The sequence below is a fragment of the Panthera pardus genome, unplaced genomic scaffold (genome assembly GCF_024362965.1).
Source record: "Panthera pardus isolate Hobbes unplaced genomic scaffold, ASM2436296v1 HiC_scaffold_6, whole genome shotgun sequence".
Lineage (NCBI taxonomy): Eukaryota > Metazoa > Chordata > Mammalia > Carnivora > Felidae > Panthera > Panthera pardus.
The window spans coordinates 128,923,477-129,046,780 of NW_026526991.1; the positions used below are offsets into that span (position 1 = coordinate 128,923,477).

At 43.5% G+C, this 123,304-nt stretch overlaps 3 protein-coding genes across 10 annotated transcripts; 2 read left to right on the forward strand and 1 right to left on the reverse strand.

Annotated features, from left to right (window-relative positions):
* Positions 1-2,798: 2,798 nt before the first annotated feature.
* Positions 2,799-111,302, reverse strand: MCM10 (minichromosome maintenance 10 replication initiation factor). 7 transcript variants are annotated; one of them, XM_053894618.1, is made up of 21 exons: positions 110,937-111,302; positions 109,135-109,222; positions 105,138-105,479; positions 104,255-104,359; positions 103,617-103,754; positions 100,802-100,973; positions 99,015-99,180; positions 96,843-97,010; positions 95,563-95,679; positions 92,862-93,061; positions 91,444-91,544; positions 90,545-90,655; positions 90,343-90,460; positions 88,895-89,123; positions 87,549-87,693; positions 86,801-86,913; positions 84,760-84,873; positions 82,240-82,385; positions 76,075-76,117; positions 75,875-75,974; positions 2,799-4,010 (listed from the first exon to the last, which is right to left on the reverse strand). In XM_053894618.1, the coding sequence occupies exons 1-20, from the start codon at positions 111,300-111,302 to the stop codon at positions 75,891-75,893; spliced, it is 3,066 nt and encodes a 1,021-aa protein (XP_053750593.1). In that variant the 3' UTR covers positions 2,799-4,010; positions 75,875-75,890. The 7 variants fall into 7 exon arrangements, with proteins under 7 accessions (XP_053750593.1, XP_053750597.1, XP_053750595.1 ...); XM_053894622.1 differs by lacking the exon at positions 2,799-4,010 and adding an exon at positions 28,310-28,626; XM_053894620.1 differs by lacking the exon at positions 2,799-4,010 and adding an exon at positions 45,347-48,304.
* PHYH (phytanoyl-CoA 2-hydroxylase) lies at positions 3,274-19,588 on the forward strand. Its single transcript, XM_019460760.2, has 9 exons — positions 3,274-3,382; positions 4,824-4,882; positions 6,426-6,536; positions 6,879-7,047; positions 9,923-10,004; positions 12,091-12,272; positions 14,213-14,362; positions 16,453-16,587; positions 19,271-19,588. The coding sequence occupies exons 1-9, from the start codon at positions 3,308-3,310 to the stop codon at positions 19,322-19,324; spliced, it is 1,017 nt and encodes a 338-aa protein (XP_019316305.2). The 5' UTR covers positions 3,274-3,307; the 3' UTR covers positions 19,325-19,588.
* UCMA (upper zone of growth plate and cartilage matrix associated) lies at positions 57,697-66,744 on the forward strand. 2 transcript variants are annotated; one of them, XR_002083215.2, is made up of 6 exons: positions 57,697-58,054; positions 58,396-58,461; positions 58,551-58,646; positions 62,233-62,331; positions 66,259-66,410; positions 66,554-66,744. XR_002083215.2 is itself a non-coding variant. In XM_019460762.2 (5 exons), the coding sequence occupies exons 1-5, from the start codon at positions 57,895-57,897 to the stop codon at positions 66,354-66,356; spliced, it is 519 nt and encodes a 172-aa protein (XP_019316307.1). In that variant the 5' UTR covers positions 57,699-57,894; the 3' UTR covers positions 66,357-66,744. The 2 variants fall into 2 exon arrangements, 1 of the variants encoding a protein (XP_019316307.1); XM_019460762.2 differs by having other exon boundaries at positions 57,699-58,054; positions 66,259-66,744.
* Positions 111,303-123,304: the final 12,002 nt, after the last annotated feature.

Sequence of the window (123,304 nt, forward strand, 5' to 3'; positions counted from 1 at the left end):
TTTATTTTGAGGGGAGGGGGGAGGAAGGTCAGAGAGAGAGAGAGAGAAAAAGAATCCCAAGCAGGCTCTGTGCTGCCAGTGTAGAACCCAATGCAGGGCTCAAGCCCACAAACAGTGAGATCACGACCTGAGCCAAAATCAAGAGTTGGAGACTTAACCAACTGAGCCACCCAGGTACCCCCGAACTGCTATTTCTAAAAACTAGTAACATTCATCAAATTACCTCTTTACTTAAGGAGAAATTATTGTTTAATTCTCCATGGGATCTTAAATGAAAAATTTTAAACCCAGCATCCTCTAATTTTAAAAAAGGCAGATAACAAGTGGAAACATTCAAGGATTTCCTTCATCTCTTTTAACAACCATAAACTTTATTTTTTTTTAATGTTTACTTATTTTTGAGAGAGAGAGAGAGAGAGAGAGAGAGAGACGAAGTACGAGTAGGGGAGGGGCAGAGAGAGAGGGAGACACAGAATCCGAAGCAGGCTCCAGTCTCCGAACTGTCAGCACAGAGCCCAACACGGGGCTCGAACTCATGGACCGTGAGATCATGACCTGATCCCAAGTCGGATGCTTAACCCACTGAGCCCCTCAGGTGCCCCAACAACCATAAACTTTAAACGCATCTGTTGTGAATGCCTTTTTAAAAAATGTTTTTAATGTTTATATCTGAAGGAGAGAGATACTAGGCATGAATGGGGAGGGGCAGAGAAAGAGGGAGTCACAGAATCCGAAGCAGGCTCCAGGCTCTAAGCTGTTAGCACAGAGCCCGATGCAGGGGCTCAAACTCACAAACCACGAGATCATGACCTGAGCCAAAGGCCTATGCCCAACCAACTGAGCCACCCCTATTGTGAATGCCTTAGGGTAGGGCAGGGAATTTCACACACTTTTAAAACGAAGGTATTTTGGGAGACCATTAAAACTACAGGTGTAGATACAGTCACCTCATTGTATTTCCCAATGGTCAGGAAAGCCAGTAACTTTCAGGGCCTGTGAAGGTAAAGGTCTTGACCTGTAAATAATCTGTTTTGGGGTGAACTTAATTTCCATGTTCCTCCTCCTAGCAGTGCCCACTGTCCTCCAGGCGAGGGCAGTAAGGAGACACCTATTCACCCATGCGCATTCCGATAGTTTTTCTCTGAAGCAGAGAGAGATTCTCTTTCCCGTACCTGCCAAAGGCCAGATACTTCATTTTAAACTATGATAAACATAAGTGCCTCTCCTGAAAACTCTTGGCAATCTAATCGACGATTTCAGAGTCAGGTTCCAGCCATGTGATGATCAATTTGTGGGGGATGAGGTTAAGAGCTAATGAGGGAAAGCCAAAGACATTTCTGTTAGCCTAAAAAATTTGGGAGTCTTGGTAAGAAGGAATCATGGAAAAAGAATAGAGAACCCAAAGATAAAGGCCAACGGGCAAGCCTTGCTCTGGATGCTTTCTCCTCCCTACCTGAGAGGAAACAGGCCACAGCTGATAATTCTGAGTCCTGACCTGCTTTTCTCCCAGAGTATGGCAGATTCACCACATTATATAAAGACATCACTTAAGAAATGATAACATGTTGGTGTACCTGGGTGGCTCAGTCAGTTGAACGTCTGGCTCTTGGTTTTGACTCAGGTCATGATCTCGCAGTTCGTGAGTTTGAGCCTGGTGTTGGGCTCCATGCTGATGGTGCAGGGCCTGCTTGGGTTTCTCTCTCTCTCCCTCCTTCTCGCTCAGTCTCTCTCTCTCTCTCACTCTAAATAAATAAATAAATAAATAAATAAATAAATAAATAAATAAAATGACATGTTTATAAGGTGAGATGTTCTGGAAGTAACTATTTAAGACAAAGAAACAATGAGAAAAATGAGGGAGAAGAAAAACAATGAGATGCTATGTCAACCATCTGCAGAGTGTGGATGGAAAAGATCTTACAGAATTTCTAGTTCTTATGGCCATTATGGAAAACAGCATGGAAGTTCCTCAAAAACAATTGAAAATAGAAGTAGCATACAATCCAGCAATCCTCTGGGTATAGATCCAAAGGAACTGAAATGAGATCTGGAAGAGACATCTGCACTTTAATGTTCAATGCAGGGCTCTTCCCCACAGCCAAGATAGGGAAACAACCTACGTGTCTGTCAACAAATGAATGGGTGAAGAAAATGTGGTCTATATGTACAATGGAACAGGATCCAGCCTTAATAAGGAAGGGCATCCTGCCATTGTAACAACATGGGTGCAGCTTAAGGGAATTATGCTAAGTGAACTAAGCCAGTCGCAGAAGGACTAATACTACATGATACCACTTCTAGGAGGAGTTTAAGAGTCAGACTCATAGAAGCAGAGAGAATGGTGGTTACCAGCAGTTACGGAAGGGGTACGGAGAGGTGATGGTTTAAGGTACAAAGTTTCGGTGATGCTACCTAAATAGTTCTGGAGACCTACAATACAGCACAGTGTCTATAGCTAACAGTGCTGAGTTACATACTTCGGATTTGCTTAGATCTCATGTTGTGTTCTTAGGACAAACACCCAACATACTGAGGTAAAGAGTGTGGGAGGGAACTCTGAGAGGTAATGGATGTTTATGACCTTGACGATGGTGGCGGTATCATGGGGACTTATCCCCAAAGTAATTGAATAAGAAAGGAAGAAAGAAAGAAAAAAAGAAAGAAAGAAAGAAAGAAAGAAAGAAAGAAAGAAAGAAAGAAAAGTGAAAGAACAGAAGGAAGGAAGGGAGGGAGAAGGGAAGAAAAGAGAATTTCTAGTTTTTCAGGAAATTTAAAATAATACTAGACTGTGCAGATCAAACATTTCATGGAGACATTTATTTCATTTACTTTTGTTCGTTTTTAACGAACAGCCAATATGTTTCTAGTATTTCAAATGGGATTCCCAATAAATTAAACACCTCTTTTGAACAGCACATGTTACTTCTAGGGCTGAACATTTGAATTACTCCAGCAGCATAGTGAAAGGCATGGTCACGTGGAATGAGATAAAAACTCTGCAGTTGGGAATGTGGGTCATATTCTGGCTGATTTCTCATTGGGTGACCTTAACCCTCTGAGTTCTTCAAAACTAGCTTTCCGGCTGTGTGAGGCAGGGATGCTCTTTGTAATCGCTTAGAGGGAGGGTGTCCGGGCAGCGAGTCCGCACCCTACCGTAGCCCAGTGCGTGGAGCCGGGCGGTTAGGTGCTTCTCCGCGGAGGCGGTGCAGGGGAGGAGGCGCTTCTCGGGAGTCGTATCCGGTGATCGACGGGCCCGCCTCCTTGGGACGGGACCGAGGCCCGGCTCACTAGTCCGCTCGCCGGAGCCATGGAACAGAACCGCGCAGCCTTACGCTTGCGCACCGTGCTGGGACACCTCGGGCGAACCTCCGCCAGGGCCTACGTATCCTTTGGGCTGCGTGGGGCTCGGGCTGCAAGAGTGGTCACAGCTCTTCGGGGCGCCGGGGAGGGGCGGGGAAGGGCGAGATGATAGGGGAGCTGGGAGCTCCCGGCGGGGACCTGCTCGCTCGGCGGGAGCGTGACAGTGCCGACCTCTGTGGCTGATGTGGCGCCGCTCCGGCATTCTGGGCCCTCCCGGGGCCTCTTGTTTCCCTGCTTTGCGGGAGGGGAGGATGGAAGTCGTTACTGAAGGGCCTGCTTTCAACTACTTTGGCATTTTCTGCACTTGGCCGCTCGTGACCCGGCCGCCCAGAGCCCGAGAAATGCGAAGCACGGTCGCACGGTAAACGGAAGCGCAAAGCTTTCCGGAGCAGCCGAGACGGGCCGGCCGGGCAGGCAGGCAGGCAGCAGGGCCCTCTGGCGAGACACGCGGCCTCCGCGGGTGGAGGCCGGAGCTGCAGGCGCCCTTCGGCTTTCCCTCCTACCGGCGCGCCGGGAGTGTCCCCGGGCCCCGCAGGAGACCACGCTGCCTCTCCAGATTTGACCTTCAGAAGTTCATCTCGGGGGCAATGTGTGCGGCCGCCGGGGTCGGCTCCAGTAAGATGTCACTCTATGACACGTAAATCCGATTGCTTTATTAAAAGAAAAAAAAATTTTTTTTTAATGTCTATGCATGTTTGAGAGGCAGAGACAGAGCGCGAGTGGAGGAGGGGCAGAGAGAGGGACACAAAATCCGAAGCAGGCTCCAGGCTCTGAGCTGTCAGCACAGAACCCGACACGGGGCTGGAACCCACGAAGTGCAAGATCACGACCTGAGTGGAAGTTGGGGGTTCAAGCGACTGAGCCTCTCAGGGGCCCCCTCCAGGAGCTTTAGAGAATTGTTTTTCCTACTCCGATTCGGTGTTCTCATTCAGGGGTAACTTTTGGAAGCGTGGAAAGACACTGCCTGGGATTTTTCTTTAAGGGACGTGATTGGACTTTGCTGTGTGCAGGATCCTGAAACCTTTCACACAAACGATTGTACTGGTTGTTTCATTTATTTTTACTACTGCTCTCCCGGCTGAGTTCCACCCAGTGATGTAGCAGAACCACCATAACCTTAAAATCCCGTCCATACACTAATAAAGGTGATTATCTCATTTCACAGGTGAGAAAACAAAGCTTGAGGCTAGGAGAAATTAAAACCCTTGAGGGGCGCCTGGGGGAGGGCTCAGTCCGTTAAGCCTCCGACTTGGGCTCAGGTCATGATCTCACTGTTCCTGAGTTTGAGCCCCACTTAGGGCTCTGTGCTGATGGCTGAGTCTGGAGCCTGCCTGGGAGTCTGTCTCCCTCTCTTTCTGCTCCTCCCCTGCTCATTCGCACTCTCTCTCTCTCTCTCTCTCTCTCTCTCAAAAATAAATAAACTTTAAAAAAATTAATTTTATTTGCCTTAATTCACATCCTAGACAGCTCACCCCACAACATGGGCTGTTTCTTCTACCAGTTTCCATCCTCCACAATTCCAGTAAGTAGAGCTAATTTTCATTTTTAACCATAAAATGTATTTAAAGCTTTTTCTAGTGGTAACTGAGATATAAAATACAATATATCATGTTGCCTGGTGAAAATTCATTATACAAATCCTCTGTTGCCGGGACCTGTTCTAATTAGAACCGTGGAAAATTGTGAAGACCTAATTCGGAAAAGAGAAAAAAAATGTCAGAAGTGTGTAATCTGTTTTGTTTTGTTTTCAAATTCAGGCATAGTGTACCTCATTTAAGTTAGCCTGTAGTCTGGTTATACTGCTATATTAGCTAGTATTTCTGGTTTAACTTAAATTACCTTTGTAGGGGGAAGTCATTGATCTCCATGGAATATTCTCATGGAGCCACTGTTCCCATCTAGAAAAATGGACTGGGTGATTTGAGTTTGTGCATATGCCATACATTTATTTGGATTTTTTGTCACTTTGATTTCCTCTGAGAATGTATGATCTAGACAATCTAAAATATAAAATCTATTGCATTCGTTTTCTACCTGAAAAACCATATATATTCATTACAGAACAAATTTTAAAATGAGAGAAACAAAAGGAATTTTAAAAAATCATCCACAATTCTGTTACATAAAGGCAACCACTTTTTTGTTATTTCTTTGCATTTTTTTACAAGTAATAAAAGATTTGGTTTTATAGAAATCTAACCATATTTTATTATAATAAGCATTTCTATTATATGCCCTTCATTAAAAAAAAAATTAATGTTTATTTGTATTTGAGACAGAGAGACAGAGACAGAGACAGAATCTGAAGCAGGCTCCAGGTGCTGAGCTGTCAGCACAGAGCCCGATGTGGGGCTCGACCTGAAGAACCGTGAGATCATGACCTAAACCGAAGTTAGACACTCAACTGACTGAGCCACTCAGGCACCCCCCCTCTTCATTTTTAATGATTTAATGAATCATATCTCATTGAGTGGATATAATTAATTATTCTTCTATTTTTTTGGTGACAGTAGTTAATGCTTTGGATTTAAACCTTAAAAAAAATTTTTTTTTTAATGTTTATTTTTGAGATAGAGAGAAGGCAGAGCATGAGCGGGGGAGAGGCAGAGGGAGAGGGAGACACAGAATCTGAAACAGGCTCTAGGCTCTGAGCAGTCAGCACAGAGCCCGACGTGGGGCTCGAACTCGTCAACCACGAGCTCATGACCTGGGCCGAAGTCGGATGTTCAACTGACTGAGCCACCAAGGCACCCCTGGATTTAAACCTTTTTAAAAAATGTTCAGATTAGAGGCGCCTGGCTGGCTCAGCTGAAGAGCATATGACTCTTGATCTCAGGGTCATGAGTTTGAGCCCCACATTAGGTACAGAGATTACCAAGAAGATAAATATGCTTAATAAAAAACCCAAAGACTTGTTTTAAAAAAATGTTTAGATTATTTTCTTAGAGTAAATAAAAAAGAGAAATGCCAGGTGGAAGAGTATGAACATTTTTCAGGTTCTTGACACATCTTGTTGGGTTGGGATTTTAAATTGGACTTATTTGAGATTTTTTTTCCCCCTTTAGGTATACACTGGATAACGACGTTCTAAGCCTAGAACAGAGAAAATTTTATGAAGAAAATGGGTTTCTTGTCATTAAAAATTTGGTATCTGATGATGATATTACACGCTTTAGGTACAGTAAGTCTGTTATTTTACAGAAATATGTTATATGTATGCAACAGGAACCTGAGTAAGATTAGCGTGTCCGTGTTCAGATATTTTTTGGCGATTGGTTCGCTAGGAAGTGGTTAGGAGCGTGAGCTCTGGAGCCGGACTGGCTGGCTTAGTGAGGAGGCAAAGGCTTCTGGGTTGGCCATTTTCTCCTCCCTGTCCTCAGAACTACTCAGCCTGGGCCGGAGGTCAACCTGGCGCACAGAAACCACCCGCTCGGTCTTTGAGAAGCTTTCCACAGAATGGGCCAGGCAGGTGCTTGAAGCCTGCAGTGATGACGCCATCTGCCAATTTAATTTTCTAGGAACCAGTTTCAAAGGATCTGCAAACAGGAAGTGAAACACGAAGGCATGATGATCATGAGAGATGTAAGCACTGAAAAATCGAAGTTCATTCCAAGTGAAGAGCTGATTACAAAGGTCCAGAATTTTCACCAGGATGAGGAGCTCTTCAGATACTGCACTCTCCCTGAGGTTCGAGACCCTCCTGCATTGTCTTTCTCTTTCAGTTAATAGCCCACCCGCATGCTTGCCTCTGCAATTGCTGCTGTTTAATTTTTTTATAGAATGTATTTTGAATTATTTATGTATGTATGCATTTATTTATTTATTTATTTATTTATTTATTTATTTATTTATTTATTTAGAGCAAGGAGGAGACAGAGTCCGAAGTAGACTCTAGACTCTGAGCTGTCGGGGCGCCTGGGTGGCTCAGTCGGTTAAGCCTCCGACTTCGGCTCAGGTCACAATCTCACGGTCTGTGAGTTTGAGCCTCGCGTCGGGCTCTGTGCTGACAGCTCAGAGCCTGGAGTCTGCTTCGGATTCTGTGTCTCCCTCTCTCTGACCCTCCCCTGTTCATGATCTGTCTGTCTCAAAAAAATAAACACTAATTAAAAAAAAAAAAAAATTTAGATTCCACGCTGTCAGCACAGAGCCTGACGCAAAGTTCAAACCCACGAGCCCTGAGGCGAGCCCTGAGGTCATGACCCGAGCCGAAGTCGGACATTTAACCGACTGAGCCACCTAGGCGCCCCTGAAATTGCCGCTTGTACTTTATCTGGCCCCCTTCTCTGGTGGCTGCAGAGGAGTGGTTCTCCACCCGAGGCAGACATTTGTACCTGCAGCCAAGGTGGGTAGTGTGTCCCACCCACGGGTAGAGGCCAGGGAGCCTATAAAATAGCCCCCTCCCCCACAATAATGATATACCCAGCCCCAAGTGTCAGTACTGCCCCGAATAGAGAAACCCTGCTTTGGAGTCTGGTAATTATCCTTGGTTGAGAAGGGCAGGACCTCTGTGTTAGAGAGAGACCCTCTCACCCTTGATATGGGCATATCAACTGGAGTGACACCATGGAGGCTTTTCACTGTACATCCATTTATTTTGTTCTTTTTGTTTTGTGAGTCTGGTCCGTAGAGGTTTATGTTTAGATTTAAACTTGTCTTTTAAGAAAAATTGTTACTCGGGGCACCTGGGTGGCTCAGTCGGTTGAACATCAGACTTCAGCTCAGGTCATGATCTCAAGGTTCGTGAGTTCAAGCCCCCGTTGGGGTTGCTTGGGATTCTCTCTCTCCTTCTCTCTCTCCACTCCTTCACTTGTGCTCTCTCTCTCTCTCTCTCAAAAATAAATAAACATTAAAAAAATAATATTATTAATCAGGATAAGAAACGAGTTAATTTAGGAGAATTATTGGCTAACTATATTGGACAGCTCTGTAAAGTACGACAGAAATGGTGACATGGCTCTTGAGTCACTGAGGTTTAGAAAACACTGGTCTGGGGCACCTGGCTGGCTCAGTCAGTACAGCATGTGACTCTTGATCTTGGGGTCATGGGTCCCAACCCCACATTGGGAGTAGAGATGACTTAAAAAAGAAAAAAGAAAATACAGGTCTAAAGGGGCAACTGGGTGGCTCAGTCGGTTGGGCGTCCAACTTCGGCTCAGGTCACGATCTCACAGCTCATGAGTTCGAGCCCCGTGTCGGGCTCTGTGCTGACAGCTCAGAGACTGGAGCCTGTTTGGGATTCTGTGTCTCCCTCTCTCTCTGCCCCTCCCCTGTTCACGCTCTGTCTCTCTCTTTCTCCTTCAAAAATAAATTTAAAAAAAATTAAGGGAATACCAAAAAGTGACGTGCTTTATAAAAAAAACAGGTATGAGGCCTGACTCCTAGGATTTGAGTGTTTCGTGCTCAAACTGCCAATGTTCCTTACATGGGAGATGAAATGGTGAGAAAGTGCTGGAGTATGCTTCATTTTTTGGAGTCTGGCCGAGTTGGAGATTGAGCACTGTCACTTTCATTTAACTGGCACTGACACCTTGGCCGGTTTCTTAGCCTCAGGCTCACGCGTGTGGGGCTTTCACTTTAAAGGATGATTCATTCATGGGGCATTGCTTTCCAGGCCTTGTTGTGCGGTCCAAATGGGAGGCATAAAGTCCCTGGCGGGTAGGAGGCACACAGGGCTCTTCGTGCTGTTTGCCCCTCCCCAGGTGGGTTAGATGCAGGAGGCAGCGACCCAGCCTCCAGACCCCGGGCCTAATTCCGCCAGCCGTGTCACGTGTTCTCCTCAGATGCGTCCCAGGCACACGTGCCCGTGTCACTGTTTGTTTAACTTCGCCCACCAGGATATAGACGAGGGCAGGGACCTGCTCATCTTGTTCCCCTCTGTGCCCCCATCTCCTGTCACTCTGTCTGGTTGCTAGCCCTCAGTAAGGAGCTGTGGGTTAGGAGGTGCTCTGATTGTGATGTGTCCCCCAGCTCCTGTCCTCCCCTTCCTTCCTCTGGGCTGTGCACGCGGCTGCACATGTGTTGGGACCTCTTATGGTCCCTTCTGGTTTTTGTTTTTTTTTTTTTAAGTAGACTCTCTGCCTAGTGTGGGGCTTGAACTCATGACCCTGAGATCAAGAGTCGCGTGTGCGACCGCCTGAGCCGGCAAGGTGCCCCTCATGGTCCCTGCTTATGAATAGTCTCGGTGAGGGGAAGAGGAAGCTCCCTTCTCACCAGACAACTCTGGACAGCTTCAGCTGAAAGGAGGGAACTCCTGTCCTTCTTCCCAGTTGACATCTCAGAGAAACTCCTATCTTTTCTTGCAGAAAAAGTGGTTAAGTTTCCAACTGGCTTGAAAAAGCCTGTTTAATTCAGGCTTTTTCCCAACTGGCTCGAAAAAGCCTTTTTAAATTAATTGCAGATTTCCAGTTGTTGACCTTCTCATGTTTTGTTTGCAGTGTTGTGAAATCCCAAATGTTTTTTTTGAACTATTTGGCATCTTGGTTCTTCTCTAGATCATTATACTTTGTGCTGCTTGCCTGTGTATTCGATTTCTCGTGAAACTTTGTTCTCCCTTTTCTCTTAGATTCTGAAGTATGTGGAGTGCTTCACTGGACCCAATATTATGGTCGTGCACACCATGATGATAAACAAACCTCCAGATTCTGGTAAAGGGCTCTTGTTGAGAAAAAAAAAAGTTTCAAGCATTCTAACTATAGCTGTGCATATAACTGCTAAACTTTGATAAATGAATGAATAAGTACTTTTATTTAAGTCTTAAAGTAGTTTATATTGTAGTAATATTGATGTAGAATAGTGATTTCAGAGGTTAACTGTAGGGTTACTGGCTGGCTTCTCAGAAGTGTGGTTTAATAAACATGATGGCTCATAGACCATAGGCTCCTATTATTATAATCATGATCTCTGAGCTTTGTTACCCATTCTCACCTATGAGAGTGTAAATTCTGCTTTCCTGATGTGAAGACATAATTATTACTAACAAAACTAAAACTATTCTCATAAATCATATACTACAGTTGTTCTTAAAATTTCTTGCTAAAATGTAGCTTTTTATTTTATTAAAAAAATTTTTTTTTAACATTTACTTATTTTTGAGAGACAGAGTGAGGCAGAGCATAAGCAGGGGAGGGGCAGAGAGACAGGGGAGACACAGAATCAGAAGCAGGCTCCAGGCTCTGAGCCGTCAGCACAGAGCCTGACGCAGGGCTCGAACTCACTGACTGCGAGATCATGACCTGAGCTGAAGTTGGGTGTTCAACCGACTGAGGCACTCAGGCGCCCCATAAAATGTAGCTTTTTAAAAAAGTTTTAATTTTAGGGGTGCCTGGCTGGCTCATTTGGTTAAGTGTCTGACTTCGGCTCAGATCATGATCTCCCGGTTTGTGAGTTTGAGCCCCACAAGGGGCTCTCTGCTGTCAGTGCATCCCCTACTTTAGATCTTCTGGCTCCCTCTCTCTCCCACCCCATCAAAAATAAACACTAATTTTTTTTTTTTTTTTAGTTTATTTTAGAAAGAGAGCAAGCTGGGAAGAGGGGCAGAGGGGGGAGAGAGAGAGACAATCTCAAGCAGACTCTGTGCCTGCTTGACCCTGGGATCCCATGACCCTGGGATCATGATCTGAGCCAACATCAAGAGTCAGACGCTCAAATGCCTGAGCCACCCAGGTGTCCCTAAAATGTGGCTCCTAAGATCTCACTCCCAGAGAAACTGATTTGGAAAGTAGAACCCAGGAATCTGCATCTTTTTACGCCATCCCCAGAGTCTAATGCAGACGGCTCTTGGGCCATGCTGAGAAATTCTGCTATACCAGCAGTAATAAATTGGCCCTTCAAGATTCTTTATCCTTTTCTACTTTTTCTAAGGAAAAAGAGGCCAGGAGAAGTTTATGTGACAGGCCCGTAGCTTAACATCACCAAATCTCTCCCACCCTGAATGTCTTGCTTTAGAGAGATGGGGGTTGGGGGTGGGGGAACACCAGGTTCAAATTGCAAAGCAGGGAAAAATGTAAATGTGGTTCTTTGAGCTCTGGTTCTACCCAGAGACTATATACCGACTGCTTCCAGTTCACTGAGGAACTTCTTGGAGGCCTCTTATTAATTTAGTTAATTGATATTTTTTACATTAGCCACTTCGAAGGCTAATAGGGGACTTCAGATTTGGCCACTGTGTTCAATTAATCAAAAAATTTTTGGGGGTAGGCTCTGTGCCCAAACCAGAGTTACAAAGGAACAAAGCACAGTAGAATTGTGACATATGTAGGAATTGCTAGAAAGTGGTGTAAGTAATGGGGCGCTTGGGTGGCTCGGTCGGTTGGGCATCCACCTTCGGCTCAGGTCATGATCTCACTGTTCCTGGGTTTGAGCCCCGTGTCAGTCTCTGTGCGGACAGCTCAGAGCCTGGAACCTGCTTCAGATTCTGCATTTTCCTTTCTCTCTGTCCCTCCCCTGCTCATGCTCACACAAAAGTAAACATTAAAAAAATAAAATAAACAGCATTTCAGACTTAAAAAAAAAAAGGAAAAATGGTGTAAGTAAGCACTCAGCTACCAGAAAATAGTACAGGATGTGGAGTCACCCTGTTGATTTGATAGTTCACTTTGGGGCTTATCTCTCCAGGCTGATTTTCTATAGTGTCCTTTCACTTGTTTGGTTTTTGCAGGGATAGGTCATTGTTCAGGCAAAGAAGAAGAATTCTGAGATTCAAGTATCTTTTAACAGTAGGTTCTGTTTCAGGCAAAAAGACAACCCGCCATCCTTTCCACCAAGATCTACACTATTTCCCCTTCAGACCTAGTAATAGGATTGTTGCTGCTTGGACGGCCATGGAACAGGTCAACCGGAACAATGGCTGCCTGTCTGTGCTCCCAGGCACGCACAAAGGCTGCCTGAAGCCACACAGTTATCCCCAGTGGGAGGTATGTCTGCTTAGAGGATGTATCTTAATTGGAAAATTTATTGTTTTGATTTCACGTCGGTATACATAAAGAGCTTTAACAATGAGATGGCATGTCCTTTCTTGGCAAAACTTTGTTTTAAGATTTGGAATTAGGATCAGGGAAAATTCAAAGGTGTCAGACGGAATAGTAATTTTTCTTTCAACAAGGGTTGGAAAGTTGATCAGCGTGGAGAACTTTGGTAGGCGCTGTATAGGATCTGAGATTATAAAGCCTAATTGAGAGGAACACTTAAACACTTGCAACACCAGGTGCACATGTCTAGCACCAAATAAGTCTTACACGCTGATTGATGGCTCTTACGATAAAGAAGGGAGGGATCATCTCTTTCCCATTGGAGAGACCAATGAAGACTCTGGGAAAGGCTGACTAGTATTCCATTGCATGGCCATTCCATGGTTCATTGACTCAGCTATTGATGATAGAGGACTACTAAAGTTTTTGAGCCCATGAATAGTGAAATCAAGTCAAATGGTGAAATCAAATTCAAGAATCATAATCCTGGGGCACCCGGGTGGCTTAGTCAGTTAAACATCTGACTCTTGATCTCAGCTTGATCTTGGGGTCATGAGTTAAAGTCCCGTGTTGGGATCCGTGCTGGACATGAAACCTGCTTTTAAAAAAAATCATAATTTTGAGGTCTAGAGCAAGATACACTGGAGGTGAGGAGTCCAAAGGCAGAGAAACCGAAGAGACTATTGGTGTTTTAGGTATCAGACAATAAGGTCTCGAACACCCATAATGATGGTCAGAATGAGAAGAGCATATGTTGTCAAGGCAGGAAGAGTGAATGTAGTTCTGTAGGAAGTCAAGAATGTGGCTTTAAGGCTTCTGTCTCAATCAGAATTCTTGCACTGAGCGTTAGTGCCAAGTGAAAACATTTGAGTCTGGATCCTGATACAAAATCTGAAATTGTGAGATTTATCAATTGAGTTGAGGTTTAGGGAAAGTTTGATGCAGACAATAGAAGTGGGCTGTGGCTGACTTAAGCCAGAGGGGGTGTTTTGGAGGGTTGCAGGCACATGCTGAGTCCGTGGAAAGGCTGGCTGGCTCTGGTGAGCAGGAGGGAAAGTGGGCGTCATTGCTCATTGGGAACAGTGAGGGCGGGGCACCTGGTGTGGGCAGTTGAACCTTGACTATCTCTGGTCCCTTCAATTCTCTGCTCAGAGTCAAAATGACTACAGTGCTTAGCTACTTAGCTTAGCTCACATACCTACCCTGGCCAGGAAAGAGGTCCCAACACAGTCCAGCAGGAAAGCTGTCCTTCCTCCAAAGAATGTGGAATAATCTTAGGAAGGGGGATAGGATGCTGTCCTCTCCCCATAACCAGTACTCAAAGCAATAACCAGCTTTGGAAATCGTTATAAAAAAAACCCCACAATGTGTTAATATACATTATTCTTTCTTTTCTCTGGATGTGTCCTGAGTGCTTTGTGAGCTGAGACAAATTGAACATTTTCTCCCTGCTGGTTTGGGAGAACAGTTAGTTTCTCAGAGTTACTCCTGAGTTTTAGAAGAATGATTTATGCAAAGTTCCAGGTTAGGAAACTGTCATGTTGGGAAAGAATGATTACAGATTCAGGCTGGAAAGGTGATCTCCTGTGTTAACTCTACAAAATGCAAAGTTGATGTAGATCTTCATGTACAATTTAGTAATGAAGGTAAGTGGAAATTTCACATTCTTTATTTGGTCCCCCAAATCCATGATATTAATATCAAAATGTGACTTTGAAAACCAGACATCTGAGAAGCTTTTGTATATTTATAATTTTTTAATAACCTATTTACCTCTTTCTCTTGGAAGAAGTTAGGAAACCTTTGCTTTTCCTGATGAGTCATTGATAGAGTTTTTAATTATTGGGTTCCACAAATACAGACTTGGGTTCTCTTCTGCATTCTAGGGGGGAGTTAACATAATGTACTATGGGATTCAGGGCTATGATGAAAATAGCCCCCGAGTTCACCTTGAGATGGAGAAGGGAGACACTGTTTTCTTTCATCCTTTGCTCATCCATGGATCTGGTTGGAACAAAAGTCAAGGCTACCGGAAGGTATGCGATAACATCCCTGTACTTTCCAAAGACGAATTGGTTAGAAACAAAAATGTCAAGATGTGTTAAAATTTATGAGGCTTGTGGCCTTTAACTAAACTGGACTTTAGTCTGGTTTATTTACCAGGAAATCTGTTTGCTACCTCATGCTTTTTTGCTCATATCAGTAAGAAGCCAAGTGACTTCAGGTCCCAATCCTACTGATACTGAATTATGAACATTCATAGAATCGCTTCAGAAGAAGAGCTTACTTAGGAGCCCACAGCCTGTGCTTTTGGAGGCAAAAACAATGGCTGACATACTGAAATAATAAAATTTGGAATATAAATAGTTCATAGTAACCACGCAAGAGGAAAGTTCATAATAGCATTGTTATTGGGAAAAACATTATTGATCCTAAACAAAGGTTCTGAATTGGCTTCCCAGAAATCAGATTTAACAGCCATATTTTTCACCCCTTAGCCCCAGAATGTTTTAAACCTAATGATTTCATTGCTTACATTAAAATCTGACAACATTTCTCATGTTCCCAGATTTCTTGCTTCTTGAAAATTCAGCAGATCTGACAGTACTGTGGATTCACATTTCTCCCAGGATAACACGGGTCTCGATACTACATGTTGGGGCTTCTTTGGGGCTGAGGTCGTTTTCTGGTTTGTCACACCAACCCCTATTGTCTCCCTGAAGTCATGGGTCATCTTCTATTCATTCCTGTTTCTACCAGGGCCAGGATGAGGGTGAGGCAAGAAGAGAGTCTCCTCTGGGGCAAAATTTAAGGATGAGCGGAAGGGGCTAAAGAAACCCCTCCACAATCCAGTTAAATGATATTTAATGCAGCATTTAAAAAATCAAAACTAATGCAAAAATGTCCATGATGAAGACGATGCCAAAATTTTAAATAAGCACTAGATCAGGGGCACCTGGCTGACTCCCTCGGTGGAGCATGTAACTCTTGTTCTCAGGGTTGTGAGTTTGAGCCTCATGTTGGGTGTAGAGAATAGAGATTACTTAAAAAAATAAAATCTTTATTGTATTTTATTTATTATTTTTGTTTTCTTAAAAAATTTTAAATGTTTATTTTTGAGAGAGAGAGAGACAGAGTGGTAGCGGGGGAGGGGCAGAGAGAGAGGGAGACACAGATTCTGAAGCAGGCTTCTTGCTGTGGGCGCACAGCCTGACATGGGGCTTGATCCCATGAACCCTGAGATCATGACCTGAGCCGAGATCAAGAGTTGCACACTTAACCGAATGAGCCACCCAGGTGCCCCTTGAGTTCCAAGTTTATATCTTCATAACTGTTTCAAGAATGGGGAGAACCAAGTAACCTTCATTTTACCTTCAGAAGGAAACAAGATGGGTATCGTATGTGAATGCTCTTGGATTTCACATGTCCTTTTGATTTGCAAGGGGGTGGGGGTTGTGTGTGTATTATTTTCCTTTACACGGTATTTTTGTGGTTTTTCTTTCATGATCTACAGCCATCACAGACTCAGCTGAGCAACTTCTGTGACCAAGTAACCCTGGAACACATTCCTTTTTTAGGACTTGAGGACACATGCTAATACATTAAAGTCCCCTTTCCACATCAATTGTGTTCCCTGCCCATTTTGAGAACAAGAGTCACAGGTAGCTAAAAACCTCTTGTAGGGGCACTTGGGTGGTTTAGTTGGTTAAGCCAAGTTCAGCTCAGGGCAGTCTCACGGTTTGTGAGTTTGAGCCCTGCATCGGGCTCTCTGCTGTCAGCACAGAGCCCCCTTCAGATCCTTTGTCCCTCCTCTCTCTGCCTCTCCCCAGCTCATTTTCTCTCTTTGCCTCTCAAAATAAACAAATAAACTTTTAAAAAGTTTAAAAAAATAAAAAACAAAGATAAAACATAAAAACCTCTTGTAATTTCTCAGCCTTTAACTGTACCTGGGGAAGAAGATACTGAACCCTGAGGGGTCTAATACAGGACACCATGGAATAGCTTTCAATCTAGAAATCAGCTGCCGAGTGAAATAAATGACTTTCCTTCAGAAGTCTCCTTGTTTGGTTGCTGGTGTTCGTGGAATGTTTTTTTTCCCCAATATTAATCATTTCGCTTGGCATAGGCAATTTCCTGCCATTTCGCCAGTGCCGATTGCCACTACATTGATGTGAAAGGCACCAGTCAAGAAAGCTTTGAGAAGGATATCCTAGAGACACTGCATAAAGTATACGGATTTCCAGAAGATGCCAGCCTAAAGGTACGTTTGTTTGAGATGACAGGTAAAGACCCTTTTTTTCCCCGCCTCTTCTTCAGATGCTTACTAATTCTCATACCTGATTTCCTTTGGAAATAGAAAGTGCTTTGTTTAGAGGGCTTTGCTGAGATCTGCTAACAGTGATAGTGGAATTTCAGTTTGTTCTTGCTTCCCCAGTGGGGGGACCTGAGCCCATGTGCTTCTTTATGTCTTTGGTGTGCAGGCTGTCCTGTTCCAGGACTGACAGGTAGGAAAGGCAACATGAAACAGATCTGGAAGAGAGGAAATGACGGACCAAGGCTACCTGCTGAATGCACATAGGGAAAAGTGAACGGTCTGGAGGGAGTATCTACACTTAATGTAAATCCAGTAAGACTCCCAGAAAGCAATTCCCAAGCAGCTTTTTGTTTGGGTCAGTTGGCATCTGGAGTGTCATGAGGAGACAGCTTGGGTGAACAGACATCAAAAATCGCTGATGCTTATCGACAGGGGGCATGAGACCGTATTTCATGTGCTTTCCAGATGAGTATACATCACTTGCAAATTATTCATTTTTAACTAGTAGACATTCAGTGCTGATGATGATCACCGGACAGATTTAAGTAAACATGTTTGCTTTCTAGACAAAGTACATTTTAGCCTCTGAACCAAGAGGCTGATCCTACTTTTAAATGTGCAGTAATCGTAAATGCGTGCATTTCCTATGGGGGTGACACGGCCCCCAAACAGACTGAGTGTAATGATAACCCCGGGCCTTCCAGTCCTGCAAAGACACCAATGCTAAGCTACCAACTGTGTCTCTGGGAGTCCAGAATCTGAAACTCCTTCTCCGTGTAAGAATCTCACTTCTCACTCGGCCCTTGAAAAGGCAGTAACTTCACATTTGGACATTGTAAGAAGTCTTGTCCTTCTCCGCTTTGTCCAGTCCTTAAAATGCTTTACAAAAAGGCATCATATTTTGAGGCGGGGCTTCCATGCAACACTTTGAGTTTTATTTTATTTTTTTAAAGTTAGCAAGTAACAGAAAAAAAATGTTTATTTTTTAAAAATTTTAAATAATTTTTAGTGACTTTTTAAAAAAGATTATTTATTTATTTATTTTGAGAGAGAGAGAGAGAGACTACGAGTTAGGGAGGGGCAGAGAGAGAGGGAGACTCTGAAGCAGGCTCCACACTGTCAGTGCCCATGTGGGGCTGGAACTCACTGTGAGATCATGGCCAGAGCTGAAATCAAGAGCCGGAGGCTTAACTGACCGAGCCCCATTTATTTATTTATTTATTTATTTATTTATTTTTGAGAAAGAGAGAGAGAGAGAGAGAGAGAGAGAGAGAATATGAGAGAATCCCAAGCAGGCTCCTCACTGTCAGCACAGAGCACAAGGCAGGGCCTGAACTCATGAACTGTGAGATCATGACCTGAGCTGAAAGCAAGAGTTGGAGGCTTAACCGACTGAGCCACCCAGGCACCCCTGCAACACTCTGAATTTTAAAGTAGAAACAAAAGCCTGTGTTATGTTTGAGGTTTGTCAGGGTTGTAATCAATGAATTGCCTCCTGTATTTATTTTAGTTCTTCTCTCAGATATAGTTTATCAGCTTTACTTAGAATAATGATATTAACTTCTGCCATATAGTTCTTTATGAGGAATAAGACCAGTTTCATATCCCTTTTCTTATTTTCTTCACCCCAAACCAGTGGAGCAGTCATTATGGCTCCATGCTCTTTTTGTTTGTTTGTTTTAATGTTCATTTATTTTTGAGAGGAAAAGAAAGAGAAAGCAAGCAGGGAGGGGCAGAGGGAGGGGGACAGAGCATCCCTAGCAGGCTCTGGGCTGACAGCAATGAATCTGATGTGGGGCTTGAACCCACAAAGTGCTAAATCATGACCTAAGCCGAAGTCAGATGCTCAACCAAGTGAGCCATCCAGGTGCCCCTGATTCCATGCTGTTTTTAAAAAAATTTTAATAAATGTTTATCTTTGGGAGAGAGAGACAGAATGCAAGCAGGGGAGGAGCAGAGAGATTGGGAGACACAGATCTGAAGCAGGTTCCAGGGCTCGAACTCATGAACCACAAGATCATCACCTGAATCCAAGTCGGTTGCTCAACCAACTGAACCACCCAGGTGCCCCTGGCTCCATGCTGTTAATGAGAAAGTTAAAAGTCCAAGAGTTTGGCCTAACTGACCTGAAACAGAGCTGGATTTTGGACTCAGCTGAAATTCCAAAATCATTCTTCCCATCATACCTTGCTGTTTGCTCAAAAATAAGCAATAAGAAAGACGGAATTGTTTTATTAAGAACAAAGAAAAAAAAAATAAAACCTGTAACTCATGACATTATTTTCACTTGGGAGCAGATCACCCTAAACGGGGCAGCACAGTGGGGCGCATTGGGCATTGTGACCAAACACCGTGCTTACCCAGCTCATGATCCCTATAGCCAACAGGAGCACGAAATAACACAGGCTAGCCGTTTGGAGACTCTGCTCAGTTTCTTCAACACTGTGTGAGATGTTGGCAAGTAAATTATTTGGAGTCTTAGAATATGGTTTGTTTATTTATTAACTGATAGGACTGCTGTTGCGGTTTTTTCTATGTGGCCATTTGTAAACGCTAGAAATCTACTTTGTCTTGTGCTGAACAGATTCTCAAGGTTCCATCAACTCATTGTATGTGGCTTTATTCCCAGGATATATACAGATTAAACGTACAGCTGGTGAAAGGAGAGAGGATCAACCTTTGAAGTAGCCGTTTGCTGGAGCTCTTTGAGAGAAAAGCAAAATGAATCAAGGTGCCTAAGGAAAATGTTTTATTAATGAGCTATTGTAGTCTTTTCCATCACTTGTTAATGAAATTGCAAAGCACGCATCAGGTACTTAGAGGCATATGGTTAATTCTGCACGCAGTGGTGTTGCTTTGACGGAGGAATGAACAGTAATGGTGACGTACTACTGTTTTAAGGAAAATTAACTGAGGGCTGCAACTAATAAAGGTGATTGATGTCTAATTTAAATGTGTTAAATCAGTTTCTTTCATTCAGTTAGCTCTTTGACCAGGCAGAAAGGAATGCTTTGAAACTCAGGGTATGCTGGCTTTTGTACACCCCACTTCTGGAAAACCCACCACCCACCAATTTCATGTCATGAGAGACTTAGTGAATTGACAACAATGTCTAACACAGGCACATTTAATGAAGAGCATCTTGGAGTAAAAATAAGGATGGATGTTTGTGCTTGGACACAGGATTCCTTCTATGACTTCTCCAACCCAACAAACTTCCTTAAAAACAAAAACAAAAACAAAACAAAACAAAACTAGGCTGGGGGCACCTGGGGGGCTCAAGTCAGTTGAGCATTGGACTCTCAATGTTGGCCCAGGTCATGATCTCATGGTTCATGAGTTTGAACCCCACACCAGGCTCCTTGCTGATGGTACGGAGCCTGCTTGTGAGTCTCTCTCCCTCCCTCCCTCCCTCTCTGCCCTTTCAGCACGCTCTCTCTCTCTCAAAATAAATAAAAAAGAAAAAATGAGGCTGGATCTTTCTAAGTCCTTTTCTCTATTCCTAAAGAATGAAGACAGGTAACTTCATCTGCTGTTTTTTTGAGTAAGACAGCTGAAAACCTTCAGCATTTATGAATGAAACCTACACTCTTTCAAGGTCCAGGGATTTTTAGATACTTTTGGTTTAAAGGATTTCGATGGGCATGAACTGGGGGGATTTATTTTAATAGAGTGCTGTATCTGTACAGCAGCTGAGGGCAGCAAGGAGATATAGTCCTTATTTTTAAAAATACCAGTTAGGATTTTGATAAGAAAAAGAGTCCTTTTCTTGTCATCCTGCCAAACACAAATTTTCCTAAACCTAGTTTCACTGTTTTTGTCAGTTTCTTTGTGAAGACACAGAGTTTAAGTTCAGTTCCAGCTGGAAACTGGAGAAGGCAAGACCATCGCTGACAGGGTTTAACAAAACTGGATTATGGAATAATTGGACATAAAATGTACACAATAAATGCCTGTGTAAGCAGCATGTATGGAGCACTGTTCCACAAAAAACTTTTCAAACTCCCTTCACATTTAAAATAAACTTCAGTAGAACAACTAGACAGCACAATTTGTTATTTCTCTTATGCAGTTTTTTAAAGTTTATTTATTTTGAGAGACAGAGAAAGAACATGATTGGGGGAGGGGCAGAGAGAGAGAATCCCAAGCAGGCTCTGTGCTGTCAGCACACAGCCCAACTTGGGGCTTGAACTCATGAACCATGAGATCATGACCTGAGCCGAGTCAGATGCTGAACTGACTGAGCCACCTGGGTGCCCCTTCCCTTGTGCATTTTCAAGTGAATGCCAAGTAGTCAGTCATTTCCTATTTTGTGTCCCTTTTGTCCACTGATTCATTTAACAAATATCCAGGCATCCATTCTGTGTAACAGATGTGGAAGAAAGACCACACCAGGGTGAGTTAGGACAGTTCATTTAGTGTGTGCTCCCACCTGGGAAAAGTGGGAGCACAAGTCAGCTGGGAAATGAAGAGCTGGAATAGGAATATCACCAGATCTTGGCAGAATGAGGAATAGCCTGGTTTCACAGAGGGTGTAAGGGGATGTACCCTGGACTAATGTTCATTTCACCAGAGACTAAGCTCAAAGGGCAGAAGGTGTTCAAAGTGTAGATCAAAACACGGGGCACCTGGGTGGCTCAGTTGGTTAAGCATCTGACTCTTGATCCTGGCTCAGGTCATGGTCTCACAGTTGGTGACTTCAGGCCCTGTGTCGGGCTCTGTGTGGATGAGCCTACTTGGGATTCTGTCTCTCCTCTCTCTGCCCCTCCCCAACTATGTGCGTTCTGTCTCTCTCAAAATAAATAAATTAAAAAAAAAAAAAAAGCTGCAGACCAAAACAAAAAATCCCCTTCTATGATGTGGGACTAACAGCCTAGGAAGAACGGACCTTTGCCTTTGGTATCTGCTTGGAGCTCCTCATTCAAAAAAAAAAAAAAATTTTTTTTTAACATTTATTTACTATTGAGAGACAGAGCAGGAGAGGGGCAGAGAGAGGGGGAGACACAGAATCCGAAGCAGGCTCCAGGCTCTGAGCTGTCAGCACAGAGCCCAACGTGGGGCTCGAACTCACATGCAGTGAGATCATTACCTGAGTGGGAGTCAGACGCTTAACCACCTAAGCCACGCAGGTGCCCCAAGGATTGTTCTATCTTTTTAGAGGCTTTCTGTGACTAATCTAAATGCTGGTCTCTTCTTAGTCCTACACATGCCTTCTTCTATAAAGGTTATAGAAAAGATTTCAAATAGCCATACATGGCTTGAATGTCTTGAGAGATGAAGCTTACTTTTCCTTCTCATTCCTTGCATGCCTGACCCTCATGTTGTAATTCTCAGCCTCAGGGATTTTAACAGAAACAGAATGTGATATCAAGTCCTAAACCCATTGAGGGGTGCTGATATGTGTCCTAGAAGGTAGGGGAAAAAGAGGGTGGGGACAAAGGTTTGTGCAGGGGTGATGTTTGAAATATGCAACAAGGGCACCATTAATTAGGCATCGTGCAGACAGGAATGTGGCACCTCTTGACAGTTTGTGAAGCTCCTGAGCAGTGGGCACCTCATCAGGCTCACTGGAAGCACCCCAGGAAAGTGGCCAGACTCTAGAAGTTTCTCAGGGAAGGCTGGTCCCTGTGGCAGGTTGGGGCCTGGGTCATTCAGGCTGGCTCAGTCCATGTCTACTATTTCCAGGGCAACATACCTCCCTCCTCTCCATCCCTGGTACCTAACTCAGAGTAATGCCCAGGCACCTTTACACAAGGTAGGTGGGTACTGGATACACCATCCAGACAAAAACATCAATAAGGAAACAATGGCCATAACTGACACATCAGACCAGATGAACTTGATAGACACATACAAAACACTCTACCCCAAAGCAGCAGAGTATACATTTTTCTCACGTGCACATAGAACATCCTCTAAGATAGAGCACATGTTAGGACACAAAACAAGTCTCAGTAAATTCAAGAAAATTTAAATCATAGCAAGTATCTTTTCCAAACACATTGGTATGAAACTAAAAGTTAATTACAAAGAAACAGGGAAACCCACAAAAATGTGGAAATTAAACAACATGCTAGTGAACAACCAATGGGTCATCAAAGAAATTAAAGGAAAAATTAAAAAACACCTAAAGGCAAATGAAAACAGAAATACAACATATCAAAATTTGTAAGAGGCAGCAAGCCTCTAGAGCCTGTAAGAGGGAAGGTCATAACAATATAGGCCTACCTCAAAAAAGCAAGAAATATCTCAAATAAACAATATAACTTTACATTTAAAGGAACTATAAAAAGAAAAAGCCCAAAATTAGAAGTAAAGAAACAATAAAGATCAGAGCAGAAATAAAGGAAATACAGATTAAAATGACAATAGAAAATATCAGTGAAATTAAGAGCAGATCCTTTTTTTTAATAAATTTTTTTTTAATGTTTTTAAATTTATTTTTGACAGAGAGAGAGAGAGAGAGAGAGACAGAGCATGAGTAGGGGAGGGGCAGAGAGAGAGGGAGACACAGAATCTGAAGCAGGCTCCAGGCTCTGAGCTGTCAGCACAGAGCCTGACGCGGGCTCGAACCCATGAGCTATGAAATCATGACCTGATCTCAGTTGGATGCTCAACCGACTGAGCCACCCAGGCGCCCCAAGAGCGGATCCTTTGAAAAGAGAAAGTCTAGCTAGACTAACCAAGAAAAAAAGAAAGCTTAAATAAACTAAATCAGAAATGAAAAAGGAAAAGTTACAACCAATACCACAGAAATACAAAGGATCATAAAAGACCACTACAAGCAATTATACACCAATAAGCTGGACAACCTGGAAAAAATGGATAGGTTCCTAGTAAAAATACACTCTTTCTAGATTGAATAATGAAGAAATTGAAAAGCTGAATAGAGCTATTACTAGTAAGGAGTTTGAAGCAGTAAACAAAAATCTCTCCACAAACAAAAGTCCAGAACCAGATGGCTTCACTGGCAAATTCTACTAAACATTCAAAGAAGATGTAATACCTATCCTTCTCAAAACCTTCCAAAAATTTGAAGAGGAGGGGTGCCTGAGTTGCTCATTCAGTTTAGAGTCTGAATCTTGATTTCGGCTCAGGTCATGATCCCAGGGTTGTGGGATCGAGCCCCATGTTGGGCTCCATGTTGAACATGAAGCGTGCTTAAGATTCTTTCTCCCTCTGGTCATTTTGCCTACTTGCGTGTGCTCTCTCTCTCTCTCTCTCTCAAAAAAGAAAAAAGTTGAAGAGGAGGGAAATCTTCCAAACACATTTTACAGCATTACTCTGATCCAAAACCAGACAAAGACACCACAAAAAAAAAAAAAAAAAAAAAAAAAAAAAAAAAAAAAGGAAAATACAGGCCAATATCCTTGATGAACACAGAGGCAAAAATCCTCAACAAAATATTAGCAGATATTCAACAATACATTAAAAGGCTCATATATCACAATCAAGTGGGATTTATTCCAGGGATGCAAGAATGGTTTAACATCTGCAAATCAATACATGTGATACATAACATTAACAAAATGAAAGATAAAAATCATATGCTCATCTCAATAGATGCAGAAAAATCATCTGACAAAATTCAACATCCATTTATGATAACTCTCAACAAAGTGTGTGTAAAGGGAACATATGTCAACACAATAAAGGCCATATATGACTTCATACTCAATGATGAAAAAGCTGAAAGCTTTTCTTTTAAGAACAGGAACAAGACAAGGATGTTCACTCTTGACACTTTTATCCAACACAGTACTAGAAGTCTGAGCCATAGCAATTAGGCACGAAAAAGAAATAAAAGGCAGTTAAGTTGGAAACAAAGAAGTAAACTGCCAATATTTGCAACTGACATGATACCCAGATATAGAAAACCCTAAAGAATCCACCAAAAAACTGTTAGAACTAGTAAATAAATTCAGTAAAGTTGCAGGATATAAAATCAATATACATAAATCTGTGGTATTTCCATACACAAATAATGAAACATCCAAAAGAGAAATTAACAATCCCATTTGGCACCTGGGTGGCTCAGTTGGTTAAGTGCCCGACTCTTGATTTTGGTTCAAGCCATGATCTCATGGTTCTTGAGTTCAAGCCACACATCAGACTTTGTACTGACAGTGTGAAACCTGCTTGGGTTTCTGTTTCCGTCTCTCTCCACGCCTCCCCTGCTTGTTCTCTATCTCTCAAAATAAATAAAAGTAAACTTAAAAAAAGAGAAAGAAAACAATCCCATTTATAATCGCATCAAAAAGAATAAAAAGAATAAAGTATCTCTTTGAACCAAAGAGGTGAAAAGTGAACACTATAATCTATAAAAGACTGATGAAAGAAATTGAACAAATAAATGGAAAGATAGTTTATGCTCAAGTTTTGGAAGAATTAATATTATTAAAATGTCCACACTACTCAAAGCAATCTACCAGAATCAGTGCACTACTTATCAAAATTCCAATGGCATATTTCAAAGACTAGAAGAAATAATTATAAAATTTGTATGGAATCACAAAAGATGCCAAATAGCCAAAGCAATCTTAAGGATGAAGAACAAAGCTGGAGGTATCATGCTCCCTAATTTAAACTATATTACAAAACTATAGGAATCAAAACAGTATGGTATTGGTACAAACATAACACACAGATGAAAAGAAAATATTGGGATCCCAGAAAAAAAACCACATATGGATAATTAATCTATGCAAAGAAGCTAAGAACATACAATGGAGAAAAGGCAGTCTCTTCAACAAATGATGCTGGGAAAACTGGACAGTTACCTGCAAAAGAATGAAACTGGGCCACTGTCTTATATCATACACAAAAGTTAACTCAAAGTGGATTAAAGACTTAAACGTAAGACCTGAAACCATAAAATTCCCAGCACAAAACAAAGGTGGTAAACTCCTTGACATGAGCCTTAGTGAGTTCTTTGTGGGTCTGACTCCAAAGGCAAGGGAAACAGAGCAAAAATAAACAAGTAGGACTATATCAAACTAAAAATCTTCTGCTTGGGGCGCCTGGGTGGCTCAGTCGGTTAAGCATCCGACTTTGGCTCGGGTCATGATCTTGCAGTTTGTGAGTTTGAGCCTTGTTTCGGGCTCTGTGCTGACAGCCTGGAGCCTGCTTTGGATTCCGTGTCTCCCACTCTCTCTGCCCCTCCCCCACTCATGCTCTGTCTCCCTCTCTCTCTCTCAAAAATAAACATTTAAAAAAATAAAATAAAAACATAAAAATCTTCTGCTTAGCAAAGGAAACCATCATCAAAATGAAAAGGCAACTTGCCAAATGGGAAAAGATATTTACAAACCATGTATCTGATAAGGGGTTAATATACAAAATATATAAGGAATTCAGACATCTCAACAACAAAAAGACACTGATTGAAAAATGCATAGAGGATCTGAATAGCCATTTCTCCAAAGAAGAGAGATGGCCAAAAGGCACTTGAAAAGATGTACAACATCAGTACTTATTAGGGAAATGCAAATCAGAACCACAATTGAGGTATCATCTAACACCTGTTAGAATGGCTATTATAGGGGCGCCTGGGTGGCTCAGTCAGTTAAGTGTCTGACTTCGGCTCAGGTCATGATCTCACGGTTCGTGAGTTCGAGCCCCACGTCAGGCTCTGTGCTGACAGCTCAGAGCCTGGAGCCTGCCTCAGATTCTGTGTCTCCCTCTCTCTCTGCCCCTCCCCCACTCATGCTCTGTCTCTCAAAAATAAATAAAAACATTATTTAGAATGGCTATTATAAAAAAGACGAGAAATAACAAGTGTTGGTGAGGATGTGAAGAAAAGGGAAACTTGCGCACTGCTGATGGGATTGTAAAGTGTGCAGCCACCATGGAAAACACTATGGTGGCTCCTCAAAAAACTTAAAAACAAAACTACCACATGACCCACCTATTCCACTTCTGGATATTCATCCAAAGAATATAAAAACATTAATTTATAAAGGTATCTACCTTTATGTTCACAACAACATTATTTACAATAGCCAAGATATGGAAACAACCTAAGTGTTCATCAATAGATGAACAGATAAAGAAGACGTGATATATTTATATAATGGAATATTACTCACTCCTGGAAAGGAACGAAATCTTACCACTTGTGACAACATAGATGGAACTTGAGAGTATGATGTTAAGTAAAATAAGTCAGAGAAAGACAAATACCATATTTCAGTCATGTGGAATCTAAAAAAAAAACAAAAAAAAACATTCAAAGATACAGAGAACAGACTAGTGGGTACCAGAGGAGAAGGGGGGTGGCGAGTAGACAAAATGGTGTGAAGGAGGCCAACTGTATGGTGATGGATGGTAACTTGATCTGTAACGGTGATCACACTGTAGTGTATACAGATGTCGAATTATAGAGCTGTATGCCTGGAACTTACATACATACATCTACGTACTGTGTGTGTGTGTGTGTGTGTATATACGCAAATGAACAGAAAGAAATTGTGAGCGAACTGGAAACTGGACACTCAAGAATACAAACTTTCTCTTGGTTGGTTTGGGGATTTCTGCCCTAGGTTGGGGGCCAGTGATCCTTTTCTTCCAAGAGCCAGATAGTGAATATTTTCTGCTTCTCAGGCTATACTGTCTCTGTTGCAACTACTCAGCCCTGCTGTTACATCAGGAAGGCAGCCAGAGAAAACACATAAATGGACAGGGGGGCTATGATCTAATGAAACTCTATTTACGAAAACAGGCAGTCTGCCAGATTTGACCATGGAGCTCTTGTCTGCCTGCCCTGCGTTGGATGAAGATGTACATTTACTAAAGCAAAGAAGTGCTTCGTACCTTGTACCTTGGCAGAAAGCACCTGACACAGTGAGGTGATACTTCAGCACACCTCGCTGTTTCTTCAAGACAAACAAGAAGGTGCTAGGAGCCCAGCCCTGCCCAGTATAAGGCAGTTTTTTTTCCTTGGTGTGGCCAGTTGCTAATCTAGATTAACTCTGCAACACCGTGTGAAGACTTTGGTGTGTAACTTTTAGCCCAGACAGCAGTTGCTGTGACATGCGTGGGAGATACTGATCTACGGTACTCAAGGACTCCGCTTAAATATCCATGTTATATATCCATCCGAAATCTTGGTTGCCAACAGCAGGAACTGAGCCCCAACCATGGGAAATTGCGTGAGCAGGCTCTCCAGGGCTTATGGAAATGCCGTGTGGCTGGGGGGCCGGGTGTGCAGCGGAAAAGAGCACAGTACAAAGGGACAGGCTGCGCCAGTGGTTATGGTGATGGATGGGCCCCCTGCGCCCCCGTCTCTGGGGCCCCTGCTCTGCAATCAAAGCCCTGGGGACAGAGGTGGAAACAGACAGAACATGGGTCTATCTGGTTCTGTGCTTTGGGATATTACCACTTACACTAAGACCACACACACATCAAAGGGGGGTGGGACAGCCTCAAAGCAAGATCAGGTTGCAAAAAGAAAGCAGACAGACCGGGGCGCCTGGGTGGCTCGGCTGGTTGGGCATCCGACTTCGGTTCAGGTCATGATCTCACAGTCTGTGGGTTCAAGCCCCACATCAGGCTCTGTGCTGACAGCTCGGAGCCTGGAGCCTGCTTTGGATTCTCTGTCTCCCTCTCTCTCTACCCTCCCCGCTTGCACTCTGTCTCTCTCTTTCTCTCAAAAATAAGTAAACATAAAAAAAAAAGGAAGCAGACAGACCAAATGTCATCGTCTGCTACAACACCCGTCCAGCTTGCCCCCACACATCTGGATTTCATAGCTTGCCTGCATGGGAAAGGTAAAACCCATTCTGAACTCCATGAAGGGAAGGGCTGTGTCCTGACTGACTCTCTCGGGCCTGTCTCAGCCCTCATGTGACACAGGCTCATCACCCGTCACCCAGGAAGCACGCTGTGGCCCTCAGCAGCTCTGGCCTGGTGCGGCGCTCCTCGGGCTGCAGTGGTGACCCATTCCAGGGTCACTGTCAGTACTTCTGTAGGTCACACCCTCAATTTCTAAATAAAAGAATAAAAAAGAACAGAATGAAAAAACAGAGAAGACAAAATCAGAGACCACCGCATAAGGTAAGAGAAAGCAGTGTTTCCGTTTTAAACGTGCGTGTGTAGGGGGTGCCTGGGTGGCTCAGTCGGTGAAGCGTCGACTTCGGCTCAGGTCATGATCTCACTGTTCATGAGTTCAAGTCCTGCATCGGGCTCTCTGCTGCAGCACTAAGCCTGCTTCGGGTTCTCTGTCCCTCTCTCTCTCCCCTTCCCCCACTCATGTGCTCACGCTCTCCTTCTATCCCTCTCTAAAAGACAAACATTAAAAAAACCCACATGTGTGTGTGTAACTTGGGTCATGATGCAAAATGGATTTCTTGCTCTTGACTGTGGTCACCGAGTATGGAGCCCGGTAGCCTTGTTGATGACACACACTGTGTTGTTATGCTCTGGCCGCCCTCACAAGTACCCCAAAGGAGCAGCCTAATTACACAGCCTCCTAGTTCCGGAGCCTAGAAGGCTGAGATCAAGGTGCAGGGAGGGCTGTTTCTTCTGAGGCCTCTCTCCTTGGCTTGTAGCTGGCCGTCTTCTCCCTGTGTCTTCATGTGTCTTCACGAGCTCCTTCCTTCTGTGTGTCTGTGTCCTGATGTCTTCTTACAAGGACACCAGTCACACTGGATTATGGCCCATCCCAACGATTTTATTTAACCCTAATTGCCTCGTTAGTGACCCTATCTCCAAATACAGTCACATTCGGAGCTACCGGGGGTTAGGAATTTGGGGAAACACATCAGCCCGTAATATACACCTTGAAACTTTCAGGGAGACAATGAAGCTTCAGCCTTGTTTCTGTTCTCTTTGGTAGCTTACTTCCAAACATGGTTATAGTTTTAATACATGTCTTTATTTTTCCAGCATCCAGATTCTTTTATTTCTTGGCAGAATTGGTATTTCTTGATATCATTTATGCCTCTTTCAGCTTAGAGAGCCAATCTTTGTTAGTGGCCTGAGACAATTTGAAAACATTATGGCAAGGATGGTTTGGAGATACTTCTAGGAGAAAGGAGGAGTTGGGGCCAAGAGGATAGAAATAACTTTTGTCTTCCTAAGTCCCTGATTTTTGTGTCTTATTTCCTGAGCAAAATGCCTCAAAGAACATGGCCTTTCTGAGAATAAATTTGGTTGGCAGGGTCTTCAACTCCCAGAGTACCTTTCACTATTCATTTATTCGTACATTATTATTATGGAGTTTGACATCTTTTCCCATGCATTTTGTTCCTCGGACAAGCAGAAGAGTACCGTGGAAAGTTGATGAGCTTGGAGGTCAGATAAACCTGCATTTAATTCCTGGCTCTGATACTAATGAGCTGTGTGACTTTGGGTCAATTACTTAACCTCTCTGGGTCTTACAGTGTTCATTTGAAAACTGGAAGTGATAAGACCCATCTTTTTTTTTTTTTTAATTTTTTAAAGTTTTATTTGAGAGAGAAAGAGAGCAAGAGGGGGGGTGGGGGGGGCAGAGAGAGGGAGACAGATTCCCAAGCAGGCTCCATGCTGTCAGCACAGGGCCCGATGTGGGGCTTGAACTCACGAACTGCAAGATCATGACCTGACCTGAAGTCAAGAGTCATCAAGAGTCACACACTTAACCAACTGAGCTCCCCAGGTGCCCCCCTGGGGAGGGAAAGATGCGAGACCCATCTTTCAAAATAAAGCTATCCGGCTTGTCGATGCAATACCAAGTGCCCAGTAAGTGCTAGTTGTAATTAATGCGTATTGGCCCTCATAAACGTAAGCCAGGGAGGTCAAATGTATGTTGCTCCTTTTTCTGGTAATACGTTCTCTGAAAAGTAACTTAGTTGATTTGTGCAAGAGGTAAGCCAGGCCAGTGGAGTAGTTCTGATTCCCAGCCCAGGCATTTTCTATCACACCACACTCAGCATACTTGCTGATGCCCTTTCCTCACAGTTGCAAAGAAAATCAGGGATTGTGGTTTCATTTCCTCAGTGAAACTTGAAGATCTGCCACGGGGAAATGTCTCTCTTGGCCCTAATTCCTTAAACTTCAGGGCTGGAGGCAGAAGCGTATGGCCCAACTCTTTGCAGGAGAGTGAAATCCCAGGAGACAAGAGTGAGGGAAGGGGCGTGAGGCAGGAAAGGGGAGGGAGTGAATGCCAGGTGGCCGGTGTGACACTGTCACAACAAAAGAGCCTGTTGGTTGTCACAGGGCATTTACACAAAGGCTCCCTGGAGTCACTGCCATGGGAGGAAAGGTGAGCAATTAATTTAACTGCTGAGTCTTTCCCTTCTCCCAAGGTAGGGACACCCTGCCCTTCTGGGTTGAGTTTCTGGCCCTTCAGGCATTTGCTGGAGAAGCCAGCCTCTGAGACTGCAGTGTGCACCAGGTATGGGGGTGCCTGGGCAGTCGATTATGTTTGAATAATTTCCATTTCTCCTTTAACTAGGAACAGTAGTAGCAAACACTTGCATCATGCCTTACTATATGACCAGCACTGCTGTGTGCACTCAACTTGCATGGATGCTTTTAATTCTCGCAACGACTCTACAGGCAAAACACCATCGTCATCATCCCAGTTTTACCCATGAGATAACTCAGGCGCAGAGAGGTTAAGTGACTTGCCTAAGATCACACAGCTAGCAAGTGGTGAGCCAGGATTTGAACCCCAGTAGTTGGCCTGCCGAGTCTTTGCCTCATCATTGGAATAATGCATTAAAAGATCATTTATACATTTTTAGTGAATGTTTTCACTACATTTTCCTAAAATTTCAGCCACACTACAATTCAACTTGTATTTCTTGAAATGTAACAGAGGTAGATGGTGAGTAATCTTTTATGTGGATGTTGATCATGTTATGGAAGTTGCTGTTGTGAAGGGATTCTACCACACACACAGAAACTGTCCAGCAATCTGCTGATGAGCAATTTTGGGCAAGTGAGCAGTTTATAGAATCAGAATACACAGAACATAAAAGAGAGGGTCTTATGGATCATGTAGTCCAATTGCCTGATTTCACTCATTCATTCAGTTATCAATACTCTGTGCACATTTTTTTAAAGTTTATTTATTTTGAGAGAGAGAGAGATTGGGAGAGAGTGAGAAAGAGAGAACACGAGCAGGGGAGGGACAGAGAGGGAGAGAGAGAGGGAGAGAGGGGGAGGGAGAGAGAGAGAGAGAGAGAGAGAGAGACAGAGAGAGAATCCCAAGCAGGCTCCGTGCTGTCAGTACAGAGCCTGACGTGGGGCTCAAACCCATGACCTGAGCCAAAGCAAGAGCCAGACGCCTAACTGACTGAACCATCCAGGCCCCTCTAATCTGTGCACTTTTTGTGAGTCAGGTATATGCTGTGTGTAAAACACATAAAGATGATGAGGACATGCTTTCTGACTTCAAGGAACTCGAGTCCCTCTGGGCTATTAAGTCCTGAGCTCAAATGGGCCTCTGGGCTGATACATGTGTCTGCAATTTAAAAATTGCTAACCAAGAAATGAGAATTAAAAACCCCTAACAATACTTTATGACCTTGAAATTTCTATAATAGTTTAATTTCTATAAAGAGAATATATTCATGTATTACTGTAATTGAAAATTAATTTTTAGAAACGCTTGCAAATTACTCTCGGTAGTAAGACCACAATGTATTTCATCGGGCTAATAAGCAAAGAGGTCTGCAGGTGTTTTGGTCCTACTGAAAAGAGCAGATACTATTACAGAAACAAATCATTATACCCCAAATCTGCTTGAGTTGGGCATGCACACTTGGTTGAGTGAACTGGTTGCAGGAACCAGTGGGAGCACAGTGGGACCTTTACGATAAGGGTCTCGGGCCAGTCCGTGACCTCTAGAGAGTCGGCCAGGGGCCTAGTGCTTCAGGGAACCTAGGTCTCCTCCGGAAGCTGCTTCATCATCTCTCCCCACAGACCAGCTTCTCCTGAGTCCCAGTGACGCTGGAAATGGGCTTTCACCACCAGTTCTGAGTTTAGGTCTCCCCCCAAACAGAGCAGTCAGATGGTGAAAATCTCAGCTTAAGTCCCAGATTCCTTGCAACCCCCATGCAAATAGCAGCAGCGTTTCTCACAGAACTAGAACACACAATCATAAAACTTACATGGAACCACAGAAGACCCCAGGTAGCCAAAGCAATTTGGGAAAATTTGGGAAAAGAAAAGCGAAACTGGAGGCATCACAATTTCAGACTTCAAGTTATATTACAAAGCTGTAGTAATCAAAACAGTGTGGTACTGACACAAAAACAGACACATAGATCAATGGCACAGAACAGAAAACCCAGGAATAAACCCACAATTATATGGTCAATTAATCTTTGATAAAGCAGGAAAGTATATGAATGAGAAAAAGACATTCTCTTCAATGAATGGTGTTGGGAAAACTGGACAGAAACATGGGAAAAAAATGAAATGGGACCACTTTCTTACACCATACACAAAAATAAACTCAAAATGAATGCAAGACCTAAATGTGAAACAAGAAACCATTAAAATCCCAGAAGGCAGCTCGGGCAGTAATGTCTCTGACCTTTGCCATAACAACATTTTTCTAGATATGTATCTTGAGGCAAGGGAAATAAAAGCAAACATAAACTATAGGGACTCCATCAAAATAAAAAGCTTCTGCACAGTGAAAGAAATAATCAACAAAACTAAAAGGCAACCTACAGAGACAATATTTGCAAATGACATCTCTGACAAAGGGCTAGTATCCAAAATATATGAAGAGAGGCGCCTGGGTGGCTCAGTTGGTTGAGTGTCCAATTTCAGCTCAGGTCATGATCTCACACTTTGTGGGTTCAAGCCCCGCATTGGGCTCTGTGCTGACAGCCAGAGCCTGGAGCCTGCTTTAGATTCTGTGTCTCCCTCTCTCTTTGCCCCTCCCCTGCTTGTGCTCTCTCTCTCTCAAAAATAAAAATTAAGCAAAAAAATAATATATATATGTGTATATATATATATGTGTGTGTGTGTGTACACACACACACACACACACACACACATACACGAAGAACTTCTATAACTCAACACCCAAAGAATAATCCAATTTAAAAACAGGCAGAAGAAATGAACAGACATTTCTCCAAAGAAGACATCCAGCTGTCCAACAGACACATGATAAGATGCTCAACATCACTCATCAAGAAAATGCAAATTAAACTACAATGAGATAGCACCTCCGAATGGTGAAAATAAAAAAATACAAGAAACAGCAAGTGTTGGCGAGGATGTGGGGAAAAAGGAACCCCCTTGGGCCGTTGGTAGGAATGCAAACTGGTGTAGCCGCTATGGAAGACAGTATGGAGGTTCCTCAAAAAGTTAAAAATGGAATTGTCCTGGGGCACCTGGATGGCTCAGTCGGTTGAGCAACTGACTTCAGCTCAGGTCATGATCTCACTGTGAGTTCGAGGCCTGCATCGGGCTCTGTCCTGGCACCTCGGAGCCTGGAGCCTGCTTCAGATTCTGTCTCCCTCTGTCTCTGCCCTTCCTCCACTCATGCTCCGTCTCTGTCTCTCAAAAATAAATAAACGTTAAAAAAAATTTTTTTTAAATGGAACTGTCCTATGATCCAGTAACTGCAGTACAAGGTATTTACCTAAAAAGTACAAAAACACTAATTCAAAGGGATACATGCACCTCTATGTTTATTGTAGCATTATTTACAGTGGCCAAATTATGGAAGCACCCCAAGCGTTCATCGATTGATGAGTGGATAAAGAAGGTATACATATACCTATATATACATATACACACACATATATGTATATATATTTATATGTATGTGTGTATATACACACACAGAGACACATACACACACACAATGGAATGTTATTCAACCATAGAAAAGAATAAAATCTTGCCATTTGCAACAACATGGTTGGAGCTAGAGAGTATAATGCTAGCTAAGCGAATTAGGTCGGAGAAAGACAAATACCATACGATTTCACTTGTATGTGGATTTTAAGAAACAAAACAAATGAGCAAAGGAAAAAAAGAGAGAGCGATAAACCAAGAAACAGACTCTCAACGACAGAGAACTGCCCTGATCTGATCATTTTTCAGCATTATCAGCTTTTCCCTTAAATAATGTTAGCCGTAGAAGCAGTCCCAATCAAGTGTGTCAGGGCGTGGGGGATGAAGGTTGGGGGACATAAGGTATGGATTATGTGAGACAAGGGCAGGGAAGAGCTGACCAAAGTAGCTGTAGCTAGGACAGTTTGTCTACTTGGAAACACATCTCTATTAAAAATGCTGACCCAAGGGCACCTGGCTGGCCCATTTGGAAGAGCATGCAACTCTTGATTTTAGGGTTTTGAGTTTGAGCCCCACGTTGGGTATAGAGATTACTAAAATAAAGAAACTTAAAAAAAATAAACTTGCATTTAAAAAATGCACTGTGCACTAATCATCAGGGAAATACAAATCAAAACTACAATGAGGTATCACCTCACACCTGTCAGAATGGCTAACATTAACAACTCAGGCAACAACAGACATTGGTGAGGATGCAGAGAAAGAGAATCTCTTTTGCATTGTTGGTGGGAATGCAAGCTGGTGCAACCACTCTGGAGAACAGTATGGAGGTTCCTCAAAAAATTAAAAATAGAACTACCCTATGACCCAGCAACTGCACTACTAGGTATTTATCCAATGGATACAGGGATGCTGTTTCGAAGGGGCACACACACACCCATGTTTATAGCAGCACTATCAACAACAGCCCAAGTATGGAAAGAGCCCAAATGTCCATCAATGGATGAATAGATAAAGAAGATGTGGTGTGTATATATATATATATATACACATACACAACGGAGTATTACTCGGCAATCAAAAAGAATGAAATCTTGCCATTTGCGACAACATGGATGGAACTAGAGGATATTATACTAAGTGACATCAGTCAGAGAAAGGCAAGTATCATATGACTTCACTCATATGTGCAATTTAGGATACAAAACAGATGAACACAAGGGAAGCAAAAATAGTATAAAAGCAGGGAGGGAGACAAAACATAAGCAACTCTTAAATATAGGGAACAAAATGAGGGTTGCTGCAGGGTTTGTGGGTGGGGGAATGGCCCAAACGGGCAAGGGGCATTAAGGAAGACACTTCTTGGGATGAGCACTGGGTGTTATGTGTAGGGGATGAATCAGTGGATTCTACTCCTGAAATCATCATTGCATTATATGCTGACTAACTTGGATGTAAATTAAAAAAAACAATAGGGGTGCCTGGGTGGCTCAGTCGGTTAAGCGGCCGACTTCGGCTCAGGTCACGATCTCGCGGTCCGTGAGTTCGAGCCCCGCGTCGGGCTCTGTGCTGACAGCTCAGAGCCTGGAGCCTGTTTCAGATTCTGTGTCTCCCTCTCTCTGACCCTCCCCTGTGCATGCTCTGTCTCTCCCTGTCTCAAAAAAAAAAAAAAAAAAAAAGTTTAAAAAAAACAATGAAAAAATTTAAAAAATGGACCGCGGGTCCATTTCTAGGTTCTCCATTCTGTTCCACTGATCTATGTGTCTGTTTTTGTGCCAGTACCACACTGTCTTAGGAATACTACTCGGTGATCAAAAAGAATGAAATTTTGCCATTTGCAACAAAGTGGATGGAACTACAGTGTATTATGCTAAACGAAATGAGCCAAATTATGCGATTTCACTGATAGGTGGAATTTAAGAAACACAACAGATGCATACAGCAGAAGGGAAAGAAAAAAAAAAAGATAAAACAGAGAGGGAGGCAAACCATAAGAGACTCTTAAATACAGGGGCGCCTGGGTGGCTCAATCAGTTAAGCATCCAACTCTTGGTTTTGGCTCAGGTCATGATCTCACAGTTCATGAGTTCGAGCCCTGCATTGGGCTCTGGGCTGATGGCGCAAAGCCTGCTTAGGATTCTCTCTCCCTCTGCCCCTCCCCCTCTTTCTCTCTCTCTTTCTTAATAAGTAAATAAACTTTAAAAAAAGAGAGAGAGAGACTCTTAAATACAGAGAACGAACTGTGAGTTGCTGGAGGGAGGTGGGGGATGAACTAAATGGGTGATGGGCATTAAGGAAGGCACTTGCTGGGATGAGCACTGGGTGTTGTATGTAAGTGATGAATCACTGGGTTCTACTCCTGAAACCAAGACTGCACTGTATGTTAATTAAGTTGAATTTAAATAAATAAATTTTTAAAAATGCACTAATCCAACCCAGCAGTTCCACATCTGGGTAGATACCTGAAAGAATTGAAAACAAAGTCTCCAAGAGATACCTACACACCTATGTTCACGGCAGCATTACTTACAGTAGCCAAAGGCAGAAGCAACTGTGTTCATCAAGAAATGAACGGATAAACAGAACGTTTACACATACAATGGAATATTATTCAGCCTTAAAAAGGAAGGAAATCCTGACTCATGCTAGAGCATAGATGCACCATGAGGACACTACGCCAGGGAAGATCCACCGGTCACAAAAGGACATATATTGTATGATTGCACCCATATGAGGGACACAGAGACAGAAAGCAGAATGGCGGTGGCCAGGGCCTGGAGGGAGGGAGGATGGGGAGTTAGTGTTTAATGGCGACACAGTTTCAGTTTGGGAAGGCGAAGAGAGCTCTGCGCATGGATGGTGGTGATGGGTGTAGATTTGGTTAAGCCTAATGGTTAAGACTTTCATGGTAACGTTTACGTAATGGTGAAGGTAACTTCTCCATTATGTGTATCTTACCAATATCTTAAAAAATAAAAACAAAAAAATTTTCACATGAAAAAAGAAAACACACCCAAATTTCCTGAAGTACTAGAAAGGAGTATACACCCAACCATAGTAATCTGACAGAAATCGCTTCTCTGCACTTGGAAAGACCTAGAAAGGGCCACCTGGATGAAGTCCCACCCACCCTTGGCTGGGCCCCTGCATTAACGCCACAGCTGCTCCAGTCCGTCCTGCACACAGCTCAGCACTGACTCTGGGAGCTTTGTGATTCAGTCCTGGGGCTCTGGTCACTGGAGGCACAGCTCACCCTCTAAAGAAACAATCTCCTCTTGGTCTTAAACACGCATTTCCTGGTCTGTGAGCATTTCCCAGACCAACAACAGGACTAAAGAACCAAAACAAAAACAGAACAGCCCTCGGTTTTCCTCGGGGATTCCCTTAAGGACCCCCTCAGGCCAGAGGTGAAATCCTAGCTCCATTATTTACACACCATGCGGGTCAGTCAACATCTCTAGACCTCCGTTTCTTCATTTATGAGATGGGGCTCCATGGGGTGGTCTTGAAGATGAAATAAGAGTGTTGGGTATATTTTTTCCTGTTTGTATTGTTTGTTGAGAAACCTATTCAGACTTCACTTACCAAAGATCTTAAAGATGAGGCCTACGTTGCCACTAAAAACAAAGAAAATCACCCCAAAATCAATAACAACTATAACTAGGATATTGCTAGGGAAAAGGGGTGCCTCAGATCAGCTTCAGTTAGGGTGACCCCTGGACCCCTAATCTTGTGTTGGTTCCTCTTTGCTCTGATGGGACCAGAAATCTTCCTCCAAACAAAAACAACAAAAGCAAAAACACTTCTGTCACCCAGAAGATACAAATTTCCTAAAGTACTAGAAAGGGAGACCCTTGGGACACCCTCAGATTATTCCCATTTGCTCATTACATATTTTTATTTATTTTTAAAGGTTTGTTTGTTTACTGATTTATTTTTGAGAGAGAAAGACAGCACACGTGCAGGGGAGGGACGGAGAGAGTGGGAGAGGGAGAGAACCCAAGCAGTCTCTGCACTCCCAGCACAGAGCCCGACGTGGGGCTCCAACCCACGAACTGTGAGATCATGACCTGAGCCGAAGTCGAGAGCTGGACGTTTAACCTACTGAGCCACCCAGGCGCCTCTTATTACATATTTTTAAATAGCAGGGTTATATATATGATAGGTAATGAGGACATTTCGCCTCATTAAATTCAGATAATTTGGAAAGGATGTGGAAAATTTGGGCAAGGTGCATGGGAATGAGCTAATCAGACAACTGGGAACTAGGACTTACAAGATGGCAAAGACAGCTTTAGAAGAAGATCTTAGGCTGACCACACTCTTGAGTGATGTGCAAATTTTGCATATGTTCCTGCCACACTTGTGACTCAGCCCTCCAAGCTGCACTCCAAACAGCCTCACAGACGGCCCCAGTCGCATGAACAAACACTCCCTTTCACACATCCTGACACAGAAGACTGCACTCACACAGGCCCACATTCACCTGCCTGTTGACACTGGTACTGTCCACACAGACACCCTTTCATGAGTTCCCTCAACAGAGAAACCCGGATGGCGGCCAACATGTGCGAGTGCCTGCACACTCGTGCCTCGCCCCGGCGTTCCAGACCTCCTTCCCTCACGGCCATCTGGACATGGTTGCTGCTTCTTGGGCTGTCCTCCAAGTTTTCCACATAAATCCCCTGCGACAAATATTCATCGCGTGACTGTGCCGCTCTGGGCACTGCCATGACCCCCCCCCCCCCCCCCCCCCCCCCGGGAGCAGCAGAACTGAGGCAGAGGTGGTCTTTGCTCTGAAGGAACTCAGTCTACTGGAGAAGGCGGATGGGAAGCGGGGGGGGGGGGGGGGGGGGGGGGGGAGGGCGCGGCATGCAAAAATCTAAATGCCTGGGCTGAGGCTGGTCCTAAAACAGAGAGGTAGGGACAAGGGGGAGAGGGCAAAGGAAGAGAGAGGGAGAAGTGGGGCCACAGGAAGAGAAGGTCTCTCTTACCTGGAGAAGGGGTGAAAGACTGGCATTGAAGACAAGGGGGTGCTGGAGAATCACCTTGAAAAATGAGAAAGACTTTGCCAGGTGGGGAGGGAGGGGACATTGCTCACCGGAGAGACTGTGAAGAAAGGGAGAATCCGTAGGGATGGACAGGGTATACGCAAGAGCACGGAGGGGAAGACGAGGGGCGGGGGACAGTGTTGTGGGGGTAAATCAGGATACACGATGGAAACACTTTTTCGCTGTATGAATCCACTTAGAATTCATTCCCGCTATTCAGATGGCGAGGCACTCCAGGATGCTTTTTGGGGCGAGTAACCGAAAAAGTTGATTCTGGAGGGTTGAACCGTAACAATAAGGGGTAGTAACTCCTCCAACTGGGAGCCCAGATAAGGGTACAATCGCTCAGCGTCATCCCAAGACCCAGGATCTTCTCACCTGTTTCCTACTCCATCTCCATCATGTGGTGTTGCTCATTGAACAAAAAACGGTTGCGGCGCTGCCGGCACCGCATCCTCACACAGCATCCGAGGCAGAAAGAATGACCTCTCTCTTTTTTTGTCCCATTTTCAAAACTGAGAATCTATTCCAGAATCTCCCCCATTCCAGCCAGTTTCCTTTCACCCCTCAAGTTCATACGCCATTTCCCAAATCAAGGATTAGCAAGAATATTTACTTGATTGGCCTGACCAATCAGACCTGTCCCCTGGGGGGCTGGAAATGGGAGTCCAGGGGTCCTGGAGGCCCCGGCTGACAGAGGACGGGATGAAATCTTGACTCTGCTGGCAAAGGGGGTGGCAGTCACCATCACAGTGCCCTGCATCCCCTGGGGGGAGGTGGTGCAATGCAATCACATCTGCAATGCAGAACAGTTACTCCGACAATAGTCTGCAGGGTGAGAGAGAGAATGAGACTAGAGCAGAAAAACCAGCCTTGGAGGCATGAAATGACAGTCTCTATCAGGACAAAAGCACTCAGGGAAAAGGGACAAAAATGGATGCTGTTGAGACACGGGAAGAAGATGGGGGGGGGCACCTGGGTGATTCAGTCCGTTAAGTGTCTGACTTTGGCTCAGGTCATGATCTCATGCTTCATGAGTTCAAGCCCCCATCGGACTCCTGGCCCTGGGGCACTCACTTTCCTGTGCCAAATTCACCTGAGAGACCTCAGCAAAGCCACTCTGGGACACCCCAAAGGAAGGGCTTTCCAAACCCTGGGAGATGCCCCAAAGCAATGAGTAAAGTCTGTTGATCCAGTGGTTGACCAAATTAACAGAAGGCATGCTTGTGATGACATTTTTGTTAAAATATTTTATTAGCAAATGTTTAATAACGAGGCTTGATAAAATAAATCCTTCTTAGTCTATTTTCCAGAAGTGGAGAGAGCAAATGACTTTAATGATGGGTAACAAATCCTTTTCCAACTCTGGTGGTTTCCAATTTTTGGCTTTCATCAAAATTGAAAGAGGTCTCATGGACCTGTCAGCTGACGGGTCTTTACAAATAATATTTTTATTTTATTTTATTTTAGAGAAAGGAAGAGTGTGTGATGGGGAGAGGGGAAGAGGGAGAGAGAGAATCCCAAGCAGGCTCCACACTCAGCACGGAGCCCAACACGGGGCTTGGTCTCACAAACCGTGAGCTCATGACCTGAGTTGAAATCAAGAGTCGGACACTCAACCACCTGAGCCACCCAGGCGCCTCTACAGATAGTATTTGATGATAGATCACTGTGTGATTTTTGACTCATAACTAAGAAAGCTTTAAAAGAATTGGGTGACAGTTACTATACTAAAACTTGTTGCCTCATCTATTTATTTAGAAGACAAAATTTTGTCAGCTCTTCTAGCAATAAAAATGAAAAAACAAACCAACCAACCCCAGGAAGAATACTGTTGCTGATCTTGAACCAATGTAGCAATAATAGCCACACAGAAATAACCTGATCTGCAAACAATACACTCATTTCACAAGGAAATGACTAACATCTACAAATAATCATTTGTTGTTTCTAAATTAATAAATAGTAATTATGTTGTCTGATCAGTTATGCACTAATAGCAACTGTGACAACAACTCAATCCAGAAGAAAAAATTCTAACACAAGGAATTATGGCTTCAGAAAAAAAAGAACACCACACAACACTTGTAGAGAAGTATGACACGGTGATAAATGAGTGCCTTACAGCTTAAGGATCCATTGAATCAGGAGAACAGTTTGTGAACAAGTGGGATGGAAGGGCTCTAGGATCTTGGCACCTGCCATATCATCCCAATGCACTGAAAATAAGACTTCAAGGAGAAAGAGGAAAATATGTCACATTTTCAACTGTTAACGAAGTCCCTGTTCATTCATTTTTTAAAGAAATGGATGATGGTGGCTATAAAATCACTACTGTATTTGGATTCCCTTGGATAAATTCAAAAGGGCAATACAGGAACGTCACTTAAAAATGTGAATGCATATAATATGCCTACAGTCCCTTGCAATTATTTAAACTTCTAAGCAAACTGCAGCTACCACCTTAAAATGCGTGAAGAGATGCATAGTTTTTCCAAAAAAAATTTTTTTTAAGTGGCCTCTGTGCCCAACCTGGGCTTGAACTCATGACCCTGAGACCAAGGGTTGCATGCTCTACTGACTGGGCCGGCCAGGTGCTCCTCAAAGCATTTTTTTTAGACATTGATGTTGATAAAACATGACACCCAATAACTGCAGAAATCAAAGTGAACCCAAATTTTTATCAACACACACCAAATACTGGTCACAAACAAATCTCCATAAATATCAAAGGACTGAAATCATACTTAATAGATTCTCTGATCATAAAATTTATCAGGAAGAGTCCTCTGGAAAATCCCCAATTATCTGGGGTCAAACGAGGTCACAGGGGAGATTAGGAACTGTTTAGAAACTAATGACAAAAGCACAACACATCAAAACTTGTGATAACGCAACTAAAGCAGTGCTGACAGGGAAATCTAAGACTTTCAATGTTTACCTGAGAAAAGAAGAAAGCTCCTTAGACCAGTGATTTAAGCTCCCCTCTTAAGAAACTACAAAAAATAAGACAGACAAAAAAAGAGAAAAGAAATAATGAAGAGTTTAAGTCAATTAAGTAGAATATGGAGAAGCAATAGGGGGGAAAAATCAATGAAAACAAAAGCTGGTTCTTCCAAAAGATGAATAAAATCAAGAAACACCTAGCAAAGTGATAACGAGAAAGAGAGGAAATGGGAGTCTCCAATTTTAGGAATGAAAGAGGGGACCTCAACACACAGCACAGAAAGCAAACAGGTTAAAGAACAGGAAATTGTGTACAGCTTTCTACCAATCAATTTGACAGCTTGGGTTAAACAGAAGATGTGAATAGCTGCATATATATGAGTGTGTGTGTGTGTGTGTGTGTGTGTGTGTATGTATGTGTGCGTGTATGTATGTGTGCATGTGTATATGTATGTGTGTGTACATACACACACATATATATAAGAAACTGAAACTGTAATTTATTTTTTTTAATATTTATTTTTGAGAGAGAGAGAGAGACAGAGACAGAGACAGAGTACAAGCAGGGGAGGGCCAGAGAGAGTGGGAGACACAGAATCTGAAGCACAGAATCCAAAGCAGGCTCCAGGCTCTGAGCTGTCAGCACAGAGCCCGACATGGGGCTTGAACCCATGAACTGTGAGATCATGACCTGTGCTGAAGTCAGATGCTTAACTGACTGAGCCACCCAGGCACCCCTGAAGCGGTAATTTAAAAATTCCCACAAAACTCCAGGCTCAGAGAAAACTCTAAGCTCCGATGGCTTCACTAGTGGATTTTATCAAATATTTAAAGAAGAAATAATATGAATCTCACACGCAGTTGAGAAAGTAGAGGAGAAGACTCCCTAACTCATTCTAGGAGGCCAGCGTTACCATAACACCAAGACAATCTTTATTTTTTTATTTATTTATTTTTTAAAATTTTTATGTTTATTTATTTTTGAGACAGAGAGAGACAGAGCATGAACAGGGGAGGGTCAGAGAGAGAGAGGGAGACACAGAATCTGAAACAGGCTCCGGGCACCGAGCTGTCAGCACAGAGCCCGACGCGGGGCTCGAACCCACGGACCGCGAGATCATGACCTGGGCTGAAGTCGGACGCTCAACCGACTGAGCCACCCAGGCGCCCCCAAGACAATCTTTAAAAGATATTACAAAGTAGGGGCACCTGGGTGGCTGAGTCGGCGAAGTCTCTGACTCTCGGTTTTGCCTCAGGTCTTAATCTCACGGTTTTGTGAGTTCGAGGCCTGCTTCAGGCTCTATGCTGACAGCGTAGAGTCTGTTTGGGATTCTCTCTCTTCCTCTCTCTCTCTCTCTCTCTCTCTCTGCCCCTCCCCTGCTCACACTGTCTCTGTCTCTCTCAAAATAAATAAATAAACTTAAAAAAAAATGATACTACAAAGTAACCACAGACCAGTAGCCTTAAACACAGAAGTAAGAACTCTAAGAAAATATGAGCAGTAGAATTCAGCAGTAAATAATAAGGATGATCCAATACAACTAAGTGGGGTTTACCCCAGGAACATAAGGGTTGCACATTTGAAAGTCAATTAATGTAATCCATCACATTAACAGAATAAAAAAAAAAAAAAGAAAGAGAGAAGGAAAACAGTCTCATTCACAAACATGAAAATCCTCAAGGGTCTATAAAAGCCTACTATAATAAGGGAATTTAGCAAGATTGCAGGATAAAACATTGATACACAAAAGTATATAGGATTTGTGTATATCAGCAGCAAACAATTAGAAAATAAAAAATTTAAATTCCGTCTAAAAAAAATCTTAAATTACTTAAGAATAAATCCAACAAAAGCTGTGCAGGGCCTCTATACAGAACTGTATAAAACACTGCTGAGAGACATTAAAGATCGAAATAAATGGAAAGAGATACATTACGTCCATTGATTGGAAGACCCAATATTCTTAGGATTGCAGTTCTCCCCAAATTAATCTCCCTAGAGTGCTTCTAAAATGTATATGGAAGGAGCAAGAATGTAGAATGGCCAAAGAAGGAACACAGTTGAAGGTCTTATGCTTTGTGATTTTAAGACATAAAAAAACCATAGAAATCAAGACAATTGGTATTGACATAAAGGGAGACAAAAGGATCAATGGAACAGAATAATCCCCACAGATGTATAGTCAGCTGACCATCAAAAATCCCATGGGGAATGGAAAATTTTTTTCATCAAATGGTGATGGAACAGTTGGATAGCCATAAGGAGAAGAAATAAATGTTGACTCCTGCCTCATACCACACACACAAATCAGTTCAAAGTGGATTATATATCTAAACATAAAACCTGTCTAAGAATATAGAGGAAATCTTTGAAACCTTGGAATAGGTGAAGAGCTCTTAGACAACAGAAAGCACAAACCATAAAAGAAAAATCCACTAATCATACTTTGTTAAAGTTAAAAACTGCTGGGGTCCCTGGTTGGCTCAGTTGGTTAAGAGTCCAACTTTGACTTAGATCACGTCTCCTAGTTCATGGGTTTGAGCCCCATGTTGGGCTCTGTGCTGACAGCTTGGAGCCTGGAGCCCACTTCGAATTCTGTGTCTTCCTCTCTCACTGCCCCTCCCCTGCTCGTGCTCTGTCTCTCTCACCCTCAAAAATAAATAAACGTTAAATACAAAAACAAAAAAATTTGCTCATCAAGACACAGCTATGAAAATGAGAGGGCAAGCCACAGGCCTCATATATTTACTGGCAAAATACTTAAAAGTGCATTAAAAAGTTAAATCTGACAAAATATTGTATCAAGAACATAAACAATCTATAATAAAAAGACAAACCAGTAAAAAAAAAAATGAGCAAAAGACTTGAACAGAAACTTTGCAAAAGAATACATACAAATGGCCAACAACAACATGAGGAAGTGCTCGACATCCTTCATCGTCGGAAATGCAAACTGAAATCATAGCGTAATATGATTTTATTAACACTCATTCAGCTAAATTAAAAACAGTAACGTCATCAGATGTTGGCGAAGATTTAGAGAACTGGAATGCATATACATTGCTGGCTCATCACACTCTAGATTTTGAGTCGTAAAGGTTATCTCTGAAATGGGGATAACTGCCCCACCACAGGGTTGAGGGTTGTACTGAGAATCAAATGTACTAATTCTGGTTCTGGCACAACACACACCCATACCCAATCATACATTGGCTCCCTCTCATCTTATCCTTGAACAGCTATTCCTATGTTTGGAGAATTGTGTCCCTACCCTCTTTGTGCCACATGATAGCCAGTATCTGCTTCTCTCGGTTCCCAGCTAATTTTTTTTAACGTAGATTTCATTTTAAAAAAAAATTTTTAAATATTTATTTTTGAGACAGAAAGACAGATCTTGAGTGGGGGAGAGGCAGAGAGAGAGGGAGATAGAATCCGAAGCAGGCTCCAGGCTCCAAGCTGTCAGCACAGAGCCAGACACGGGGCTCGAACTCAGGAACTACGAGATCATGACCTGAGCCGAAGTTGGATAGTTAACTGATTGAGCCACCCAGGCGCTGCAGTCCTCAGCTATCTCTATAAGGATGAGAGCCTCAAGGATCAGGCTGCTTCTCTACATGTCCATCACTAGCTGCTCTTCCTGGAATCAGCTGTGCCAAAAAAGTGCAAGTGGCAAAGATTTGGGGCAGGGGGACTTCTTTTCTTTTTTAATGTTAATAATTTCACCCACACTGACAATTCATGCTGTTATGACACTGTAAGATCTTAGAGAAGCTACTTGCCTTGTTCTAACCTCAGTGAAAACAAAAAACAAATCAAAACAAAATATGAGCTGAACTGAGCTAGGTAGAAGGATGTCAGCCTTCCTTGGGGACTGTCCAGCAGCAGCAGAGAGCTGGGGCAGGATCCTGCCCTGGCAACAATGGCCGCAGCTTGCTACTTGCCTTGAGTTCCCAGAGATGTCTGGAGAACTGATAACATGAAAATATAGTGTGCATGCAAAAATGGCTGCTGTTTCTAGGACAGATTTGTTATATGCCTGAGGCTTTGGTTATATACAAATGAACAATGATTTTTGAGTTTCCATGCCCTAAGGGGCTGTTTTTCAAAAGGATGTTAATCGGAGTCTGCCCAGGTCATAGGACCAGATGTCATTTTTCCCTGACATTCTCTCTGGTCAGAACAGATGACCCCAAATTCAGAATCTTTCCAATTTGGCCCAAAGTCGGACATAGGAAGGGCATGACTTTCCTTCTTTTGTGTGCCCATATGTATATTTGTCCTTCCTTTGTTGGATTTTTTTTGCTTTATCAAAAGGTAAGACCAATAACCCGTTTAGGATGCTTCTCCTGGTTTCTGTGTTCATCCTTCAGAAACTTGCAGCTTCCTCTACACTGGAGCTTTGTCGAAAGCTTTCCTGTCTATCCTGACCACTCTCTTTCATAAACCATTCTTTGTCTCTATCAATGACTTTGGTGCTCACAACTTATTATGCTGTCATTAAAACAATACAAAACAAAATAAAACTGTTTCCAGTTAATAATCTGCCAATTGGCTAATGTACTGTTTGAGGACAGTGGTCCAAATATGTAATACTTATGAAATTATGACTTTTTTAAACAAAGATTTTATCTTTAAGTAATTTCTATACCCAGTGTAGGGCTTGAACTCACAACCTTGAGATCAAGAGTCACTTGCTCTACAGACTAAGCCAGCCAAGTGCCCCAAATTATGTTTTTTCTTGGAAATGGAATTGGATTATTGACAAATAACATTCTAACTATGGACTCTCTTGCCATAAAGTAACCAATTCAGATCTTCCCAAAATAGGACCTGGATGTTAACAGGTGCTCCATGAATAAAGATGATATGGTCGATTAAGTTTGGAGGGATGCGGCAGTTTTCCAGCTGTAGGACTTGTCAGAGCCTTTAATATGCTCCTGCATTGTGAATCTGGTAGAGAGGAGGGAGATAGTCTAGTAGTTCCCAAACTTATTTGACCTTGGGATCCTTGCATCTTGTAGTGCTAGTGTTTTCCAAACTTTAGGGAAGCTACATCCTAATACATTCCCCAGGGCTGGGGTGGAACTGGGACATCACATAGGACAATGCTTTCTTTTTCCAAGTTAAGATACATTTTGACGTTTACTAGGAGGAAGAAGGCCAGGGTTCTTACCTGTCCTTTTCCAGTCCTTTTGGTTTCCCAGGCCTGTCATATACGGCTTAGCCTAGCAGAGCACCCATAGAGGCTTGCTTCAAAGCCATCCCCACGAGGATGGCAAGACTGGGGCCTGTGTGCCTGTTTCCTTCTGGCACGGTTCACCCCTGCGTGGGCTTCCTGAGGTGACTCAGTTCCTTTCCTCCCTGGGTCTGCCTTAAGCCATGCCGAGCCGCCCAGAATTGTGGAGAACTCAGAATATAAGCCATACATTCACCAGATTCCTGGACAGACAGGGACCCTGAGCAGCTTGGCTCATGCTTCTTATCCCACAGACCTCACTTGTATGTTCTTCCATGGGCCTTGCCAATGTATCCTTTCCCATCCGTTTTCCTAGATAGCCCATGCTGAGACCAGAAAGCTGCTCTGTGTTTCATATCCAGAGAGAGAGAGAGAGAGAGAGAGAGAGAGAGAGAGAGAGAGAGAGAGAGAGAGAGAGAGAGAGAGAGAGTCTTTGTTCAGAGAATTGAACAACTCCAGGCCCAGGTTATCAATAATACCCCTGTCCCTGCACAGATATGCCAGACCCTGCCCTCCAGGCACTTCTTGGCTGGAGAGCCACGATACCAGCATGGAACAAAGAGGAAGTGTCTGTAGTCTCTGTGAAGTGCTAGATGATGGGCTGGTCACAGGCTGGGAGGAATTCAGGGGAGCGACGACAGGCGGGTGTTGAAGCGGCTCATATAGACAGCTGAGCTGGGTCTAGAAAGATCAGTAAAGTTACTTAAAAAATAGCACTTCTGGCTTCTCTCCTTGTGATTATAAATTACTGCATGATCACTGTATAAAACTTGAAAAAGAAACCCCAAAAAACTAAAGGAAGAAAATTAAGATCACTCCAAGTTTTTTTCAATGCATATTTTTTTTAATAAAAAATTGCAGGAGTCTGTGAATATGGGTACATATATACATGTGCATCTGTACGCATGCATAATGAGCATATATACCCTGTACGAGCAATTCTCAGCCTTAGCTGTTCGTTATAACCACCTGAAGTGTTTGTAAAAAATACTGGTGCTCGACCCCAAATAAACTGAACAAGAACCTTAGAGGCTGGGGTGATAGTTATGTTAGTTTGATTATGATGATGATTTCACAATGTATACAGTTTACATATGTTGTACAGTTTATTTTATTTATTTATTTAAAATATTTTATCTTTATTTATTTTTGAGAGAGAGACAGCGTGTGAGCAGGGGAGGAGCAGAGAGAGAGGGAGACACAGAATCTGAAGCAGGCTCCAGGCTGAGCTGTCAGCACAGAGCCTGACACGGACTCAAACTCACAAGCCATGAGATCATGACCTGAGCTGAAGTCGGATGCTTAACCGACTGAGCCACCCAGGTGCCCCATGTACAGTTTAAATATATACAACTTCCATTTGTCAATCGTATTTCATAAAGCTGGGAAAAAAATAAAAGGATTCAGGGAATTTTAACCAGTACTTACTGATTACACACACACACACACACACACACACACACACACACACACACACGTTGAGGCCCAGGCACTGTGTATTTTTACAGCACCGGGGAGATCTGACTGTGCACTCAAATATGAGGTCCACACCTCTAGACCCTTCAGAGTAAAGTGAATGTGCCTCCATCCATCTCAAGAGTGAGAACATCTGAGTCCCCCCAACTGATGGCAACAGTGGAGTCCAAAAATTCAGTCTATGTCCTGCTGAACGTTGAGGATCTTGAGGGGAGCAATACAAAGTGCTTTGGCTGCATCTTGGGAGTTTGGTCTTGGGACAGTGGCCTGGTGAGGCTGGGTTTGTGCTAGAACCTGGGTTGGTGAGATGCACCCAAGTCTTGCCAGCTGGGTCAAGTCTTTGGTCCCTAAAGTAGCTGCAATTGCTAAGCTGTCATCATCTCCTAGAGCAGTAAATCCTTAGAGGTGGGCTTCTTCCCCTCAGGTGTCATTTTCAGGAGAGGGGCTTCGAGCTGCTGTGACCAGGATGCTCTTTAAATTACTGATGGGTCAGCTTCTGAGCAGTGAAGATCTGGGCTGTGATACACCCATAGCCACGGACGCCACAGTGCCACTCCCCAAGCCCGGGGCAGCGCAGGATATGGGCAGTGTTCCAGTCTTTTAGGCGAAGGTGCAAGAGGCTGCTGGGGAAGGGAGGAACAAGCGAGCCTCAGTCAGAAGGCTCAGGGCCCTAGAGATGGGGGCACAGGCTGCCATGTTGGAGGCTATGTGTTGGTGGCTGAGTGCTCTGCTCTAGAAAAGCAAAGGTCCTTCACTTCATATCTTTGGGGGAGAGACAAGGGGCAGGAGGCAGTCTAGCTCAGTCTAGGTCTTAAGCCCAAGGTATAATGAATCTCAGCAATCTTAGTGACCAGCTCTTTCTGGATCCATGGACGAGAAGCCCAAGGAATGCAGTCAGGACTTGCCCAAGGCTCCCCCCTACAGACCTGAACCACCTCTCCACCTCTCCACCTCTCCCTCTTCCTTTTGAAGTCTTTCTTCCCGTTCTCACCCACAAAGTGTGAGGCTAATTTTTTTAAGTTTATTTATTTATTTATTTAGAGAGAGACAGGGAGGGAGCAGGGGAAGGGCAGACAGAGACACCGGGGGGTGGAGGGGAGAGAATCCCAAGCAGGTTCCACGATGTCAGCTGAAAGCCCAATGTGGGTCTCGAACTCATGAACCATGAGACCATGACCAGAGCCAACATCAAAAGTCAGACGCTTAACTGACTGAGCTACCAGGGCGCCCTAAGAGTGAGGCTACTTTTTGTCATTTGGAGCACTTCTGAAAAGAAAGATCTTTTCACACACTTTTCCTAGACCAGCCAAAGTGATTCATTTTCAGAACAATGAAGATCTACCTATTCATTCAAGGTGACCTTCTCCCAGAAAAATGGGGTCAACTCACCCTTCCCTTAACTCCAGTAACTTACTTTACCCTACCGTATTCTAGAAGAATCAGCAAACCAGGAGAACCTGTTGTAGTTGGATACCTACACTGTTATGGCTTCCCCTTGTCAACACCTATTATGATACCATGTTTCCAAGGCTTTGAATATATTTCCAATATACATACCCTTTCTCACACATATACTGTAACATGTGCTCCACTTTTTCATTTAGGTTGAAATCCATTTTTGTACTCTTATAAATAAAGATACTATAAACCTCCTTATACATGGGCTTTGCAGTAGACACAGGATTTCTGACAGTGGTTGGGGGTGGTACTACATAGAGAAAACAGAACAGAGGCGGTAAGGAGAGGTGGACAACATATAAGGTAAGTTCATAGGAACAGTGAGTTATCAGAAAGCCCCTAATTCAGAGTGATATGAAATACGTTTGGCTGGCAAAGGACAGGCACTGGATCAATCAGGCTACCTGTGGGAGCATAGCAGGGTTCTGGAGGTTCCCTGCTGGGCCAAGCATCACCTACATATCTATCTATCTATCTATCTATCTATCTATCTATCTATCTATCTACCTACCTACCTACCTACCTACCTACCTATTTAAGAGGGAGAGAGAGAGAGGGAGCAAGTGAGTGAGGGGCAGACAGAGAGAGAGAATCCCAGGAGCGGGAGAGAGAGAGAGAGAGAGAGAGAGAGAGAGAGAGAGAAAGAAAGTGGGGCTCACCTGAAGCCAGGCTCATATTTTACCTGAAGTGGGGCTCATGTTCACCCGAAGCAGGGCTCGAGCTCACTGGAAGTGGGGCTTGAGTTCACCCCATGTGGGACTCAAACTCCAAACATGAGATCATGACCTGAGCTGAAGTCAGATGCTTAATGACAGAGCCACCCAGGCGCCCAAGCATCACCCCTTTAGGGAATGGATTGCAGAAAGTGGGGTTCTGGGGCAGAGCCTGGGGCACTGGGGCAGTAGAGGGCATTGGGAAGATGGCTCAAGAAAGTGTCTATTTATCCACTAATAAGAAAGTATTTTACTATTTTAGTGATTTTGGAGCCATTACAGTGCTTGTCTACTGAACAGCAACCCAGATAGGGTGATCTCATGGCAGTTCTCTACACAGCTCTAGAATGTCTCATGCCTTTTTTCTGAATGGAGACACCCCCTGTCAGACTTAATTCTACAGGGAGACCTGTAAGGACCATTTTCATAGGGACTGATAATACTTCTCTGCAGCATGTGAGAGAATAAGCTGTAAACAGCCCCACAACACCCTGGCGAGGTGCTTAGAAAAATGAATGGCTTTTACGGGAAAATAAACCAGAGAGGACTTAGAAATGTCCTGACTCACGAAGCCCTCATTCTCCACACTCTCCTGTGTCGACACAGTTGACTCCAGAGGGACATCAGATGAGTTGAAACTTTGAGTTTGCAAGCTATCACTCTCTTTCCCAACAAAAAAAAAATACACCTTCGCATCTAATGGGTTTGCTTCTCACTGCTCCTGAGACCTGAGGAGGTGGCAGGGAAAGTGCTCACCTAGACCTGCTGTGGGGGCTCCTGAGGAAGTTGAGTTCCAGGGAGCTTCTGGTTCCCAGGGTCATGAGTCCCCCTTTTGAGATAATCCTTCACTCACCCTACCAAATGTGCAGGGAGAGCGGGCTCAGGAACATAATTAGTCCATTGAGAATGCAAAAACATGACAGAACATAATGTATTCTTGATGTCAGGTAAAGAAAATGTACTTTCAAATATTTATTCTGGAAAAACGCTTGCCATGGGTCATAGCATCTAATAACTTTATTTGTCTGGACACACTCTTCTCAAGGGCCATTTCCACTTGATCCTGGTGGATCAGGTGATAGGTTGAATCAATGACCCGGCCCAAGTTAAAACTGCAAAAGCAAAGCTAACAGGCAAAGAAGACTTTTCCAGAAATACTGCACCAAAGGAATGACATAAAGGTCAACTCCACTGAAACAGGAATATGAGAATTTTTGAGAGCTGGGGTAGGGGGAATCTCAGGTCACCTGCAGTTATTTTTTTCTGTTAATTTATTTTTAAATTTACATCCAAATTAGCATATAGTACAACAATGATTTCAGGAACAGATTCCTTAATGCCTCTTACCCATTTACCCATCTTTCCCCTCACAATCCTTCCAGCACCCCTGTTTTTTCTCTATATTTAAGTCTCTTATGTTTTGTCTCCCTCCCTGTTTTTATATTATTTTTGCTTCCCTTCCCTTTCATCTGTTTTGTATCTTAAAGTCCTCATATGAGTGAAGTCATATGATATTTGTCTTCCTCTGACTAATTTCGCTTAGCATAATACCTTCTAGTTTCATTCGCGTAGTTGCAAATGGCAAGATTTCATTCTTTTTGATTGCTGAGTAATACTCCACTGTATGTATGTATAACACCACATCTTCTTTATCCACTCATCCATCGATGGACATTTGCGCTCTTTCCATACTTTGACTATTGTTGATAGTACTGCTATAAACATGGGGGTGCATGTGCCCCTTTGAAACAGCACACCTGTATCCCGTGGATAAATACCTAGTAGTACAATTGCTGGATCATAGGGTAGTTCTATTTTTAGCTTTTTGAGGAACCTCCATACTGTTTTCCAGAGTGGCTGCACCAGTTTGCATTCTCACCAGCAGTGCAAAAGAGATCCTCTTTCTCTGCACCCTCGCCAACATCTGTTGTTGCCTGAATTGTTAATGCTAGCCATTCTGACAGGTGTAAGGTGCTATCTCATTGTGGTTTCGATTTGTATTTCCCTAATGATGAGTGATGTTGAGCATTTCTTCATGTGTCGGTTGGCCATCTGGATGTCTTCCTTGGAGAAGTGTCTATTCATGTCTTTTGCCCACTTCTTCACTGGATTATTTGTTTTCTGGGTGTTGAGTTTGAGAAGTTCTTTATAACTTTTGGATACTAACCCTTTATCTGATATGTCATTTGCAAATATCTTCTCCCATTCTGTCGGTTGCCTTTTAGTTTTGCTGATTGTCTCCTTCGCTGTGCAGAAGGTTTTATTTTGATGAGGTCCCAATAGTTCATTTTTGCTTCTGTTTCCCTTGTCTCTGGAGACATGTTGAGTAAGAAGTTGCTGCAGCCAAGGTCAAAGAGGTTTTTGCCTGCTTTCTCCTCGAGGATTTTGATGGCTTCCTGTCTTTTTTTTTTTTTTTTAATTTTTTTTTTTTAACGTTTATTTATTTTTGAGACAGAGAGAAAGCATGAACGGGGGAGGGTCAGAGAGAGAGGGAGACACAGAATCCAAAACAGGCTCCAGGCTCTGAGCGGGTCAGCACAGAGCACGACGCGGGGCTCGAACTCACGGACCACAAGATTATGACCTGAGCTGAAGTCGGCCGCCCAACCGACTGAGCCACCCAGGCGCCCCTGATAGCTTCCTGTCTTACATTTAGGTTTGTGATCCACTTTGAGTTTATTTTTGTGTATGGTGTAAGAAAGTGTTCCAGGTTCATTCTTCTGCCTGTCGCTGTCCAGTTTCCCCAGCACCATTTGCTGAAGAGACTGTCTTTATTCCATTGGATATTTTTTCCTTTGTCCAAGATTAGTTGGCCATACGTTTGTGGGTCCAGTTTTGGGTTCTCTATTCTGTTCCATTGATCTGGGTGTCTGTTTTTATGCCAGTACCATACTGTCTTGATGATTACAGCTTTGTAATATAGCTTGAAGTCTGGGATTGTGATGCCTCCTGCTTTGGTTTTCTTTTTCAAGATTGCTTTGGCTATTCAGGGTCTTCTCTGGTTCCATACAAATTTTAGGATTTTTTGTTCTAGTTCTGTGAAGAATGCTGGTGTGGTTTTGATAGGGATTGTGGTCACCTGCAGTTTTTAATTGCCCTTCACAGTTGGAGCAGGGTGCCCATCACAGCCAAGTGTCTATGCTCCCACAGGGATTGGGGGATGGGGTGATATCTCCTTTGAGGTTTTCCTTTCTTTTCTTTTCTTTTTTTTTTTTTTTGAGAGAGAGTGAGAGGGAGAATGAGAGGGGGAAAGAGAGAATCTAAAACAGGCTCCATGCCTAGCACAGAGCCTGATGCAGGGCTGGACCTCATGACTGAGATCATGACCTGAGCTGAAACCAAGAGTCAGATGCCTGACTGAGCCACCCAGGTGCCCTGGTGTCTTCATTCCAAAAAGATGTCTCCCAGGTCCCTGAGAAAGACATTCCTGGATTATAAGACCAGCAAGAGACTGGGAGAAGATCTGCATTACATCAAAGGGGCAGAGAAAGAATTTAGAGTTTCAAGTTTTCTAAAGTAAATGCTCTAGAAAAGGGAGCCTATCATCAAGAAGAAACCTGTCTAAACTTCAGTCAAACTGAGGCAAATGTTAAAGCCATCTTGTTTGCACTTTAATCAATCCATGAATGCACCACAAAATTTGTTCCTGCTAACCTTGAGAACAATCCTGAACCCAAGGATACATTAACCTGTAAATTTTGGGTCCGTGTGTGTACCTTCTTATAAATCGTCCACTGAAATAAACTTATAAATGTTTCCTTTTACTGCCCTCACCCGGGAGTATTTTCATTAATTAATTCAGTAAACACCGATGAAGTACATCTGTGCTGGGCATCATTTTAGCAGAACAAGATAGAAACTTCTCTTCATCAAAGAGACCTCATAGCACTAGAGGAGAAAGATGAGTAAATGAACATGTAAAATATAATGTGAGATTTCCTCAAAGGTTAAATATGAAGGTACCATTTGAACTAATTCTGCTCTAAGGTATCTACCCAATGGAAATAAAAACGGATGTCCACACAAAGCCATGCAGCACAAGGGTGTTCGTAATAGCATTACTTAATAATAATTAAAAAAAATTTTTTTAAGTTTACTTTTTTGAGAGAGATAGAGTGTGAGTGGGGGAGAGGCAGAGAGAGGGAGAATCTCAAGCAGGCCCTGCAGGGCAGAGTCCACGTGGGGCTTGAACCCATGAAACTGTGAGATCATGACCTGAGCCAAAATCAAGAGTTGCACACTTAATCGACTGAGGCACCCAGGCACCCCACATCAGCCTTAGTTATGATACTCAAAAGGAAGAAACAACCCAAATGCCCATTTAGTGATGAATGGATAAATAAAATATGGCACATCTGTACAACAGAATATTATTCCGCATGAGGGAGAAATGGGAGTACTGATGTGTGCTAGACCATAAATGAACCTTGAACACAGTATCTAAAGTGAAAGAAACCAGTCATAATGGGCCATACATTGTATGATTCCATTTAGATGGAATGCCCAGAACAGGGAAATCCATAGAGGCAGAAAGCAGATTAGTGGTTGCTTAGGGCTTTGGGGGTTGGAGAAAATGGGGAGTGACTGCTAATGGGTATGGTGATGAAAGTGTCCTAAAATTGATTGTGGCTTAGTATATTCACAAAATTATTGTTGTGGGAAAATGAGAAGAGCACTGGATTTGACATTAGACCTGGTTTGAATCCCATAAGTGTTGGATACTTGATTTGTCCAATGATACGCCCTTTCTCCATGTTCTCCACCTCATTAAATGGTCTCGCCAACCATCCCCCCAGCTACTCAAACTGGAAACGTGGGAGCCATCTAAATCCACACCTCCCAGCCTCTCATTACCCTTAGCTAATTAGCTGAGTCCTACTGATTTTTTTTTAAAGTTTATTTATTTAGAGGGAGAGAAGGAGAAAGAGAGAGAGAGAGCACATGTATGTGAGTTGGGGAGGCACAGAGGGAGGGTCTCAAGTAGGTTCCACACCCAGCACAGACCCTGGGATCATGACCTGAGCCAAAATAAAGAGTCAGATGCTCAACTGACTGAGGCACCCAGGTGCCCCACTACTGATTCTTTCTTCAGTCTTTGAAGTGCTCTGTCTTCTCCATTCCTGCCCACCCCCCACCTTTTGCTGACACCATCTCCCACCTGGACTACTGCAGAAGCCTTCTCTAAGTCCCAGCTCTTTAACCTAATCCCTCCCACCGTCCACATCACTGGGAGGGTAGTGTTCCTAAAAAAAAAAAAAAAAAAAAAAAAAAAAAAAAAAAAAAAAAATCCCTCCTGTCACTTTGCTCAGTATCATTCAATGGTTCAGGACTGTCCTGACAGCAAACACATATCCGGTGATCCATGCATGCCAGGCACCATTCTAAGGACTTTGGATGCACTAACTCCAATCCTCAGGTTAGTCTACGTGGCAGAGGAGGGGATTAGACACGGAGAGGTCAAATGACTTGCCCAAGGCCATGCAGATGGCCAAGTGGGAAGCTGGGGTTGAATCCAGGGAGCCTGGTCAGGTCTGTGCTTACAGCCCACACACTAGGGTGTCTCACAAAGATGGAGACTCCTTCCTGTGACCTTGGCCCTTCCTACCTCCAGCCCCTCCACATGCTCCTGGGCTCTGGTATTACTGAATTGTCTGCATTTCCTCAAAAGGGCCTCACTTAGCCTTGCCATCTCAGGCATGGCCAAGAAGTTCACTGGTGAGACAACTGGGGGACAGGCCTCCCACAGGTGCCCTCACTCTCCCCACACCTTCGGGTACATGTGGGCTGTGCTCTAGGCCTAGCGATGGTTGTCATTAAGAACTCTCAACAATGACCAAAGCGCAACTCTCCAGCTAGTAAGAGTCGAGGCTGGCTCATAATCGACGAGAGCATGAAGAACACATCTCCAGAGAGGCTGCGTTCCGATGGCCCCACAGAGCTCTGATTGGGTAGCATTCCCACTTCTAGGAACTCACTTCCTCCCCCACATGGGGTGTGCCTTTGTCTCCTTCTAGACACCCATGCTCAGCTGTGGGCTTTTCACACACTGTGCACTGCTCTCCCTCTGCAGTGAAAGGCTCACTGCCTCTCTTCCTCTAAGTCTTGGAAGGGTGCTGGGACCCCCGGAGCAGGGGTCTGTGTTTTGCTTGACAGGGAACATCATCAGCTGGGTGACTCGTCGAGGTGAGGGGTACTCTGGTTACGGTTCTAACAGCCCATGTATCCACATGAGGGTTGCCCGAGGGGCTCTTCCAGGCTTTCTGGTCCCTCCTGGCCTAATACCTCAAAGTCTCTCACTGAGGCCCTCTTCCCACCCCATCTGCAGGCCTTAGCCTCCAGGACTAGAGTCCCCACCTACACTGGAGCAGATGCCAGGAGCTCTTTGAAATCCTGAGTCTGGGACTGGGTATTCCAACAGCAACTCCTTGGGTGCGGATCTTGGAAAGGCCTCTTCAAAACTGTCTCGGCCAGGGCCCTGACGACAGGCTCTGCTTCAGTGGAGGTTTGCAGGACGCCAAAAACATCTCCAGTGCTCCAGGAGGGGCAGCCAATGGAAGCTGCGGCTGAGACCCCTCCCACTCCCCACCATGGGCATCCGGGTCTCCTGCCTCCCTCCCCCCTGGCATGCCTGGCACAGAAGTGAGGACCTGGCGGCTGGCTTCAGGGTCTGCAGAACCCTCTCCGTCTGCCTTGTGGTTCCCAAACGGAGCCTCAGCCCATCCAAAGATGGCCTGGAGACAGCTGCTTCTCGCCTGCTGTCTCTCAGCTGCTGTGCTCCTCACTAGTGAGTATGGGGAGGCTCCAGGTTGCGCTGGTGTTAGATGAGGCTGCTCGGGTGGCCCAGGTGGAAAGGGGGTGCTTACTGTGCAGATGACTGTGTCTGGTGTGTGTGTGTGTGTGTGTGTGTGTGTGTGTGTGTGTGTGTGTGCATAACAATAGAACACAGAGAAAACAGCTTGCCTGCTGGTTTCCTGGGGAGACTGCTCTATGGCTGGTATGTGAGGGACCTGGGACCCCACCCTGGGGCTGGGCAAGACACAGTGCCTAGGAAGAACTGTCCCAGCCCAGCTCAGGGTGAAGGTTCCCCTTGGGGTGCTGCAGCCCTCATGCTGTGCTCTCCCACAGCGCTGCAGGAGGGCGCTGGTGCAGCGGTGGGCACCCAGCAGGAGGCAGGACAAGACGTTTGGGAAGGTGAGTGCAAGGGCCACCCCGGGGTGCAGGGCTACTGAGGTGCCCCGGTGAGCCCATGCCGCTCGTGACCGGCCTCTCTCGAGTTTCAGATGTAGAACAGAAGATCTTCATGCAGGAATCAGATGCTTCAAATTTCCTCAAGAGGCGCGGCAAGCGGTCCCCAAAATCCCAAGATGAGGTCAACGGTAAGGATGCTGGAGGCCTGCCTTATGCTCCCCCCTCCAGTTCTTTCTGTCCCAGTGGGCTGGGCTGTGGGGCAGCAAGGGACCCAGGAGGGCTCAAACTGGGCCATTGGGTATCAAAGTGACAGCAGCTCTGAATTAGAAATTACACGTCCTCGATGGCAGGTCACGTCTTCAACTACACCGTCAGGGTAGGGAACAGAAAGGACAGTGGCACATCAAATGCACTTAATAGAGCTGAGATGCATCCCAATTTTGGAGAAGTTTAAAACGTTAAGGAGAAATAAGTTCTAGTCAAGAGGAAACATGGCATCTCAGTGTGTGCTTTTTGGCCTATAGAACAGTGCCTCGCATGCGAGAGCAACAGCATTGCAAGGAGAGGGCACCTGGGAATAGGGGCTGGGACTCTGGGTCTGGTGACAGCTGTGCTAAGTGGCCTTGGCCACTTCCTCCCCTCTGGGCCTATGTTTCCTTATTTATAAGCCCCTGAAATTGTGGTACTCAGCTGGCAGTGTTTTGTTTTTTTAAAATTTTGTATCTAATACATTTGGAAGGCTTTTGAGCTTGGAATGTGTCTCCTCAGTCTGAAGTAGGTCCTGGTGTCCCTGCCTGGCAGAGACCCTCATTTCCATGACCTGCTGACCCTTGAAGGCATTTGAGTTTCCTGCCCTTGAACTAGATTCTTCCAAGGACTCTGAGCTCTGTCTCCAAGTCTATGGCTTGATCATTACTTGTGTGTCTGAATAAACTCTTTGTTTCCCTCGGCACACTCAGCAAGGTAACTTGCTCGGTATAAATAACAGGACTGTTTTCAAATAATGAAAATGCTTGGAGATGAAATTCCCCCCCCCCCCCCCCCCCGACAACTGAGTAAATATTAGCCACACTGGGAAAACCTCCAGGCCTCCTACAACTTGAGATTTAGAAGTTAACAAATGTCAAGAAACACTGAAAGGGCTGTGATGGATGGAGCCCGGGCAGTTCTTGATGGAAATCAGAGAAGCAACGTCCTGGCAAATTTTTAGCAGGGAGCAGGAGTGAATTCAGGACAGGAGAATAGTTTCCATCCTCATCAGCTGGTTCAGAACCACAAAGGGCATGGGAAGTCAGAGGCCCCTCACCCCAAACAGAAGCTCTGTGCATCGGTCGTGGGGCGTCTAGGACAGGCTGAACACGCAAAGTGCACCTGAGCTCACTTGCTGTCACTTGGCCGACTCCGTGCACGGGAGAGCCCGAACATGTCTCAGGGTGGGTAAAAGGCATGTGACACTGATAGACTGGAATTCGGAACCAGGAAAAAGGCATCTGACATCGCGAAGCTTCTGGGGAAAGACGCAGGGTTCTTTTAGCATGAGGAGGAACTAATCCCTTCCTAAGAAGGGACACCCACAGTGCACCGGATGCGGTGTCGACGTGGCACTTTGTCCCAAATGTTGTTGGACATTGCTGAGTCAGAGGTCTCATCTGTGGCGGCTCCAAAAAGGCAATGTGGGAAGACGATTTCTTTTTTGAAGTACATAGGAATGGCAAATGCTTCTTTAGGATTGGTGATGTCTCCTTAAGGCCTTGCTTCCTAGACTCCAAACCCCTTCCTTCCCATCCTCAGTGGCTTTCTGGTACCTGGAGCACACTGGGGCTCAAGGTGGGTCAAAAGGAAGACGGTGCCATGACAGGAATGTTCTGGGCCAAGGGGTGGAGTGTGGGTACCTGGGGCTCTGGCTTGTCCCAAGCTGTACCCCAACTGTATGACTTCGATTAGGTCACTGTACCTCTGTGAGCCTCAATTCCCTCCTAAGAATTGTATGAATGTTGGGCAAGGGTCGGGGGAGGCTTGGGAAAGGAAATTCCTTCCACCAGGCTCAAGAGTCCCACAATTATGTGGATAAAGGCACAAGTGTGGGGAAAACATGGGATTTACCCAAGGAAATCTGCATGGAGACCAAGTCATAGTTAACGTGATTTTTAATCTGAGTTCAACAATAATAATATAATATAATGTAATATATTATAAATAACTGCAGCATGTTAGTCCCCCCTCTTTGATGTGATCGTGCCAGAGGGGTGTGAGGTGTCCTTCAGGGTCCAGTACTTCCTGCACCAGACACAGCCTTCCTGATGTTGTGGATTTGTCCAGATGAAGCCCAGTTAAATTTTTTTTTTAATGTTTATTTTTGAGAGAGAAGCACAGAGTGTGAGCAGGGGAGGGACAGAGACAGAGGGAGACACAGAATCCGAAGCAGGCTCCAGGTTCTGAGCTGTCAGCACAGAGCCCAACGTGGGGCTCGGACTCCCGGACCGCGAAATCATGACCTGAGCCGAAGTCAGACGCTTAACTGACTGAGCCCCCAGGCGCCCCAAGTTGAAGCCCAGTTAAAAGAAGTATCTTGATACTAAGAGAGCTCTCGATAACTTCCTCCAGACAACCAGAGTCGTCACACCAAAGCGGTCAAGATTTAAGGGTAGAAGTGGATGAACCTGGAAACTATTTTACACCTAAAAATCTATAATCTTGAATGGTTTTTTCAGGCTACTTTCAAGTGTGAAGTGTGGCGAGGTGTGATGTGCTAGTTCAGGTGGGGATTCCCACTGGGGCTCAAGGGGCTACTGGTGTAGCAGCCGCATAGAAGTGGACCTCCAATTTTATCATGTAGAAGTAAGAGTTCTCTGGCTTCCAGCAGAGCAAGAGAAGCCCAAAAAGGAAGCCACATTCCATCATGGTATGCCACCTCCAGTTCGGTAGAAGAGTCATTAAGGCCAACCCACACAAAGGGAGGGAATTGCCTAAGGAAATGGATAGCAAGGATCATCTAAGATTTCCCTAACTCATGGCATGATTGTGCCCTGTGTACGCTTCTATCACAGCAACCACTAGGCATGACTTAAAAAAAGATTTTTTTTAAAATGTTTTATTCATTTTTTGAGACAGACACAGAGCGTGAGCAGGGAAGGGACAGAGAGAGGGACACAGAATCCCAAGCAGGCTCCACCTGTCAGTGCAGAACCTGATGTGGGGCTCAAACTCACGAACCGTGAGATGATGACCTGAGCTGTAGTCGAACACTGAATGGACTGAGCTACCCAGGTGACCTTGGGCATCACTTATTGTTATTTCTTTCTCCTTATCTGAACTACTGGCCCCTAAAGTCGAGGGACACAACCTTTCTTACTTGCCTTTTTAATCTCAGTGCCTAACACACATTTTGGCTGTGACAGGTGCTCAAAGATGTTGAGTGGATTTGAAGGTATGAATGCGAAATTGACTTTAAGTTGACGACTCCCTCCTGATTTTTGATCACAGGATTCCTAGTTTCTAACTGGCCCAGGACACTTGGATGCAACATTAATTTTATGAGTGATTGCTTTTCTCACTTGCAGAATGGCATGGTTGGAGAGGGTGAGTTCCTGGGCCCCTCAAGTTTTAAAGTTTGCGCCAGGAGTCAACCGTCTTAGAGAAACCGCCATCCTTCTCCCTCTCAAACAACCCCTCCCAACCAGGTTAAGTTTCTCAGGCAAAACAATTAGTGTTCCCCTAAATGCGTGCGGCTGCCCCCATTCTTGGAGGCAACTCTCGCCTCTTGCCCTTTCCCAGCGGAGAACAGGCAGAAGCTGCGGGCCAATGAGCTGCGGAGAGAGTACTACGAGGAACAAAGGAACGAGTTTGAGAACTTCGTGGAGGAGCAAAATCATGGTAAGAGCTCTTCAGCCAGGGTCGTTGGGGAAGTGGGCCTTTGTGGGAAAATCAAAAGTTGCCTCCATGTCTCCCTCAATTTAAATGTTAATTTATTTTATTTTGAGAGAGAGTGCACAGGCAGGGGAGGGGCAGAGAGGGAGAATCCCAAGCAGGCTCTGTGCCTTCAGCACAGAGCTCGACCCAGGGCTTAATCTCACGAACTGTGAGCCGAATGCAAGAGTCAGATGCTTAACTGACTGAGCCACGCAGGTGCCCCATCCCTAAATTTTAATTAGAGGAGGGAGGGAAGAGAGGCTCTTTCAGTTCACATCTTTGGGAGTCTTGAAGGAAGAAAGGCACACGCATGGCTGTAGACCTTGAGAAGGCGAGGAGAGGATACAACACGTAGGTTTCCACTGGCTCAGGGAATGTTCAGCTGATTCTATTTTCTACTCTTACGTGGGAATCACTGTGTTCTCTTAGCGGCTACACCTAGTGGCTTAGCTCGGGTACACGTGGGTTATACCTTTCAAGTACCTTGGATTCACATCAATACAACAGCTCTAGGAACCACTCATTCTGGAAAACCAAGCCCTTCATTTACCTATTCACTCTGATCAGTATTTTATTTGATGGCTGTAAGCAAACCAGGAAACCTGACCTCAGAAAGCAACTCACCCATCGTGTTGGACACACCATACATTTTGTGTTCTGCTTGTGTCCTATGCAGTTGCTGTTCATATCTTTTCTAGGCTTTGGCCTTTGCCTCAGTCTCTTCTTATCAGGCAATCGGCATACTTTATTCCCTCCATTAGCCCTCGGGCAGATGGGACTCCTACCTCCCTCAGGAAATGTTGATTTCATCAAGTCCTCCATGGAGGCAGCTGGGTATGGGCATGGGCAGAAGGAGGTTCTGTCTTTGAATCAGTCTCCCATGGGGTGGGATTTGACTTTGCATCTATTAAGCATACCCAAGTGGTACCCGGAGCAAAAATGTGTAGGAACATTTAATAGGCCTGACTGGCTGGCCAGAGTGTGTCGGTTTGAGTCTTTCCTCAATCATTAAGATGGAAATGCTCCTGATGCACTTGAGCTTGGACACAAGGCCCCAGGTTAGATGACCTTTGCTAGAGAAAGTCAGTGATTTCAGTTCTGAAGTTGTGGTCCTCCTGGCTTGTATGCTCTAGTGGATTTGTATGCTCTAGTGGATTTGCCCTTTTATGGCATCTCTTAGGAAAAGGATACAATCAACAGGCTGCAGGCCATGCCCACTGCCTCGCAGGTGGCCCCTGAGGTATTGGGCTTGGATCCTGCCAAATCAAGCTTTCCTGGTAACGTCAAGACCAAGTTCAGGCTGTCTCGACTCAGAGGGAAATATTTCTGTTGGATATGTGTTTACCTTGGTGAACAGTTGGGAGAGGCATTTAAAAAATGAGCATATGGCCTGCAAAATTCCTTCAGTTTTTTGTTTTGTTTTTTTAGCACTTTATTTTGTACATTTTTAATGTTTCAGGTCCAAATCCCTCGCATCTGGGTGGAGAACACTCACTGTTTTCCCTTTCACGATGAGTTAGGGTGAGGGGCCAGGCACTCCGGGATGACAAGTCCTCTACTAAAGGCAGAGGAGACAGTGATCAGGGGCCTCAGGCCTGTGGGGACTGTAGTGACGGAGCTGTGATTACTGGCGGAGCACTTGCTCTGTCGGGCACTGTTCTGAACCCTCCAACCCTGACAACCAGCCTCTCAGGCCTTAATAACTTGTTTTTTAAACACTCAGGCTTAGAAAGGATCCCTAAATATCCAAGGTGCCATAGCTAGTCAGGGATTTGAACGAAGGTGTTTTGCCAGCAAAGCAACGTTCTTATAAATGAAGGAGGATCACGTGTGGAGAGGTCTCAAGGACTCACTTTGATCTAGGAATTGGCCCGTGTGGACAGATGGAGTGAGGAGAGAAAAGAGAGCACCTCCACCCCCCAAACCCAGGAGAGGTCTTCTCAGAGCTTGATAAAGGAAGGAGGCAAGGAGGTGAAGCGGGTCCAGCCTGCCTGAGAGTGAGCAGGTGAGCGTCGCAGGAAGTGAAACTCATTTCTGTTTTCCTCCTCTTCCCTTGCTTCTGCCCCAGAGCACCGAGTCCTGCGTGGGGGCCGGGCTGGTAAGACCTCTACCCTGAGCGGGGGGCGCGTTCCAAGCCCTACACTCTCCTCAGTCAGGACCTTAGTTTTTCAGTTGGCTATCTTGATGTGACAGCATCACCTGTCTCAGAATAACTGCCAGTTGAGGTTTACCTCCCACCCCTTAAAAGCAAATGCTGAGGGGGGCGCCTGGGTAGTTCAGTCGGTTGGGCGTCCGACTTCGGCTCAGGTCATGATCTCGCAGTTCGTGGGTTCAAGCCCTGCGTTGGGCTCTGTGCTGACAGCCTGGAGCCTGGAGCCTGCTTCGGATTCTGTGTCTCCCTCTCTCTCTGCCCCTCCCCCGTTCATGCTCTGTCTCTCTCTGTCTCAAAAATAAATAAACGTTAAAAAAAAAAAAAAGCAAATGCTGAGGAACTACTATGGGTAAAGGAAAGGACTTGGATTTTCAAAGGAGGAAGTTTAGGCGGGTGGTCTGAGAGTGATTTCTGGACCAGAGTGACCTTCCTGAGAGGCTGAGAACCCCATCTCCAAGGCCCATCAGCACATCTAAGACACCGGACCTATTCTGTTGTGGTGCCTGGCTGCACCTCTACTCAAAACCACCATCTTTACAAGGCAAAGATGCCTCTGAGTTCTGCCTCTGAAAGTGCCAGAGTAAACAGTGTGCTGAGCCCCTACTTCTAAGGTCTGCATGGCAGCACAGATCTGCTTCCACCTTCAAAGCCAGAAGCCTGGGTCAGGCCATCTGGAGTTGGCTGTGTGACAGCTGACTTGGCTGAAGATGTTCAACCACATGTGGTTCCCTGCACAAAAGTCACATTGTTTGGGTCTTTGGGTCTTTACCAGGGAGGCCTTCCCTCTGTCGAAGTGTAATGGGGCGAGAAGAGTTTGGCACGACCTGGAGAAAAAAACAACTTCTATGTCAAAATCACGCCCTCAAGAGCCTTTTACTTTGAAAAATTTCATTCATATGGAAAAGTATATATATTTCTTGGTTACCCCCACGTAACCATCACCCAGAATTAGCAATGATCAAATTTCCCCACACTTTGCTTCATCCATGCCCTTTTCTGGTTGGTTTTTAAAACATAATGTTGGGGGCACCTGGGTGCCTCGGTCAGTTAAGTGTCAGACTCTTGATCTCGGCTCAGGTCATGATCTTTCGGTTTTGTGAGTTCGAGCCCCACATCGGGCTCTGTGCTGACAGTGTGGAGCCTGCTTAGGATTCTGTCTCCCACTCTACCGCACTCCTGTTTGCTATCTCTCTCTCAAGATAAATAAACTTAAAAAAGCAAAATTAAAAAAAAACAAAAACACAACACATGAAGTTTTAAAGCCTGATGAAAAAAATTCCTTATAATGTCATTGCTTGAAGTTGACAATCATTGCCTTCCATGATTTTTTTCGACCATAAAGCCCATCATCTCTTTTCATTATTCCTGGGTTATCTTTGTACTTTGTTTCTTACTTGTTATTTCTTTGAGCCAATTTCTGGTGAAGGCTGTCCCCCCCCTTGGTGATTACGTACGGGAAGGGGCACTGAACCAACACATAGACCTTTGACTGGCTCTCCTGGCCTCCAGCTCTTTCACCTGCCTGGGCTTGGCTCTCATCTCCACCAGTGAGGCTTTTGGACTCACTGTTCCCTCACGTCTTTCACTTCAGATCTTCTGTCACCAGTGCACCCAGGCACAGTTTGTTCAGGTCACCACAGGGTAGGCAGTTTGGATTGATGGCTGACAAGAGCTTGGTGGCTCTCCTGAGGTCAGAGTGCTCTCCGTACTAACATGACGACCTCACCTCTGTTCCCCAGAACAGGAAGAGAGAAGCCGGGAAGCTATTGAGCAATGGCGCCAGTGGCATTACGACGGCCTGCATCCATCATATCTCTATAACCGCCACCACATCTGACCTCATTTTGACAGAGCAGGAAGATGGAGCTTGAAACTCACAAACCTACCCCAGGTGTCTGACCAACGCCTCCACACCAGCAGGCCCCTTCACAGGGTCTCAACTGGGGGGGCTCCTGGGCGGGGGGGCTGCCGTGGTAAACACACAGGCCTTTTGTTCTGATGTTTTAAGATGCCCTGGCTTTTGCTTCTTTGCAGATGATTTTCTGAGGTGAGCAAACACCTGCGGGGCCTCCTGGCACCGAACCTTCAGTGACGTCCCCTTATTTAGCCACTGTTCCCACAGTTAAGACTCCTGTCCTGTAGAACAATGAGAAGGGTCGCAATAAAGACGACAGATGACGTGTTCGCTTACGGCTTAGAAATAAAATCGCTGAGTCAACACTGTATCATCTTGTAAAACCTCACACGGAGCCGAGTGACACACGTCCCCCCTCATTGACTTGGGCTTTTGAAAGCCTGATCTCCAGGAGTGCTGCTCGCTAGTTTCTTGTCTCGGCAGTCACGCAAATGCAAGAGAGATGCCAACACAACTGGTTAGGTTAGACCCTTCTCTGGGATGGTTACTGAGCCCAGGGGCTTCCTCGTATCTCCGAAGAGACACAAGGTTCAACTGTGGTTTCCTAATTGCATCCATCAGAAGCCAGGGTTACAGCAAGACCGGCTGTGGCCAAAACTATAAAGGAGCTGAAATTTAGCATCGGGGGTCACCTCACTCTTCTGCCTTGTGCCCAGGTTACTTCAGGGCTGCCATAACAACGCGCAACAAACTGGGTGGCTTTAAAAAGTAACAATTTATTCTCTTACAGGTCTGGAGGCTAGAGGTCCCAATTCAAGGTGTCTGCAGAGCCGTGTTCCCTCCCTCTCTTTACGGGAGGATCCTGCCTTGCCTGCTGCAGCTTCTGGCGGCTCCAGGGCCTCCTTGGCTTGTGGCTGTGTCACTCCAATATCTGCACCTGTTGTCATGGGGTCTCTGTGTCTCTCTTCTCTTCTTGATATAACTTTTTTAAAAAGAAGTCCATTTATTTTGAGAGCAAGCGAGCACGAGGGCAGGGGAGGGGGAGGAGAGAATCCCAAGCAGGCTCCTCACTGTCAGAGTGAGCCCGATGTGGGGCTTGAACCCCCGAACCGCGAGATCATGACCTGAACCAACATCAAGAGTTGGATGCTTAACTGACTGAGTCACCCAGGGGCCCCTTAAGTTTTTTTTTTTTAAATCTTAAGATCAGGAGTCACATGCTTTATCTTCTTATTAGGACACCAGGCACACAATTCAGCTCCTACCAGTGCCCCTTTCTTCTCCTCTCAACCACTCTGCTTCCTGCCCCGGACTCAGCATCTACCCCACTTCATCCTTGCTTCCAACCACCTTCAGGAATCCCACACTAAGAACACAAAACCACCAAGAACAAGAGCAGCAGGCAGTGGAGTCACAGTAGATTAGAAAATACAAAGGACACCTGTCCCCACCCCTGAGCCCTCTGCTCCCCCAGAGACGTGGGTCCCTGGCCAGCTAGTCGAGCCTGCTTCTGAGGATCCCAGGGCAGCACAGGGGGACTTTGTTTAAGGAAAAGCTGCTCAACGGTGGTACAATACTCCATCAGAGGTGGGGTGAGATCAGGACAGTTTTGTAATGAATGCATGTATTTTTAAGTAATCTTTTAATATTTATTTATTTTTGAGACAGAGAGAGACAGTGTGAGCAGGAGAGGGGCAGAGAGAGAGGGAGACACAGAATCTGAAGCAGGCTCCAGGCTCTGAGCTGTCAGCACAGAGCCCGATGCGGGGCTCGAACTCACGAACCGTGAGATCATGACCTGAGCCGAAGTCGGACGCTTAACTGGCCTAGCCAGCCACGCGCCCCTTTAAGTAATCTTTTAAAAGACTGATAAAATCTAGTGATTAAGAAATTGGGCATTTTCCAAATCACCTCGTCAGCCCTGTGTTTTCTTACAAAAACTCCAAGCAGGAGCGAAACTGGCCTTCAGAAGCCAAGAAGGGCACCGGGCAAACCCTGTCATTAAATGCTGTTACATGGGCAGGTGGGATGGAGAAGTTGTTCTCTTCTCAGGAGTGTGGGGATTCACCCTTTGGAGACTCAGGTTTGGGACACAAGTCCCAGCACAACCAAAGCCCAAGCAGTGCCCAATTTTTCAGCGGCGTGACGAGCTTCTGATGAATGAACATGCCTTGAGGACTGGCAGCTGAGCCTTCGGAATAATCGGATTACGCTCTTTAGGAAATCGCCGAGGCGTGTGCTTGTGTGCTGTGCTACCAACACACCCCTTTGCTGTCTGTGGGATCAAATTAGAATGCTTCCAAAAGGAAATCAGGAGGGTAATGAAAACTCCTCAGAACTGGAAAAACATGCACAAAATGTTCAACTGAAAACTGCCATTTCACCACTTAAAATGTTCTTTACACTTTTGCTGCTTCTTACCCAATCTCCCCCTACCCCCTGCCCTCAGCGCCCCGGATCTTTTCTTTTCTCTTTTTTTTTTAAACAAGACATTTCTACTAGGAAATTATTTCATTTACAATAGGTGCTCAATGTAGCAAATTCAAGCAGCACAGATATCCATGACACATGGGGAACCTGGCTGGCTCAGTCGGTAGAGCGTGGGACCCTTGACCTCAGGCTTGTGGGTTCAAGCCCCTCAGTGGGTGTAGAGATTACTTAAAGATAAAATATTAAGAAAGAAAGAAATCCAGTACACAGGAGGAGTTTTGCCTTCTTGCCTCTCTAATTCAAGGTAAGCCCTGTCAGTCGTTTGGGGTGCATCCTTCCATTTTTTAAAAAATTTATTTGAGACAGAGAGAGAGAGAGAAAGAGAGAGAGAGAGAGACAGGGACAGGTGTGCATGAGTCGGGAGGAACAGGGGACAGAGAGAGAATCCCAGGAAGGCTCAGCACACTGTCACTGAGGAGCCCGAAGTGGGGCTCTACCTCCGGAGCTGTGAGATCATGACCTGAGCCGAAATCAAGACGCTTAACTGACTGAGCCACCCAGGCACCCCTCCTTCCACTTTTTCTGTCTCTTCTCACACACGTACTTCATTCTTTAAAAGGCAACAGAACACGTGATTGCGCAAACCCAGCTCACCCCACATCCAGTGCAGAAATGAGACACTTAGCAGATCTTGGCCACACAGAACTGGCTGAGACCGGAAGTTGAGCCCTGAAAGCTCCCTCTTTCTAACCCGAGTATTTGCCTTGACCCAGCGGCTCATTATTATGTCGTCACGGGCATGTTCCTTGCTTCTTTCCAGAAGCAAGGAGAAGCATCACGGAACAGGATTCTTTTACCGGAAGCCTCTTCGTGGTGGAGCTGGTGAGGCTCCATCCGGTCCCAGCTCACTTCTGTGAGGTAACGGCTACTCAGGGGATTGTCTGTGTGCCTCAGTTTTCCTTCAATAAGCCCTATTTTATATTTCTATCACATGGCCCCCACGGCGGGGGTGGGGGGGGCTGTTTGTGTGTGTCTTTGCTCCCTCTCCACATAGTGAACATGCTAGACTTTATTCACCCATTCCTCTATTCTCAAGGCAGATTTCTGGAAACGAAATGCTAAGTCGTGACTTACACACGTTAAACTGGATAAATAAGATTTCTCTTCAAAGAGGTTATGTACTTTCCATCACTGGATGGACACCTTTGCCAACGTTTCTTAAACCAAGCAAACTGAGGATACTGGCGGAAAGGTCGGGAAGGGGGAACTCTTTCATGATCCACTAGCCATGTGCCCCCTCAGACTGCAAATGTCACCTTCCACTCTAGTGTCCACATCACACTTCCCCAGGTTATTAGTGCACACTCCGTCTACAGGAGACACACATTTCCACCAGCCGCCCCTCTGCCCTCAGCCCGTTTTCTCCTTCAGACGCCTGCTCTTCTCTGCAGCCTTCGCTGAAAGTACCAGCAGCTTTAAATGAGAACGTGATCGCACTGGAAAAAACTGGTATAAAGTAAAAACTTTGCAGACGCCTCAGTATTTCATCACTATTTTTACTTATCACCAAAGGAGACAGATTATTTGAGAAGGGATATTTCAAAGTTTCCAAACATAAATCTCAACAGAAAGGAATGGAGTTTTGCTGTCTGCCTGCCGTCTCACATCCCTGATCTAGTAATCTCTACACCCAATGTGGGGCTCAAACTCACGACCCCAAGGTCAAGAGTCGCATGCTCTTCCGACTGAGCCGGCCAGGCGCCCCCGCCCGTCTCTGGTCTAAACTGGAGAAACAGCCGGCCTTAGTGGGACAAAGGTCAGAGCTGTTCCGCTCTGGATTACTGGGCAGGAGAGGCACAGTGGGGCCCGTGTGCACTCCGGGAGCCTTGGCGGAGCTGGCCGGAGACACCCCTGCCCCAGTCTTGCTCTAGCAGGAGGGGCTCCGCGTTAGTACCTGATCCCACACCTGGATACATTCTCATGGAGGAGCAGTTCCTGCCTGTCTTTAGCTGGGCCACCAGGTGAAGCAAGAGATGGTCAACCAGCTGGCTGGGCTTGACAGCTGGGCACAAGCAGCGCAAGCTTGGCTGACCGCCAGCTCTGATCCCGAGGCAGGCCCGCCGGCTGTGGGGCCAGGGGCGCCGGAGAGCTTGCACTTTACCCACATGAAACTGCCGTCTGTTGGTCAGATCCAGTCTCTGAACTTTTATGTTGGTAACCCTGGGTTAATGAGGAAGATGTGTGTGCTTGCACATCCAGTTGTGCAACAGAGAAAAAGCAAAGCACTGCGGTCCACCTTAGCCAGGAAAATGGAGCGACATTTTGGCTCGTCTTGGTAATAACACATGTGCCCTCTGGTGAGAGCTAGCAACCAGGTGGCTGGCAGCTGATGGACTCTGCCTCGCGGCCAGACCCGCAGCCACCCATGCCTGCAGAAAAGAACACTTAGTTCATACAAAGGTGAAAAATCAACAATGGTCTGGGTGAGGGTCCAGTTTGAAAGAACAAAACAGCTTGTCCTTGTCAAAGGTTATGCTGGGCATGTTGGCTCTAGATAAAGCACTCTGGCGGAAATCAGAAATCTATTACCTCGTTTTACCTCTATCCTTAACAAGGGCCCAGTTATGCCTTGGTGATTTCAAATTCCACCCAGAATTCTTTCACTAAAAGCCAATCTCACTCATTCTTCCCGGGCAGGGAGTAACATGCCAAAGGTAACATGAATGGGAATCTGGGCGGCCACATTTACTAGGAAATTAGTAATGGAGCAATCTGTATTTTTAGAGATTGGACTTGCCAAACGTGTGGCATTTTGGACATTGTTTTATTTTTAATTTTTTTCTTAATGTTTATTTTTGAGAAAGAAACTGCAAACAGGGGAGGGGCAGAGAGAGGGAGACGCAGAATCCAAAGCAGACTCTAGGCTCCGAGCTGTCAGCACAGAGCCTGATGCGAGACTTGAACCCACGAACCATGAGATCATGACCTGAGCTGAAGTCAGACACTTAACTGACTGAGCCACCCAGCCGCCCCAATAAAATTAAGTTTTGACCAGTGATGCCTACTTTGTTAAGCCTATTTTCTATGATTAAAAAAATCTGTATAGTTAGATTAATAAGTTTTCACAAAGTTGGGGCACTTGGGTGGCTCAGTCGGTTAAGCATCCGACTTTGGCTCAGATCATGATCTTGCAGTTTGTGGGTTTGAGCCCCACATTGGGCTCCGCACTGTCACCTTGGTAATTCTCTCTCTCCTTCTCTCTCTGCCCCTCCCCTACTTGCGCTCTCTCTTTCAAAGTAAATAAACTTAAAAGTTTTCACAAAGCTTTTTTGAAGAAGTTTTCACAAAGCTTTGCAAGGAGAGAGCTTTGTAAGGGAATGACAATGTTTGAGGGATATGCCTGAAAAGAACATTCACGTAATATGTAAAACAAAGGAAAAAAGTGTTTTTTCACATAACTTCTCATTAATTTAGACCAGTAGTAATGAGTCTCAAATAACACACTAGTGAGTCTGAATCATTTAGGGAGGAGGCCCCCAAACTTAAAACTTTCCTAAATAAAACCTGCAACCTCATTAATATGAGGCAGTGAGGTCAGGGTGCATGGGTTAGGATTTTATTAGCTCGTGTTTGGTTGTCTGTCATGCAGCCAGCACAGAATTATGGTACCAAAGAGCAAGATGTTTTCTGTTTTGTAAGATAACCCAAATATACCCTTAAATTGGTATCCTAAAATCACTATTCAAAAAAGAAGAAAAAAAAAAAAAAGCTCATTCCTTTAGTAAATCACTGAAGACACTCTTCCTGTCCCTTAAACTCAAGGTGCTTGAATGACACAATCAGACACCACTGTAGTTTGTTTTGGTGTAATAGTTAATTATGCTAAGATAAAGTTCATCACAACCTGAAAAATGTACTCAACCCAGGACTTGATATGGCCTGCCCCTTCTCAAGGCCCGGCCCATTGGTACTCAACTAATAACATCACTAAGGAAATGTATGAGAAGACAAACACACTATTATTTACAGATCTTCTTGTCCAACCCTACTCAGAATACATCCTTGATACTTAATGGTGAAAGAAAATGCTTTCCTCTTTAGATTGGGAACAAAAAACAGTCATAGACAGGAACTGAAGTGTTAAAACTTCTCAGGCAACATGATCCAACACAGAAAATCCTAAGGAATCTATAAAAATGCTGTTAAACTCATATGTAAGTTAAACATGGTCCCAGGATACAAGGTCAACTGACAAAAATGTATTCCATTTCTATATACTAGTAAGTAATAAGTGGGAATTACAATGCAGAAAGTAGCCCTTACAATATCATCAAAACTGTAACACATTTAGAAATAAACATGACAAGGGGCGCCTGGGTCGGTTAAGCATCCGACTTCAGCTCAGGTCATGACCTCACAGTCTGTGAGTTCAAGCCCCACGTCGGGCTCTGTGCTGACAGCTCAGAGCCTGGAGCTTGCTTCAGATTCTGTGTCTCCCTCTCTCTCTGCCCCTCCCCTGCTCATGATTTGTCTCTCTCTGTCTCAAAAATAAATAAAAAACATTTTTAAAAATTAAAAAAAAAAATAAACGTGACAAAATACATATATGATCTGTACACTAAAACTACGTATAATGTTAACTTTGACAGTTGCTTTCTTTTCTGTAATCCAAGTGCCTAACTTAAACTTTGACGAGACACCCATTGCAAAGACAACCATCTCAGACAAAGAGTGCCAGCTTCACCAGTAGATTCAAGAGCCAGGCTACTTCCTCTCACAGACAGTCCTTTGTTTTCGAGATTTTGGTTTATGTCTCTAACTGACCACTTCATTTTTCTCTCTGAGTACTTTAAAATCCTGCTCATATGTTTTAAATTGACCAGTAAAGTGTGAGCCCATGAAATCCTAGATCCCCACCCTTGACCTCGGAGGCCCTTGCCCACATGCACTCCTTGTACCCAAGACCTGGCTGTTTGGCCCCAGGGGTGCTATGTAATTTCCAGGTCTTATAATTAGCAAATTTTTATTTTCTCAAAGGTTGCTCATAGTTCTTGCTGAAGGACATCTTGCAATCGTAATAGGATTCACAACAGCCGGTCCAACCCTAACACTGGTTATTCACAGGCTGGGGCAGGCACTATTACTACCAAACATTGCTGAGAAAAATTAAAGACCTAAATAAATGGAGAGATGTATTATGTTCACAGAATGCCTTAAGATGGCAATTCCCCCAAATCGATCCACAGATTAAACAGTCATAATACCAATTCCAGGAAGGGTTTTTAGAGTAGAAATCAATAAGCTGCTTCTAAAATTTATACGGAAATGCAAAGGACCTAGAACTGCCAAAACAAATTTAAAAAAGAACAAATCTGGAGGACTAACACAGTTAGTCCTGAGCTGAAATCAAAAGTTGGATGCTTAACCGACTAAGCCACCCAGGCTCCCCCAACTTGTAATGTTTTTAAAAGTTAATATTTAAAAAATTTTTTTTTTCAACGTTTTTAATTTATTTTTGGGACAGAGAGAGACAGAGCATGAACGGAGGAGGGGCAGAGAGACAGGGAGGCACAGAATCGGAAACAGGCTCCAGGCTCCGAGCCATCAGCCCAGAGCCTGACGCGGGGCTCGAACTCACGGACTGTGAGATCGTGACCTGGCTGAAGTCGGACGCTTAACCGACTGCGCCACCCAGGCGCCCCAAAAGTTAATATTTTAAAATGTTGAAACTCAATCTGCTGTGACAGGACATTCAGATCAACTACTTTTCTGTGAGGTACAATTTTTGTTTGCTAATCTAGATCACTGCATTCTAACTCTGTTTGGATGGCCTATGAATATATAATAAACCCTATATTGCCAACAGCTGAGTAAGGAAAAATTAAACACATGTTTTGGATTTATATAAAAGCATTTAATACATTGATAAAAAGGATAGTATTAAAAGACTTATCTCAATGATGAATTGTATCTATAATGCAAGCAACTAAGTCCCCCTTCTGGCCCACCCACCCCCTCTTATCCCTGAATACTTGAAGAAAGCATACACACAAAAGACCTCAAATGAAAGCTCCCCCAAGATCTAGAGTAACTGAGAAGTATTTAAGTGATATTTTTAAATTATTTAAAAATTAAAATCAAATTATAAAAAAGGAAGGCATTCAGCTCACCATCAACCTTTACAAGAATATTACAGTACTTCTGTACAATATACCATACACAAGGGAACGGGGACTCTAATGGCACCCTTGGTTCAAACAGGACCGTGTGTCTTTCATAGGAAGGGGATTGCTCAAGGAGCAGCCTGGAGTTCAAGTCCTCAGCGGCCACTCAGTTGTGACCTTCTTCAAATACATAACTCTGTTTCAAGCTTATGGGACAAACAAAATCTACTCTAAATGAGCCATTAAAAACCATAGTTTTGAGTACTACAATATTGTAAAAGCACAGAGAACCATCTAGATATGAATTAAATGCCACATGATTCAGTGAATTAATCAATTTGAAAAAACAAGAAAGAGGTAACAACAGAAATGAAAGAAGGAACCTGGCCTTAATATCAATATATCAAGACTATGTCAATGGTGACTATAATTATCTATATGGTAAAGATAATTTATTTTTTCTAGGAAACATTATTTGTAGAATTTGAGTCCTAAAAGATACACTTCAAAATCATTTACTCCAAGCCCCCTCATTTTCCAGATGGGAAAACTGAAGCCTGGAAGCTAAATTAATTCTTTTGCCTCTATGTGTCCATGCAAATATTAGAACCTTATTCCGGTAAAGAAGCAACACTGGACACTCTATAACCCAAGACACATAGTTTCTGGGCAAAGAATTTGCATGAATGGAGCCATCAGTAGTGACAACAGGGAAGACGATGGTTTTTTGATTTACCAATGAAAAGCCAGCGTTAAATTTGGCGTTAAGCCAACCCGAAACAAAATAGGAAGGCAGAACGTGTAGGCGTAACACATGTTTGGACTGTGCCAATCAGAATCTGAGTGATACAGAGCCAACACCCTTGCCCCTCCAGACCCACAAGAAGTAACATAGGTCGTGGGTACCTGTTTGAAGTTAGGGCTATTTAAGGCTATTCAGAAATTTGGCATGTTCTTCTCCTCTTGGTAACAGGGTTTCGCCTCCTATCTTTGGGCCTGTTTTTTCCTAGAAAAATGAAAACAGTTTAGTAAAAAAAAAAAAAAAAAAAATGGGTCAACATTATTTGCATGGGTCACTAAAATCGGTCACCTTGCAAATGACCTACCTTTAGCATTCCATCTCGTTCCCATTTGAAGAGGCCACAATTACTGAAACAAGAAAAGATCGGATTTACTCAGTGGTGAGGCACAGGCAGGTACATAGAGATAATGGGGTTCGCTGCACTCACAGGAAGAGTATCTGCCATTCAAACAAGCTGATCAAGGTAACACTCATAATTATGGGCTAAGTTCTAAAGCTACTGAAAATACACACTCCGAAGATATGAGAAACAGCCTTCAAATCTGTAAAAAGCTAGAGCTTTCAGACATGGAACATCAAATGAAAGCAGAACAGCGTATGTTCACTGCAGGTGATGAGCACAAGCTTGGTTTCTCCTGACGGGCATCGGGAAGAGACTAAGAAGAGGAAGCTAGCCTTCTGACACCATACAGTCTAGAGCTTTCCCCGTCCCCTTTTCTGGAACTAAAAGTTTGTGATAAGAAACTTCTTATTGTCCTTCTGGTCTGGACAATCTTTCCCCCTTTTTCAAACCTAAAGATGTGTACTCTCTTATTGTTCAAAGGGCCTAGAGACCCTTGTTCTCATTTTTTTAACATGGTGAGGGAGCCCAACCCTGAGAAGAGATGAGGCTACTACAGAGAAAACTTATTTAAAACAAATATTTTTAAATATTTATTTATTTTTGAGAGAGAGAGAGAGAGAGAGTGAGCCAGCAAGTGGGGGAAGGGGGAGACACACACACACACACACACACACACACACAGAATCTGAAGCAGGCTCCAAGTTCTGAGCTGTCAGCACAGCCCCCAACGCGGGGCTTGAACCTACAGGTGGTGAGCTGAAGTCAGACGCTTAACTGACTGAGCCACCCAGGCGCCCCAAGAAAACTTATTTTTATACAAAGTTCACTCTGCTGAAATAGGCAAAACAAATACAATCAACTCATGGAAATATGGCTTCCGGTACCCTTCGATTTGAGATGCTCTAGGGCATAGGGATTGCCCTATACCTGCCCCATTCTTCCTCCTGAAAATCTAGACTCTGTTCCTGCCCTGAGAGTCAGCATGCCAGTGGCCTTGGCTCTAACCCTCTCCACCACCTTCCCTGTCTAAAGATTGCCTCAATATCTGTTGAGAGAAATTTTCTAGACTACTTGTAGATCAATGACAAAATTGTATATAAAAAATTCTAGTCAGGGGTCGGTAAATTACAACCCATGGACCAAATCCAGCCTGCCACCTGTTTTTATAAATTAAATTTTATTTGAACACAGCCATGTCCTTTTGCTTCTATATTACCTGTGGTTGCTTTTGAGCTATAACACCTAGTAGAGTAGTTATGAAACAGACCATCTGGTTCATGAAATGTAACATTTAGTATCTGGCCTTTGACAGAAAAAGGTTGCCCTCTTCTACTCTAGATCAAGAATTGACAAGACAGGGGCGCCTGGGTGGCTCAGTCAGTTGAGCGTCCGACTTCAGCTCAGGTCACGATCTCACGGACCGTGAGTTCGAGCCCCGCGTCGGGCTCTGGGCTGATGGCTCAGAGCCTGGAGCCTGCTTCCAGTTCCGTGTCTCCCTCTCTCTCTGCCCCTCCCCCGTTCATGCTCTGTCTCTCCCTGTCTCAAAAATAAATAAACGTTAAAAAAAAAAAAATTAAAAAAAAAAAAAAAAAAAGAATTGACAAGACAAAGTCCAGAAAAACAGTTGTTACAAAAATAACAGCAACCACCTGGAGGATGAAAAAGCATCTTAAAAAAAAGTTTATTTTGAGAGAGAGCGAGAGCGAGAGCGAGAGAGAGAATGTGCCCTAGCTAGAGAGGGGCAGAAAGAGAGAGAGACAGAGACAGAGAGAGAGAGAGAGAGAGCGAGAAAATCACAAGCAGGCTCTGCACTATCAGTGTGGAGCCCGATTGAAGGCTTGAACTCATGAACTTGCGAGATAGATCACACAACCTGAGCCAAAATCAAGAGTCGGACGTTTAACCTATTGAGCCATCCAGGCACCCCAGGATGAAAAAGCATCCTGTTCTTCCATTTGTGAGTTGTACCTACTGCTTATTAACAGAATTTTTCTGGTACTCAAATGTTTTACATAAGCTCTTGCTATTAAAATATGTGGCAGAAGTCAAGTATCAATACACAGATAAATACTTAAACACTCATACAAATTCTGTCCTTTAAGGATAATCCAATAAAGTCAGAAATTTAAAAAAAGAAAAAGATGGCTAAAAATCAATCCCATATATTTGAAAATTAAACATTACTGACGCTTAGGTCAAACAGGAAGTCATCAAAGGCATTAAAGAAATAATACACTCAGGGGCACTTGGGTGGCTCAGTTGGTTAAGCGTCCGACTCTTGATTTTGGCTCCAGTCATGATCTCACAGTTTGTGGGAACAAGGTCCACATTGGGCTCCGTGCTGACAGCATAGAGCCTGCTTGGGATTCTATCTGTCCTCTCTCTCTGCCCCTCCCTCTACTCGTGCGGGTGCATGCGCTCTCTTTCAAAATAAATAAACATTAAAAATAAATAAATTAGATCTCAAACAACCGAATTTTACACCTTGAGGAGCTAGAAAAAAAAAAAGAACTAGGCCCAAAGTTAGCAGAAGGAAGAAAGTAACAAAGATCAGAAGAAAATAGAGACCAGAAAGCAATAGAAAAGAGAGAGATTAAGAGCTGATTCTTTGAAAAGATAAACAAAATTGACAAACCTTTAGCTAGACTAAGAAAAAAAAGAAGACTCAAATAAAATTAGAAATCAAAGAGGAGACATTAAAACATACTACAGGGGCCCCTGGGTGGCTCAGTCGGTTGAACATCTCACTTTAGCTCAGGTCATGATCTTGCAGTTCGTGAGTTTGAGCCCCGCGTCGGGCTCTGTGCTAACAGCTCTGAGCCTGGAGCCTGCTTCAGATTCTGTGTCCCCCTCTCTCTCCACCCCGCCCCTGGGTGCTCTCTCTCTGTCTTTCAAAGATGAATAAACCTAAAAAAAAAAAAAATTAAAACATACTACAGAAATGCACAGGATTGGGGCACCTGGGTGGTTCAGTTGGTTGAGCGTCCGACTTCAGCTCAGGTCATGATATCACGGTTCATGAGTTTGAGTCCCACATCAGGCTTGCTGCTATCAGCTCAGAGCCTGCTTCAAATCCTCTGTCCCCCCTCTCTCTCTGCCCCTCCCCAGCTTGTGTTTTCTTTCTCTCTCCCTCTCTCTCTCAAAAATAAATAAAAACATTACAAGAACAAAAAAACAGAATCATGAAAGATCTATGAAAGATTATATGCCAACAAATTACATAACCTAGAAGAAATAGATGTATTTCTAGAAACCTAAGACTGAATGAAAAAGAAACTGAAAATCTGAACAGACCAATAATGAATAAAGACATTGAATCAGTCATCAAAAAAAACCTCCCAACACTGAAAACTCCAGGACCAGATGGCTTCAATGGATAATTCTACCAAACATTTAAAGAATTAACACTAATCCTCCTGAAACTTTCAAAATATTGAGGAGGAGGGAATAGTTCCAAACACTATGAAACTAGCATCACTTTGATGCCAAAACCAGATAAGGATACCACAAGAAAATCAAAAGGTAGACAATATCTCTGATGAATACAGATGCAAAAATTCTCAACAAAACATTAGCAAATCATATTCAAGAACACATTAAAAGGATTTATATACAACAACCAAGTGGGATTTATCCTTGTGATGCAAGGAGGGTTCAACATATGCAAATCAATAAATGTAATATATCACATTAATAAAATGAAAATAAAAATCACATAATCATCTCGATACACAGGAAGCTTTTCACAAAATACAACACCCTTTCATGATAAAAATCCTTCACAGACTGGGTGTAGAAGGAACACATTAATAAGGTCTCAAACTCACAGCTAACATTATACTCAACGGTGATAAAATGAAAGCATTTCCTCTAAGATCAGGAACAAGACAAGGATGCCCACTCTCACCACTCCTATTCAGTAGAGCACTGGAAGTCTTAGCTAGAGAAATTAGGCAAGACAAAGAAATAAACAGCATCCAAATTGGAAAAGAAGTAAAATTGTTGCTTTTTGCTGATGATACAATCTTATATATATATAGAAAATCCCAGAGATCAAAAAACTGTTGGAGTTATTAATCAATGATTTCAGTAGGGCAGCAGGATATACAATCAACATAGCAGAAATCAACTGCATTCCTTTACACCTGAAAAAGAAATTAAAAAAAAAAAAAAAAATCCCATTCACAATAGCATCAAAAAAAAAAGAAAAAAAAGAAAAAAAAATTAAAGGCTTGGTAATAAATTTAACCAAGGAAGTGAATGGAAATCTACAAGACTTTCCTGAAAGAAACTGAAGACACAAATGAATGGAGATACCCTAAGTTCATGGATCTGAAAAAGTTAATATTGTTATAATGGCCATACTACCCAAAGCCATGTACAAGAGATTTAATGCAATCCCCATCAAAATACCAAAGGCATTTTTCAAAAAAAGAAGAAACAACCCTAGTATTTGTGGAGACCCAGAAGACCCTGAATAGCCAAAGCAATGCTGAGAAAAAAAGAACAAAGATGGAGGTATCATGCTTACAGATTTCAAACTATACTAGAAAGCCACAGTAATAAAAATAATACGGTACTGGCACAAAAAATAGATACAGCGACCAATAAAACAAAATAGAAAGCACAGATCTTTCCATATATATAGTTAATTAATGTTTCAACTAATATTCAACAAGGGGCCAAGGATACCCAATGGGGAAAGGATAGTCTCTTCAACAAACAGTGCTGGGGATGCTGTAAAAACACACACATAACAATGAAATTGGACCATTATCACACCTCCCTCACAAAAACTAACTTGAAATGAATGAAATACTTAAACGTTAAGACATAAAACTCCTAGAAGAAAATGTAGAAAAAGCTCATTGATACTGGTCTTGGCAATGATTTTTTTTAAACATGATGCCAAAACCTCAAGCAACAAAAGCAGAAGTCAATAAATAGGACCACATCAAACTTGAAAGCTTCCTCTACACGGTGAAATTAACAAGAAGCAAAATGAAAAGACAGCCTACAGCACTGGAGAAAATGTTTACAAGCCATTTATCAGCCAAGAGGTTAATTTCCAAAATATGCAAAGTCAGTCAAGAAATGGAAGCCCACTATCATCACTGCTATTTAACATGGTATTGGAGGTCTGGCTAACCCGATCAAGAAAGAGATAGAGGGTGTAAGAGTGGGAACAAAATAGGTAAAATCATCTTTATTTGTGGATGATCAACTACGTAGAGAAATCAACAAATTACTGGAATAAGAGTTCGATAAGCTTGCCAGGGGCAAGATCAACTTATAAAAAAAGTAGTAACAGTTCTCTACACCAACAACAAGCAACTAGAAACTATGCTGGGAAATAAGTTGCCATTCAGAGTATCAGTGAAAACTATGACACATCTAAGAATTAAGAATACTCAACATCTCAGTGGAGACCATTTTAAAAATCAATAAAAGCCATAGAGGAGGAGATGAATAAATGGAAAGATACTCCATGATCTTAAAAAATGGATGACTTCATATGTAAAAGCCATAAGTCCCCACAAAACTATTTGATTCATTTAACGTGATCCTAATCAGGGATTCTACTTCTGAGTGGGATGGTCCTTTAGATCAGTGCTCTGAAAACAACTAGTAAAAGGGAATCAAACACAGATATCCCGATACAGATACCAACCACTCTTGGAGAGCCCCAATCTCCATCAACAGTTCTGCTAGTGGTCTTCCACCGAGGCAAGACCCAGACCCTCAGCTTCCCATCTGCCCGCCTAGAGTCTGCCAATGCTCCCAGGCAAAAGTGGCCACAAAAATTAGCTCATTGCTCTCGGGTTCTACCCCAGTTCTGGTTCCCTCGTTCTTGTCCCAGGAACTGTAGTACCTTCAGAGAAATGACTTCTGTCTTTCACTGAACAAACATTTGTGAGTACCCACTGTGGGCTGAGCATTGTACTAAGTAGCAGGGATACAGCAGCGAAGAAGGTGGGGTCCCTTCCCACCAAGAGATTTTAGGGATAGCTGGGAGCTCAATGAGGCACAGAAATAAGGCCTGAAGCTCAAAAAGGATCGTTCAATGTTCCAGTAGAACGGCATCACAAAGGAACTGGAGAAAGGTTCAAGAATCAATTCTCCTACCTGCAGTGCTTTTTGGGGAGCCGGTCAAGGGAGATGCTTCTGTTTCCACAGGGACACTTGAAAAACCTCTTTAGGCCGTCATGCCAGTGATAGTCGTGCTGCTCACTGACGCAGGTCTCCAAAGGCTTGAAGTGGGTGTAGGCACACTGCATGAAACCAACAGGAGGGCACACATCTGGTCAGGAGCTTGGGAGGAGAAACTGGCTAGCTGCTAGGAGGGCAATCTGTTCCATGAGGATTTCCCGTTTCTCACCACCAGCCAGACAGCTGGGAGCAGAGAAACCACCTTAACTACTAGTTGTGAGGACCCCTGTGGTTTCTGGAGTCCTGTGTAATGATGCCACTTCCCCTCCTGTTGGCCACAAGTGCTGGTCAGGCATCAAGTACATAATAACTTTCTGGAACATCAAGACAACAGTAAGGGAAGAACAAAAGCAGTGGAAACCTCTCAATAGCTTCATCAGGTCTGTCCTAAATTCACTGCAGTTGCTCGGTTATAGGATGACACTGGGGCCTCTTCAGTAGCCCTTTTGTTTCTTCTTAAAAGGCCTCAGAGAAGTACTTAAGATTATTCCTATTTGTCTTTCATAAGCAGCAAAACCAAGACAGAGATATGAAGTCACTCACTTGTAATTTTGACCCTCAAAAGTGTTGAAGAGAATAGGGAACAACAAGCAGCATCGAGACTAAGGAACAGAATGTCCCCAGCACATGGGAAGCCCTCCCTGTGCCCTGTCTAGGCACTGCTCCACTCGCACCCCAGGGGTAATCACTACCCTGCTTTCGAACAGCAAACATTGGTCTGCCTGGTTTTGTACTCTGTATAAATGGAACTGTAGGATACATTAAAAAAAAAAAAAAAAAAAAGAAGGAAATGGTGGGTGAACATCACAACAGGTGCTGGGACACAGCAACGTGATTTCTGGTAATCAGAATCTAGATAAGTGACTTTTGGTTCTGAGCCTCAGAAAGCGCAGAGCAGAGTGGTATGCAGAATAGCACCGCCCCCCTGAGACATACACCCCCTACCCCTGGGGAACCCGTGGGCACGTCAGGTTACACGGCAAAGGTGGATCAGGGTCGTTGACCGTAAGATTGGGAATCGATCCTGGATTTTCAGGTGGGCCCAATGGAATCACAAGGGCTTTTATTTTATTTTATTTTTTTTTTCAATGTTTTTTTTTTTATTTTTATTTTTTTTGGGACAGAGAGAGACAGAGCATGAACGGGGGAGGGGCAGAGAGAGAGGGAGACACAGAATCGGAAACAGGCTCCAGGCTCCGAGCCATCAGCCCAGAGCCTGACGCGGGGCTCGAACTCACGGACCGCGAGATCGTGACCTGGCTGAAGTCGGACGCTTAACCGACTGCGCCACCCAGGCGCCCCTACAAGGGCTTTTAAAAGTGAAGGTGGGAATCCACAGGGAGGAGGTCAGAGGATGTGACTGGGGGGCTCTGAAGATGGAGGAAGGGATTACAAGCCAAAGAACACGGGTGGGATCTAGAAGCTGGGAAAGGCCAGGTAACAGATCCTCCCCTCGAACCTCCAGAAGGAATGCAGTCCTGCCACACCTGGATTTTAGCTCCGTGAGACCCACAGAGACTTCTGGCTGACAGAAATGCAAGATAATAAAGCTGTGTTGTTTAAACTATCAAGTTAGTGGTTATTTGTCAGGGAAGCAACAGAAAACTAACACACCAGCTATATCCCTAGGTTTGCTGTTTTGTCAGAGTAAAAGTTGTTACCTGAGCTAAAATTATTCTGAACTTTCTCAAGGAAGCCCTGCCTTTTGGTGACAGCTGGCTCCGGGCTGTCCCCTAAATGTAAAGCAGAGTCTACGGTTTGAAAAGGGATAGAGAAAATCGTACTGGATGAACTAAGTCTCTTTCTCCTCTTGTAAGTGCTTACGAGGGGGATTAGCGAAGCGGTATAAAGTGAGTGCTGATGGCAGGATACTGTTCTGCAAGAACTTTTTTTGGTCCTATTTTACTAATGTTGAAGGACAGGGGATTTACCGTTTTCTAAGAGACTAAGGGTAAAAATTCTACAAAGAATATAACGCAATTTACACTTTGCCTTCAAATTCAATTTAGTAGGTTAAGCCCTGAGTAGAAAGAGGCAATAATAGTTGATCATAACATGTAATGCCAAAGGAAATCGTTCAGGCAAGGTCCCAGGACTGAACTGTGGACTGAGGGTGTGCTAGAAACTTGAGAAGGACACAGAAGAATATATGGGGTCCGATGGACAAAGGGGAAGAGAAGTCTGTAAAACCAGGAACTGAGGTCAGATGAGAGAAGACTGTCACCACCAATGCTCTGCCACCAGAGCCAGGAGGCCAAGTCGGCAGGCAGCCAGGCCCTTGGCTGTTGTGAGCAGTTTGGTTTCCAATCTAATGAAATGACCCAGGCAGGACTCTGGTCACAAGACATGGCCCCATATCCCACAATCTCTCTATGTTCTGCTGAGTCACAGCAGCTCAAAACAGAGCCCAAGGTTAGAACCATCTCCCCCACTCACCGTCTTGCATGTTACTACTCGACATTTCACTTCTCTGATGCTTCTCATCTTTTCTTCCATTTGTTCTTTTTTCACCAGTGGCTCAAAATAGCGTTCCTGCAGCTCAGCCTCTGCCTGGAATGACAAGGCACACAGAAGACCTTGTACCAAATCCAACACATACTCAAGGCACCAGTTCAGTAATAATAAAAACTGAAAAGCCAAGCTAACCATTATGAGGACATCTGATAAGACCTCAATGAACTGCAAACCAAAAGACAATCAAAAGTAGACACAAGCTCTTAATTTTCCAGAAAACAGTGGGAAAGCATCCATGACTAAGAAACAGAACATGTCAAATGTAAACCAAAAGAGAATCATTTCTAGTGTTCCAATATAGACTCAAGCTATGTAAGGTATTCAGTGCCTCCCCACTTGGCAGCCCAGTCTATTCGATACTATTTTCCGGACCAAGCACTTGGCCGGAGTAATCCCTGGTTGTTTGGACTAACAGGGAGTAGGCAGGAGGGCAGAGAGATATTTACAGCAGAATGTGGTCACAGCTCTGCAGTTGGAGCAGCTACACAGGGCCCAAGGCCTTTGGTGGCCACAGAGGCAAAGACCTCAGCTCTGCAGCCTTCCTGGGCTGGCTCGAGCATCTCTCCGGACCAAGTTTCAGGTCTAGTAGAATGGTGGGATATTTAACTGTCTCGTGAGTCAGTTAGTTTATCAAAAGAGCGGAGTATTCAGAGTATTGACACTAAATAAGGACAGAAACTGTCCCTGTGAGGACACTGTGAAAACTGGTGGGAGTACTTTTTTTTGTTACCCCAGTGATTCCTACTTTTGCTACTTGCAGGGACTAGGGATGCTATACCTGTGGTGTACAACAGTCCCTCTACATCAAGGGATTCTTCTGACTATTCTAGACGGCACCCATGTGGATGAAAAACCCAGTTAGAACTCTCAAACCTAACTGCTTTATAAATAACTCTACAATAGGGGCACCTGGGTGGCTCAGTTGGTTAAGCATCTGACTTTGGCTCAGGTCATGATCTCATGGGTCATGAGTTTGAGCCCCATGTTGGGCACTGTGCTGACAGCTCAGAGCCTGGAGCCTGCTTTGGGTTCTGTCTCCCCCTCTCTCTCTCCCCACTCACACTCTGACTCTCTCTCAAAAATAAACATTAAAAAAATAATTAACAAAAATTGAAGAACACTACAGTATTTGTGCATGGTTCAGATATCCATTGAATATTCCAAGAATACAACTGGACAACTCTTCTGTATATAGAAGAACAACTGTAGTTTGTTATCTTCTAAAGGTTCCTGGGTTATTCATGGCTTAAACACACACAACACACACACACACACACACACACAATCAAAGAAAGAGACCCATGGTATTTAAGTGACCAAAAGACCACACCGAGAGTCTTCATTTCTACTTGTTTCATTTACATTTATCATCCACCCCTCCGACAACTTCTACTTCATTATTTTTCCTGGGATAGTTGTGCCTACACATTTATATAACAAAATACATATATTTTTAATATAACCCCCTCCCCCCCCTTTTCACATTATACGTAGGATATTATACTGATATCCTTGAAGTTTCTAGTTAGGTAATTTATATTATCCAAGAATTTTATTTCAGGATAATAAAGGAGCAATCCAAAATGTGAGGCATTGGAAGCAACTATGCCCAATGGGTTGTTAACTACTGATTTACAGTATTTGGAAAGCCAATGGAAAAATATTTGAATGGAAAAAAATCCCTTCCCATAAGGCAAGGCAGGAAATAATAGCGGTGAACCGCCTAAATGTTACTTCAAAGTCATTAACTACAAGACAACATTTTTATAATACTGAGGCCCATTAAAACAATGTTACATGATATTCTTCAATTCAAGGACAAAGGCAAAGCTAAATTCTATCAGAAATATTCCTGCTCTTTGAAGTCAACTCAGACATATAACTACGTCTCGGGTGAGTCCCACAATAAAAAGCCTCAAGTCTGAAGGTCGTCTGTGTCATCTTTGACCTTTTGGGCTCTTACCTCTCTTAGAACCCCTGTGTGCTTCGACTTCGCTTTTAGAATTTTCTGAAATTCATCAGATTCCAGGTAGGCAAGTTGTTCTCTTCTTTTTTTCCTGGCAGGCTCCAACTCATCTTCAGCTAGAGCAGAAAGGAAAAACGATGGTCATTACAGAGGAATTTCAGGAAGCCAGTGAACCTCATGGACTCAGCTACCCCTGTCCTCTCCCTCTCTGCATAACAGGCCCTTCAAACCTAATTTACCCCACTAGGTACCAACAGAGGGAAACTCTTAAGGAGTGAGGCTGAAAAGGAGAGCCTAGAATATGAGGTATGGCAGATTTGACCACTGAATTAGAATCTCTTTTCCACCTTAAAATAGGAGCTCTGATGACAGGAAACATCAACAAAAATCCTTTTGACAAATTGATGGTAAAATGTCACTGCCAACTTCAGAGTTTTAAAAATAAAAACAGGGCAATTTGCTAAGAAATTATGCTCCTTTCAAAGCAAATCTTTATACTAATATATCTGTGCAAAGATCCAGTGAGAAACCTTTTTCCAAGCTCTTAGATTGTGCCTAATTTCATTTCAATTTAATGCGATTATAGAAAACGGTCAGTTCCAGTTGTCAAAATTCTATCTAGGTGTTGTAGAGAGGTAAATTTAAGTAAAACAATGACTTTTGATATCAGGGATGATAGTTATAGTTTAGAACATCTCCTTACAGATGGCTTCATTCCCACTGTTAACTCTGAAATCCACCGTACCTTGAGGAGAAAATGTGTTGTTCTTTTCTACACGTTCCTTCACTTCCAGGACATCCTGGGGGTCCTTCTGCTTCTTTTTAATGCCGTTTGGATCTGTTTTTGTAAGAAGCTGACCTTTTGCCCTTAATTTGGTTATAGCAGCTAACTAGAAGAAAAGAGGAGATAAAAATCTTAAAGATGAGACGGGTATCTGTGATCCTAAATCCTTTTTCTAGTTATTAGCCAGTGAATTCTGTTCTCACATACAAATTGGCAAAATAGATCTTCTCTTTGCTTAGCATTATTAACCCGATTATTAAAATTTTAAAGCATGGAGACAGGTCTATGAGCTAATAAATAAAGTTTCAGTTTATTTAAATATCAATAGTTTCATATCAGCTACACTGTGGGCTTCAAAACCCATAGAGGAATCACATAAACATTTTGGAAGTTTGTTTTAGAATCAGACGGAATGAGGGGCGCCTGTGTGGCTCAGTCGGTTAAGCATCCAAGTCTTGATTTCAGTTCAGGTTACGATCTAAAGGTTCATGGGATCAGGTCCCATGTCGGGCTCTGCACTGATAGTGCGGAGCCTGCTTGGGATTCTCTCTCCCGCTCTCTCCCTGCCCCTCCCCTGTTCACGCTTTCTCTCAAAATAAATAACAAAAAAAGAATCAGAATTAGGATAGAATTTTAGCTCTGCCACTTACTAGTTTGTAACCTTATGCAAATTAACGTCTCAGCCTTTATAACATGGAGATGTTTTCCTAGGCTGTGTGGATAGAATGAGAGAATGCATGCAAAGCATGAACCTATACACAGAACATGGCATGTGTGTGTCGATCACAGGTACATGCGCAATTATTATCATTATTCTTACTGCAGATACAGCTTTGGCTTATAACTAGCTTTTGCCCTTCATGTGGTATAGCTACTAACTAGAACAAAGAGAAGACAGGCTCAAGTTGGGGCTCAGAGTGACTCAGGAAGTGGAGAGGTGGGGTTCTGAGCACTCTCGACTCCTACGTCGATCAGAGTGACTTAGCTCTTGCGTAAGAGTTCTTTTAAAGAAGGATTCTTCAAACCACCATTTTACAGTCTTGCCTCAGTAATTCCTAGTTTGTCTCTCTCAGGCCAGTGTTTACGCAATGTCTTTTAGCCGTGTAAGGAACAGCGCTGAGAACAGGTTAACATTAAATTAATGGCATTATGTTGATACCATCATCACTTAAAATTCCTTTGACTCTGATTATCATGATCAATAAAAAGCTATTACTGTCTTTCCTGGTCATAGATGTATAAAGTCTGCAACTCCAGTCATGTCCTACAGAATGCAAATTCAAATGGTGAAAAAAGATGTCACTTACCTTTTTGGCTTCTGCTAAAGCACTCAGTTTTGGTCTTGGTGGCGGGGACTCATCAAAAAATAGAACATCATCTCCTTCTGAGATGCCTCGCCCAAGCTTGGGCATCGGTGTGGCTGGTGTTCCTTCCAGGCTGGGGAACTCAGCCCCCATTTGTGGAGACCAAGAAGGGGCCCGTTGAGAAGAGGGTGGCACAGCCAGGCTTTCGACCCCACTTGAGCTTTGGAGAAATCTTTAAAGAAATATGCAGTCACACAATGTGCAGACTGGCAGACCGCAGGCAGGGGAGCAGCTGGTAAGTAGCTGTTTGTAAAATAACTCCCCTCCTTGGTCAGTAATTCAGATTAGCACACAGGAAGAAAAACGTTGGCTTTACTAACTCTGGTTTAATTGATTTCTCATAGAATACGATCACTGTTTTACCAATTTAGAACTGATTACTATTTTTGCCAACGAGCTTTCTAGCAAGTGCCTCTACAGAACGCAGCCTTGCAGGTGAGATGTGGGCCACCCAGGCGCCCCAACGGTAATACCTTTAAAAGGACAGCACTCCCTATTTCACACAAGGCCATGACTCCCATGTATCTATTTAGCTCATGTGTATGTAGCTACATGACGCACGCATCTAAAGATATTCCATCAGCAGCTCAAACTCACCTGCCTGAGGCCAAATGATTGCTCAGATTTTTCCAAAGAATTTCCTCTGGACTTTCCTGTTCATTAAACCACTGCCTTTCAGTGGCCCAGATTTGGGACAGCGTAATGGTTCAAACCAGAGCAGAACAGGTGTGAGTCCAAACCTGGCTCCATCAACCACCTGCTCTCTGGCGCTCAGTTGTATCACCCACAAAATGAGCATAAGAGCACCTCACAGATCATGGTAAGGGCTGCGTGAGGCACTGTATTTATGCAGGACACAGCATGGCGCTCCATACCCACTGAGCATCTGTGAACCTCGCTCTTATCACTGTTCTGAGAACCTGAGTTCAAGATCCTTTGACGTGTTCACCTTCTGTACCCATTTCTACTTGCTTTTGCCTCTAAAAGGACACCACTTCCCCTGCCTCATTTTCATCATTTACCTGAACAACTGCAAAATTTACTCACTGGCTTTGCCTGTACTTACGACACTAATTGTGGCAAAACTAAAGAATGAGAGGGAACACGTCGCCCTGCACAAAACCCTCTGCAAGTGTTTCTTTCTCTTCTTCTTGGGATGGTAATTACTATAACCTGTGCCACCTGGTCTCAGATTCTCTGCATGAGTCAGAAATCTAGAACTTAAAATGTTTTCTTCTTAGGTTAGGTTAAAATTGTTTTTAAACTTTCAAACTTAAAAAAAGGTAGCTAACCATCCAAAACCTGAAGGCACACGTTGGAAATCTATTAAGACACTCTGAGAATCCCTGAGATGAGTTATCTAAACAGAGTATTAAACCTATCCTTCTTACCGTTTCTGTATTTCTTCTGATCTCTTTTTCCTCATCTCCAGCATGTGCTGTTTCTGCTGCTTCAAGAGGGCTGATGCCGAGACAGACTGGAAAGCGGGTTTCAGGCTCCCCGTCAGCCCTAAAACACAAGCCATAGGCTGAGGCGCTCCGAGGGGCCGTGGGGATGCAGTGTGGGCACCAGAGAGGGGAAGGCTGACTCTACCTGATGACCTGGCTTTGGCTAAATGTTGTTTCAAGTTTCTGGCTCCAAATGTAGGCAAGTCCATCAGTTCCCTGAATTCCTCAGAGCAAGACAAGCTTTTCTGATGTATTCCTGGAATATACAAACATCAGCTTTAGAGGACTCTAGTTCAGACAGTTTGAGGTCAAGTGATGTCACTTTCTTTGTCCTTATTTTTACAGTAGGCTCCACGCTCAACGTGGGGCTTGAACTCACAACCCTGAGGTCAAGAGTGCTGTGCTCTACTGAATGAGCCAGCCGGGTGCCCCTCGTGATATCGCTTTTTAAGCTCCAGATTCACAACTCAGTTGTTTGTAAATGAAGTAGGTGGAAGGCCAAAAGAAAAAAGAATCCTTAGTCTCTAATATGAGACTAGTAGGACTTTGAGGACAGAACAGATACATCTTATTTCTAGTGATGATTAGAACACCGGTGTCTGTGGGCTCATTTCATACATAACATCTGGCACGTGCACGATGGGTATGGTCTGTGCTGGGCCCTCACCACTGTTAGGAACAAAGCCCCAAGTGAGAAGGGCAGAGGTGCCATTCTTTGACTTAGACTTGTTTTAATGAAAAGGTAACTGATGGGTTTGAGCGGGAACCGGATACTACAGATTCTAATGCTGGACATTAGGAGTTAGACCAGACACATCAAGAAAATTTACAAAGCATACCAAGCAAAGACTCAGCCACGATAATATGCTGCTTTTTTTTTAAGATGCTACCAGCCAAGCCTGATTCCTTTGGCTTAGGCCACATCACTCAGTACAGTGATGAGGGAATATTTTTAACTTAGGGTATGGGCCAAGACCATTTTCAATCCTAAAGACGAGATATTTAAACTGCAGAAAGAAATACAGCATCGAGAAAGCAAGTTACCAAGCTTTTGTTGGGCTTCCTGAATGATCAAGTCTGTCCCCTTGACGACCATATTAGTCAGAGTGGTTTGAATCTTCTTTTTAGGAGCAACAGCAGCTGCACTGAAATGACAAGGGTCACCCCCAAAAGGTAAGTCATGACACTTCAATGTTTTGATGAGGTAAGGGCACAGCTGTGTTCATTTATTACAAGCTGCCGGAAGTTTGTCACAGAACTAAGGCAACTTTCCTAATACTGTGGTCCTACAGTGCAGCAGGTGAATGCATTACATCAGGCAATCTGCAACTCTGGGTGAGGTCTTTCTGGACAAGCAACATGGCAAAAGAAATAAACAATACGCCAATACTTTCATCAAGCAGTCTGGGAATTAATCTTAAAATGATTGAGGACTATGCAAAAACTCAGGATCTTAGCGGGATAAAATATTGTTTGTAATGTTAAAAGTTGGAAACTCCATTAATGTTTATCCACAGGGAACCGTGTTGTCAGAGAGTCACCTAAAAGCATACTAAGTAGCCACTAAAAATAATGCTGTAAGTGTATATTTGATAAGGAAAGGGTTAATTGTTTTATGTAGGGAAAAAAGTTACTAAGTATAGGTCCATTTTGATCTCATTTTATATTACTAGAAATTACTAGAAATTTATACATATGGGGCTCCTTTGGGCTGTGCTGTATGCACACATTTTTTATAACACAGCGGTATTGCTTTTTGCAGTTTGGAAAAATACAGAAATTATTTTAAATCTTAAAAACGTGCTTGATGTGATAAGCTAGGCAGGACGTGAGAGTCCTCTTGCCCAATTTCCATTAGACTGGGAAGAAAATCTGTTTTGTTCTTGGACCAACGGTAGCTCCCTTGTGCCAGGTCCCCACCTGTCCTCATACGTGCTTCCTACAATACTGTGACAGTGCCATTGATCACCTAGTTTAGGGACTCTATGGAGGGCCTGTGCTCCCCAGAAGGGAGGCTGTGGATGTTTGCCTTGGCAGCACTCCACTCCTAAGGCTTGACTGCTACTGATTCACGGAGTTAAATGTGGATTCCAAGAGGTTTACGAGCTCACGGTAAAAGTCATGAGGGAAATGACTTAAAGGAGGCCAACACTATGATTAACATAGTTCCAGCAGCCATACAATCGCCCCTGACAAAGTTGCACTATGACATCAGAAGCCAAAGGAGAAGCGTGGGCTCCGAGGTAAAGACCATCATGACACGACTAATTTCTTGCCCCGTGTTCTCCTCTCTACCTGGGCATAAAGGAGGTCCTCGTCTACCCTGTTCCGGGCAGTGAGCTATGAAAGATAAAGGCTGTCCAAGTCTCCCAGGACTATTACAGAACAGGACAACCACTGGGATTCTTCTAAGGAGACAAGCAAGATCCCTGTCGCAAAAGACGCCCTGGAGAATGTCTTACATGGAGGCTGCGTACGATGCAGAAGAAACTCCTCCGTAGTAAAAACCATCCTGACACAGCCGTTCTCTCAGGCCGGTGCCTTTGCGGGCAAACTTCTTTGGAATTCGTCCTCCGGAGAAGGTTGACTGCAGGTCAGCTCGCCTGGCGCTGAGCTTCTTGTACTGGGTCTGGATGTGGTACTGACAGTACTCACAGTCGTTCTGCAAAGGGCAGAGCAGCGGCATCAGGATTAGGGACACACATGGGGGGGACAGCATCAATAAACACTGGTCCTTTTGCTCAGCTTCGAGGGGCATTACTCTTTTTTTTTTGAAGTCTGTTTATGTATTTTGAGAGACAGAAAGAACACAAGTGGAGGAGGGGCAGAGAGAGAACCCCAAACAGGCTCTGCGCTGCCAGCGCAGAGCCCAATGCGGGGCTTGAACTCATGAAACCAGGAAATCATGACCTGAGCCGAAACCAAGAGTCAGACACTTAACCGACTGAGTGCCCCCCACAGGCACCTTTGTGGGGCACTATTCTAGGTGCAGAATCCCCCCTTTGACCTCCAAGCCCATTCCTAAAGGGGAGGTATACACAGACTTACTGGAATTACACTTAAAAGCTCTAGTCACATGAAAGAAAAAGTGATACTGTTCACCCCATATGCCCTCTTTCTAAAATGGAAGGAACATTAGCTTCTAGAATGAACCTCAAGAACATTATGCTAAGTGAAAGAAGTCAGACACAAGAAGCCATATTACCAGTAGATGGAGGTGAGGGGGTAGGGAAGAGGTTCCTTAATGAGTATGGGGTGTTTCTGTGGGGAATGAAAAGGTTCTGAAACTAGAGAGCGGCTGGTTGCACAAGAGTAAACATGATGGGTATCACCAAAGTGTACATTGTAAAATGGTTAACTGCAGATTGCGTGAATTCTACCTCAATATGCACTGATACAAGAATACACCAACATCAGCATCGAGTGAAATTTTTCTATGCCTCTGGCTGCCTCTTGGACTAATGCTACTCCTTCAACGAAGGAAAAAAAAGGAAAGCAATGTGCTAACGTTCTACAGGGTGAGTCCTTAGGTGTGGGGACAGTGGGGTTTTAATGATTGTGTTCCTATGTGGAGATCTGTAAGACACTTCACTCTGAGACCTCTTTTTCCAACTCCTTACCTCCTGCTATTCCCTGCTCAGCAGGTGATCTGTTAGGCAGGAATGAGGCAACTAACGGAGATGAAACTTGGCATTTAGTCCTTTCAGAGAGCTCTAAGTAGCCCCAATTCACCCCCACGGGATGGCTGTCATCAGAGACCAATAAAGACAGGTGCTGATTGGGACGTGGAGAAAATGCAGCCCTCCTCTCTGCTGGTGAGAATGTAAAAGCCACCTTGGAAACCAGTCTGGCAGTTCCTCAAAAGCCGAAACACAGGGGTTACCATTCGACGCAGAAATTCCAGGTATATACCCAAGGAAACTGAAAACATACACCTGCACAGTAACTGCTACATGAATGCTTATAGCTGCAGTATTCCTAACACGCCCCACTGAATGATGAATAAACAAAACTGATATATCCACACGATGCAGTATTATCCAACCACAAAAAGAGAATGAGGCAGTGACACCTGCTACAACATGAATGAATCCTGGAAACATGATGCTAAGTAAAAGAAGCTAGACACAAAAGGCATATTGTATAATTCTATTAGTAAAATGTCCAGAAGAGGCAAATCCAGAGAGACAAAGTAGAGTAGTGCTTACCAGGGACTGAGGGAAGAGGGTAATGGGGACTGACTGCTAATTAGTATGGTTTTGTTTTTTTTTTTTCTGGGAGGGGGAACAGTACCGAAAATGTTCTGAAATCACATAGTGCTGATGGTTGCACAACTCAGTATTACAACTACTCAACTGTCCACTTTGAAAGGGTGAATTGCATGGTATGTGAATTATATCTCAAATTATCATAGTTACTATTTTTTTAAAAGCTCTAAAAAAATACAGGGTGCCTGGAGGGCTCAGTTGGTTAGGCATCCAACTCTTGATTTCAGCTCAGGTCATGAGATCAAGCCCCGTGTTGGGCTCCATGCTTGGGACTCTCTCTCTTGCCCCTCTCCCCTGCTTGCACACACGTTCTTTCTCAAAATAAACAAACATGGGGCGCCTGGGTGGCTCAGTCGGTCAAGCATCTGACTTCGGCTCATGTCATCTCGCAATTCATGGGTTCAGGCCCCACATCGGGCTCTGTGCTGACAGCTCGGAGCGTGGAGCCTGCTTCAGATTCTGTGTCTCTCTTTCTCTCTCTCAAAAATAAATAAACATTAAAAAAATTTTTAAATAAACAAACATTGGGGAAAAATGCTCTAAGAAAATAAATGTTGGAGTTAACAGACTAAAATAAGGTTTTTAGTGTATTTTATCATAGTGTTTGATCTCTGGCACTACTCAGAATTGAGGGCAACTACAATTCCGCCTTCCTCATACCTCCTAGTCAGTTGGCAATAAAAGAGCACTTTCCTTCCTAACAGTTCAATCCTTCCCGCATCCTTAGTTTTTTCAACTGGCAGTTATTAGGCACACACTGAATTGTCTTACTTTGGTGCTTCCTGTTACGTAGGAAACTCAGTTCCAAGTTGGTCGTTACTGCTACGCTATCTACAATCTACTCCTATTAGCTCCTGTCTTTAGCAGAAACCACCCCAACAGAACTGAAACCAACCAAATTAACAGTCTGTGTACACGGCTGTCCATTCTTCTTCTTTGCTTTACAGGTTCCCAGGTCAAGAGCTTCACCCATGATTAAGATCTTCTGAGGATGATCAACAGACAAACACACCTGCAGAGAAGACACAGGCCGGGACTTAAAAGTGGACAAAGGCATGGCCTTTCATCAGCAAGAATGAGTAAGAGGCTGGTTGGTGGCAGTTAGCAAGGCGCTAGCAGTCTATAGGAATTGGAACCAAGGACCCGAAAAAACAGCTGTAGGCATGGGAGGTAGAGAAGACACGTTCAGTTCTCTATGCAGTAGCCATTACCTCCATCTTTGCTGCAGAATCCGGATTTCTTGTGGGCTAGCCAACGCTCAGCCTTAGATGATGGATCCTGTTTATTTTCCCAGCATGCCCTGCACTAGTGATGGTCATGTGACTACGTTCCGTACAAGAGACTGAGGCAGGAGTTCCGGACAAAAGCAGACGGAGTGGGGCTGGTTCGCTTCCTGCCTTCAAAGGTGATGTGAGGGCGAGAACTTCAAAGCCATCCAGGGACCAAGAGGAGAAGGCTGAGAGGCTCACAGACACTGACTGACATCACTACATTGCCTTATTTATTATGTGAGAAAAACAAACCCCACTGTTTACCATTAAAAGAAATGGTAGGGAAGTTTTTGTTACTTGTAGCCAAATACTTCTGAACCAACAGATGAAGATTTGTTGCCATTCTCTGGTGAAAGGAAAGAAGTAACTTTGCCTCTCACTCTCTGGTATTATATTAAAGATAATATGTAGTAACAACAAAATGATGCTTCTTGTCGGTCAGGTGGAGAGAAGGTCTGCTCCTGTTCACAGGAGATCTCGGTTTGCTCTCCTGCTGCTTGAGAAGATGACCTCACTGATTCTGAGCTGCAGCTACAGCTGTACTAATGAATGGAGCCAAGTCCCCTCCCCTATAAAATCCTACCCTCTTGATGCAGCCACTGAAATCTATGGGAGAGATCTAAGGAGATCTGAACATAATAATTCAAAAACACTCCAGGAATCTTGAAACTAATGTGGAAAGATAAGATTTAAATTATGAAACACTTAAGAGTAGGTAGAAATTCAGAATATTGGTGGGTAAAGAACAAAAAACCAGATGAGTGGAACATAAAAGTATGACTCAATATGCAGGAGTGGACCAGTCACAAAATGTTTCTCCTAAAACTTGGCTAAGCTGCAAAGACCAAAAAAAAAAACAAAAACAAAACAACAAAGAAAGAAAACCATGGAAACAGATTTTTACCTCCTCAGAACCATCCCTGGGCTTCATGGGGTTCGCGTTGAGCAACCCTATGACAGTACCCTGTTCAGTCTTCCAGAGTTGTTTGTGAACTTCTCCAAACAAGAACAACGACACGTACCGCGTCAGGTCACGGAGATCATTCAGTCGCCAGATACTAAATGTTTTCCCCTGGAACAAATATTTATTCTTATTTTTACCAAAAAATTTTTTGAAAAATTTTAACGTTCTATTTATTTTTGAGAGACAGAACACGAGTGGGGGGAGGGGCAGAGAGAGAGGGAGACGCAGAATCCGCCAAGTAGGCATCAGGCTCCGAGCTGTCAGCACAGAGCCCGATGCTGGGCTCAAACCCCCGGGGCACGAGATCATGACCTGAGCCGAAGTCGGAAGCTCAACTGACTGAACCATCCAGGCGCCCCTTATTTTTACTAAGTTTTGCACAATGGGCTATACTGTCTCCATGTATAAGTGCTCTATTGTGGAAAAATATATAAATATATCCATCCTGAATATATAATCTTGAGAATGTCTGCTAATTATAAATTAATCCTCTCTCTAGGCTTTAGTATTTATTACCTCTCTTTCATTTTTTTTTTAAATGTTTATTTTCGAGAGAGAGAGATAGAGCATGAGCAGGGGAGGTACAGAGGAAGAGGGAGACACAGAATCTGAAGAAGGCTCCAGAATCTGAGCTATCAGCACAGAGCCTGACACAGGGCTTGAACTCATGAACTGTGAGATCATGACCTGAGTTGATGTCAGATGCTTAACTGACTGAGCCACCCAGGTGCCCCTGCTGTTCTCATTTTAGAAATGAAGGTGAAGTCAGGCAAGCCAATGGCCCATGTGTTAGTGAAGCCTCTAGTTCTCAGGTCTAAGTACTCAATGGGATAGTACCGCCTTTCTAACTACACACACAGTGTGAAAAGGACCACTGGAAGTAGTGGCACTACCATTTAATAACTTACTGATATAAATTTAGAGGATCTTTTATCACTGATGATACTATTAACATTAATAAGGAAGTATCAGCTCTATGCTATTAAAATCTTTGCCTAGTTTAGAAGAAAAACAAAAGCCTCATTTAATGACAACTGGCTATGTTGAATGGTCAAATTTCAAAAGCATTATCATGTATCTGAAGAAATGTAACTCAAAATGCTGACTGTAACAACTTCCACTTTCAGATTTTTTTTTTTAAAACAAAATAATTTCAATACACAATCAAGCTATTTCACAGAGGCAACCCAGAGTGGGTGTGGTTATAGGTTATGGTGAGCCACTGACTGGATTTGAGTGTTCTATTTTCCCATGGATTTGTACAATGCCTTTCAATGTCATCATAGCCACTTATGACACAATTCAGAACCTAATCAAATGAACCAGACGTGTTCACGTTCAACTCGACAGTAATAGGGCTAGAGAAGGACTCACTAATCTGAAAGTCAACTCATTGTCGAGGAGGCCAGGCCTTGTAGAAAAATCCAAGGTTGTCCAAAATCTCAATTAAGGAAAGAAATCAGTAATGACCATGATCATAGTATTTTGAGAGGTGGAAGAGAATTCTGATAGAATCAAAAGCCAGTTCCTTCCTCTAAAAAATAAGCACATGGAAGTCCTCAAAGATTAAAGGTAAACCTAAGTCCACATAGTTAAAGGGAGAATGAGGCTTAGAACCCAGATCTTGTGACTCGCCATGCCACAAGATAATCTTCTTGTTATGCCTCAGTCAACTGCGATTTTAGAACTTGTTAGATTTCTTGTAATATTCACTGTGCTCACAAGGACGGCAATTTCAGAATTTCTGCAGTTGCCCTCTTACTTCCAGTCAGGCTGTCCAGAGAGTCTGTGCTCAGCCTCTGCTCCATAAGCAGGAGGACACCGTCACTGGGGCAACCCACATGTACCACAAAAACAATGACAAGTGAGATGCAGCAAAAACAATACAATGAGAAGGCCAAGGACCCTCTACAACCAGATCTTCTATAAGTAGGGCATTCTCCACATACACCCCTCTCAGACAGCAATCCCAACAAAGGTGAGGCAATCTGGGAACTTATGAGCAGCTATTTCAAAATGAAATACTGATGGGCTTGGGCTAGAAAAATCAAGAACATGAGTCCCCACTGTTAGTTTGTGATTGAGCAGCTAAGAAATCAGTAAGATGCTTACACTATTACAACTCTGTGGAGTGATTTTCTTCAATATAACCCCAAAAGTCACCCAGTCTATTTCTTCCAGCTTCTCACTTGCCATCTTTTCCTTGAGCTGAGAAAGTCTGATCAGTTTTCGGCCAATCATTTTCTTGTTCATCTCTGTGGAGGACACTCGAGGCCGCCTGGGTCAAGACACCAGCAATTATTAGATTATTATTCTAATAAGAGATTCCCTGGCACTGTAGCAGTTTGGTAAGAAGAGATGTTATGGACGGAGATCTTCTCTGAAGTCTCGGCTCTCAGGGAGGTTTAGTTATGTAGTATGGGCAAAGCAAAGATGGTTTGTTTTTTTAAGTAGGCACCATGTGTGACACAGGGCTCCAACTCACGACCCCAAAATCGAGAGTCGCTTGCTCTTCCAACTGAGCCAGCCAGGCGCCCCCAAGGCAAAGATTTTTATGGCAGATCAATAAAAATAAGATAATTCTTAAAGCTAGGTTTGTGCTTCCTTCGATAGAGAAGTGGAGCTTATATAGAAAACAAGAAAGATCATACACTCTTTTTCTTATACATTATAATGTATGTTACAATATTCTTTTAAAAGTGATCTCTGAGTTTAATACAAAATCATAAGTTGAGATTACAAAATAAGATATTTAAATTTCATCAACATTTTCAGAGAACAATAAACCAAGGCTTCGATTAATATATTCTTATTCCTAATGAGACTCCAACAACTGTGTGATCCCCTAAATCTGCAGCCCACTCAGGAGCTCTGGCTGAGTGGTTCTGACTTTGTCTACCCACTTCAATTTACGGGCACAGCGCACTCACACTCACAACATCTTCATCTGTGGGGGATTTCAACCAAGAACCTGTTGCAGTGGACAGGATCATCTCGGTAGGGAGACGTATACCTTGGAAAAAACCTTGCAGCGCCCTCAGTGAGAACCACAGCTTTTACTGTATTCCATCCCACATGTCCCAGGTGTCATTAAAACACTTGAGTACTTTCTTCCGATTTTGGAGAGTATGGAGTCTTTAAATACACATCTACGGTGTGGTGGCACCTACCTGCCTCCCAGCCACCGCTCAGTAACGTGTAATTTAAGATCTTAGCAGTTTTAGTTGAGACTGACAAGGGTTAGGTGTTCTAGGATAGCACCTAGCTACTCAGATGGACTGTACTAAAAGCAATCTGGTGTCAGCGTAAGGATTATTGCCCTGCCCTGGGCTTCGACAGAAGTGTTTGTGGAGCTGCAATGGACTAGTGATGGGGGGCACAGAAGACTTAAAAGTCCAGGCTCTGAACTGAACTGATCCTGGGATTTATTCCTATTTTAACAGAGAATCTTAATCTCCCCACACAACCGAAGCAAAGGACATAAACGTGCCTTGAAAGTTATTAGAAAGAAAAAGAGCACAGGTATTTTTCTTAACACTAATTACAAGATACTACGATCCTGGTTAAACTGTGAACACCTTTATGTATTTAAAAACAGTCTCTATCACTGTTTCTGATTACGTACACTATTATTTATTTGCCCATTTCCTTTTTACAGATGCATTACCTTTTACTCACCATGTAAACATGAAAAAGTCTTCTTTAAATATTTCACATGCCAACTGTACTGTACGTTATGGTTAGTTTTACTGCCAAGTTTTGCCAAGTTCAAGAGCTGTTGGTGTTAAGTGGATCTGCTGTACAAATACATGGTTTGTAGAAGGCTCAGTCCTCGGGAAGGAGGACAAGGCATCTAGTGGGGCATGAGAACAGAGTGAGAGGCCTTTACAGGTACTGACCTGAGTCTCAGGCCCGAGAAGGCTTCCACACAGATCACGGTCTGCGGTTCTCCAGAACTCCTGGGGGTCCCTGCGCTGTGATCTCTGGTCAACCCACTAGGTTTGTTTCCAGGAGTAGTTCGGAGTGGTTGGGAAAGTGTACTTGTCGTCCCTGAAGACGAACTTTTGGGCTCTAAAAAATTAACATAAAAATTAAGTGAAAGGAAAATCACACTAACCCCTACAAAATTTGTTTTTATAGAATTCTTTTTAAATCAATATGCAATAACCAAATTTTGAGAGAACAAAGGAAGCCCACAAGACCATTTCTGTACTACCCTCCAAATCTCTGCAGTGCAGTCTGAAAGAACTTCCTGAGACCATGGAAATGTTTTATACCCATGCTGTCTGGTATGGTGGCCACAAGCCACATGTGGCCATAAGTACTTAAAATTGATTAGTGCTTCTAAAGAAATGAATGTCTAATTTTACTTAAACTAATATAAATGTAAATAGTCACACGTGGCTAGTGGTGGCTATATTACAGTGCAGCTCTGAAACAGAGTTCCTTTGTGCAATGACATTGAGCATTCCCTATACACAGAGCACTGTGGTAGATTGCATAAGGGAGTAAGAGCCCTCCTTCAGGGACCAATGATTAGTGATTTGTGTACAGATCAACTTTCTACCTGAAGAAAATGCGAAGTTAACTCCCTTTTGTTTCTGGTTTCATCTCATTCCATTTGGTTCCATTTCATTTTATTTACAGGGTGGGGCAGGCGGATCTAGGGGGACCAGGGTATTCTACTGACTTGCTTGCATTAAACATCCCTGATGTGGTTACTATTCTTATTTTAGAAGCATTTGATAATGTTCCTGAAGGTCAGAAAACCTGGATATTTTTCCTTAATACAATTTCACTCTCTCTTAAATAAGACTGTGTTGTTTACCCTCAAAAGACTTTGGATCACCGCTCCCAAGCTAGGAAGCAGGGCAACCCAAGAACTTGAGAATCTCTAGAAAGCATGCCCATGCCCCACGCCCTCAAAACTGAACTTTGGACACTGCCTAATGACATAGTAATGTTAAAGATCCTAAAGGGATGGATGCCATTCAGAAGCGGATACAAGGAATACATAATTTTTGTTAAATAAATATGAACGTGCAGGGCTGCTATTCCCTACTACAGAGTCATATGCCACTGCTGTTCTAAAGGGCCTTTTTGAATATACGTGTGAATAGCATGCTGCTTACTCTGAGCTATGTTATCCAGACCATTCTGTCTTAGATCTTCCAAAGAATTATTTTTTTTAATATTTAAATATACTTCTTTGAATTTTATTTTATTTTTTAATTTACATCCATGTTAGTTCACATATAGTGCAACAATGATTTCAGGAGTAGATTCCTTAGTGCCCCTTACCCATTTAGCCCATCCCCCCTCCTAAAACCCCTCTAGTAACCCTGTTTGTTCTCTATACTTAAGAGTCTCTTATGTTTTGTCCCCCTCCCTGTTTTTATATTATTTTTATTGTCCTTCTCTTATGTTCATCTGTTTTGTATCTTAAATTCCTCATGAGTAAAGTCATGTGATATTTGTCTTTCTCTAATTAAATATTTTTTAATGTTTATTTTTTTTTAACTTTTTTTCTTTAATCTTTATTTCTGAGAGAGAGACAGAGTGCAAGCAGGGGAGGGACACAGAGACAGGGAGGCACAGAATCTGAAGCAGGTTCCAGGCTCTGGGCTGTCAGCACAGAGCCCAACGCAGGGCTTGAACTCACAAGCCGTGAGATTATGACCTGAGCCGAAGTTGGATGCCCAACAGACTGAGCCACCCAGGCACCCCTAATGTTTATTTTTAAGAGAGACAGAGAGCGCACATGTGAGCAGGGGAGGGGCAGAGAGAGGGAGACAGAGGATCTAAAGTGGGCTCTGCGCTGACAGCAGAGAGCCTGATGTGAGGCTCGAACTCACAAACCGTGAGATCATGACCTGAGCTGAAGCTGGACGCTTAACTGCCTGAGCCACCCAGGAGCCCCGAGATCTTCCAAAGAATTATTACCATGTGCAAACTGAGGCAGTGCAATAAAATCAATACATAGCACTTATGAATATTTTTTAGTTTAATTCTACGTGCTTATATGTGGGCTGAACTAGAACGGTGTTTGAATATACATCTCTACTCCTGGCGAAGAAGTCTTTTCTAAAGAATGGACCCTCTGCTTTAATACAACTTCACTTCAAATAAAACCTGGCCATTAAAAGGAATCTGTGCCTTGAACTCACAAGCCTGAAGACTCAATCTCTGGATTGCACAAGAACTCAATCCAGTGGTTATACTTGCTACAATTCAACTACAGGACTGTAGAGCTTCAAAAACATTTAATTCGTTGTTTTAGTAAATACCTACTCTGCACCTGAGGGTTTTCTGGGCACTTTAAGATGCAGAGGAAGATTACAAAACAGAGCATATGGCTCTCAATCCCAAACAAACTTACTTTTCTCAATGGGCAGTTAAGACAGACCCCCAGCTGTCCCCTGCAGGTATGACAGTGATGAACTGAATTTTAAACAGAGCCAGACTGGGGCGCCTGGGTGGCTCAGTCGGTTAAGCAGCCGACTTCGGCTCAGGTCATGATCTCGCGGTCCGTGAGTTCGAGCCCCGTGTCGGGCTCTGTGCTGACAGCTCAGAGCCTGGGGCCTGTTTCAGATTCTGTGTCTCCCTCTTCCTGACCCTCCCCCATTCATGCTTTGTCTCTCTCTGTCTCAAAAATAAATAAATGTTAAACAGAGCCAGAGTAGCGAAAAACCAGGCAGGCCTTGAGTACTGTACCTGCAGGTGAAACCTTCGGAGTCCGAGCCACCCGCTTGGTTTTCGGTAGAGCAGGGACATCAAGCTCTGCAGCGAAGCACGTTGACTCCTGAATTCTTTGAACTTTCTTCTCCTTCAGAGGGGGACGTGGGGACTTAGCTATGTTATTAAAAGGAAAAGAAATTAACAAAGAAAATTTAGAAAGGAACTCAAAGGCTATTTTACCAGCAGCTGAATGCAGAAGTAATGCTATAATTTTTCTTTCTCTCTTTTAAATATTTATTTTTGAGAAAAAGAGAGAAAGTATGCATGTGTGCGAGCACGAGCAGGGGAGGGGCAAGGGGGGGGGGGAGAAAGGGGAAGAAAGAGGGAGAGAGGGAGGGGGGAGGGGGGAGGGGGAGGGAGAGGGGGAGAGAGAGAGAGGGAGGGAGAGAGGGAGGGAGAGAGGGAGGGAGGGAGAGAGAGAGAAAATATGAATCCCAAGCAGGCTCAGCGCTGTCAGTGCAGAACTTGATGCAGGGCTTAAACTCACAGCCCATAAGATCATGACCTGAGCTGAAATCAAGAGGTGCATGCTTTACCCACTGAGCCACCCAGGTGCCCCTATAATTTCTCACTAACAGAGATGCACGTTATTCCTAGAATTACAGTCTGATTACCAGGAGATTTATGCAGAAGGGCTGGACTTGCAGGCTGTGTAATTGTTGCTATTTTTAGCTGTTCTTGTAAGGATTTCATCTGCTCTTGCAACTTCTTTAATTCATCTAGGAAAGAAAAGTATATTGACTTAAGACCCAGAGCAGAAGAAATATCATACATGGCAAAAATGCTGGAATTACTTTTGGTGTCTACTCCCTCACCCTGAAATGCCAAGAGCCACAATATAATCACATACTGAGAACTCACCATTAACTTTTGCACTAAGAGGTCCCTTAGAGAAATAAACTTTGTATTTTCAGTAATCAAGTCTCTAATACCTAAGCTAGTCATGAATTTGTTCTACTGACAAATATCACAGATACATATCCCCAGTTAACAAGTTTTTAGGAATCAAGAAAAGTGATTAGTATTTCATAAACTGAATACCATAATATAATAAATGCTGGTTCTTGCATTAGAAGAAACAGCAAACCACTGAATTTTATTATAATTTCAGAATATATAAGAGACAATGCCACGAATAAGAAAAGGGCACTCCACAAAGCTTCTGTTCAGAAATGGTCTCCTGCCCAAAACTAATGTGGAGAAGCCTGCCATCTTGTCCCTGGCTCCCCATGCAGAGGAGTCTCTGGGTAAGATTTTTCTGTAACAGGCACGAAAGACGTTAGAGCCATTCTGGGAGGGACTAAATTACAGCTGGCCTCTGCATGCTGAAATGCTGGCTGTGAATGTCTCCTCTACTAACTCCCACGATTTCTTTCTTTTTTTTTTTTTTGCCAAGTCATGTATCTCCACTCTTGACTCAGCAGCTATTTTGATGAAAACTGTCAGGTTCCATCTAGTCTACCATGAAGAAATTAGAAAAGCAAGTAGTTAGGGCACCTTGCAACTCTTGATTACTTTTCCCTTGACTGGGAGCAGGAGCAGTGGGGACACTGTTTTTAGTTGACTGTGGTGTGGGAACTTCTTCTTCATCTGTTAAGTCCCCCATATCTCCAAAGAGAGTGGCCAGATTTTCCTTTCGGTCCTCAATCTCTCCCACTTCTCCATCAGCAGGCTCCTCTGAGTAAGATTCACCATCATCATCTGCATCAAAGAGCTCATCAAATGCATCAGGTTCACGATCTTCCTGGGTCAAGCGGTGACTCTCTTCTGAATTACAGTCCAGGGCTGACTCATTCTCCTCCAGCAATGCAGTCAGCAGAGACAAATCATCTTCCTCCCCTGGGGAAAAAGACGAAGGACAGAAAGTAAACCCACCTGAGAAAAACTGCTAATGACAAGCAGTTAATTAAAACACTCAACATTAATAACGCAGTTAAAATGGCTCACCATTTTGCCTGGTAAATTGTTGATCTTCTGTCCACCTTTCCTCTTCCCAAGTGCTTATAGGGCACTGGGTGAAGGAGAAAGGGGCCAACACCTGCATAGTGACCACACCGGGCCGTTCACTGGGCTGATCTTTCTCCCTGTGCTACTTCAGCTAGTGAGATAACTTCCTGCATACCAACTTCCATGAAATCCAACCCATAAGGGAATAACTCAAAAATACACTAAACATGCATTTAGGCTTTAATTGTTTGAGGGGTAAAAAAATTTCAAATGTAGAAAAGGTACAAACAACCATATAAAAAGTACTTATATTTCATCAACCAGAATGAGTCATTTATGTTTGCTTCTTGCCTTTACGTTAGATAAGTAAACTTAAAAAAAAAAAAAAGTTTATAGTTTATCATGCCAAATCTTTTCTTCAATGTGTATATGGTTTTTTTTATGTGCATATGTGAATTTTTTTTATCATGCCATATCTTATCACAATTCCTAACCACTGCCTCCACACCCTACTGCAAGAAGTATCCTAATTTTGGTATATCAGTCTAGTCCATTTTTCAAAATTTTAACATAAATACATAAGTATTCATAATCCATACAGAGTATTTGGTTGATTTATAATATTTTCGGGACACCTGGCTGGCTCAGTTGGTTAAGTGTCTTACTTCAGCTCAGGTCATGATCTCACGGTCTGTGAGTTCGAACCTGGTATCAGGCTCTGTGCTGACAGCTCAGAGCCTGGAGCTTGCTTCGAGTTCTGTGTTTCCCTCTCTCTGTCCCTCCTTCACTCATGCTCTGTCTCTCTCTCTCTCTCTCAAAAATAAACAAACAGTAAAAAATAAAGTATTTTCATAAATTGTTGCACACTGTATGTATTCCTCTGTATCCTGGTTTAATTCAACATTGCATGTTAAGACCGACCTGAATCAAAACATACAGTTCTAGTTTCTTTCAATGGCTATATGGTAATTCTTTTCCAATTCTTTCCCACCACAAACTCTGCAGCAACCATGACGATGTCTTGCATACGTGTGACAGTTTCCCAGGAATACCTAGCACGAGTGGAATTGTTGGGCTGCTGGGTGCACATTTTCCGACTTGCCCAGATACGGCCAAACTCGCTCCCAAAGTGATTACTCACTAGCACTATGGCAGTGCCACTTCTCCCTAACACCTCACCAATATCTGATGTCACTTTAAGCTTTTTTGCTAGTCTGATGGTGGATTTTAAAAGGCATCTCAGTGTTCTGATTTGCATTTCCAGAGAAATCTCATGAGGTAAAGAATTGTTTACATTTATTGGCCCTTAGGATTTCTTCTTTCTTTCTTTCTTTCTTTCTTTCTTTCTTTCTTTCTTTCTTCTTTCTTTTTCTTTTGGTGCCCATTTTTTCCCCCTGTTTGGGTATTAATCCTTTATAAAAGCTGAGCCATTTTAAGACATTAATGATATTTCATGCACCGTGCCCCCCTTCACCTGAAAGACAAGAGTTAAAGTCCAGAGACATCAAGAGTCTGTTCAGGACCATATGGCAACACAGGTCAGCACAGGAGCCTGGCTTAGGATGGAGATCTCTAGGCCAGCAACCCAATATTCTTTACACCGCTCTACACTCTCTTACCAGATGGAAAAGAGCCAATGCACAAACTCATGGCCTAGAATCTGATGAAAGGGTCTAAGGCTTAAAGTTAGATAATGATCTGCTGGAATTTCTTGCTCAATAACCACTGCAAAACTGGAGGGCACAGCAAGAAGAGGCGACCTGGCTCCCTGTGCTCTGGGTGAGACTGCCACATTCCCTCAAGGGAGCCAAGAGGCCTTCCTCTCTCCTGTTCTTAGCTGCTGAAGAGAGCACACTTCAGGACGAGGTTTTGGTTCACACCACTCATAGTTGATGATAAATGTTGCCCAGAGCTAATCTGTGATGCCTCCCAGCCCGGTTCAACTCAGTCACCACCAATAATCCTGTCTTCATGTTATGCTGACCCAACCTCCCTGCTACATTTATACACTGGACCCTCTTCCTCTCAACCCCCCAAGGATGTCAGCCTATAATCATCAGCTCTCCTCCCCACATCACCCATGATTCCCTGTCTTCTGGAGCATTCCCCTCGGCATATGAATTCTTTCTAGTGTCTTCCATCATACCAACCAACTACCTGATTATCTTCCTACTTATTTGTTCTTATCTTGCTCTCTGTACTAGAATGGAAGCAGGAATGTTGTGCAACCGTGTTTCTCTAGCACCAGTGTTTCTCTAGACCAGATTTTGTCCACACTGGACCAAACTGTTAGCACTGTGACAACCAAATGAATGTTTATTAGATACAACGGTTTCTTAGAGGACACATACCCATTCACCACTTATTTTCTTTCTTTTTTTTTTTTTTGAAATTTTTTTTTAACGTTTATTTATTTTTGAGACAGGGAGAGACAGAGCATGAACAGGGGAGGGTCAGAGAGCGGGAGACACAGAATATGAAGCAGGCTCCAGGCTCTGAGCTGTCAGCACAGAGCCCAACACGGGGCTAGAACTCACGGACCGCAAGATCATGACCTGAGCTGAAGTCGGCTGCCTAACCGACTGAGCCACCCAGGCGCCCCTCACCACTTATTTTCATAACTATCTCATAGCAAATAATTATACTTTATATTATATTAACCGCCCTGAAGGTAATTTGATGGTTTCAGGAAACAGGATGCTATTATTATACCAAAGGTATAATCAATGTCACGTGTTATCCCAGTGTGAAGAATTTCAATAATATTTGGTTCTACTTTTTTGAAAAAGGAAGAGGGTAATAAACTTGGATTTAAAAACAAAATCTAGTTTCAGATAATGAGCTCATTATGTAACCAGAAAAATAATGCATTTTATTTGTCAGCATCTCTTTACAGCCAGCACAATCACTGCTAAGCTACTCCCAGGCTAAGCTCTGTTAATCAGAGTAGCCTCTTTTTATTAGGTAAATATTGTGCATACACCTCTGCAAAATAAACAAAATGAGAAAGGACTACAAGAATTTAACTCACAGCTACACTGAAGCGACTTCAACATTAACTGTGAACTCTGAAGTCAGGCTTCCTGGGTTCAAATCCCTACTGTGGCAGTTTCACCTGGGACAAATTACTAAACATCTGTCTCCTGGTGTAAAAAATATGGCTGCTCATAGGGCACCTGGGTGGCTCAGTGGTTGAGTGTCCGACTTCGGCTCAGGTCATGATATCATTGTTCACGAGTTCAAGCCCCACATCGGCCTCTGTGCTGACAGCTCAGAGCCTGGAGCTTGCTTTGGATTCTGTGTCTCCCTCTCTCCTTGCTCTTCTCCTGCTCACAATCTGTCCTCTGTTCTCTCTCTCAAAAATAAACATTAAAAAACAAATAACATTCTCTGATTGAAGTGAGATCTTTTCTGAACCACTCAGACAATACTTGAGGGTGAGGTAGCCATTTTCACCATTCCGCAAGTAGGATAAATAACAAGTCCATGGACAAAAGCGTGGTTTTCCATGAAACACACATAACTTGAGACAGCTGCCAGAACTTACCATCCATGCTGTCAAGAGAACAGTTGTGATAGAGAACTTCAAAGGAGAATCCAGTGCCCAGGAGATGGCAGGAAATGTCGAATCTCGGCTATGAAATCAACATTAGAAAAGTCACCCTTGATTGTTCTCGCTTTCTCACATCCCATATATAAAGAATCGGGGATCTCACAAATCCTACGGGCTTGAAGCTGAGGATTCGTCCAAAATCTGACTATTTCTCCCCCCCACCCCCACCACCCCTTTTATCTTGTCTTCAAACTATGGTGTAGAAACTCAGTTGAGCTATGGAGCAGTTTGCTGGGTACTAGAGCACATGGATGAGACTGACTGTGAACAAGTATTATTGAGAATGGCCTAAATATTAGGGCTATTATCCCATGTTATTTACTGTGACACATTCGGTGGCTCCCTTATCCACAGCAATCTAGTGTGTGTGGCTCTACTTAGTTGCAACCTTCGTCACATCAGGATTTCAATTCAATACTACTTAGCAAAACGCAGAGGTGGCAGAGCTAATTAGGGTAGATTCATGTTATTGTGTGTACTTTCCTTTTTTTCATTTAAATGATTTTAGTGACTGCAAGAAAAAAGCTCAACAGATTTTGTCTAGGCTCTTATTCAATGAATATGAGCTTCTATAGCTGGCTTTGGGAAGTGCAAGGTCAAGTATTAATTATGATGCTTTCTTTTTACTTATTCGACAAATATTTCCATGGACCTATTGTGTGCTCCCCACTGTGTTGTCTCCTGGGAAATTTGCTGGATTGTAAGCTTGTTGAAGGGTAGCAAACGGTCTCACTCACCTCTATAACCAACCGCCCTCCCCACTCCCCCCCCTTCATACTCTACCTCACCCTCACATCCAGGACCTCCCAACAACTATCGGTTCTATCTCCAAAACAGTGCTCAATCTTTTGTCTGAACCATGAGCTTCCTGTACCGATCTGTCTCTCTGTAATCACATTTCCATACAGCAGCCACAGTAGTCTTTTCTTTCCTTAGTAATCTCTGAGGAATATAAACCAGATGGTAGTATTCTCTTAACTAAAATTCTTTAACGATTTTTCATTACCATTAAAACAAAATTCAAAAGTCTATGAATTAAGTGGATACTCTCTCTCTTGCCTACTTCTACTCAGACCAGCCTGCCTACAACTTCTTGAACACAGAGAGTGCTCTCAGGCCTCACGCTCTTTGGAAAGTGCTCCCCTAGCTCCTTCTCACTCTTCAGTTTCCTCTTAAGCATGGAGTGTTCCGAGCCTTCCAGACCACCCTATCTGACCGGCTCCGCGGCGCCCGCCCACACCTCATCCTTTTCGTGACTTCACTGCACTTTCCACTGTGGTGTGCGTGTTATCTGTTATTCTCTTTAGATTCTAAGCTTCACGCGGGTATAAGTAATGTGTGTTTGGAGGACTGCACATGGCACACACTCAATAACTTCAAGCAAATCACGAATTGAAAACAAAAAATGAAAAAAATAAAAGTCTCCACGGCATGCATTTTAAAAGGTTACTTGAGAAAGAACCCAAACCTGGTCCCTTAAGCAGAGAGGATGGCCCGACGCCTGGTACCTCCTTGGTGCCTTTAAGGCGCCCCTACCTTTCGGTCGCTCGGCACCCAGAGCCCACCCGGCCGCGCGGACACCGCGCTCGCCCGACTCCAGTTCTCCCCCACCTGACCGCCTCGGGCTCCGCGCTTCTCGGCCTCGGAGCTCTCCAAACTCTCCCGCAGACCCGCGTGGCGGGCCCCCTACCTCACCCCCGGGTGACCACCCACACACCCAGACCCCAGCTGCTTACCCTACTCGGCACCCCTTCCAGAACTACAGCCAGACCCGCCAAAATTCCAACTTGGCTCCACCCCCCCGCCTGACGCCAGACGCACGCCGACTTAGGGCCGCGCTGATTGGCTACGTCAGCTTTCTTGGCGACGACTATCCGGCAGAGATGGTAAAAGGCCCATCTTGCATAGAGCGATCTGATTGGCTCACGTGACCGGGCGCCCTCTTTGTTGGGGGCAAGAAGACTTCCGGTCGGTGACGTCCTGCCCTCCTTTAGATAAAGTGGTGTTGTGGTGCCTCCCAGCGCTTGGAAGTTTAAGTGTTCCTGGAGGGTATTTTTACAGGAGGTCGGAACTGAATTCCAGACACTCTCCCGGACTGTCATCCACTCCTTTCTACGAAGCCAGGCGGAAGGTAACGCTTGAGGCCGAGAGGCCTGCACAGAGACGCTTAAACCGGAAGCACATTGCAAACGTTTCTCCTGCCCTCACAAATGTCCTGTGGTAGGACTGATCCTAGAGAAGTCTGACCGAACGTGCTGGATGATTATTTAACAACCTCTTGTGTTCCACTGAGATGGCTGGACTCAAAATCAAAACTCTGGTTCGCTTTGAACTCTGCCTGACCTTGGGGAACTAACTTCTCCCTTTGGGCTTCTGCTTCACCATCTGTGAAATGAGACCTAAGGTCTAGGGGACATTCTTTGAGGCAGTGGAAACGAGTTTTCCAAAGGTATTCGTGATCCAGAGAATTGGAGAATTGTAGCTTGTGTCGGACTAACTTGTTAGGAGGTCGTATTTTTCACAGAACATTTTTTAGTAAAATTCAGATTTGGCGGGGGGGGATTTACATTCTAAAAATGGTGTTTGTACATAATTCTGAGAACTGCCCTTTCTAAATGCACAATTCTATTTAGCTTATACATAATTTAAAAGAATTCAAAGCAGAAGGGTTTTTGATGGAGCAAATGACCATTTTAAGTCTTTTCCCCCTTTTAACAGGCACTATTCAGGCCCTGTATTCCCGCCCTCCCACCCCGCGCCAATTATTTCTTATAAGATGGTATCTCTCTATCCGTTGTGTTTGCCTTCGTTTTCATAAAAACTAAAATCAGCTTTAGGATGATGAAAATAAACAGCCCAGATACCATCTACATTGATTTTTTTGGGTGTGTCCTAATGAAGTATTAATGCTCCTTATTATCTGAGCTTATTATATTGACCCAGGAATGGAAATAATACCACTTTTGAGAGCTGCTAGTGTTGAAAAATTAACAGTAATGTTAGCACCATTGTAATCAAACTGACAAAAGGAACTTTTAAATGCATCACTACATCTAATTGCAAAGGTTCATCACAGACTTACTAGCCATGACTCGGACATTCCTGGACCAATTCTGATTTGTTTTCCAAAGTTCTTTTCTTCAACTTGACTTTCCAGGTCCACTGTGCACCCAAAGCCGTGCCAAGAAGTAGAAAACAATACTGGTCTAAGCCCTCAAGTTTTCGTCCAATGAGGGATCAAGAAACTATTACTGGAATTAGCACAGCGGTGAGTTTGAGAAAGAATAAGAGGGGTGCCTGGGTGGCTCAGTCGGTTAAGCGTCCGACTTCGGCTCAGGTCATGATCTCACGGTCTGTGAGTTCGAGCCCCGCATCGGGCTCTGTGCTGACAGCTCAGAGCCTGGAGCCCGTTACAGATTCTGTGTCTCCCTCTCTCTCTGCCCCTCCCCTGTTCATGCTCTGTCTCAAAAATAAATAAACGTTAAAAAAAAATTTTTAAAAGAGAAAGGATTAGGGTAGATTCTGGACCCACTGGTGGAAGGGAGGGAGGCAGAAAACACAGAAAGGAGTTCAGGGTGTTTTTCTGAGGCAATGCACTGAAGTAGAGAACACTGGCAGCACTGAAGAGGTTTAGGGGAGAAGACAGACTTGGTTTTTGCTTTCAGAACGAGGTATGAAAGACGCTGATTTAGAAAAGCTTGATCTGCAGATCTGGGATTCAAAGGAGAGGCCTGTACCGCAGGCTCTTACCCTTTTGGCAAAGCGTGATCACCGACCCCTTTGAGAACAGAATGAAAATGGTTTCTTTTTTCCCCCAAGAAAAATGGACACTCGTACATTCGAGATTTTGTATACCTTCTGAGGGGATTCACATGTCTTCCCAATGACACCCCTTCAGATAAAGAACCTCCAGTGTAGAAGGCCAGCGCCCTGGGGGCACAGACTTCTGGGCCAATGAGAGAAGGTGGGCAGGTGCAGCTGGAGTGTGGTCAGGAAAGCAGTGTCACTCTTGGCCCTAAGTCTGGGCCTGACCTCCTCGTGTCCCTGTGCCGGTCGTCCTCTCGCTGTGTCCCTCCCCACAGGGTGAGGCTCACCCAAATCCTGGGCAACTCCTGGTAGCCAAAGCTCTAGGTCCTGGGACCCTGGGATTGCACTGAGGCGGCTTTGAGGTCCCGCGTGGCCTCTTCCCCAGGTTGTCCTTTGAGGGCGGATCCCTCTGTCTACGGGGTAGCTCTTTGGTGGTGGCTGGGCAGGTAGAGGGGCTTGAATAGCGGGCAGGGGTGTCCGCACACTTGGAGAGAGGTGGCGCCCAAGTGCCGCACAGAACGGAGTCTACATGGGAGGAGAAGCAGGGTTTACAGGGCTGGGCCCACTTCTCAGGATGCCATGTTTCTGCGGGAAACTCAGGAGACTGGTAGCTTGATCTCTAAACTTTAAAACTTCACACACAGAATCTCTGTATTCTCGCCCCAGTGTAAGGGGTGGGCCTGTAAGAAAAAGATGGCACAGGATGCCAAGGGAGCAGTTTTAAGAAGGGAAATGGCAAACATCAATGTGATACAGCAGGGGTTCTCAACATCTGGTCCCCGGAGCAGCAGCTTCAGCAGCACCGGGGAACCTGTGAGAAATCACATGTTCACCCTCCGCGCCAGACCTACTGAATCAGAAACCCTGAGGGTGGGACCCACCGTTCTGTGTCCGGTCTCATGTGGCCACTGCGTCTTTCTATAGCAGTGGTTCTAAAACTTTAGAGGGCACCAGAATCATGCGTGAGCCTCTAAAACATATCACAAAACAAGAAAGGGAAAAGCAGAGGGAGAAGTTAGCAGGCTCCAGCCTCCTCCCCCAGAATGCCATTGGGCCCTATGGCTCAGTACCTCCCTCATCACCCCTGCCGGAGGTGCGCATTCTCTGTGTCCACTCACCCCGTCTTCCAGATCGTCTCTCACATCTCCTGAGCCCACCCCCTCTTCTCCATCTTCACTTCTGTGACCCTCCCTGACCCCTGGTCACCTCTCTGTTTTTTACTTCTAACTAGTCCCTATCTGATCTCACTCACCTCCAATCCATTTCCCTTATTGCTCCCAATTACAACATCATCTTGGCCTGGATGTTCCCTGAACAAAATTCATCAACAGCTCCTCAGTTCCTGTAATTCCAAACTTCTTGCCATTCAAGGACTTGACTTACAGACCTGAGTCCTGCCTACTTTTCCACTAACCTCAGCTCTTTTCTTTCTCCATGGAATCAGTCTTTCTTCCAGCCACGCTGACCTTTAACTTCCTCTTCCTAAATATTCCGGGCTCTGGCATGCCTCAGAGCCTTTGTACATGCAGACCTCTCTGCTTCCAAAGCCTCAAACACTGAATCGGCTCCTACTTATCCAACCAACCTCAATGCAGGCATCACCTCCTTTGGGAATCTTAGCCCTTTGGACTAAGCATTGCTACTCAGTGCTTCCTAGAACTCAGGAATAGGAGGGTACATAGAACTTTCCACACTGCATCCTAATCGTGGACCTCTTATGCTTCTTTCTCACCATGATGTCAGCATCTGGAGACAAGGGAACTGTGTCTTGTTCATCTTTCTATCTCTTCTCTGTCTTCCCTCCTGCTGCTGGTGGCCGGCACACAATAAATGTTACAGAAAGAAAAAAAAAATCGAGTGGAGTATTTGCTCCTTAACCAATCATTTAGCATTTGAGGGCGAGTTTCTTCCTCTGGAAAGTGCTGATATTGGCAGAATGTGGAATAGAGGCTATTTTAGGAAGGATCAAATGAGGATTTCCAGTACATTTTCACATACTGGTTATCAGCCATAATCACTTACTGCTGATAACATGATGTTGGACAGAGATGTGGCCCATATTCTAGGAATTTACACTCCAAGTTGGGAGATGTGACATATGTATAAAATATAAATGACATAAGGTGACGACCAACGAGCACCAATCTTGCTGGACAGGAGGGAACAGACAGATGGGGTCAAAACATTAAAAGAAGCAGATCAAACAAATCATGTGGAAGATGAACAGGTCAAGAGCGATATTCTATGGGCAGTGAGTTTGTGAGCAGGTGCGGGAAGCAGGTAGATGTAACGAGGAAAGGAGTGGCCTAGTGCTTAGACTCGAGTGAATTAAGACTGCATGGTTTTTAACCTCCTGCCCCATGCTAACTGTGCAACCTCAGGTAAATTACTTAACCTCACAGTGCCCCCACTTACTCATGTGCCAAACAGGGATACTGACAGTTATTTCATAGGGCATTGTGAAAATTAATGACAAAAGCTTGAAAACACATAGTGTGCCCAGCATATGTAAACATAAATATGTATTAACCTCAGGGTGCCTGGGTGGCTCAATCAGCTAAGCACCTGACTCTTGGTTTCAGTGCAGGTATGAGTTCGAGCCCTCCGTTGCTTGGGATTCTCTCTCTTTCTCTCTCTCTGCCCCTCCCCCTGCTCTCTCTCACTCTCTCTCTCAAAATAAATAAATAAACTTTAAAAAATTAAATAAAAGTGTATTAACTTCTATTCTTGCTACTTTTCTAAATGCTGCTTAGGGACAGTAAGCTAAAAGACAGGTGCTCAGGAACTGAATATACCAGAAAGTGGAGGTAGAGAAGCCTGGCCAAAGATCGTGACAGTCCCAGACTGTGGGAGTTCAAGGGAAGAGGCCAGTGGGAAAGACATTATGAAGGAAACCCTCTCTGCTTTGGTAACTGGCCAAAGAAAGTTACTTTTTACAGGAAAAGGAGAGGACGATGGCCAGGTTGGCATCACTTGGGCACCTGGCAGAATTATGGGAAGGGACTGGAGTGCCCAGGAGGAGGTTGCCGTGGACAGTGGGGAGATGGCGAGCTCAGTCTGAGGCAATGGTGTAGATTTCAGCAGGTGCCTTTGGCCCTGTGACCGAAGCCAGTGGGACATGCAGGGCTTCATGTAGGTCTGGGGTGTGGTTTAGTGAGTACACATGAGTTCTCCAAAACAGAGATGGTAAAAGCACAATATCCTCGAGTATGTCTACCTGGTTATGCACCAGACCATTAAATCACCTCCTCCATCCTGAGGCCTGGCAGGCAGTGCTCTTCAAAATCAGAAAATCAGACCTTCTAACTGGGAGTAACAGTCCGTTTCTAAAGCCCCTCCAGCACCATTTCCCTCCTGCCGACGTCTGTTTACATCTGCCTTTGTATCTTCCTTGCTATACACGCAGAACTCTCTAAGTCTTATCTCAAACTGGAATTTGTCTGGACAAAGATTCTGTACTAAGAAAAATGTGATCCTTGCTCAGAGGGAACCCTCTACTTAGAGAGAGAGGGAACCCCACCTCCTTGATTTTATTAACAGGTTACTGTCTCTGTTATGCAAATAAATGTCTATTGCTTTTCAATCAACCTAGAGGTTACTTTAAACACTACTCAAACCAGCCTTGCTTGTTTTAATTAATTCATAAGATTGTTGAACACATTTTTTCCTTGATTTTGCTGGGTTTATAACCCAGCAAACAACAACAAAATATAATACATATATTTGTAAAATAAATTTTACCTGTAATTATGACTCCTTATATTTAAAAGCCAACATTGCTACATAAATCCATCAGCCTACTGAGAGAGTTTCTGAATAATTTTTGTTTTTTGTTTAAAAAAATTTTTAAAAATATTTATTTTGAGAGAGAGCGAGAGAGCAGGGGAGGGGCAGAGAGAGAGAGAAAGAACCTCAAACAGGCTCCATGCTGCCAGGGCAGAGCCCAGTGTGGGGCTTGAACTCATAAACCGTGAGATGATGACCTAAGCTGAAATCAAGAGTCAGTCACTTAACTGACTGAGCTACCCAAGCGCCCCTGAATAAAAACTTTTTGTATTACATTTTGCATCTTTGCAATTACTTGGCCAGAACAAAATACCACTTAAATTACTCACCGATGACTCACATATTTATAACGAGAGTATGTAATGTTATCTCAGTAATTTTTAAAATGACGAATGATGTAAATCAAAGGATTCAACAGACTGTAAAATTATTTCTATGTTTTATTTGCTTTTCATAGCAAAGCAGTTTTGGTATCTTCCATTGTTCTACTAAGACATTTGAATATTGGTTCATATACTTGAGTCCTGTTACACTTAAAAGCTGCAACTGGCTGTTGTATCAGCTTTCCTCCATTGAATTAATGATGGCAAAATACATTTATTTCATTGAAAGCAATTCCAAGTCACCCCTTTCATTATGGGTCAAATGGAAGTGTTAGCCAGAATCTTGATTTTATGACACACACAATACATTTTAGGTTCATATTAAATAATCTTCTCAAAGTTAATTTTTTCATTTTTTAGAAAATAACGGACTTTATTTTTTTAGAACAGGTTTAGGATTACAGAAAAATTGAGTGCAAAGAAAAAAGTTCCCATAAAGCCTCATCCACACACAATTTCTCCTATTATTAACATCTTGCACTAGTATGGGACATTTGTTACAACTGATAAGCCAATATTGGTACATTGTTTTTTTTTAATTTTTTATGTTTATTTTTGAGAGAGACAGAGACAGAGCGCAAGTGGGGGAGGGACAGAGAGAGAGAGGGAGACACAGAATCTGAAGCAGGCTCCAGGCTCTCAGCTGTCAGCTCAGAGCCTGATGTAGGGCTTGAACCCATGAGCCGTGAGATCATGACCTGAGCCGAAGTCGGACACTCAACCGACTGAGCCACCCAGGTGCCCCAATACATTATTTTAAACTGAAGTCCACAGTTTACATTAGGGTTAACTTTTATGTCATACAATGGATTTTGACAAATTTATCCACCATCACGGTATCATGCAGAATAGTTTCACTGCCCTAAAAATCCTGTGTGCTCTCACCTATTCATCCCTTCCTCCACCTAATCCCTGGTAACCAGTAATTTTGTCTCCATAGTTCTAACTTTTCTAGAGTATCATGCAGTTCAAATCATATAGCATGTAGGCTTTCCAGACTGGCTTCTTTCATTTAGCAATATGCATTCCAAGTTCCTCCGTGTCTTTTTGCAGTTTGATAACTTAGTTCTTTTTAGTGCTGAATCATAGTCCATTGTATGGATGTACCATACATATTTATGCATTTATCTATTGATGAAAATCTTGGTTGCTTCCAAGTTTGGGCAATTACAAATAAAGCTATCATAAACATTCATGCACAGGTTTTGTGTGGACATAAGTTTTCAATTCATTTGGATAGATACCAAGGATTGTACACTTTGTTTTGCAAGAAACCGCCCAGCTGCCTTCCCAAAGTACCATTCTGCATTTCCACCACCAATGAATGAGAGTTCCTGTTATTCCACATCTTCTCCAGCATTTGGTATTGTCAGTGTTTTGGATTTTAGCCATTTTAATAAGTGTGTGGTAGTGTCTTACTGTTTAAATTTGCAATTCCCTAATGACATGTTGAGCATCTTTTAATGTGTTTATTTACCAACTGTACATCTTCTTTGAGGAGGTATCTGTTATCTTTTGCCCATTTTTAAATTTAGTTGCTTTCTTATTGTTAAGTTTTAAAAATTCTTTGTATATTTTGGTATCAGTCATTTTTCAGATATGTTTTGTAAAGATTTACTTCCAGTCTGTGGCTTGAGTTAATTTTTGTGAAAGGTCTAAGGTCTGTGTCTAGATTCATTTTGTTGCATGTGGATGTCCACTTTTTGTTCCAGCATCACTTGTTAAAAATACTATCCTTTCTCCATTGAATTGCCTTTTTTTCTTTATCAAAGACCAGTTGACTATCTGGGTCTATTTCTGGGCTGTCTATTCTGCTCCATTGATATAACTGTTTATTCTTTCACCAATACCACAATCTTGATTCCTGTAGCTTGAGAGTAAGTCTTAAAGTGGGTAATAACTGTCCTCCAACTTTGTTCTTCTTCAGTATTATGTTGGCTATTCTGGGCCTCTTGTATCTCTATATAGACTTTTAGAATCACTTTTTCAATAACCACAAAATAACTTTTTGGGATTTTAATTGGGATTGTATTGAATCTGTAGATTAAGTTGGGAGAAAATGACATCTTGACAATACATGAACATGATCTCTCCATTTATTTAGTTCTTTGATTTCTTTCATCAGATCTTATACATATTTTGTTAGATTTATACCTAAGTATTTAATTTTTTTGTACTAACATAAGTGTTATTTATGTTTTTAAAGTTCCAACTGCTCATTGCTGTTATACTGATATTGGTAATTTGTGTCTTCTGTTTTCTTAACTAGCTAGAGGCTTTTTGTTGATTTTGTTGATCATTTCAAAGAACCACCTTTCAGTTTCATTAATTTTCTCTGTTGATTTCCTGGTTTGAATTTCACTGATTTATGTTCTTATTTTTATTATTTATTTTCTTCTGCTTCTTTTGTGTTTAATTTGCCATTCCTTTTCTAGTTTTTTACTGTGGAAGCTTTGATTACTGATTTTAGATCTTTCATTCAATGCTGTACACTTCCTGCTAAGCATGGCTTTCACTTCATTCCACAAACTTTGTGTTATATTTTCATTTCATTTAAAGTGTATTTAAAGCTCTCTTGAGTATTCCTTGGCCCACGGAGTATTTACAAGTGTGTTTAATCTCCAAATATTCTTTGAGGGTTTCTAGTTATCTTTCTTTGATTTCCAGTTTAATTTCATTGTAGTATGACAGCATACTGTGTATACTTGTTGTTTTCAATTTGTTAAGCTGTGTTTTATGGCTCAGAATGTGGTCTATCATGGTGAATGTTCTCCATGAACTTGAGAAAAATGCATATTCTGCAGTGGGTCTATTAATTGCTGATGGACAGATTTTGAATTCTTTAACTATTCATCTATTTTTTTCCTTGCACTTCTATCACTTTTTGCCTTATGTATTATGGTGCTCTGTTGTTAGGTGCATATATGTTAAGGATTGTTATGTTTCTTAGAGAATTGACCTCGTTATCATTTTGTAATGTCCCTTTTTAACCCTGACAACTCTCCTTGCTTTGAAGTCTTCTTTAAATTAACAGTTATCCCACTTTCTTTTAATTAGTGTTAGCATACTATTTCTTTCTCCCTCTCTTTGTTTTTAATCTATATGTGTCTTTATATTTAAAGTGGGTTTCTTATAGACAGCATATAGGTGAATCTTGTTTTTGTTTTTGTTTTTTTTAATCCACTCTGACAATTTCTGTCTTTTCATTGGTATTTTTAGAGTATATATTAGAGGATGTCTAAAGTGAGTATTGCTATAACTGGATTAATATCTACCATATTTGTTACTGTTTTCTATTCTTACCATTGTTTTGTTTCTTCTATTGTCTTTCACTCTATTTCTGGATTTTCTGCTTTTAACTTAACATTTTATGTTATTCCATTTCTCTCCTTTCTTAGTGTATCAATTATACTTCTTTAATATTTTTTTTTCAGTGGTTGCACTGGAGTTTGCAATGTACATTAACTACTAATCCAAGTGCACTTTCATGGAACACTGTACCACTTCATGGGGAGTGGAAATACTTTGTAACAGAGTATCCCACTTCCCCTGCTCCCATCCCTTATAACATTGCTGTTATTCATTTCATTGATCCATTAGCTATAATCACTGAATACACGTGGCTACTTTTATTTTGAACAAACTGTTAATCTGTTAGATCAATTATGAATACAGGAAACAAAAGATTTTATCTTCATTTATTGTTTCTCTAATGATTGTCCTTTCTTTACATAGACCTCAGTTTCTGACCCATGTGACTTTCATTTTTTCTGCAGAACTTTTAACATTTCTTATGAAGCAGAAATTGGCAACAAATTCCATAAACTTTTGTCTATTACGAAAGTCTATTTCTCCTTCACTTTTGAAGAAAATTTCCATGGACACAGAACTATATGTTGGTGGGTGTTCTCTCTCAACATTCGAAATATTTCACTCCTTTCTTCCTGCTTGCATGGCTTCTAAAGGTCTGATATATTTCTTATCCTAGTTCCTCTACAGATAAGATTTTCTTTCTTTCTGGCTTCTTTCAAGATTTTCTCTTTGCCTTTGATTTTCTATAATTTGAATATGGTATACCTAGGTGAAGATTTTTTTTCTGGCATTTAACCTGCTTGATGATCTCCGATCTTCATGATCTGTAATTTTGTGTCTGTCATTAATTCTTCAAAATTCTCAGCCATAATTACTTCACCCAGCTTCTTTCTTTTCATTCTGATATTCTCATTGCACATATATTACATTTAAAAATTTTTCCCCACAATTCTCAGATATTCTGTTGTTTTGCATTCTTTTTTCTCTTTGCATTTCAGTTTTGAAAGTTTCTGTTGACATTGCTTCAAGTACACAGGTTTTTTTTTTTTCCTCAGCCATGTTCAGTCTATTGATGAGCCCATCAAAGGAATTCTTCATTTCTGTTACAGTTTCTTTGATTTCTAGTATTTCCACTTGATTTTTTCTTAGGGTTTCCATCTCTCTGCTTATAGTACCCCTCTGTTCCTACATGTTGTCACTCTTTTCATTAGAGCCTTTAGGGTAGTAATCATAGTTGTTTTCAATTTCCAATCTTATAATCATCCTATGAGTCTGGTTCTGATGCTTGTTCCATCTTTTCAAACTGTGTTTTGTTTTTTAGTATGCAGTATAATTTCTTGTTGAAAAATGGAAGTGATGTAGCAAGTAAAAGGAACTGAGGTAAGTGAGTCTATAGTGTGAGGTTTTATGTTTACCTGGCTAAGAGCTGGACTGTGTTTACTGCCTGCTGCAGCTGTAGATGTCACAGGCTGAAATTTCCTCTGCTGTCCTTGTTTTGTCTCCTTTGTTGTCTTCGGATTTCCCTATATACTTTTTCTTAAGTAAAGCCAAATATGAGTTCTTCCAGTTGTAATCTCATTATTATGCAGGCACCTTGTTGATGTGGTAAGGTATGTGTGGGGGAGAAGAGTTCCGCAGTCCTGTGATAAGGTTTCGGTCTTTTACTGAGCTCTGCCTCTAGGGGGTGACCTTTACAAGTGCTTCTCGGACTTTTTTCTCCTCTTTAGGTGAGAGGAGTAAAAGTAGAGGGGGCTGGAGTTGGGTATTTCCTTTCCCCCAGGTCAGTGAGGCTCTGATAATATCCCAGCAAGGTTAGACTCTGGTAAAACAGTTTCCCCTGAGGGAAGGCCTTCCTAAGAAGAACAGAGAGCGAGGTGTATTTCAAAATGGCTACTTTCCCCCTCCTCCTGCTAAAAAGCAGGGGAGAATTTTCAGAAATAGTCACTATGAGGAGCTCCTAGGGCTCCTGGAGCTAAAACTCGCACGAGTGTGGGGACCTCTTAAGAATGGACTCCTGCTAGCGTTTTTAATTCTCAAGTTTGTCCACACCAAGCCTTTGGCAATTCTTCAATTACAGTTTAAGTTCTCCTACTCAGATGTTGACTCTTATTGTGCTTTCTGCTCCTGAGACCCTGATCTGGTAAAATCTGAGCCTCTTTGTACCTGACTGTCTCTCTAATTTCTGGGCAATGGTTTGCCCTGTGACTTCAGTTCTCTGAGGGATTTAAAGAGAGTTGATGATTTTGAGTTTGTCCAGTCTTTTTCTTGTTACAAGGATGGAAGTGATCATTTTTAAGCTCCTTATAGGCCAGACTAGATCAAAATGACTTTAAAATACAGTATTTGAAGGATCAATATTATGAAATCAGTTAGGTATAAAATTTTCATTGGCTTGTTCCTATCTCTTTCCAGTTCCCATTTTTCTATTGCTCCCAGTCAGCCACACTTCGAGAACACCGTAGAGCTGGCCCCAGAAGAGGGGCCAACATTCTGATGAGGTGTCATTACCTGGTGACATGCAACCAGGCCTCTGAAGAGACTAATTATTTAGAGAAGGCATGAACAGAGTTTACAAACTGTTTACCAAACTGTTTGATTCCCTCAGTAGAGGAGCTTTAATTTAAGGTGACTTTTTGAACTAGCCTTTTGTAATCCTTTTAATTATCCAGCAGACAATTTGATCACAGGTTTAATAAGCCCACTCACACTGTTACTTCAGGGTTGGGATCAGCTTAATATGTTTACTTGAACAACATAAAAGGATAGGCTCTTAAATTAAACGTGAAACCATTTGGGTTGCTTTTCTATTTAAGATA

What these genes read in the sequence shown, in the direction of transcription:
- MCM10 (XM_053894618.1), bottom strand. Translation starts at nt 111,302, where the DNA reads ATGACAGTCCGGGAGAGTGTCTGGAATTCAGTTCCGACCTCCTGTAAA. An exon ending in TCCGAAGGTTTCACCTGCAG is followed by an intron (nt 100,974 to 103,616) that starts GTACAGTACTCA and finishes TTAATTTTTTAG; the next exon opens with AGCCCAAAAGTTCGTCTTCA. An exon ending in TCAGAAGAAATACAGAAACG is followed by an intron (nt 89,124 to 90,342) that starts GTAAGAAGGATA and finishes ATTTCTTTAAAG; the next exon opens with ATTTCTCCAAAGCTCAAGTG.
- UCMA (XM_019460762.2), top strand. Translation starts at nt 57,895, where the DNA reads ATGCCTGGCACAGAAGTGAGGACCTGGCGGCTGGCTTCAGGGTCTGCA. An exon ending in AGCTGCTGTGCTCCTCACTA is followed by an intron (nt 58,055 to 58,395) that starts GTGAGTATGGGG and finishes GCTCTCCCACAG; the next exon opens with CGCTGCAGGAGGGCGCTGGT. An exon ending in CGTGGAGGAGCAAAATCATG is followed by an intron (nt 62,332 to 66,258) that starts GTAAGAGCTCTT and finishes TCTGTTCCCCAG; the next exon opens with AACAGGAAGAGAGAAGCCGG.
- PHYH (XM_019460760.2), top strand. Translation starts at nt 3,308, where the DNA reads ATGGAACAGAACCGCGCAGCCTTACGCTTGCGCACCGTGCTGGGACAC. An exon ending in AAACAAACCTCCAGATTCTG is followed by an intron (nt 10,005 to 12,090) that starts GTAAAGGGCTCT and finishes GTTCTGTTTCAG; the next exon opens with GCAAAAAGACAACCCGCCAT. An exon ending in ACAGTTATCCCCAGTGGGAG is followed by an intron (nt 12,273 to 14,212) that starts GTATGTCTGCTT and finishes TCTGCATTCTAG; the next exon opens with GGGGGAGTTAACATAATGTA.